This window comes from Diplotaxodon limnothrissa, linkage group LG1, assembly GCF_057381915.1.
Source record: "Diplotaxodon limnothrissa isolate DT_005_m linkage group LG1, D_limnothrissa_male_GT1.1, whole genome shotgun sequence".
In the NCBI taxonomy this organism is placed as follows: domain Eukaryota; kingdom Metazoa; phylum Chordata; class Actinopteri; order Cichliformes; family Cichlidae; genus Diplotaxodon; species Diplotaxodon limnothrissa.
Genome location: NC_140596.1, coordinates 19,640,718 through 19,747,876, shown reverse-complemented (window position 1 = coordinate 19,747,876; position 107,159 = coordinate 19,640,718). Strand labels below are relative to the sequence as shown.

At 40.1% G+C, this 107,159-nt stretch overlaps 4 protein-coding genes across 6 annotated transcripts; 2 read left to right on the top strand and 2 right to left on the bottom strand.

Annotated features, from left to right (window-relative positions):
• The first annotated feature begins 11,934 nt into the window (after window positions 1-11,934).
• sltm (SAFB-like, transcription modulator) lies at window positions 11,935-23,102 on the top strand. 2 transcript variants are annotated; one of them, XM_085375436.1, is made up of 20 exons: window positions 11,935-12,076; window positions 13,452-13,539; window positions 13,957-14,012; window positions 14,126-14,153; window positions 15,469-16,063; window positions 16,675-16,718; window positions 16,810-16,922; window positions 17,029-17,178; window positions 17,285-17,382; window positions 17,466-17,596; window positions 17,715-17,815; window positions 17,908-17,964; window positions 18,058-18,212; window positions 18,309-18,489; window positions 18,934-19,058; window positions 20,834-21,001; window positions 21,133-21,444; window positions 21,542-21,689; window positions 21,824-21,978; window positions 22,069-23,102. In XM_085375436.1, the coding sequence occupies exons 1-20, from the start codon at window positions 11,942-11,944 to the stop codon at window positions 22,178-22,180; spliced, it is 2,952 nt and encodes a 983-aa protein (XP_085231562.1). In that variant the 5' UTR covers window positions 11,935-11,941; the 3' UTR covers window positions 22,181-23,102. The 2 variants fall into 2 exon arrangements, with proteins under 2 accessions (XP_085231562.1, XP_085231477.1); XM_085375351.1 differs by having other exon boundaries at window positions 17,466-17,626.
• A 1,710-nt stretch (window positions 23,103-24,812) lies between these two features.
• On the bottom strand, window positions 24,813-52,506 carry mindy2 (MINDY lysine 48 deubiquitinase 2). The gene is made up of 9 exons (XM_085375248.1): window positions 51,496-52,506; window positions 51,074-51,131; window positions 47,771-47,835; window positions 39,727-39,885; window positions 37,664-37,766; window positions 36,569-36,711; window positions 33,071-33,244; window positions 31,986-32,177; window positions 24,813-30,187 (listed from the first exon to the last, which is right to left on the bottom strand). The coding sequence occupies exons 1-9, from the start codon at window positions 52,420-52,422 to the stop codon at window positions 29,999-30,001; spliced, it is 2,010 nt and encodes a 669-aa protein (XP_085231374.1). The 5' UTR covers window positions 52,423-52,506; the 3' UTR covers window positions 24,813-29,998.
• A 3,098-nt stretch (window positions 52,507-55,604) lies between these two features.
• adam10a (ADAM metallopeptidase domain 10a) lies at window positions 55,605-93,588 on the top strand. The gene is made up of 16 exons (XM_085375136.1): window positions 55,605-55,792; window positions 61,728-61,878; window positions 69,011-69,129; window positions 70,465-70,623; window positions 74,637-74,734; window positions 75,017-75,178; window positions 78,865-78,957; window positions 79,251-79,434; window positions 87,569-87,732; window positions 87,858-88,041; window positions 88,167-88,317; window positions 88,432-88,615; window positions 88,701-88,812; window positions 88,997-89,217; window positions 89,349-89,475; window positions 91,080-93,588. Exons 1-16 carry the CDS (start codon window positions 55,741-55,743, stop codon window positions 91,223-91,225), a joined length of 2,307 nt encoding a protein of 768 aa, XP_085231262.1. The 5' UTR covers window positions 55,605-55,740; the 3' UTR covers window positions 91,226-93,588.
• Window positions 93,589-94,206: 618 nt separating this feature from the next.
• lipca (lipase, hepatic a) lies at window positions 94,207-106,381 on the bottom strand. 2 transcript variants are annotated; one of them, XM_085374954.1, is made up of 9 exons: window positions 106,069-106,381; window positions 103,827-104,011; window positions 101,769-101,948; window positions 101,532-101,649; window positions 101,197-101,430; window positions 99,628-99,870; window positions 96,946-97,060; window positions 96,335-96,553; window positions 94,207-94,502 (listed from the first exon to the last, which is right to left on the bottom strand). In XM_085374954.1, exons 1-9 carry the CDS (start codon window positions 106,148-106,150, stop codon window positions 94,388-94,390), a joined length of 1,491 nt encoding a protein of 496 aa, XP_085231080.1. In that variant the 5' UTR covers window positions 106,151-106,381; the 3' UTR covers window positions 94,207-94,387. The 2 variants fall into 2 exon arrangements, with proteins under 2 accessions (XP_085231080.1, XP_085231155.1); XM_085375029.1 differs by having other exon boundaries at window positions 103,827-104,005; window positions 106,069-106,378.
• Window positions 106,382-107,159: the final 778 nt, after the last annotated feature.

Here is a 107,159-nt window from a genome sequence, read left to right as displayed (position 1 = left end):
TGTGCTGCAAATTTAAGACAGCTGACCTTAAGAACAAGTGTCAGCAAACCTCAGAAAAGTGAAGAAATGTCAAAAAGAAGAGTGGGCCCCAATCCCTCCACAATGATATAAGAGACTGATGAAGTCAAAAAGAAAATTGCTGATTGTGTTTCTACCAGTTATCAAATCATTGAGGGGTGTACTTGGTTTAACATGTCATATATTTTGATTAGTGTGCTTTCTTTTCACCATTGGCTGTCTATTTTTACAAATAGACAGTCATGGGAGGAAGCTGGAGTACCCGGAAGGAACCCACGGAAACAGGGAGAACATCATGCGAACTCCATACAGGCCTGATGGTGGAATTGAACTCAGGACGTTCTTGCTGTGCAGCAACAGTGCTAACCATCGCGCTGCCCTAAAAGTTAAAAATGAGGGAAAAAAATACAAGCACGCGTGTCCAAAAGAAGAGGAATCTAATGGTGGTTGAATGGTTTTTCTAAGTTGAACATGAACAGTATTGAACTTACGGAAGATTAAAAGTAGAAGAACAATGCTTAATCGCATCCACACTAGATATCAACAAATCAAATGTAAAACAAAGATTTAAGAGTAATCAAATTAAATTACAGAAAACACCAAGTGTGGTACAATTCCTTAATCTCAAAACCCCTCCAGGAAGCAGCGGTGGGAGTATTTACACGTATTACTTTGGACGACAGCATTCTCACCAATCTCCACATTACTGTTAGTTGCCACAGACGACTGTGAAATCTGTTCCATCTTACAACTCGTAGCGTTTCAAACATGTTTTACCCTTTGGCTTAACATGAACTTATAGACACTCTTTAACATCAAAGGACATAGCAGTGTGGCTGAGAGCTCCTCGACGCTGGATTGTTGCGTGAGACTTCCTGCAGTTCTCTAGCTAGTCAGTTTGTGAGTGGGAGCTTGCCACAGTGAAGTTATTTGTACTAACGGCTGCCTCTGTTATTTCCCGGTAGGAGTACGGAAATGAGAAGGCAGCAGGCACGGACAAACAGAGCACGGACACGGCACGGTGGGAACACCGGGCGCACACGGGGATTCATTGTGTAATATTTACATCACTGTAAATAAATGCACTGCACTGATCGCACAGAGTCCTGCGTTTTGGGTTCTATTTTCCCCACATTCCCACGGTCTGCCAGTGTAGCCGTGACAGATAACTTCAAGTCCTGCAGATGTAAAACTTTAAAAAGAAAAAAGATCACAGGCAGCTGAGGACATGTCGCTGTTGTATCGGGATTTTAATGTTTGTTTGTTTGTTCTTTGTTTGTTTATTTTTTTACCACGTTTATTGCTAAAACGTTTAGCATTAGTAAAACATGTAAATACATAGTAAAAAGGCTCGGAGGAGGAGGAAGTTTTGGGCGAGTGGTGCAATGCGTAAAATTGGACACATTTGAAACGGTAGCAGTCAAGCAGGGGCGATTCTAGGATCAGAGCTTTGGGGGTGCTGAGCACTCAGAGAGCTGCCCAGCCAGGCAAGATAAACTTTACTCATCATGATGAGTCTTCTTCCCTCTCTCTGTCAGTCCCTGCATCCCTAAATGTCTCCAGTTGTTCCAAGTTCCCTCTGACTGTCTCCTTGGTGTATTTAAACCCCTGTTCCTCCCTGTCCTCATCATCTGTTGTCTTCATCTCCGTTATCAGTCATCATAATTTTACCATCTCTGTGCAAGTCTGCAAACTTTCCATAATAATTCATAAGATTCTTAAATTCATCAAGAAAGAAGAAGAAGAAGAATGAAGAATAATGAATGATGCTCATAGTGAGTAAAAAGTAAACTAAGTGCATTTTTTGGACAGAGATTAACTTTTAATGTGTATTATAATACAATACAGATATATGAAAATACACTCCAAAAATAGAGTCCTTGAATGCACAAATGTACAAAATATTGATTAAAAAATTATAAAAATTGAGGCAACTTTGCCTATGGTACAATGTATGAAAAGATCTTTATTGACAATACTACTATGGCTCTGCAGATTTTTTTCTTTTATTTTAACCTATGTCGCCTCACCTTGAAGTTGGCAAATCACTTTTGCTGGTCAACTCTCTCAAGCGGTTAAACAGTTTCTGTTTTGCCTGTCACTATTCCCTGTCTGTTTCCTTACCTGGTTCTTCCTGAACTTGTACTTTCTCTTCACGTTCCCCTCTTTCCTCTCTCCCTCTTTGGACTGACAATCATACACAAATAGATTGTATTCAATTAGATGAAAAATTACATTAATATGAAAAAAAAAATATTATTAAGATCACTAATAAAAAAGTCCTCTCTCAGTGTGTTTTCACCACAAGGTAAATAACCAAACCACATGTAAATCTAATAAAAGATATAAATATTGAAACACTGATCCAACATTATCCTTTATTGACAGATCATTTGTTATTACACTTTTACCTGAATGTGGCTCCTGGGTTTAATATCGGCACAAATGACAAAATAACCAGATTCTCTCATTCCATTTCAAACAGGACAGTGGTAACAACAGTAGGCTACGACAATTTTAAGTTTTAGATTTTAAATAGGCTGTATACATTTCAATGGGAGCAACAGGACGGTCAAATGTCGCTGAATTTACTACAGAGTAGGACGGATTGTAGGGTAGCAAACATCATTGGAAAACACGTTTTCAACACTGCAGGTTACCTGGGTGTAATGTTTTTCAGCCAAAAAGAAAATGGTGTGACTCCTACCTAACTATATAAAGAGTAACTTAGGGTTAAATGCAGCTAACATGTCCTGTTTTAAGCCAGGCACTTACACCTCCGCTCCGCTGCGTCTCAGCCACCATCGCTCTGGCAGCAACGGCGCTAGAGCCAGAGCAGGGGAGAGCTGGAACAAACCATTTTGAGAGGGGGGGGGGGTATCTATACTGTTATTGTTAAAATGTTACGTCTCAACCTATGTACTGTATGCTTTTTATATTTTAGTAGTGTGTCACACAAACAGCAAATATTGTCAAAAACTGCAAGAAATCTTTGGGGGTGCTTTGATTCATTTTGCTGAAGCACCCCCAAAAATGGGCTAAAATCGCCCCTGCAGTCAAGGTTGCTAAAAGGGAATGCAAAAGGATGGCTTGGAAAGAGGCCGCGGTTGTAAAAAAAAAAAAAAAGATGAGTGCTCTGGACAAGGATCGGTGCAATTTGGTAAAGTACTATGAAATCTTCGAGTACAAATAGTGCGCCTTTATTTCAATGGAAATGCTAGAGATTAGTTTGATTTTTTTTTTTTAGTCACAGGTACCGCCATCCACTCGCTCTCTATGAGATTCGGGTCATTTTAAAGCAGATGTTTGTAGCTCTTACCGCTCTGAAGAGCATAGGTATAATGTATGCGGACATCAAACCTGATAACATCATGCTTGTAAATCAGTCTCGACAGCCGTTTAAAGTTAAACTTATTCATTTTGGTTTGCCACTAGTCCTACAAACATTCCATGTGGCGCCATAATCCAGGCCCTTGGTTACAGGGCCCCTGAGGTCATGTTGGGTATACCTGTGACTGAATCTGCAGACATGTGGGCTCCTGGTTCTGTCGCAGCTTTTCTGTAATTGGGCTACCACCGGTATGTGTGAATATGAAATGATTGGAAGTTTTGTTCACATGCGGCACATTAGTCGGCCTAATGTACGGAGCCCCGCAGGGGACATGGGAGAAAAAAAATTAAGAGGGACTTTTGCGAGATCTCGCAAAACTAACTCGGGATCTCGCAAAAGTTTTGTGAGATCTCGCAAAACAAACTCAGGATCTCGCAAAACTTTTGCACAGCAAGAACTATTTCTGGAAAAGAAAAGGGATAATGAAACACACATGGGTAATGAAGACATCAGTTCAGTATTCAGTATCTACAAGCACTGTGATCAAACAAAGTAAATCAAGTTCACATGCATGGGAGATTTAGCCAAACACCACCCACAGCCAAACAAAGAATCCGAGAAGCCTGTTCAAATGGATGCTATGTGTGGATCCTGTAAAAAGAATGACACCTGTTGAGGGTCTGGGAGATCGTTTTATTACAATGAAACATCTTCCTGAGGACCCTGCAGTAGATTGCTACGCGGAGTCATCCCATCTCATGAAAGTGTGCCCACCCCTCAGTCTAGAAAATGAAAACGAAAACTTTGTTACCTCAAGTGAAATCATAAAAAACAGAGAACAGAGCAGTGGAGGATCTAGACTGTTTTCCACTTTTGACAACTGTGCCACTGCAGCTGAAATCCAGAGAAACCGACAGAAAAGAGCAGCTGCACGCAAAAAGGATCAGCCTGTATTTAGTAGGTTTGCATGGCATGCAAAAGATGAAATGTCTTGGAAGCTGGGTGTCAAACAAAAACAGCTGGTAGAATCTTCCTCTAAATCCAGGGATTCAGCTGTACAAGTGCAGACAGCAAAGAAGGAACAGTCAACGCAGCGCCTCCTATAGGTCGGATTTCATTAGGGAAAAGGATAAAAAACTTTTTCTTAAGGCTGTTTCGCTTTTCTTCAAATACTGAAGAAACTTAACATCAACCCGCAAACCGGCCATGGCAGATGACCGCCCCTTCCTGAGCCTGGTTCTGTCACAGGTTTTTTCCTGTTAAAAGGGAGTTTTTCCTGCCCACCGTTGCCAAAGTGCTTGCTCATACGGGATCATCAGATTGTTGGGGTTTCTTTCTTATATCGTAGGTTCTTTACTCTACAGTATAAAATGTCTTGAGGCAACTGTTTGTTTGTTTTTGTTAGAAATTGTGTTTGTTTTTTAAAAATGTAAAAAATAAAATGTGATCAACTTTAATCAACTCTAACTGTCAAGTTTTTTTTGTTTTGTCGCTGCTGTCATTGTCTCTCGGTCCTCCACTTTTTGATATGCGTTAAGCTGATCTGCTTCAAACTTGAATTGATCGGGACCCTGTGAGCTCCACAGTTGAATTTTAGGTGACTGGATAAGGGCTGGTCTCAGTACTGCGGTTATTTGTTGTGTTCTGTGTAAATAAATAGCCAGCTCTTGTTCCCACAGATGCAAAATACGATTTCATGCAGTGAAGTCATAACAACAACCAGTTTAAACTGGTTTGTTGTCTGGATTTTGATATTTAATTCTACCTCTTTATATTTATTTAGGTTGACAGTTTAATCATATTCTGATTCTTGACAATAATCTGCTTTTCTTGTCACATATGAAGGCATGCAATTCTGTATTCACAAAGTCAGACAGTTCAAATGTAAATAAAGATGCAATACACTGATTACAAATCATTTAGCTGTACCTCATTATATAATCTCCTCCTAGACAAGTGGGTATGGTATATATGTTTATATGCAGTTTATATGGTTTGGGTTTTATATATGTATTTTTAAAAACTAATCATTTCACTTACAGGCAGCCACGGCTTACGCTGCAATGTATTCTGGGTAGCTAGTTCAAATTGGTTGCACTCAGAATCCTGAATTGAAGAATTCAGAAGAAACTTCTACCATCAGTTTTGCTCAACTTCAAAGCCACAGCACTGATGACAGATCCACAATGCGTGAATTCATGTCCAGTGCTCTTACTGTGGTTTCTACAAGTCCTGCTGAAAAACCAGTGTCCTTTTCTAGCTCCAGCTTCCAATGGTAGTGTTCATTGATTCCACACTTTCACTCTGATGGCAGTCTCTGCCAAAATGAGAAGCTTTCCAAGCAGACGCAAGAGGGGATTTGCTGACAACTGCTGACATACTGCCAGAATGACGTTTGTACATAATGGCCTGCAACAGACGATATCTGGAATTTGGTCTTTCAGGAAATCCGTCTGTCAGACCCTACAGAGGCTGTACAGTTAGTCCAACTCCTCCAGTATTGCAGAGCAATAAGTGCTATTGCCAGAAGCTTTGCTGTGTCTCCCAGCAGAGTGTCAAGAGCATGGAGGATATTTCAGGAGACAGAAAGTTTCTCTAGGAGAGCTGAACAGGGCTGTAGAAGGTCCTTAACACATCAGCAGAACCGGTATCTTCTCCTTTGTGAATGTAGGAAGAGAATGAGTGCTGCCAGAACTACAAAATCCACTTGAAGGGCCCACTGGTATGAATGTGTCTGATCAAACAAACAGAAACAGACTTCATGAGAGTTGCTGGAGGCCCCGATGTCCTCTAGTGGGCCCTGTGCTCACTGCCTGGCACTGTAGAGTCAGATTGGCATTTACCATAGAATACGAGTATTGGCAGGTGTAACCGGTGTGGTTCTGCGTTGTGTCTGACGATAAAAGGTAAAAGAAAGAAAGACCTCCAAATAAATAGCTTGCCCATTCCAGCTCCTCTCCCACAGGGGATTGTAGAAAAGGGCTGGCATTTATTTTTTACATTAAACATAAAGTATGAATTTACACGTAACATATTTGACATAAGATTAAAAAAACAACAACACGAAATCGGACATACCTGACGATAAAAGGTAAAAGAAAGAAAGACCTCCAAATAGCTTGCCCACTCCAGCTCCTATGACCAAATACAAACAGTGGGGAAGAGGGTTAGCTCAACCCACCACAACTTCCAAGCTAGCAAGAATTATCTATTCATGCTAGTGTTCACGTTCCCTAGAACACACATATGGCACACACATACTACACATTTATAGCATCTAACAAAAAACAGGCATAATGATGACAATAATTGAACTAAAATTGCAATCAGAAACATCAGGGTGGCTAAATATGAATTATATGTGTGTTTTACAGTGTTGGAAAGAAATGACACCCACCTCTCCCACAGGGGAATTGTAGAAGAGAGGCAAAAGGGGTACACTGTATTTATAGGGTAGCACCAAAGAAGAAGAACAATGAGGAGGGGCTCTAACTGATAATAAACATAACTACAGGCTTGGAGGTCCTAAAAGTCAGGTATAAAAGGAACAGTTTTGGGGGTTTAGAACACATTTTGTGTAATTATAACAAGATGTGATTTATGACCCTGTTACACAGGTCCACTTCTGATGCTCTGTTCATTTCACAGATGAAAGCAAGTTCATCCTGAGCACATGTGACCGATCTGAAAGGTACTGGAGAAGTCGTGGAGAACGCTATGTTGCCTGTAACATCGTTCATCACGACCGGTTTGGTGGTTGGTCAGTGACGGTCTGAGGGAGGCATATCCGTGAAGGAACATCAACAAGCTAGGTAAGTACACCCTGACTAGGTATCAGGATGACATCACATTATCAGACACTATGATGGTGCAGTGGCTCCTGGATTCAGCCTAGTGCCCGGCCTCATGTGGTGAGAGTATGTAGAGAGTTCCTGGAGGATGAAGGAATAATAATCATCATCATCATCATCATAATATCACTGGCTGGCCCCAACGCTCGCATGACCTAAATCCAGTAGAACACAACTACTGTTTTGACTGCACCCCCAGCACCTGGCTGCATCTGAGAGGAGATCCTGTACTGTCCATCAGGCCATTACAAGCCCCGACATTGTCAGACCAGAAGTGACCGTATTTGGAGGGTGTAGAACTGTTTTATGCTCAGAGATGTCACATTTATTTATGGTTCTTTTCATGCAACAACCCGCAGTCTGGTCAGCGCCGGTCTCAGCTTTTCCAAAAACCAACTTCTCTCGTCACTAAAAAGGGGGAAACAGACCGTCCTCAGTCCAAACGCCACCAGCTGTGTTCTCACCTTGCCTCCCCGGCACCGCCCCGGATCGTTATGTGAGATTTATCCCAGCTGTGTCTCCCTCCTGTTGTGCATCCCCCTCGTTACCTGGTGTGTTGTCCTTTATCTGCTTGTCATCCCATGTGTAATCTCTGCTCTCCGTCTCCTTGCGTTTCCAGGTGGTTCTAGTTTCAGGTACATGTTTTTGGGGGTTTTTTTTGTTTTGGCTCATTTTCCATGTTCCACCTGTTGGTTATTTTGTTCCGCCGTCAATAAAGGCTCACTTTCTGTTAGTGATGGCCAGATAAAGCTTTCTGAAGCATTGAAGCTTGTGTTGAAAAAACGGTTCATTACTCAAAGCTTTTCAACACAGTCCTCTCTGGTGACATCTGGTGGCCAAACATATGAGGAGCAGCTAGAATCCACAAAATAAAATCAACTGCTTCATTATTATTGCCCACTCTACAGAGTCGAGTTCACAATTCTGTCTCATATTGGGCTGCCGTTGTGTTGCTTTGAACATGTATTTTTGGGGGGCTGAAAAAATTGCCATGTCTATTTGTTTAATAAATAATTTTGATCAATTAACACTCCTTGTTTAAACATGTGCCATGGTGTGGACTTTCTTTGTTTGTGACTCCTTGATGTTTGTAAATACAATAGATGAAAAATGCATATAATAATGTACAACACATTATGCCGTATGCTTCTGCTCTGAGGTCCTGACTCCATGTACCTATGCAATTAATCATCGGACAGGTATGTTTATAAATAATATTAAATTAGGCCAATTTTCTTATACATATTCTTGACCTGGGGTAAGACTGATTGTGAACTGGAAAGGGAAAATGACTTCACATGTCATGAAGATGCTAGAGAGATTCATCCTGAGACACCTGCGTCTGCTTGGCTGGATCCCCTGCAGTTTGCTTGTCAAGCCCGTATCGGCGTGGAGGATGCCATCATCTACCTGCTAGACCAGGCTTATTCTGGGGTGGACATTTTTGGAAGCACTGTGAGGGTCATGTTCTTTGACTTCTCTAGTGCTTTTAACAGGATCAGACCATCACTGCTGGGGAATAAGCTCACGGAAATGCAGGTGGACGCCCCACTGGTAGCTTGGATCACTGACTATTTAACAAGTCGACCACAGCATGTTCGGCTGAAGAGCTGCCGCTCTGATAACATCCTGAGCAGCACGGGGGTGCCGCAGGGGACTATCTTATCACCCTTCCTCTTCACCCTCTACACATCTGACTTCAGGTACAAGTCTTAGTGATGTCATCTGCAGAAATTCTCTGATGACTCTGCCATTGTGGGCTGTATCAGGGATGGACAGGAGGAGTGCAGGAGTGTGGTGGACAGCTTTGTTGAGTGGTATGAGTTAAACCATCTAGAGCTTAACATCACAAAGACAAAGGAACTGATCATGGACTTCAAGAAGCATGCTCCTCCTCCTACCCTTGTCACCATCAGAGGGGCTGATGTGGAGATCGTTGAGGACTACCAGTACCTGGGAGTATACATGGACTGTAAACTGGACTGGAGCAATAACACCAATGCTGTCACGGCTGGCGAGGCAGGCTGTGTGTAGATAAAGTGAGGACCCAAGTGCAGGCAGAAGTTGGTATGAGGAGTGAGTTTATTTAAGGTGGAGATGGCGAGGAACTAAGAAATAACTAAACTGGGAAAACCTAAATACATGAAATTGAAACCAAAACTCACAGAGTGACATGCAAAGGAACATAGGAAGGACCACGGCAGAGACTCAGGGAAGACATCACAGACAAATCAGCAACAGGCAGGAGAACACACAGGGCTTAAATACACACAGGAGAAATCATAGGATGGGAGACAGGAAGGGAACACACCTGGGAGAAATCAGGGCTGACGAGACACAGGCGTAAAGCTTAGAACACTCACATGAGACGGAGACCTTCAGAATAAAACAGGAAATACAACAGGTATGCACAGACATGAGCTTAACACAAGACATGGCGACAAGGAGGGAACACAAAGATGTGGGACCAGGGCAGGCACAGAGACACAACAAAAGGAGCTTGAAATACAAAACAGAAACAAAACCTGAGAACAAGAAATTCCCAACAAGAATGAACCTAAAACACAAGATAATAATCAAAACCTAAAAGTCCACCACTGGGTCCACAGACTCAGGACCACGACAACTGCTGTCTTCAAAAAAGGGCAGAGTTGGCTTTTCCTACTGAGGTGGTTCAGGTTCTTCAATGTTGGTAGGAAAATGCTGACCATGTTCTATCACTCTGTGGTAGAAAGCGCTGTGTTCTTTGCAGCTGTGTGCTGGGGCAGTGGGGTGAAGACAGCTGATGCCAACAGGCTGAACAAGCTGATTTAAAAGGCTGGTTCTGTCCTGGGTGTCAGACTGGAGAACCTGGAGGAGGTGTCTGAGAGGAGAATGCTAAAGAAGCTTCTTTGTATTATGGACAACCCCTGCCACCCCACGCATGCCTCCACGGTGAACCATTGGAGCACATGCAGCAAAAGACTAATCTAATCACCCCGAAATGCAGAACTGACCGCCACAGGAAATCCTTCATACCAGTGGCAATAAGACTGTACAACTCTTCCTCGCTCTGTAGGTGATTTTCCTGAGGATTAATACCAATGTTATTCTGTTCCCATTCAGACCGTGCAGTATCACCCAACAGTATTTTATTGAATGTTTGTTTCATCTCCCCATCATATGCTGCTACTCTCTTTTATTTAATTGCATAATACTATGTCACTTTTTAGAGTCACCTGCACTGATAGTTAAGTTATTTATTTTTCAGGATATACTTACATTGTTACTTCGTTGGAGTTATTTGATATATTTTGCACTATCCTACCTACTACATATTACTACTATTATTCTTATTGTATATATTATATATCTTATTCCTCTGTCTCTCTTGCTGCATTGAGCATGTGTATGACAAAATACTTTCCCTCGGGATAAATAAAGTTCTTATCTTATGACAGAGTCAGTGACCGAGTATAGAAAGACCAGCTCTTTATCCTCTCAAGGATACTTGATAGTGATGTGCGATACCACTGATTTCCTTTCCGATCCGATACCAAGTAAAATTCAGGGTGGTATCGGCGATACTAATCCGATACCGATACTCTGTACAAAAACTTAATGTTTCATTGCATTTCATAATACAATATATAATTTTATTATATAATTGTAATAATAACATAACCATATTGCTTCATAATGATTAGAGGACATCAGACAACTTGTTTTTATTGCTTAATAATGCAGAATAATCATATAGAAATAAAAAAAATGCCTTCTCCAAGTCCACAAAACACATGTAGACTGGTTGGGCAAACTCCCATGCGCCCTCAAGTATTAGTGGTGTGCGGATCGAGACTGAAATATCGATTCTTCCGATACCAGCAATTTATGTTCTAGAATCGATTCTCATATTATAATATCGATATTTTAGTACTCTGGGGTAAATTTGTAGTTTTTCCATTAAAATGAACGCAGTGAAAAGAAACTATACCATTCGGATCGTCTAATTTGGAACGAACTACTTCCTCTTACGCCTTTCATAGTCATATGCGAAATACGCTGTATAAATGTGTCGCAGCCCCTGGCCTGCACACTCACAACAATGGCTGAGCGCAAACAGAGTCATATGTGGACGCGTTTTACCTCCACAAACAGCCCAGACGCGGTTTGTGATATATGTGGCAAGACAGTGAGGTGTTGTGGCAACACCACTGACCTCGTCAAACACCTCGGAGTAAATCACATCACAGAATATGATGAGCTTATGTTGAGGCGAACTGAAGAGGAGGACAGGGACACAGACGTCTCTCGCAGAGTCCTTTAGTGCTGCAGGCAGGCAACATGCTCAAATAGCGCACAACTTCAGTTTTTTTTTTTTATTTCTATATGATTATTCTGCATTATTAAGCAATAAAAACAAGTTGTCTGGTGTCCTCTAATCATTATGAAGCAATATGGTTATGTTATTATTACAATTACATAATAAAATTATATATTGTATTATGAAATGCAATGAAACATTAAGTTTTTGTACAGAGTATCGGTATCGGATTAGTATCGCAGATACCACCCTGAATTTTACTTGGTATCGGATCGGAAAGGAAATCAGTGGTATCGCACATCACTATCCAAAATATTAAGTATTTGCCTTAACAATAGATGACGGTGAAGCATTTAATCAATAACTACTGAAAACCAACGAAGAAGACGCAGGGGGAAAGTGTCTGCGCGCGCAACCATTCTGTAATCTTGAGGTAAAATGGCGTCGGGTGCCATTTCAACCGAGTGCAAGAAGATATCGGAATTAAGAGTTGTTGATCTTAAATCTGAGCTCAAGCGAAGAAATTTGGACACCTTTGGTGTGAAGAGTGTTCTTGTCGCGCGACTTAGACAGGTGAGTCAGACGGAGCTGATGTGTGCAGAAACGATGACCGAGCCTGGCTGCACGGTGCACAGATGCTAACGCTAATGCTAGCCCGTGTAGTCACAGATTTCCCATTGATTCTAGCGAACAACACTCGTAGTTTAATTGCTAGAGTGACCGAGTTTTGGAGGCATTAAAGCTAGATATCTGTCGGGAAATATTTCGTGTTTGTAGCTCGGACCAGGAGCCAAGGGAGGTTGTGTTGAAGTATGTAAAAATGTTAGCGCTCGCCTTAAATTAGCGGGGGTGCCCAAACAAAAGGCCTGTTTATTCCCCCTTCGCCTCGAAACATCAGACGGACGAGGGCTCTCTGGTTCGATGCCGCATTTGAGGACCACTTAATCTCAGCGCAAACAGATGCAGCAGATTGCGCGTGATTGATCCCAGGTGCTGGAAGTGTGGATTTTATTGTTAAAATACGCATGCGCTCATTGTAAGTCCGGATCTAAATAAGAGCGCAGTGGCTGCTCTGTGTTTTTGGTTTTGCTTGTTTTCGATTGAGTTTTCACGATGAGTACTACTGACACATCCAGGGTACGGATAAAAGTGTTTTTTGTTTGTTTTTGTTTTGTTTTAGTTAATATAGTCGAACATGTGGTTGCTTTAAACAGACGGAGGAGCCTGTTTAATAGATTTTTAGCTAAACGTCAATACTGTCTGATGTTCACATTTAAAAGTCGGTCTCAGAATCAGAATCAGAATACTTTATTAATCCCGAAGGAAATTAGGGTTACAGCAGGCAGCACGCTAATGGCGCATGCGCACTTACAAAGGAACCTTCTGACCAACTTGACACAAACATCATATTGGGGAGACATGCCAGAAGGTAGGCTGATAGGAAAAAAACAACGAAAATACATAACATGAGGTAAGAGGAGGACTGAGGTCAGACTGAGCTCCTAGTGGGAGAACAGTTAGATAACAGAAAAAACACCTCAGCACAAAAAGCACATGACTATCAATACACCATAGAAACACAAGACAACAGGGGCGGGTAAAGGGTAAGAGAAAGCCGGTGTAGACAGCGCATCCGGTCCTGCAGCATGTCTGCGCTGGTCCAGTCGACTGCCATCTCCCCCGGTAGGGCACAAGCATCGAAGGCGTTTGGAAAGGGAGGGGGGATGAGTGTGTGTATATCAGTGTATGTGTGTGTGTGTGTGTCCAGAGTTCAGTTGAGACAGTGTCCTTCGCCCCACCAGGCTAAGTAAACAGTCTTCCAGCCAACCCAGGTGGCCTTGCATGGAATGGGAAGGAACAGTCTAAACACAGTCGTTATCAGGGAGCTGTTTAATTATTTAATTTGCATACTGATTAATTAGTAATCCTAACTTGATTGTTCTTTAAGGCTATTGAGGATGAAGGTGGCGACCCAGAAAACATTCAGCTCCAGCTCTCAGCTGAAACACCAACTCGCAAAGGCGGAAAAGCTAAAGGTAATCTTTCTTTCTTATAAGAGTCAGGTTGCCCCAGGTGTGGTCAGCGAGACCCTGGCATCCTCTGTCAGAGGAAAGTGCATTTGTTGAGTGGGTGCTGGCTGTTACCCAGTCACATTCACAAAGACGGTGCTGCACCAAATACCTCCCTGCGATTGTTTTGGTCTCTAGCAGATTGACTGACCAGCCTCTTGGCCTACTTCAGTGGGGCTTTACCAGTCAATTCACAGTGACTGCCAGTAGCCACATTCAAACAACATTTGGATCCCTCCCCAGCCCCTTTTTTTCATTTTCAACAGCTAACATTTGTACTTATGCCTGGAGGTTGCCAGATGGTCACCGACCGGTGTGACTGGGGCCTCAACAAGTTCATGTTTTCTAAATGTTTTCATGTTGAGTTTTAATTTAATCTTTTAGGAAAGAAAGTGGATTCGGATTTGGACAACACCGTGGAAGATGACAGTTTTTCCAAGGTGACTGTGATAAACACATCTGTTGATGTTTGAGACATTGACACAAACCCTTTTTGTTGTTGTACTTGACACTGACAGCCTTCTCAACTCACCTGAGTGTTTTTGTTTTCTAGGAGGCTGAAGAGTATGAGTCAGAAAAGGGTATGTATGATAGCACACCAATCCCCAATGCTAACATTTGGATCCCTCCCCACCCCCTTTTTTTCTTTTTTTCAACAGCTAACTCCAGGTACAATGCATATATCATGTGGTATTTCATGCTTCCGGTAGCTACTGCATCTATCTAGGTTGCAACACATAAAAGGAGGAACAAATACATGATTAATTGAGACATTTCTCAAGATCGAGTCAAGGTTTTTTTGTTGTTGTTTTGCATCGCATGTCAATCGTTGGATACAGGATGCCTGGGTACCCGGTTTTCTTGGATTGCTCAAAATATTTAAAAGAAATCAGTTGTTTGCTTCAGTGAATTTCTGTTTTTAGTGGCATTCGTCTCCCTACATCGCCTAAGGAAATGAAGATTGAATATATTCACTGAATGAATGAAAATTGGAGGCAGCACTAGCTTGTAAGATTTGAGGATCACTGCACTTTCTTGTTGTCACTGTGATTGACAGCATGATTGGACAGGACCTGTAAAATGTGTGTTGGGTAGATCTGAATGGTTCACTCCATTCGCCACAGGAAATGGGCACCTCGTGTTAGGTCTTGGCAGGTGAAACGCTCTGCGAATGAAGTCGGTACATGGGTTGACTCAAGGACTGCGACATTCATGTGAGCATGTTGTACACGTACAGAAGCCATTTGTCAAGAAACAGCAAGAAACCTCATACATTTGTACCCAGGTGGCTGCAGCCCACCCATGATGTGTGCAGTGAAGATGCCACAACATGTTCAGCAAGGATAGACTGTCGTACACAAAGGGATGGACTCTTTCTAACTGCATGGGTGTGACTGAATGGACACGTTACAGCGGGTTGGATTTGATGATAACTTTTTAACTTTTACATCCCCCCCCATATAAAACCTGCCAAGATAAGACATTTATTATACAAGAAATGCTGGATGATAAAGAAGATATCCTAAAACTCAGACGACTTTTCAAGAACTGACCCACCGGGAATGTATTTTGCCTAAATGGAGAAAACCCAAAAGATGAACTGATGCCATTCCTCCACATGTGAACTTTCTGAAGAGCGACCATGACTTGTCGTAGGACGTATCGGGAATTGAATTCATACTGAAGTACTTCATGTGTCAAGAAATGAGAAGCACGGAAATATTCCCACATGTCCAAGGAGATTGTGTGTTTTGTGTCTTCCTGTGGTGTCTACGCCCTCGATGACCATTAACACTAAATGTGCTTTCTATTCTACTTTATAGGTCAAGTAACATGCGACATGTCAAATGTTAAAAGTTGTGTTTTTGCCATGTTTATCCTTGTTAAATCCCTCAGATGTAACTGATACAGATGATGGTATTCGTGAAAATTCTAAGCCTCCACCCTGTGAGGACAGCCTCGCTCACTCTGAGGCTGAACCCGAGACAGACGCTGTGGCGGCTGAGGCTGATTCAGAGCCTGAGCCAGAGGTGGACGCTGAGCCCGAGGCCGATCCCGATGCTGAACCAGACGCGGATGAGGATCCAGAGGTCGAGCCTGAAGTGGCTGAGATGGATGCTGAAGCCATGAATTCCTCTAAAGAAGCCGAGGAGGATCACCTATCCGTCTCAATCCCAAACGAAGATGCCATCACTCTGGATGTTGATGGTGACGACCTCCTGGAAACAGGTAAACATGTGAAACTTCCAGATCCAGAGGCAGAGAAGGGCAATGATGAGCCAGAGGCCTCTGCTGAGATGAGCCCAGACGATGACATGAAAGCGAAAGAGTCGGAGGGCCACAAAGATGGTAAGAAGGACGATGGATCCCGTGGCGAGCCCATGAAGAAAGACGGCCGAGACGCCACGAAGAAAGCTGAAACGGGTGATAAAGAGAAGGATTCTGGGAAGAAAGGCCCCTGCACTACTGGGGCATCAGGTCAAGCAAAGAGGTTTGTCTTTCTATGTCAGTTCTTTGATACTACTACCAAGTCCAGCTCACTAAGAACGCAACATTGTGGGTAGCCTCAAGAAATATTTTTTTATTTTTTAAAAAATTTTTTGCCATGAGGGAGATGTTCACTGATGTACCTAATCCTGCCATTTACGGCATTGATTTATTTCTCTGAAGTCGGTTAAAATGTGAAGTTACCCACAAGCTGAGAGAACGACTCTTATTTTGTTACTTTGGCCTTTCCAGCAATTTTTAAGCCTTTTCCAGTTTCTACACAAGGCAGTGTAAAAGAGCATTAGTCTCTGTGATGACGGTTTTTTCCCCTTTGTGGCCAAATGATTCGCTGAAGTTGAACAAACCTCCGAAGATTTCATTTGTCCAGAGAATAAATTGGCTGACAACTTGACCCCATCTCACCACTGGAAAAATCAATGAAGCCTTTGAGACATTGGTTCAGATCCACGTCTTGCCTAAAGGATTTTTTTTTTCTCCCCCTCAACAGAACCACGAGTTATTTTATTCCACTAGCCGTGTGCCTGTCAGCTTACGTCATGGTGTTATTTACCGTCATTCATTTCCTGTTTGTTGTTTCAACCTTTTGCTTTTTAGCTCTTCAAGAGACAGAGATGGAAAAGCTGCAAAAGATGAAAAGGGTAAGGATGTTTTTAGAGAGGGAAAAAAAAAAAATTCAGTGGTGTTTTGGTTTTTCTGATACTACTGCTGTTTGGAAAACATGTTTATTAGGAGCTGTGAGCGGCAACAACACTGCCAGCTCGTCTCGTAACATTTGGGTGAGCGGCCTTTCTTCAAACACCAAAGCAGCTGATCTGAAAAACCTTTTTGGCAAATATGGCAAGGTAGATAACGTCTTTTTTGTGTGTGTGGTTACTTAGTTGTCGTTACTTATTTTGAGCATAAAAAATATTCTTGGAATTTTATAGAGAAAACAAAAATTTCCAACAGGTTTTAAGTGCCAAGGTGGTTACGAACGCTCGCAGTCCTGGTTCGAAATGTTACGGCTTGGTGACGATGTCGTCCAGCACAGAGGTGGCACGCTGCATCTCCCACCTGGACTGCACAGAGCTTCATGGACAGCAGATATATGTTGAAAGGGTTGGTTGAATGCATTATGTCTCATTTCTTCATAGAATAAAACGTTGGTCCTGTATCACTCTTTTTGTTTTTTATTAATCTTGTTTTTTTTGTTTTTTTTCTTTAGGCCAAAAATGATCCATTCAAAAAGGAGCCCTCAAAGAAAGAAGCAGAGGAGAAGGCAAATGAAAAGCGCAATTCCACCGGGATGAAGGCGACTAACAAGTAAGTGACAGGAGGAAGCGGAAAAAAGTGCTAATGGTAATTGTATGAAAGCCTATTTAACTTTCTGTCCTTTTCTCATTTAGGCCACAGGCGTCCTACAAAAAAGAAGACAAGAAAGTTGATAAACTCTCTGAAAAGGACAAAGACGTATCCAAGAAGCAAGATGCCAGAAGCGGAAAATCCAGCTCCGTTTCATCTGGTTCAGGACACGAAGGTGCAAAGAAGGATGACAGAAAGCATGGCCGTAGGTTTTAGCCCTCTTCTCATCTTTGATTTGGAGAGTGTAACGTAGCTGCTTTGTGGTCATAATTTGCTTTTTGTTTTTTTAACAGGGGCAAAGAGCCCAAGCAAGATGATGGTGGTAGATCACAACAAGGGAGAGTCTAGTTTTGGCAAAATGAGACCTTTCAGAAGGGGAAAGTATTTTGACAAAGTAAGAATTATTTCTGCTTAATTGTAACCACATTTTAAATGTGTATTTGTCTTCAGATGAATACAAATGTGCTCTGTTTGATACTTTTTCAGCCTTTTGTTAACATGAACTTTCAAAGACGGCCAAGAAGTTTGATTCCTCCCGAGGAGGTATGAAGTTCTCTCTATACTTTTTGTTTGTTTGTGATTAATGTGCTTTAGTTCTTATTTTTTTTCAAGCTTGAATTTCTGTTTCCCTACTAGCTGGAGATGATGAAAGATAAAATGCGACCTTTTATGAAAAAGGGGGAGGAGCGGGACATCTTACCTTTTGAGAAAATCAAGGAGCAGAAGGAGCAGAGGATGCGTGAAAGGATGGCTCGTATGGAGCGTGTCCGCAGAGCCGTGGAGTTGCGCAAGTACGCACACAAGTTATTACACTTGGTAGATTTATAAAATGCTGAGGCTGCTGTATGTTTGAGTTTCAAGGCGAGGGATGTCTTGTTTACCTTCAGGCGCCGTGAAATTGCAGAACATGAACGTCGGGAGCGTGAGCGTATCCGCCTGTTGCGGGAGCGTGAAGAGCGGGAGAACCTTCTCCGGGAGCGCCAGAGACTGGAGATGGAGAGGCAAAAACTGGAACGGGAGCGCTTGGAAAGGGAGAGGCTTGAGAGGGAGAGAATTCGTATAGAGCAGGTACAGCGTGAAACGTGTATCAGACTAACTTTTTATGTTATAGCTGTCATTTAGCGTGGCTAGAAATGGTGGTCACAGATGTAGCCGTCTACTAACCCTTGCATGCACTGACTGATATTAGCAGCTGGCACTCGAAAGCTGCTGTCAACATTTTGGTAATATGAAGCTTGTAATAGATGAGATGTGGTGGCAAATGCATGGGAAACTCCAATAGCTGTGAGAAAGTTTGCTGCTGCTTCAACAAAAAAACTGCCCAGCAACAGCATAATTAGCTTCTTTTTCATTAGCACTTAAGGGATAGAGGGGGCTAACCTGTTGAGGCAAGAGTGAGCTGAGGAAGATGGGAGCGGCTTTATCACGTCTTTAAATCTAAATCAAATCTAACGTAATGTTGTAACCGCAGCCATATTTTTAATTGTTTAAATTTGTATTTATTTTTTTCAGGAAAGGAGGAAGGAAGCGGAGCGCATGGCTCGTGAGCGCGAGGAACTGCGGAGGCAGCAGGAGCAGCTTCGCTTTGAGCAAGAAAAGAGAAACAACCTGAAGAGAGGCCGTGAAGTGGAACACGGGTACATGTAGAGCTGGGCGATATGAGATTTTTTCATATCACGATATGTTTTTTTCATTTCAGGCGATAACGATATCTATCACGATATAAGCCAAATAACTATATTTGTAAGATTTAAATGTGCCGTTGCTCACAAGTAAAATGTGAAATAATCAGCAGCTTGTTTTTAAATATTTATTTCTCATAATAAGTTCAACAGGGTAGATGTACTTAAGGAACATGAGACTTTTTCAGATAAATAAAGGCAAATATTGCAAACTACACAAAAGGCAGCCGCTAAAGCGTTTAAGTTTCAAAATAGAACAAATGAAACAGACTAAATTGTCAATTCCACTTAGAAACAAAGTATTAATTCTAAAAATAAATCTTAGTTTGTTTTACAGAAGAACAGACAAAACTGACTAACTTTTGTCAATATCAAATAAACTGAGAACTAAAAGGAAATTCTCAATCTCTCCTTGTTGTATAGCTTAGCTTTTCAAACAGTTTTAACAGTTACTTTAGTCTGACAAAAGCCGAATGACGAATTAGCGCTTCCAGTCAGAGACTGAGGCTACGTCCACACGTACACGGGTATTTTTGAAAACGGAGATTTTCCGTTTTCGTTTTAAAAAATAATCCCGTCCACACATAAAGGCAGAAATGAAGGAAAACGCTGCTATGAACATGCCAAAGCAGCAGGTGGCGCTAGATTCCTAACCGTGCAGAAATGTTGGCCAATCAGAAGTCTAGAAGCCTCGGTGGGAAAAAGTAAACAAAGCTGGGGCATAGAAGCAGAACCGAGTCGTGTGTGTGGAGGGACAGTAACTGTGTGTATATGTAAGCATTTAAACACTGCAGAGAGTAGAATTAACAGTAACAGTATTGTAGAAATTCATTTCACCGAAACAATAACGTGGCGCACAGTGTGACGCATGCACCAGTTTATTGTATTTCCAGACTTGCTTTCGGCACAATTTACAGTGCACGCTACTCTGTTTTTTGTCAGACTTGAAATAGCCGAAATACCTTCACACTACGGAACTTCTATGGCTCTTCCGTTCGACAATCTCTCCGGCATTGGAACCATCATCTGTTTTCTCTTCGGTCACGCTCGGTTGATTTTTCTAGTCGGTACACTCATTTCCTCCATTACCCGCTGGCTGCTTCCCAAACAAACACACGTGCGGCTTGGCACTTGTGCTGTACGTAACAAGTCACGCGACGTGAAGCTGCGGCTGTGATTGGTTCGGCTCTGCGCTACTTAATTTGGATCGGCCAACCTTTTTTTTTTTTTTTTTTTAAAGAGGACAAGAGCGGCGAGGTCTATCGCGATAGCTTAATTTCTCTATCGAGTAAAAGTTATATCGCGATAGATATCGTTATCGTTCTATCGCCCAGCTCTAGGTACATGTAGTTTTGTCTCAGCTGTTTTAATGTGAAGACGAGTGTGGATAATCATTACCCATGAGTTACATTTATTTTAAAATGGAAACTGAGCAGCTGACGAAGAGCTTAACAGCTTTTTCTTCTGTTTTCTCAAAAGTAACATTTAGTTCAGTTTGACTTCGGTACAGAAAAGATCATCATTGGGTCTGTGTGTGCGCAGCACAACCATAATCTGAGAGTTTTTGGTTTTCATTAGGAGAGGGAGCGCTGTTATCGAGTGTCATTTACATAATATGTAAAGTCTGTGACGTAATGTTGTGTTTATAGTGGTAGCTAGTGTTATCTATATTGCAGAGTGACAAGTGGCGTCCCGCACTCGTGACTCAGTGTCTGTATTCGATGTTTCAGTCGACGAGACGACTCCTATTGGAACGGCAACAAGAAGATACAGCCTGACGCCCGTTTGAATCAAGGCTCAAACTACAACAGGCAGCAGAACCGCTTTACAAACTTCACTCCCCGAGAGAGAGGCCGCTTCCCCGAGACCGCCAGCCAACCACCCAACACGTATGACAGGTACACGTTTAAACTACATTAGTTTACTAATCACAATGTTGATGCCATTCGTTGGAATCATTTATGGACTCCAAAGAAAGCTTTTATTGCACTTTCGGTGAATTACATTTTGGTCCTCTTTGTGTTCCAAGACGAAACCGGTTTGACGGCGAGCCTGAGGTGAAGAAGAGTCGGCCTGCTCCTCACAGAGAAGGCTCCGGCTTTGATCGCTACCACAAAAACTTTGAAACGGTCCGCAGAGCTGAGCCGCCACCACCTCCACGCGCTGAACTTCGGGACACCGACCGCCGGGACAGAGACGACAGACGCCCCGCTCCCATGCACGATCGCCCTATGGGAGCAAGAGGCGCAATGCCGGGCATGTCGCACAATCGCGCACCGAGGGATGGAGGGCATGGATGGAAGAATGACGGCGGGATAAACTCCAATAAGGGAGATATGCGGTAAAGGAAAACTCCTGTTTGAAGATTAAGCATTATTAGTTGCTTGATGGTTTTGGAAAGCTAATCTCTCTTTGAAATCTCTTGCTGGGCTGAGCAGCGGGCCTATGCGCATGCGTGCAGAGCGATCGGGCAGGGATGGCCCAGGTGTCGGTCCAGGTCCTGCTCTCAGAGGAGGCCACTCCATCAACCGTGAAAGGAGCTTTAATGATCGAGATGAAAGAAGACCCATGGTGATGAGTGATCAGGTGAGTTTATCTTCTGAAAAAGGAGTGATGTCTTTCCCTGATCCTCCTGTACGATGGAAAACCTTTACATTTTGAGTTGGCTTTCTTCTGTGTGAGAGACCCAAACACATTCAGCATTTCCTTTGCCTCTGCAGCCTTTCAGCTCGGGTCGCCAGGTCGTAGTGGAACGTCACGGCAGGGAGCAGGGAATGAGGAAGGAGTGGCACGGTGGCTCAAGCTCCCAGGGTGGAGGCTTTTCCGATAATCGCAGGATGGGGGACTCTCGGAGCGCCATGATGCCGCCTTCCAGGTATGCTGCATAATGGAGACGTGTTGAGAAAGCAGAGTAGCGTGCCGCCCTTCCATCCTTCTCAGACATGACCTTTTTGTCTTTCTGCAGTCACTCTTCGTCTGGAATGAGCCGAATTGTACAGATCACCAACAACTCCATCCCCAGTGGCGGCACTGTGGGCGGATTCAAAACCTTCAAAGGAACGCCGCGGCAGTTCTAACCACAGCCACAAATCTGCAACATGAAAGCTCCTGAAGATCTGAAGACTTTTCTGAACTTTATTTTTAGAATATCAACTTTTTGTTTTTTCTTTTTCTTTTTTCTTTTGGCGGCACGTTTGTGCACAAAAGGTTGATGACACTATTTTATTTTGTATAGACAAGTGTACCTCCAGTGTAGGGTTTTTTTCCTGACAGTTTTGCTGTTACCATTACACAACCCTGTGCACATGTTTTAATAATATTTAGAAACCTTATTGTACAGCACAGTCTTTGTAACAAGTTTTCAAGTGATGTTAAGACTTCTCTTATTGAGTGTTCTCTGTACATTTTCAGTAGCCTAGCGTCACACTCAATTTTCCTGTGTAATATGTCTTTAGCGTATTATAGAACCCGACATGAAGGGATAATTGACTCATTTGGAAGTTTCACAGATGACGAAAAGAAATATCTTTTTTGAAAAGTCATTTTTGCTGTGGATGTCCTGTTTTTGTAAAAGAAATGATTATAAAACTGTAAAAGAGCCCGCATTGTAGCTAAATACCTCTCATAGGCCACAAATTGAATCACAGACAGGTCTGTGTGTCTAAACTCAAATTTGACTTTCAGGTCAAACTGCAGGGCATTCAGTGGAGGTAAGCGAGGCTTTTAAGGGCACACATGGTTGTTGTTTGCTCATTGTTATTTCAGTGAAATTTGAACATTTGCTTTTCAGCTTTTTTTTTTTTTTCCCTTTTTGTGAAACTTGTATTGTAGAGACATCCTGTGTCCATCATTGAACTCTCTCATGCTAGCAGGAAGTATTAGTGTAGAAAGTTTGAATTTGAAAAAGTGCACAAGATGGGTAAAACCTGCCCTTTGAAGGGGACATCATACTGTATGTAGACTGTAAGCTTCGTGTCAACTGTGACTAAACCAACATCTTGCCTCTGTCTCGTCTTGTTCGGTCATTTCAGTGCTTTTTTTTTTTTTTTTTTTTTTTAAAAATTTTGTTTAAAAGCTCGTTAAGCTTCGTAATTCTTTCAGAGCTGGACCAATACTGCACACCTCGGACTGCCATGCATGTAGTTGGATTTAAATTTAAATTACACATCTGTTGTAACTGGTTGAAGCTGATTCAACTACCAGGAGGGGGGGTGGGGGGAGTGAGAAGCCAAATGTCTTTGTGCTGAGTCTTCGGTCATGCCAGGATCAGTTTGCTTGTGGGCCTCAGCGTGAAACTGTTGATGCGGTGGGAGTGAAGATCTCTCAGCTAGTGCGTGTACGTGCTTTGCCAGTTGGAAGTTTAAAATGAAATACAAGTTTCTGTGTGTGTGTGTAAATGTTTCCCCCCCCCCCCATACTTTTTTTAAGAACAGTGATTATGAAGTGGTGGATATCTTGAGAGTTGACTGGTTTATAAAGCAACACATAAAACACTTTACTAAAATCCATATATTGCTTACAAAAATATGTTTTAGAGAACTTTCATAAGAACCTTAGACTTACTCAGTAAACTAAACTTAGTTTAGTCATTTATTCAATTTCAGTTCAATTTTATTTCACAACAACAGTTGCCTCAAGGTGCTTTATATTGTAAGGTAGACCCTACAGTAATACATACAGAGAAGAAACCCAACAATCATATGACCCCCTATGAGCAAGCACTTTGGCAACAGCGGGAAGGAAAAACTCCCATTTAACAGGAAGAAACCTCTGACAGAACCAGGCTCAGGGAGGGGCGGGGCCATCTGCTGCGACCGGTTGGGATGAGAGAAGGAAGACCGGATAGAAGGTTTGAGGGGTCATCTGTTCAGAGGTGCCCTTCTGCAACTTGGTTTTAATTAGTGGTTATTTCCTTTGCCTTCCTGTCAGCTCAGAGCAGTCTGGCCTTTTCTTGTCTTACCTCTGACACAAAAGGGCATTTTCGATGGTTGTGTGTAGAACTGCAGCAGGTCATTTTGACCATGTCTCAATGATTAATTCTAATGAGTTGCTGCCATACGATTGGCTAATTAGGTGTTTTCAAAAAGAAAACAGTTGAACAGGTGTACCTAATGATGTGGTTGGTGAGTGTATATTCCACTGCAGTGTCTAACCAACTGGTACAGTGTCCTTGGACTTTTATGCTTCATACATCTTGTTCATATGTAAGGCAAACAGATATAACCAGTTCCTCCCACCTGGAAAAAAAAGTAACCAAGTCAATCTTACAAAATATTTTTTATAGTGTGAAGGTGAAGTTTTGCACGGCTTCAATACATACGATAATGAAACTGTATTAACTGATTCTCAGGTGGTCAGGTTGGAACTTTTTTCCAGAATGGATTAATTTTACGTGGAATGATCCAACTCACAGTTCCAGTTTTCACACATACAGGCTATGAAATGGTGCAACTTCCACTTTTCTCAAAAGACATTAAGACTTCAAAGCAATGACAACAAACCAACAACTTATCTTAGTTTTTTATTTTCCTGGTAACTTCTAATCAGGTTGAATGTCCCTCGTCTATAAGGCATTTTGTTATATATATATATATTTATATATATATCACCATATACAATATGTGACTGTAATGTGAAAGGCTACATACATTATTTGGTCATTTATGTAAATACATGAACATTGAAATCAACACAAATGAGTAACCTCCCATATTCACAAACGCTTTCCTTTTTGTTTGCTTCTTTTATGCGAAATATAAACAAAACAGGCCGGACAGTGGAAAAAAAATTTCTTGGGGTAATCGATGATGAACTTTTACTCCTCTTTATTTTTCAGCCCACACTGTACATGCATCACAGGGTAAAATCTGGGAGTTTTGATATTGCAATAAAGAAAAGATCTCCCTTAGATTGCTCAGCACTCTGGATCTATCTGTCACACAACAACAATGAACATTTCCCTCTGCTACATTAATGAAAACACTCAAGCCTGATGAAGCATTTTCACATTTGTATGTACTTTTGACCTGTTGCCTTTCTTTGAGAACATTGTGTAATGAAATGATGGATTTGATGGGAAAAAAAATAGTTAGGGGTTAACCTACACCATTTTTTTGCTGATGGAATTGGATACCAGTGGAATTGAATATCAGCGCCGAGCTGATAACTCCAGCCTTTGTATTGGTATACTTGAGTCTGGTGTAGATGTACCGCTAACTACGAATATATCAAATTGCAGCAAGTTCTATTGAAGGTGCTATGGCCCGATTTCCAAAAACATCTGGTTGCTGTGAAAAATATAAATTAAACCACAAGAAGACTTTAAATTAATTTAAACCATACATTTAATTATAAATACTACAAAAGCGCCATATGTTATAACTAAGCAACTTTTTAATGCTCATTTTGAATTTGAAGCCAGCAACACAATAAAAAAAACCCCAAAACAAACAAACAAATAAGAAAAAATAAATAAAATGGACATAGGCATCTAAATGCTCTTATTGATAACTGCACAGAATTTAGTGATTTCATCATTTTCATCATCAATACAAGAGTCAGAGAATCTGGACAAAATCTCTCAATACAAATGACAAGGCTGGAAAAACCTGAACTGAATGACTGTGAGGATCATTAGGCTCTGGGGCTGCACTGCCTTAAAAACAGGGATAATCATGGTGGGAATCACTGCGTGGAGTCTGAAACAGTTCTGCAAGCAGTGATGCTGCATCCACAAAGTTAAAAACCTCATGTACAGCAAGATCCATAAACACCACGGTCTATTTTATAGTGGACTGAGCCGAAGCAGACAACTGTGCGTGGGTTTGAATGGTCTTTCTGGAAACCACTGGCACCACGTCCTCCAGAGTAAAAAGGACAGGGGCTGTTCAGATTGTTTAAAAAGCAGCACCTGTGATTATACGGAGGCCCATGAGCAACACGAGCAATTTGTTAATCTGCAAAGGTCCCATTAATGCTGAACAATATCTACAGATTTTGGACCAACGTGTTTCACACGGAAGAAAGGGATGTGACAACAGCATGGCTCTGTTTTTAGAGAGTCTGGCTACTAAATTTGAATGCTTACACAATCAAAATCTCTCAAAAAGGGGGAAAACATGGCATTGTGAAAAGAAAATGCGACTTTAGATTTATTTGAAATGTGTTCCTGGCATCATATTCAAAATGTGCATATGTAAGAAAAAGTAAAAAAAAACAAAACAAAAAAACGCCAGTTTTAATATTTGATATGTTGCCTGTTTTTCTATTTAAGTTCAAAACAGGGTTTCTCTATGGAAGCTTGTTGCTGCCACTGAAAAAATCCCAAACAATTTTAGCTAAGCCAAGTCAAAATTTCAAGTTATTTTCTCAATTTGGGGTTACAAACTCAAACTTCTGAAAAAGTAAGTCAACATTGTGAGATTATTATGAACTACGAATGGCTCCTTTTTCAGTGGCTGAAACAAGCTTCCATATCTCTCTGCAAAGTTGTATGTTTTGTCTATTTTTACATTTTGCACAACATCCCGCCATTTCTGGAAACAGAGTGGCTCCTTGTAACAGATGTATCCTTTCACTTTAAGCCAAAACATTTAATCAGCCCTTTCATACTTTTACAAATTCGTATTATTTAGCTGGCTTAAGAGCAACTGCTACTAAGAATTATTATTTTGGCCATTATTTACTTTTTTTAAGGTACCCAAAAGAACAATAGCACTCTTGCACAATTTGTGTTCCGTAGAAAATGAGGTATGTTTTTTTTTCTGTTAGTGCATATCAATGTAACAGTGCAAAACCAATTACAACAACTATATGTTCAACGATCACCTTGTCAAAATACTAATTTTACAGCATTTACCCCACCATCACTTTTACAAGGCATACAAGAGACCACTTTGAGACATTAAACACACAATATCCTTCTGATCAATTCATCATAGGAAGTAGGGGGAACCAAACACATTACAACAAAAATACTTAATTCAGGTGATAATGACTAAGAGTAGCAAGCGGATGCACAGTAGTAAATCTGAAACAATAGTAAAAATCTGTGGCATTTAGGTAACTTCACGCTGTATTCAAACAAAGACCCACATAAAAATCTTCAAAATCAAATCCAACTTTAAAATAAAGTTTAATTTTAAAAAAATCTCCTCTGGAATGTTTAATCAGCATGTTGTTGATGGGCCAAGACAGGGTGAAAAAAAAAATCAGAAAGCCTCCCCTCTATCTTCTTAAAGAGAAATTTTGATTACTTTATTACTTTAAGGTGCATGAAAAAAAAATCTGCAAAGAAGTAACAATGTTCCTTAACCCTGTTCAGCGAGGTCTTTATTTTTCACCAGGACCAGCCAGTCCATTGCTTTTTACTGTTATTTGAATGAATTCAGCTGTCAATAACAGTGTTAGTGTCAAGTCCTTCAAAGTGTCCTAATAGTTGTGTGGTGTGTACATATAACGGATGCTTAAAAGTTGCGACTGAGATAGTGACTTCAGGCCGAGGAACCGTGTCATTAGAAACATTAACATCTGAAAAGACACCCGAGGATATGTCCCATCAAAAAAGGCCTGAGAGAAGTTCTGACGTTTACGTGAAAAATGTATGGATTGTCTCATTCTAGTAATACGCCTGTTTCCTTTTGTCCTATAAAATATGCTGAAATGCTGTAAGGCGTTATATATTCAACTGTAGTTATGTATATATATACAAAACATAGCCTTGCTAGGGCCAAAGAAACAAATGGGGAGCACAAACTCCAGCCATCACACAAAGCTCGTAAGAAAGGTTTCCCACACAGTAGGTAGCCTGCTGTCCTGACAGAGAATTTTCTTCTCACTCAACAAAATAATGGAGAACACTTTACAAGCGCTGCAAAGACCTCCTACGCCAACTGTCTCCCTCAGTCTCTAGCAGAAGGCTCGAGTCAAGGCATCCGACTGGAATGTGTAGATAGAAAAAGTTTGTCAGGAGGCAGTCCCATGGTATAATAATGGCACAAACCACTAGCTAAATTATAAGAATGGGTTAGATAAATATGTACATCATGTGTCTGCATGCGCAGCGCCGCAGTGAAAATGCACAAAAGTTTAAAGGTGATACCACAGAATTTCCTACAACCTCCAAAGACAGCTCTGTCTGCGAACTTTGGGCCTGAATGTTCATAAATATCTGATAAAATTAGTCTTCTCTGAAGCTGACTAAGAAGGGGCTAGGAAAGGGAGAACTGTGGAGAACAATGGGAGAAAAATTCAAAGCAGAAAATGATCTTGTAGAGCCTGATATATACAGATACCGATATTTGATTTAAAAATCTGATTTTATAATAAATTAGCCACAAAACAAACAGATTTTCGTAACATTTGTTATTTTTTAGTTTTATTTTCATTTTCTCGTTTATGGTCGACTCTGCTCGGATTAGCCGGCAGTCGTTTGGGTTCCAAACACTTGTGTTGCCAACAAGGAAGTTGCAAAGTGCCCTCTGGTGGACAAAGTATGCAACATCAACACTCATAAAATAGCTGAAGGGTGTTTCTCCCATCTCTTCTTTACTTTATTAGTTTACATTTATTGGCCACTATGATTGCCGATATTGACAAACTGTCAAATGGCTAATATCATAGGATACTATCGGCCTGCTGTTAAATCTGACTCTATTATATTGTATATCCTGATGTCACATATTTGGAGTCCAATTTATATGTTAATAAAAGGACCTCCGTTGTTCAGAGAAATGTATGTGGATTACTGAATTCAAAGCCCTGATTCTAACAGTGTCTCCACACACACAGACACATACGCTCTACAGGAAGCTGTCAGAACAGACTTTCAAACTACCGCTCACTCTAAACTAGGTGCCATCGAACGCAAACCTAATCTGCCGAAAGATAGGCGCGTCTCAGAAACATCAGATTCAGACATAACGTGCCAACGTAATCTTCAGTTTTCCTGTCCCAAATCTTGTTTTTGTGAAACAGAATCACAACAAAAAAGACACAAAATGTCCCAAATGTGTAGCTTAACTGATGCAGCATACAAAAAAAAAAAAAAAAGCAATCTTGTTACATCAGTGATGCTCAGTAAATGACACGTTTATACCAAAGTAGCACACGTTTACTGCACATACACATTCAGACAGAGCAGAATACAACACTACCATACTCTGGTAAGGCAAATCTGAACAGGGCAAGCTGTGATGAGTGTTGTAACATAGCTACAGTATCTGGCAGCTAATTAACCCTTAGTATGTAGTGTTTCAGAGGGGACACGAGTGGCGTTACATCGACTTCCCTTTAGACTGCGAGAAAAGGAACAAAAAAGAAAAAAACATAGAACCTCTCCCAAAGCTACAGGTTACTCAGATAAATAAAATGTGAATGTTGGCATCAATGGCTATATATGTTTTGTAAATATTGACGCATACAAAAAAGCTTATAAGCTGCACTACTGAAAAAAATGACCAAAGTGAGTTAAGTTTTGTAAAAGAAGAGAATGTGAGAGGGTGAGATTTTGTTTCTTCGGATTATGTCGTTGGCTATAAAATACACCATCCCCAGGTAAACTTGACCCCCCTCCCTCCCTTCACAAATATAGTGTGCAACTTGTAACAAAGTTTGGCGGACTCTAAGAAAGAGAAGGGGTAGTAGTTGTTGTTTTGCCCCTTCCTCTGATGTCCAGGTTCCACTGAGGATAGAGGATAGCAGGCACCAGTGGTTTGGGAACAGCAAATCCTCTGTTAGTCACATCTCTCCTCAATCGTCTCCTTCCCTTGTTTGCCATCAAGTGGGGGCTGTGCGTTGTGTGTGTCCAGTCCATGGAGAAAAAACTCTGTCCCCTTTCTCACAGATAAGCAAATGCACAAAACACTCACATGCACACTCACGCAGACAGCTATATGTTACAAAATAACACATTTGTCTTTATCTTTTGATTCTTTCTTGTTTTTACGCTCCCCACTAGATGACTGTTTCCCCGGGCTGGGTGTGGCTCCAGCCGGTGCTGCTACGCCACCGCTGGCTGCTGCTCCCCCTGCTCCTGGACCACCTCTGTCCGTCTCGGCCCCCTCGGCAGCATCCTGCTGGCCCTCCTTCCCGAACAGGACAGCAAAAGAGTAGAAATTTACAGCTTTGTTTGTATTTGTTGAAAAACTGTGGCAAGAAATGATCAACCAAAAATTAATCTCTCTCTGGAATTAATTACACAGACTTTGAGAGGTAAACTAAAGCTATTTCACACATGCACTGCAGTCCTGAACTTTAACAGGACTCTACCAGGCAGGTGATCATGAGAATGCAAACACATGACGCATTCAGGTTGAACGTGGTCGCTCTGTGAGCTCTTTCAAGTCTGTAATTCGCACTGATGTGAGAATAATCATACAGTACGGTGCATTTACCACCAGGTACAGGACACAAAGACAAACACCATCCACACCTAACCCATGCAGACAGATCCCTAAAGTAAAACATATTTAGAATTTAAGATGACCTATTCTGTTTGATTTTCATTTTATGACATATTGACTTCATGTTGAACACATAGTATGAATGTGTTTAATGCTGTGTGGTAAACATGGGAAAATTATCATAATCTGATTGTCCTGACACCCTGCAGGACGTTAAGACGTGTCCTCATGAAACTTTGGCCATGTGTGTCAGTGTTACTTACGGCAAGAGTGATTCACAGTAATTACCTCAGCCAAGGAGGTACTTGGTAGCGTGTATGAACATAATAGCTTAAAAAGATTTGAATGAATCCTGATCAATCTTTTTAGTGGTGTACGGGGGTGGGGGGGTCGCAATCCATTAATAGTTGGCTTACATCCACCAAGGTTTTCAAGGTCAACTTCATAATTTGATTGGTTGAAAACTGAGAAAAAGCCTTAGAAACTGTGATTCTTACAAGTGTGTGTCTTGTCAACATATAGCAATCTATTATATATCACACTTGACCTCTGACCTCTCCTTCAAAGTGAATAGATTGATCTGATGGTCAAAGTAGTAATGATATATAGAGTTATTTAAAACTGCATCTCTCACTGCAATTGTTTGTATTAATGACATATAGGCACACTGGGAATGTTAGATGGGTATATCATGTACTTTGGACCTCTGACCTCTTCTTCAACATTTCTGAAATGATACTGATATATGGAGATTTTAAATATCACATCATTTACATCCAAATATTATGCCACATTTGGCTAATTTCACTTTTACATTTTACTTTACCCTCTCTTTCCTTCCAGAACGTTATATCTGCTTTTTTTGTAAAACAGTCAATTGAAAATTCGTGAATAACAACAACAAAAATGTGAATTTTTAGACAAAGACGGGCGAGGCTGAGATGGTTTGGACATGTGCAGAGCAGGGATAGGGGATATTTTCGACAAAGGATGTAGAAGATGGAGCTGCCAGGCTGGAGGACAAGAGAAAAGAGCACAGGGAAGATAAATGGATGCAATGAAGGAGCACATGCAGAGGGTTGGTGATAGAAGAGGACGCTAGGGATAGGGTGTGATGGAGAGAGATGCTCCACTTGGGCGACCCCTAAAAGGAGCAGCCGGAAGAAAAATGTAAAAAAGGAGAAAAGCTGTATAAAGAAACTGATGTGAATAAAACTGAAGAGTTTTACTTTTATCTCCTGTTCTCTGTTTTATTTCTTTTTGTCCACTTTCTGAATTTTATACTCTGCTCACACAAATTAAGGAGAAAAAGGATGATTATTTGCTATCACCTTCCCCTTTTCATCATCAGTTCCTCCTTTGTAATTCCGCTCTCTGATGCAGACATCTTTCCGTTTCCAAAAGGCAAACTTTACCCTCCGTGGTTCATAAAATTACCTCCTTTCTTACCTGCTATCTCCCTATCTCCCACCCTCCCTACCTGTGCGTGTGCTGCTGCTGCCACCGCCGCCTGCTCCTGCTCTTGCTCCTGGTAGTACTGGGAGGCTCGTCGGTCCTCTTCCTCCTGAAGCTTTTTCGCCAACTCTAGATCACTGATGCCTTCTGGGAGTTGTTCCCACTGTAAGTCCTGGCTTTGCTGCTCCTGCTGCAGTGACAGCGCCATCAGATAATCCTGATAACAGACATGAACACACATATAAAGGTGGAGAAAGAATCACCTATGAGCAAATCTATCACTGCAACGCTTAAATCCATCAAATACTGTGTTATGGTTATTGAACAGTTGGTCACAAGCCTCAAGTTTTTCCTTATTCGGAGAAACAACTGTGTCTGTCGTCTACTTTGTCAGAGTGCATTATCTAAAGTGTTTCCTTGTCTATGCTATGCACAGTGTCGCTGTAAAGATGGTGAATTTTTTTCTTCATCTAACTGAAGTCATGAGTCGTCCATAAAATACAGTTTTCTTACAAAACCAGTTTTGCTGATAAGGAGTGCTAGACCTGAGTAAGCAAGAAGAATAAAAAGTAATAGCCCCTCTGTTCATGTCTCATTGGTGCATGTGTGGGAGCGAGGCAGAAAATCTGTGTTCAATCTATTTTGGTCCACCGAGAAGAAGACAGCTGTGAAACAGGTAAAAGAGCATCACAGACAAACACAATGCATTGATAGGGACCACAGTGAAGCATGCATTAGAGGGGGGCAAGGTGCCATGCAGCCTTGCCCGGTGCTATTCAGGCTGCCCTGTATGTGATTTGCACTGGGAGCTACAACACATTTATTATTTAAGAAGTTTCCATTATATTTTTTTTTAGCCTGGGTTGACGCAGAGTTTATTTCTTTGGCTTCATTTCCCGTGTCTATTCACTTCGATAATTCTGTGTCTCATGGGAACTGGTGTTGTGTTTCATTGAGGCCAATGCTTTAAAGCAGCTAAAAAAAAAAAAAACCAAAACGTTACTTTGTGTCACACTGATGGTGTGAAAAGCACAACACATTTAAACACATCACGGTCTGGACGGGAATTGTTACTGGTTCTGCTAGTCTTGCCTGCATCAGTGCTCAGACCTGGTCTATCTGATCCTGCTGGCCACGGTATACAGTCTCTGGATCAGAAGGAGGCCGCAACCTGAACTCCGAATCGCAGAAATTGCCGTCGCCGTCAACGTTGTGCAGACTTTCCCAGACAACCTTCTCCTCCGTCAGGAAACCTTGGTCTGTAACCAGAAGGTACAGCTGGCCCTGGGAAACAACACACACAGATTACACACATCTTATCAGTGTATACAAACATGCTGTTAGTACAATGTGTATTTGTTATTACCACAAAGGAGGTGAAGGACTTTCAAAGGTTATTTGTCAGATTTGGTCAATGTGATAGCGCTGAAGGTCAAAGTAAGCAGTCTCAGTTCCAGAATTTATCAGCTTTGTGGAGCCAGAGATTATTGTCTACCATTTTCTATTTTCATCATTTAAATGATCATTATTAATAATACATGCCAATGCCACAATATTAGTTGGTCTGTTGGTGGTGTTGGCAAACTGATTTACAGGACTCAGGACAAGGATGGGTACCGATATCCGGTGCCATTATGGCACCGGTTCTGACATAAACGGTAGTAACCAGACCGAAAAGCAGCGCACATTTCGGTGCTTTTTTTTTTCTCCCCGAGATGTCATACACTTTGGATTCTAGCCGATCATTTTACCTTTCCAAGTACAGTAGGCGGGCCCAGTTACGTACGTTCTTTTAGAGCAGAGCTACAGATTAAAAATGCCCAAGGCGAAGCGGTCACAAGTCTGGCTGTACTTCACAGCAAAAGATGCAAACTCAGCAGCCTGCAACAAGTGCTTTAAGCTGATACTGTGCAAAGGAGGTAACACCTCGAATCTGATGAAACACCTGGCGACGCATAGCATTTTTTTAAAAGCTATCAAATGTACCGTATTTGATAGCTTGCTGCGAGACCTCACACAGAGCACATCTACTGTGGGTGCGGCAAATCTCCATTAGCGAGTTAGCTCGGATCGCTCCGTGTGTAGGGCTGGACCGTGCTTATCATTTTGCAGAAAAAAAAGAGACTGCTAAAAATAAAAACATAGGAGGTTTTTGGACAAAGTTTGTGTTCTCCATTCTTTAAGCACCGGTTCGAGCGCCGGCATCATTTCAAAAGTATCGATTTGGCACTGGTATCGGATAAAACCTAAACGATACCCATCCCTACTCAGGACCCCAGCTTTTACAGGCCATCAGGCCATCAGACTGCTGAACACGTCATAGACACCTCACCTTCACTACTGGAACTTCAACATTATGCACTACACACTGTACATTAATGCCACTGTTTTGCACATGTCTCAACTCTGTATATTTTTATATATTTTATTTATTGTTGACTCTATTTAATTTGTAAAATATGTGTATACACACACACACACACACACACACACACACACGCGCACACACACACACACACGTAGAAAAACATTTAGTATACGCATCCAGAAATATTTTTTTTTGCATATACTATTATATATTGTACATATATTTATTAGTTTCAGATTTAGCCATTCGTATATTTTGCCTGTTTATGTTATTGTATTTTGCACAACTCTGTTGCTTGTGAAGCTCACACACAAGAATTTCACTCGCTTGTGCTGTACCAATGTACCTGCACATGTGATGTGACAATAAAAGTGATTTGATTTGATTTACCATATAAATGTCACCTTAGGCCACTGTTAAGTGGTTGCCAGGCAACATGATGGTGTAAAAAAAAATTACATAATTTTAACGTTTTGAGGCTATTAGATGTTACTAATAGTTACTGTTGTAACATTAAAATATGATTCTTTTATAAGGTTTTACAGTTGCATTAGTTAAAGTTAAAAATGGGTCACTTTAGTCTGTTGCTAGGTGGTTGCTAGGTAACATGGAGAGATAATATGTAATCTAGATAAGAACCTTCAGAGGCCTAAGATGTGCCTGTGTGCCAGTGTGGTTGTTGAATTTTGGATCATGGAACGAGTATGTAGACAGACAAAGTTATATTATTACTCTTATTGTTATTTTCCTTATAATTATGATTATTATTATAATGAGTTTGGTTACAAAATATTAAGTTGAGGAAATGTTGATTGTTCTATAATAATAAACTCTTTCACAGGATTAACTCTTTTGATGTCGGACATAAAGTGCTTCGGTATTTATCTGATCCCCTTCCTCGGATCCCCATATTAATTATTTGAAGGAGAATTATTTATGAAGAATAAAAACAACGTGCCAGCGTTCAGATTAAATCACATGCTAGACCCTACACATACAGTCTTCACAGATAAATAAGGCTGTTTAGCATGTATGTGTACAAGTTCATGCAAAGGTCTGCTTTGGAGTGATTACAAGAGACCATGGGCTGTTATTATGCTTTGTCTGATGGTTGTTGGGCACACACATGCACTGCTTTGCTTATATTGGCAACAAGTGTACTATTCAAAATGAAAGAACAGACACTCACTTCCCCTTCCGTGGATAACAGGAAAGGTTATTCCCTGCTGCAGATATATGGTAAGCAATGACCCTCTTAGGGTCACTGTGAATGTGGTGTCTAATGTTATGTACACATAAATAAACAGCTTTCTTCAGACTGATGAATATATTAAAGCATATCATTAACTACACAGATGCCACTTAAAGGCAAAAGAACTACTCATCAGAAACAAGAAAGTGGTTGAGCTGTTTTCTGTGAGCTCAACTGTAACTTATTAACACTTCAGTAGGTTTGTTATGCATGTTGTGTAGCCCCTCCCACTAGGTCATTTGGACACTGCTCTCCCAGGTGAACATCCTCTGTGCAACCAATTGCACCTCGATTGAAAAAAAAAAAACACGTTATATTATTTTTACGTTATTTTAATCGTTTTACGATTATACTTTGTGTTCATATATCACATACAATCTACAACAACTGACATTTAAAGGGCTGCAAGACTTGTTGCTGCTAGAGGGACAGATGGTATCATGACGTCCTGACCCATTTAAGCTGTTGCAATGTAGCAGTGGCTTCTTACATAAATCTCAACTCTTTACCCCTTTAAAGCATACTAAGAGTAACTCTTGAAGCTCTTTTCTGAGCTGAGCAGTTTCTGTCATATTCCAGACCTGCTTATGGAACAGAACGACTGGGTGTCGACAGGGTGGTCTCTGTCTATGCAACTACCCTTGGAAAAATCGTCAAACCTTGTCTTTATTGATATATACTAAGGTATCAAAACTTGCCATTAAGAGTTATCAGGTAGTAGTGAGGCTACCTGATAACTTACGTAGTATTACTCTTCTGAATAGTCGTTTTTCACTATTTCATTGATGGCGCAGAGGTTTTCATTTACTGTAGATGAAAGAGGAAACAGCATGGAGGAATGATGACCTTTCATTCTTGGAGTGAACCAAATAAAGCCCAGTGAAGGTTGCCAAATGCAGTCTTGATCAGGAAAATATATTAAATGCAAGTTACATCAATAAGGTTCACAGTCAGAGCAAATATGCTGTTACTTTTTTGGTAGTTTTACCTTGTACTTGATCATGGTGCTGAAGTGATTATTCCTGAAAAAGACGCAGAGCTCTCCCTCCTGTACCGTAGATGTGAGCTCACACAGTCCATGGTAAGTCAGCTGGGTGGCTGTGCTGTTTAAAAACTGCTCTGCTACGATGCCTAATGAGAGAGAAGAGAAAAAAAAACACAAAACAGAAAATTAAATGAAGTTAGATTAGAAAATGAAGAAACACTGATGACTTTTAATTGGTTTAAATTCCTTGGGGAATATAAAGCAGATTTAGGTGACTATAAATTTTAGTTCCTTTGTTTTGATTAGCTTTACGTGCTAGATCCCATAAAAGCTATTTTTGTCATTGAGCTACCACTTGGATGAGTCGCCTGGACTCCAATCAAGCAATCCCAGTTCATTCATGAACACAGGTCGCTACTTGGAAAGCTTTGTGGAAATTCTGCTGTAATGTCTATCCTCACTCTGAGCAACTCTGACTCTCTGCTCGAACTGGCAACCTTTACAGTCACATTTGACATCTGTACAACAGAGCAGCATTCAAAACTCAAAATCAGTGGAATGCTACCACTGAGAAACACTCTACCCTAGATTGTGAATGAATCTTTTAAAGATTTAATCAACTTTACACAAAACTCAGTTTTCTCAGAATTTAATCTCTGTCCAAGATAATTAAATGAACCATATCGGGACATCGACTAATGCGGTGATGTGTCGATGTGGTAGCAGCCCAGCTGACAACTACTTAGGAAGCTCAGTGTTGATTGAGCAAATATTTAGTTGAGAAGTTACAGACAGCTGGTAGGAACGCTGTGAGCCGAGGAAATAGGTCATTTGATGAGTAGTCACAAGTATGTCCTGGTTTTTGTTTAAACTCAGTCTGTTTTGTTTTGTTGGCATGTCTAATGTAATGCCAACAAAAAAATGTTTCACATTTTTTTGTTTTTTAAAAGAAAAAAAAAAGAAAAATCTTTTTATTATTTTACTAAAATGTACAACTTTTCTCTTTTCTCACCAGCTTCAAGTACACAGGATCAAAAGAGAAGAAATGGGAGACTAGAAAGCAGTCGGGCAGATCAGGAGAGTAGAGAAAGCACTTACCTTCTCCTGCCAGCTCACTGTTGTCTGACTGTTTGCAGGATATTATCTTTTCGACCAGCTGGTTATAGCTGCAGTTGCCCACTGCCTTTACAATATCATGCATCTGTAAACAAAGATAAAAAGTGTGGGAAAGAACATTCAACAAGCTTTGATGTTGTTTTACGAAAAGCTGCAGAAAAACCAAAAGAAAATTTATGACAGCAGCTCCCCAAAAAGTTAACTTATTTAAATCTGTTACACTCACCTATTAAGTCTTTATACAGATTACACACTTATAAAGAACATGACCTTTCATTAACGTTTCTCAAAAAGACGATCAAATGGGAGAGTGCACTTTAAAAGGTCACCTTTTACGTTCAGATCTGTTTTTGCTGTAAACATCTGCAAGTGGGAATTTATCATGACTCATAAGGACTTGGAGAACGATTAGATAAAGAAAAGCTGATAAAATAGAACAAAAATAAAACTTTCAAAGAAAAGGTGAGCTGAAACTGGTACAAGAGTAAATTCTAATTACGTGCTAATGGAGAGGTACGGTGTGAGCTGCATTTGGAGACTAATTCCAGTAGCTTGTATTGAAATGAGGAGATTGCCACCTACACTCATCATTTCTGTTCATGTCCAGAATAAAGAGCTTTCTGTTAAGGTGCATGCGTTATAGTGGATGGCTCATTTTTTTTAAAGGTTGGAGACCTCCTCCTCTCTCTGACAGGCTCCTAAGCCATGAACCAACTCAACCTCTCAGGTCCTCTGAAGCAGAACAAATGATTGTTCTCCGACTCGCCCCTGATACTGGAGACGCTGCTGGAACAAGCAACCACATCGTGCTCTGATAATGTTGGCACACATATTGGACGAGTTTAAAACCAAATGAAAAACATTCTTGTTCATCTTTTTAATTGTCATTTCTTTTATCCAATCATTTTTAACATTATTTTTTTTCTTTTCACAAATCTAATAATAACACCCTAAGACTAAAGTCTTTGTGCTCCAGGTGCCCCCACTGAATGTATTATAAATTGGTTTCTAAAGCTTAATCCACCACCACAAAACATATGGAAGTAAAAGCATGCAAACATATAAAATTAGCTAAAAGTCATTGAAGCTACAAAATCTCTGTTTTATAAAGCTTTTTAACTCTGCAATGGCCTTATAATTACAACAAGGTGCTTCAATCCACATCTCTTTCTATTCTTTTTGGCACATGTTTTTGTTTAATCATTTATTAATTTCCTCCCTGTTTGTGGGGTTAATCAGAACAATTTGTTTTTATGCTCTTGTTTTGACATTAATTTTTAAAGCGTCATATCGAGGATGTAAAGTCATGTGGCATGCAAATAAAGAAAAACATGACCTGTCGAAATGTAAAACTGCTTGAAAATGATGCTGCACTGTATGAGATGTTAGAATAAAGCACAGATTAAAAAACAAAAAAGGGGGCAAGTCAATACATGGAGACATGTGAACATGAAAGAGGATGTGCTGAAGTTCAAACTGAGCATCAGAATGGGAATAAAAGGTGATTTAAGTGACTGTGGTTGTGGCAGATGGGCTGATGTGAGTATTTCAGGAAGTGTTAAATTACTGAGATGTTCCCACACAACTATCTCGAGGTTTACAAGCCTGAAAAAGAGAAAATATCCTCGGACCTGCAGTTCTCTAGCTGAAAATGTCTTCAATATGATAGGAAGGCAAAACTACCTCAACTAACCATTCATTACACCCAATGTATGCAGAAGAGCATCGTTTAATGCACAGCATGTAAAACCTTGAAGCAGATGGGCTACAGCAGCAGAAGACCCAGGTGCTGCTCCTGTTAGCTAAGAACTGAAAATTGAGGCTACAATTTGCAGTAATAAGTTAGAACAAGACTACTTAATTGGACTACAACTAAAATGAATTCAACGTCCAACGTATATGTGTGGAGAAAAAAAACAAAACAAAAAAAAAAACACAAAAAACAGAAAACTGAGAGTATTCATATTATGTTGAAGATAAAAAAAGAAGAAAAAGAAAACGGGCCGATTTCTACGGCAGTAAAGGCAAAATAAGATCCATCTCACCTGGGGGTCAACCAGCCAGCCGTGGTAAAGAGGGATGTCCAGCAGATCAAACACAATGCATTCTGGGGTGTACTCAAAGACTCGCACCCCGGTGAACTTCACATTCACGTCTAGACCTGTCTGCAGCTTATGCAACACTGCCATGGCATCACTCATGTTCTAGAAAACAGAAAGGACACAGCGCAGCAGCGTGAGACACAGATGTTATACAAATCAAATTGAACTGATCAGAAAAAATGCAAGTAATCACAACAGTTGCTGGGGTCCTCGTGGATCAATTTCTAGAACTTTAAAATAAACCATTAGCTGTCACTTACACCAATACAAAAACCTGCTTTCATGTAGTTTTGTCAGATCACATTATTTTATTGTAGCGGAGTTATTTTCATATATACTGCTCTTTTTACTTTTTGCTCAATCAGTCAACTTCATGCAATTAAATATTCCTGTGATTATTTCACGCCGTAACAAACTACACACAGTTCAGCTTTTCATCTAAACTCAACGACATCAGTATATGTTTTAAGCGGCTAATAATAATATTTTATTTTTTCCTTTCAAAAATTCAAGTAAAGCAGATTTTTACTTTTTGTTTGCTTGCAGCAGTTGGTAAGATCAACTTCAAATGTCGTTTCTTCCCTCAATGTGTCATGTCTTTATGACCAGATGATGGGAGATGACTCACTGTAGCCGAAAGATGCACTGACGTCACTTTTTCGCATGATACCACCCCCCTGCCGCTATCACACTGTGACAAAACAAACCCACTGTGGCTGCTATGAACGGACTGAGCTGTGATACCAGGAGGCGAAAAAAATACAAACAAACAAAAGTCCTGAAAAAGTAAAAAAACTGAATCCACATCCATCTATCTTTCAGATTAGATCATGTTTTATGCCGTGTACCCGACAGTAGTGGCTGGGCACAGGAACCAGGAGAGAATCAGAGGCTCCTGATTTGTACGTGGTGTGGTAAATGGGCTGTATTTATATTGTATAGCATCTTATTGAAGATCTTTAATATGGACACTGGAGGAGCTGGGAATCAAACCTATGGAACTACAAACCTTTAACCCCCAAACAGAGAGCACAAACTGGCATTCTGGGTATAACAGTTAAATCCTGGAAAACCTGGATGACTGAGCCTATTTGTCAGATATGACCGGTCCCCGTTGCAGTAAGTTTGTGAATACAGTTCCATGTCATTGTGTTTCACCTGTGCGCTTAATTTTCCATTATAAAACAGAGTGTTGATTTGCTTTATTTTGCTTCAGTTTTCCCTCACCCACTTCTCAGTGTATTCTTGTTAAAATGTTCTTAAAGTCAAGTTTCAATTCTTAATAGCTTACCCATGTTTTAAAAGTGCTTTACACAAGTCAGTGCACAGTGGCAGATACTTTAGAGGCACAGAAAAAAGGGTGAATGCAGCAGTGGACAAAGCTTTCAACATTTAAATTCCTGTAAAAATAAGATTTCTTATTTAGTTCCTCTTGTAATGAGTGGGCTGAGTTTTTCAAGGTCTGCTTGAGAGAAAAATGGGAAATTCTGGCATATTTCTCAGTTGAAAAAAAGTGCGACTGCACAACCTTTGTAAGTTTTAAACAAAACAAAACGAAACAAAACACCTGTTTATGTTCAACTCCTTGAACATAAACCCACAGGAAGGTCTTGGATTTTGTGTAAACACAACCTAAAAACATAGTTCACAGGTGAGAAAACAGGGAGGCCTGAAGCTAAACCGTAACCTAGTTGTTGTGTTTTCATAGAGACCTGCATTCAAACCCTGCACACTCTTCTTGCCCAGTGACTACACAATCACTGCACAGAGGCTGCAGCCCAGATACCACCTAATAAGCAACATAAGAAGAAAATAAGGCCTAACAGGCAGAGAGCAGGATCCCTGCATAAAAAGCCCAAACAAACTAACAGTCGTATGAATGAGACGGCATCATTTTGCATGAGATTCAAATTGTTTCAGTTACATCCTGCATATTAGAACCTGACTGAGAGCTTGTATGCCACTGCTATTTTTCAATTAAAGCCAAATCCAACAGTACTGAGAAAAACATTGTCTTTTACACTGATAAGAAAACCTCTCACTATAGAGGAATTAGTCTCTATGTGTGCGCCTGTACTCCGCTTTTGTTGACAACTGCTCATCCTCTTTTCTTCACACTTAGCAGGTGTACGGTTGGGGACCCAAGGAAATGCCATGCTTGGTGTAAAGTTGTCTGAATGAGCTGCCCTAATATTGATAGTTAAATGTTGTGTTTTTTGTTATGCTTTAACAACACCATGTTTTTAATAATGACTTCCTCGGGATGCTGCTCGTTCTAAACTCAAAGCATTCGCACACATTTTACCACCTAATGTGAAGTTGTTTGGGAGGCCATCTTTAGTAACTATCAGCTGTTCCACAATCTTCACACACTCCCACACACACAAACACACCCCGTCCTCTTTACAGTAATGTTTTAGGTGTGTGCTAGCTCTTTTCCTCCTTTGTTATTGCAGCACACATACACACGATGATCCACAGCACATGGCTGACCCTGATCCGTGTGCTATAGATACATAAAAAAGGCTTTTCTGATATAGTAATACAAAAACATGTTTTAAGTATATTTCAAACAAATATCAGCAAATCTTTATTTTTTTTTTCTCACATTTAGAAAGAAAAATTTTAATAGAAAAGTCTCTGGTTGTACTTCTCATTAGCCATGTTTTGACTGGTGGATTTTCATTATCTCTGTAGAGTAAAAAGGTTTTAAAGCAGACACAAATACATCGTGCGTAAGTGGAAAATCCTTTTCTGTGGATCCGACTGGCATTCTTTCTTTATCGGTAAGAGAGAATTTAATTAGAAAACCAGCCTTTTTACTTCACCGTATGAATATTAGAGCAAATACTCTATATACATAACTGCACCACACACCTGAGGACCCAATGAGAGAGACTAATTCCTGCACTCAGCCTCAGAGCAATGTTTCCCAGCTGGCACTAAACCTCTCCTGCCATTTAACTCTGAAATCAAGATAAGCCTCGCAGCTGAGCCCGACAACTCTATTATGAGTGTATAGTGTGTTCTATGGGAAGATTAAAAAAAAGTTCCACAAACCAAAAACCAATTACCACCGTCACACATACCAGAAAGATAAATACGAGCCTACAAAGTGGAGATTTATTTGCATTTTTCAGTTTTTAAATTCTAATATTAAACAATTAAACCCCATTTATTTTCTCTCAGCTGTATTGCATTATAAAAATGCCTTCATATGTTTAATCAGTTAAAACCTTCTCTTGTCCAAACTAATAATAATAGTAATTCCAAGCAGCTGTAGGGAAAATGCTTCCAAATGAATTATAGAAATGTTTTCTAAGGGTTTTGTCTGACACAAATCAATTTTATTATTTTGGACATGACTTTGCACACATTTTCCATAAAACTATGAATAAAATATGGTCTTACTATTATGATCTAGTTTGAATCACTATGCAAATGAAAAACTTTATTTCTGTGATACACTACATCTAATATGCAAGCATCGAAATGTCTTCATGTTTTCAGGGCAGTTTGTGTGGACTCAGGGGTGACCGGCGGTGTCAAACATAAAGCCCAGGGGTTAGAACCAGCCCTGGTAAAGACTCCAATCAGGCCCACTGGATAGTTTTGAAAAATGTGAAGGAGGGGATACATTTTGGACTTTTAACTATAAAAGACCTCCCCGCAAAGCCATTTATACCACACCAGACTAAATAAGTAATAGACAAACAATAAAAAGGCAGAAAAATTCCCACCATCTAATACAGAAATGTCTTTCCTTTTTTCCCCTGTTTTTCCCACAATGGCTTCAGAGTATTTTCTGTGAAGTGTTTTGACATCCCCCTGCTAGCAATAGGATCGTGTCCAATAAGCGCTGGGCTGCTCCAGCTTTGACCCTTTGGTGCACAGAGCTGAGGTGGAAAGCCCACAGCTGGCTCATCTGAGTGTGTGGATTAGGATGCTTATAAGCGGCAGTGATGGGAGGATTAGCAGGGATGTGTAATGGACCACATCTCCTCATTTTAGGGCAGAGAGCTCCAACAGCAGATGAGCGCTCGTGGATCAGATGATTATCACTGCATCACGCACACGTTCATCTAGCCCCGCCGTGTTACACTTCCACAGCGTAACATTAGCATGGTACTCTGCTGGGGCCTTGCAGTTTGTTTGTTTTTTACACAGTCTAAGCGAAGGTGTCTAAGGGCAGGCCTCTCTGCTTCTCTCTCTGAGCACATGAGGGACTTTGTTCCCAAAAGGATTTCTTTTCTTAAGATGAAGGTTCCAATTAAGAACAGAACACATGTAGCCGTTCCCACTTTACAACATAATGAAGCCAAGAAATCACCGTGACACCAGTCATGCAGAAACAATAAGAAGATGCTCGCTTTATTTCTAGATTTGAAAGAACATAAAATCTGATTGTTACTGTGAAGAAACACAACTGAGCACCAGGTTCTGGTAGAAATATAAAGGGTGTATGAAAAGTCCAATTTTAAAGTGCTATAATTATGCAGCCTTTCCAAGACCAGTAACGATCAAAACACACTGTCAGAAAGATGGGATTTGTGACTTTCATGTGGTTGTTGGTAGGTAACATAACAACAACAGCAACTCCAGAGATGATTTCAAAAGTATGGGACGAGTCTGAGCACTGTATGCCGTGTGTTTGGAGGGAAACAGCACTAATGACTTTATACTTTGTAATCAGCTGTGTTTTAAAAATTACCACAAAGCTTCTGTCCATTACTGTCCAGCGCTATGAAATCAGAGGATTCAGAGGATGCACTTTACATTTTATGTCACTGTGAAGCAAACAGAGAATAGTGAATACAACTGTCAGATATTTGTTGTCTGTGCAAGCTGATGCATATTTTATGGGTCTGCCTGCAGTCATCTGTGTACATCTACACGCCAGATAAATCTTTATACATATACACAATAGATCTTTGAGCCTAAAAAACATCAGTCAATGAATGGAGGCCAGCAGCCTCAGAAGTCTTTCATAATGTCATGACCCATTAGTTTGAGGTGTTAATTATTAACAGTTTACAAGACGGCAATGTCCCACAAAGTGGGACACACTTTTTGTGCTGGCTCACATCTGCAGCGTTTGATACTCAATATTTTGGTCATCAGATTCAAGACAAATCTAGATCTGTCTAAATCATGGGGGGAATATTTCTTTTTCCCAATAGAGCAGAAAAGCAAACCAGGTCCTAAAAGAAATCAGTTTCTTTCTGACAGTGTCAAAGCATCAAGCTTCATAGAGATACATTTTTTGCAAAGGAGCCCTCGCAATGGATTACACTAAATTGTACAAACGCATTTAAGAAAGAATTTACTGAAATTTAATGGAAAAAAATAAACAAAACAAATAAAGATGACACATCAAACATTGAGAACTTTGACACTAATTAGTAGATGACAGGTCCAGACAGCAGGGAGGCCAGCTTAGCACAACAGTGCAATTGCAATATGTGTGGTTTTCCACTGTTTTCACTAAAACCAAGCACGGATTCACTGAGTCTGGATGAAACTTGTTTAGCTTTAATGGTGCCTTCACAAATGTGTGAGTTAACCAAGCTGTGTGCACTGATGCATCCACAGAGGGTCACTCTCCTTGTTAGCTCACAGGATACAGCCTTTAGGATTTCTTTCATGGATACCCTTCCTGTGGCCTAAAGGTCACTGCCATTCAACCTCATTTTTAAACTGTCCCCTGCGTACAAGACTCATTAAATATTAAATACCCAAACTCTGACCACCAAACTGACCATTACCGCAAAAATACTCAGCCTCTATTCGTATTGATTCAATTCAATTCAATTTTATTTATACAGCCCCAAATCACAACAACAGTCGCCTCAAGGCGCTTTATATTGTAAGGTAGACCCTACAATAATACATACAGAGAGTTAGTTTAGTTTTAAGACCTGGCCCCTGGTTTATTTTTAGTATTACACAACTTTTCTACATTTTTGTTCTCCTTCTGTTGACATTTTTGAAACATGCTGTTTGCATCCAATTCAAAATAACCACATACATAAAATGTTTTTTTTCAGTTGGTACTTTTACTGTAGTTGTTATAAAATACAAGGTTGAAAAGACCTGCAAATTACCTTTTACACAACAAACCTGATAAACTGGCAACTCTGCGTAGACATTCATTTCTCATCTTTTAATTAGATAGAGCCAACTCGGATTAAATCAGGCTCTGATACCACAACCCACACAACTGAGAGCATACTATAACTCCTTCAGTAATCTGCACTACACAAGGACCTCCATAAACCTTATAAACTGGGCTGTATGATTTGTTTTTTTAATTGTAACTTATTCTATTATCTAAAGTTTATTAACTACAGTCAATGCTGGCTTATTTCGACAGAGATTTCAAACATACCACACACAAATATTTTGCCTTCGTTAATGAAAAATCCACACTTAAGGGCATATAGAAATTCAGAGTCATGCTACAGCTGCTGGGACTGTACCTGCTTCACTCAGCGCAAAATACTTGTGAATAATGATCGATACTATGAATGACACTAAATAGGAACAAGAGAGGATGCTTAAACCCAGCCCGCTTCCTTCAGTGATTGTGGATGAATCACAGTGTTCAGCTGGGTCCACTGAGACGAAAGCCTAGCAAAACTACACTCACTTCCTCAGCTTCACCGAGTAAATATTTAACAATAGCTAAAGAGCAGCCGTGCATCTGCTATTTTAATCCGCATGCACTCCTGCGACAGATGATGACTTTTAAGCGGAATTTATAAATAGAATTACTTCGGTTATGAACTCCTAGCATCCTTTTCAAAGTCGGGGTAACTTCATTTGCATTTTGCATCAATCCAATGAGCAACGGAAATATGTCTCTGCAACATATCAAGAAGAGGGCACCATCTGATTCTCATCCACGACACATCTCAGACTTGTTCCTTTTTAAATCATAATTTCCAGCTTCCAAGAAGCCTTGGCCGCTGTAGTCTCCACATAACTGTGTCAACCAGCCCAACTGCAAACGCAGGCGGCAAACGGACACAAGGACACCCACATGCAAAACAACTCCCGGGCCAGTATCTAGGATTAGACCACCATAATAACTATGCAACGCATACCCTGACCACTCCCTTACTCTGAATGCTGAGGACACTGCTGATTTATTCAAGAGGTTGTATTTCAGCTCAACTTAAATTTAGAAAGGTCGCTCCAGAGAGCTTCTATGAAGAACCTATGCGCATTATTTTTGCCCTTTCTGAACGAGGGACAAGTGTGGCTTGAAATCATTCACAGATGTGCTGGTGCTCTGCCACGCAAATGGAGAAGAGGCAGGGCCCCTCCCACACTCTGAGGCAGGCAGTGGAGATGGGAGGAAGCAAGGGAACCACAGCTCCATCTCCAAGAGCCTCTCACTGTGAGCCACACACATACAGCCTCAGTAATAGCCGGGAGCTGAACTTACCCAAGCGTCTCTAAGCATTTACTGCCATGTGAAACAACATAATCTGACACTGTTGACCCTTTTTGTTCCCTGGGCCTTGCAAGACACATCTTATGTAACATACAGAGCAATGGAAGAAAAAAGAAAAGCTGGGCTGCAGTCGTATGTATGCAGTTTGCAATCAACTCGACCCTTATTACCATATTATGGAACATCCGCTGCCCTTCTCTGCTATGTCAATGCAAATGTGCAAACCCGTTGTAGTTTAAACAAGCAGCTACACGGGGTGTTGGCAGGACATGAGACACAGCAGCGCGGCAGTGTCGTCACTGTAGTAAAAAGAAATCTCAATAGAGACAGCGAGCAGAGCAGATAGCTCGTGTTAAACGTGCACATTTGTCGTTTCAACAGAGAGGGTGAGAAGAGAGCAAGAGAGTGAGAGCCAACTCATCCAAAACAGCCCTCGCTCCTCCTCAAGCACCGTGAACAGTCAGCAGCTTACTAATACACACACATAAGCAAAAACACACGCCTGCTTAGGTATGAGTCAGGCCTTACCTGCTCATAGTTTAACCGCTGAGCTTCTGATATCTCTTTAGGTTTGGTTTCCAGGATGTAGTCACCTGGAGAGAGGGAGAGAGAGAGAGAGAGAGAGAGCGATATTGGCAGATATGTCGAGTCATATTCCAGAGCAACGCAATTACTATCTGGATTGGAACTCATTACATGGAGTAAAGATTGTAACAGATGTTGTGAACTGTTTCTAGTGCTCACTGGTAGATTTTGCACTGGTCGGCTGTATCCCAAAAAAAGGTCTGTGACAAATATGGAGGATGAGCTGAATCTCGGTCATCTGTGGCATCACCTGAAAGCTCCGCTGACTCACCTCTATAGCAATACAGGCTGTGCCAGAGGGCAGAGCCTGGCAGATGTCTGGCTCCTCTTTTACTTATTTATTTTTTTGCCCTGATCAGTACTACCAACATGCAAGTCTTCACTCAACAAACTGAGACTTTACAGTACATCAGCTGTAGACAGATAAGTTTCAAGATGCGCCAAAAACACAGCTGACCGTTACATCTCAAGACAAAGGTTTCCGCTCGTTGCTAATTGTCTTGTTTTTCATTAGGATCTCACTGATGAACATTTCCAGCATTGCAAAGGGCAAATACATTCTTCCCCTCGCTGTGAATGCTTTACTGCCGTCTACTCCTTACTTTTAAAACTCTTGAGCAAGTGGTTTTCAAAAATGTTTCACAAAGAATCATAAATTTATTAGGAACTGGCAGGAGTATCGTGCTGCACTGTCAACACATATTTTCCCTGAGAACTGCTCAGAGGAATGCCATGGACGCCTAGTCGACAACATCTATATTAAGTGAAAACAGCTACACGTTTAGGATAAAAACTGCTTTCATATGCATCTTCCTCAAACAGAACAAGTGGAATACATCCAATAAAAAGAGCCTCTTAAGCTTTCTTTTGTGTGATTAGTGCTTTATAATTGTAATGACGCAGTGGTTTCTTTGTGCGTATGCTGTGGGAAATAACTGCCCAGTTCTGAACTTGGCTTTCAAGTAAAATGAAATAAAAATACAAAGCTCAGCAAAGGCTTGTTACGTTCTTCAACCTTTATTGGGACTTATGATATCGTGTGCCAAATGCATGCTTCACAAACAAACCGGAAAAGCAAGCGGATGCATTCACTCGGGCTTGGTATAGCCCTGCTGCCGTCTTCTACAACTGTAAAACACAAGCTTGCTTTTCACAAAATGTTTGATCAGACAGTAGCCTAAAAACCACCTCTGTCTTACTTGCTGAACTGGACAGCCTTGACAAAGACTTTAGTGCAAGTCAAGATTTTTTCCAGCAGGGGGCCTGCCAGCTGACTGCTTTTACTACAGCAAGTCCACAACTGGGAAAACCCCTCACTGCTGACCTGTTGACTCACTGATCCCTGACAGTCACTTAATATCTGTATCTATCTGCCGGATCTCTGGCATGCTACGCTGCTTACTCGTGAGCTGTGATACTCAACCATTGGCCTTTTAAAAACACCACTTCTGAGCTTGGTGTTTACGTGTTACGACAAAGAGGCTATCCAGAAGCCCCTTAACGCTACGCAAGACTGTGTGTGCCGCAATTATGTGCAAGCACGAGGTACCACACGCACACAGCAATTTTAAATGCACATAGTGATCAGGCCGCACAAATCTGCCACTGTCTGTCAGTGTGATCAACAGAGACGAGGTATGTCTCACACACAAGTAATCCTAGTAAATCTGTTGTAAAACCTTACGTGGATCATTGTGCACTGGAGAGTGACACAAGTGTGGATCGGTGACTCTACCTCTGAAGAGCCCCTTGCTAATGTGACACTTTATTTTGATATTTGAAGTTTAATTTTAGTTATGAATGACAGGACACAGCTCCTGTTTCCTCTGCAGCAGCATGAGACTGGCTGATGGGGGATTCCCCTGTGCTGCTATATATATAATATATATATATATATATATGACCAGTATTGGGGAGTAACGGAGTACATGTACCGCCGTTACGCATTTCAAATACAAAATATGAGTAACTGTATTCCGTTAGAGTTAACGTTTAAAAGGTGGTATTCAGAATACAGTTACTTTGTTGAAATAAATGGATTACACGGCGGTCTTTTCCTGTTTCATATGTTAGGCTATGCTCTCTCTATTTTTGGTAATTCCACACTGGTGGAAACCCAAACAAAACGCGCATTAAGAGGCTCTAATGCCTGTGTCTCAATCTTGTGGCTCATGTCACCTCTACTTGCACAATGACGTGAAGAAATATTTTTAAAAATGATTTAATATGAAGGCAATAGGCAGAGTGTTACAGGCATCGCCCTAAAGAATGTAGCCTCATGGGCAGTGTAGTCCGTGCTGCAGGGAGAATGGACTGCCATACCCGTTATGTGCGAGCGAGGGAGGGAGGAAAAAGGAGAAAAGTACGAGTTGTCACCGAGCAGAAACGGGAGATGGAAGCATGTAAATATAATAATAACCACTACAGCCAAAAAGAGTGCCTGACAAGCCCAGTTGTAAGTAAGCTATTAGGACTCAGACTGTAGGACTGTACACTGTGTTCCTGTTTTTCTCCGACACAATAAGTTCCTTTGGAGCAGCCTTTCAACGCATCTCTCTGTCTCTCGCTAGCAAAGTTGACCCACACAACAAAGTAAAGCCAGTTTTCGGCTACGAGCCCGACACGAAACCCGGCGTATTAGCCAGAGGACCCTTTACCTCGGTTTGACCTGTTTTATATACGCTCAGAATAGTTTTCTATATGAGATCGCTGCAAAAAAGCGCAGCCTTACCTAATGTCCACCCTACTGTTACTCATTTTATGTTAAGATTTAAACATCCAGTTGGTATTGGTATGGCGAGTAACCCTCAATAAATCACACAGCAATAGTACATTCATGTAGTTGTAAAAAACATGACAATATATTAAGTAATCCAAAGTATTCAGAATACTCTCATTGAGTAACGTAACGGAATACGTTACAAAATACATTTTGGGGCCTGTATTCTGTAATCTGTAGTGGAATACATTTTAAAAGTAACCTTCCCAACACTGTATATGACCTGCATGTAACTGCTCATTAGAGAGGACATGAAACACAAGAACGCTTATGAGGGCACTGAAACTCAGTGGCTTTGCAGGCTTCTATGTTTACAAGTGCATGGACTCATGGGCGCCACTCCAAATGCAGGTTAGTGTGATGCTGTAGGAGCAGCCCAAGACACTGCTACTGGATTATGCTGCTTTTTGGACTTGTCACTGAACACACATGGGAGACTAAGTGCTGTCAGGATTACAAAGACTTACCGAGATACTCCATCAGTTGCTCAGCAGTTATAATTTCCATCATAGGTGGCATCTTAACCTGCAACAGACGTATGCAGAGCCATAGTTCATTAGTAATTTTTAAAAACAACACAGCGGGACAAATATGTAAAAGATACGTACATCATATATCCTGTAAGCACTTAAGGCGTTTGGGCATGATGGTTTAACTAGTGAAATCACGTAAAGACGTGTCTTGGCTGAAATTAATTAAAAAAAAAAAAAAAAGATAATGCAGAGCGATGAGACTGACAGTTGTGTTATTAAGTTAAGTCTTAATACACACTTTTTCTTTATAAAGGCATGAAACCTGTCAGAGCTCAGAGATGCATTAAGAAATCTGCCTAATTATATCAGTGCAAAATCAAGTTTGCATTGATCCACAGTCATTTCCAAGCCTTTACCTTCCATGCAAGCAGAAGGACATTCATGATGGCCAGTAATGGACAGGGGCCATTCTCGTTCTGGGTGATGATCGGCGTATTCTCCTCCCTCCATTTGATCCACTTAATGTGGTATATGGACTGGCCGGCGGCCCTGTCCTTCGCATATGAACTCTTCGTGCCATCAGCCCCGTACTCGTTCTGCAGGGCCAAGGCCAGTCCTCTTTCCTCCAGCCCCTCACTGTTCAGGTCAGAGCTGGGGCAGGAGTTGAGGTTGGAGAAGGACTCGAGTGAATCTATGCTTCGAGACTCTCCACCGAGACTGGGATCGGGGTCACTCCCACTCGGCAATCCCTCTGATAAGGCGTTATCAGCGGGCAGCCCCGACTTGACGTTTTCTGTGTTTGCATTGTCCGGACACAGATTAGTCGGTTTGGCAAGTTTTGTCGGCTCACTTTCTCCGCTGGCGGAAACCTCAGCCTGCACATCTGCGCTCTCTTTATCGGGAGGTGAGGACGAGGCGTCGGTTTTGTTGTTTACCAACTTTGAGGCACCACCCTGGCTGTCTTTTGCGGCCACCACAGAGTCATGCCCCATCCCGTTACTGATCTGATCGGACCCCGACCACAATTCGCTCGCCTCGGCGTTCTTCTTCTTCTTCTCGTATCCCTCCTCTTGCTGCTGCTCGGGGAGGACTTCGACCACTTCTTGCACGTCAGACTTCCCGGTACTGGTACTGGAAGTGACATTACTGGGAGCACCATCGGTTGTGGTGCTGATATTATAACTAACGTTAACCAAACTACAGAGAGGAGCCTCACTATTCTTGCATTTGTCGGCTGTTCCTTTCACTCCAGCGACAGTAGCAGCTTCGCCCATTTCTCCCGCAATCGTAGCACACAAAGAGCTCCCGTCAGCGTCTCGATGCAAGTTTGCATTTTTCTCCATTTCGGTTTACGAGTTGTCGACAGATTTTAGCTAAATTGCAGCGGTAGCTTCGGTCCCAAAGACGCCATGACAACTCTGCGAGTGACGTCACCAGAGTGAATTGCTTTCAGGCCGAACGAGGGGGGCGGCAGACAACCAGTGGTGCGTTTTGGGTCACCTCGTATTCTGTAAACTCTAAAGCTTATCACTCACATTAAACCGCGTGACCCACTCGACGTGTTACTTAATCTACGTGTCTACACACCATTTTACCACTATGGTGACAAGCTTACATTTCACGCCTTAACATTTATCTGTCATTTACTTAAACATAAATAAATATATAAAATGTAGAATATTTCTCAGTTTGAAACTAACGTTGCGTCCCAGACGAGCTGAAAGTGAGAGCTTTGCGTTTATCTAATAAATAAATAAAAATTAAAAACATTTAAAAGTATTTGCATCAGCTGAATCATATGTAGAATAACTTAATAGTCGGGCTGCCTTTCAAAGCGCTAAAATGTTCAGGTGGTTACTTTTACGAGTACTCGTAAATTGATAAGAGCCTGGCGTAGCCGTGACCGCTTTGCGTCCCAGTGCACGCGCATTTGTATTGCGTGATCTCGCGTAGCTGGACCTCCCAGGTCCAACTTTGGATATCGCGAGGTTGTCACTGTCTGTGAGTTTTAAAAATTCACAACAAAGTATACTTTTTGTTGGATGTGTTTTATTAATTTGTTGTTTGACAGTTTAGTGTATACTTTTGTGTCTACTTTTTTAATCCTTGTCTATTTTTTAATACAAAAAGATAAATAAAAATACATACATACATACATACATACATACATAAATTTTAAAAAGCACAAAAACGGAGTAATCTTTGAGTAGATTAAATTTTCCCACACTGGAAATTCTTGAGATAGAGCTCTGGCTGTGCAACAAAAACCACATCTGACAGTTATAGATCCCACGTGTAGTAACGTTTTATAGACACTGGGTGGGAGAAAATACTCAATCTAGCACAAGAAGCGCAATTTAGGGTTTCAGCACAGATTTCACAGGCATAAATTTCTGCCACAGATAGTATTTAGTAACGTCCTATAATGACAAAACCCAGAAAAAGCTGCAAAAGTGAAATATACAAAAAATTCTTAATAAAGTGTTATATTTGATAAGAGGTTTGGCTCTCAATATCACAGTGGAGCTACATGAAAAGGAATGTAGAAGTGGGCAGCTAAGGAAAAAGGTCGTTTTACGTGGCCATTATTATAAGTTTGACAGGTTCACACAAAAGATTATCCCTGTTTTGATCTGTTTTGAAGTCTGCATCAAAACTGAGAATTATTTATAGGCCAGTCACAGGATGTCAGTCACAGTCACTTCTGGGATGTGAAGCACCTAGATTTTGTGGTTGCAGACTGACAGACCACAAAAATGACCACATGTTATCGCCTAAAAATACAAGTGACATACCCCTTACTTTCATACGTAAACATAACCCTTGCGAATTGTACGTTAACATTAACAGCAAAGTACATGTCAGATTATTATTATTATTTGGGGGGGGGGTTGTTTTGCCATTTTGAGTGATGTGGCTGCCCATAATTTTCTAGTCTGCAAAAAGAACAAACAAACTTGGAAGTCCATCTCTCTCCTGTCTCAGTAATTTACACATTTTCTTTTTCAGTTCTAATTCTTTATTTGCATTGATTTCTTTGTTGTTGTTGTTGTTACATGCCCACAAACAATGTTGTGTATTGTTTTCACTTGTTTTTAGATCCTGCTATATGCATAATCTCTCTTTTAGTATTACAAGCCTCAGCATTCTCTAATGCAAGACACTTGTGTCCTTTCAGCATTGGAAATACATCTGTCTCTTCAGCTGATCACTGATGCTGTTCACTGAAGCCTCATCAGAAATTATCTCAGCGGAAGGGCGGCTTTCAAGAAGCAATTCTTACGAAAGGGAAACAAGGAGAAAAGGCTGAGGTATGCTAGATTACACAAGAATTGAGCTGAAAATCAGCTGCAACGGGCCCGATGGAGTGAGGAATCCAAATGAGACATTTTGGGTTCAAGTCATAATTAGAGCAGCTCAGGAGAGAGGTGCAATAGTGAGATGCCTGCAGTGGTTTGAGTCTGTATTTCAGCCACTGCTGTTGAGAATTTGGGCAAAACTGATGAAATCATAAACACAGAAAAGTACCAAAGCATTTTTATTGGCAATGGCTTAATTTTTCAGCATGACAACGACCCCAAACACACTGTCGATGCAATAAAAATACACCTGGATAGAAAAGACACATTGTCAGTCATAGAGTGGCCTCCCCAGAGCCTGGATTTCAACATTAGTGAATCAGAACATAACAAATAGGTTTCATCACCCAAAGAACACTGCAGACTTTTGCGGGGTACAATAAATTGTATACACTGCAGCTAGAATAATCCTTCTGGCTGAGGTGGTACAGGTATAGAAAGCCAGTGTTTCTCTGTAATTTATATACCCTTATACTTACCTGCTGGTCCAATTACAGATGCAATTTACAGATGTCTCTTTTACACGGTTACCATGCGGTTGCACAAAGCAATAAACAGATAAATATGTATACTGTCAAAATATTATTTCATTTTTTTCTTCAAATTGTATTTTTGTAACTTTTTTCTTTTAGTTTGTATCTACTTAATCTCGAAATAGTACTTCGAGATTCATTAGTACATTTCAACTTCATTCTTTAAAAAAATCATTAAAAACGAATGACTAATCCTTTCTTTCCCGAGTTCTCTTTATGCTAATGTTACAGACCGGTTTGTTGCGAATCCTCGCTCTCAGAGCAGTCTGTACCTTGCATTTACAGCGCAGTCTACATAGACAGAGAAACAGGAAATGTATAACTTCACTATCACAAAGTTAAATCTTTAGTTTTTAAACCCGGAAATAATGTGTGCAAGCAGTAAACAGCAGATCAGTGCGTGTTTTCAGCACAGGAGCAGACACATTTTGGTGGCGTTGTGTAAAGCTCAGTAGTGTTTTTTTCCAGTTGTTTTCACGTATCTTTCAACCTACGATCGCAATACTATAGAAACGCAGAACAGCGGGTGTGTCCATATCTTTTGGCCCCATACACCGGAAGGGAGTAGTGCCTGCCTGTCTGTCTCTCTCTGTTTATGACAGTGTGTAGCGCTGTTGGAGAGGTAGAGCTGCCGGTGTTTGCGATGGGAGTCACAGCTAACTAGGAAGGGCGACTCTGTCTTTAAGTGTGGCAGAAATCGAAACAAGCAACTGTCAGGGGTATCGCTGTGTAGCTTCGCTGGTTAAGCGGGACTACAGGGCATTTCACTATGGAATTTGTCAAACTAATTCTTCTGTTTTGCTGCCTACACGATATTGCAGGTAAGTTTGCCGTTGACTAACAGAGAAAGTCTTTAGAGCTCGTCAGTAGAGCTAGCGCTAATCGGATCGTGTAGTTGTACTGTCGACAGTTTAACTTGCTAGCTAGCTGGCTGGCTAATGTTGTGGAGACTGCGGTTAACTTGTGTGTGTTTTTTGTTTGTGTTTTTTGTTGTTGTTGTTTACAGTGTGTAGTCAATCTGTATTAGCTGTTATCTGGTTAATTAATTATGTTTGGCTGATACAGGTTAAGTACTCCTGTAGTAGAGGAGGGGGGGCTTGTCTTTCAGTCACTTGCTTAGTGGGAAATCTTTACACTGTTAACGTCTATAAACAAGAGTTTTACTGCCGAATATGTTTGTTACCATGAATATTCAGTGTCGCTAGAATAATTTGAGACTAGTTTAACAAAAAACTTTCGTTTTGTCGGACAGTCTGTGAAAAGCAGGTTAGGTATGAAGCTGCGTGACAAGCAGTTGCATCCGTCAGAAAGGCACCTGAAGCAAAATACGGTACTTTTTTCTACTGCTGACTCAAGCATTTGGTCGAAAGAGATGATATATATCCCGTTCTTACCGTGGATGAGTAACTACCTGGGTGTCGATATATTATAAGTTTTAATATAACTTAACCACCTTACAAAACTTTGTCCAGGCCCTTCTTAATAACATATTTTCTACAGTATGTCAGATTGGTACTTTAATTGTACTTTAGGCATCAACATTTGTAAGACAAACAGAGCAAAACTGTGATTTTGTGTAACTGGTGATATTAAAATAGATATAATTTGTGTGTAAATGAAAATAAAATCATCGCTAAGGGGTTATTTCCAGATTTAGTACAGTTACACCACCTGCTTCACAAAACATCAAGACAGACGAGCTTAAGCTCACAGTGTAAAATGTGTGCATGTGATTAACTGCAGATACTACACCTGTGAAGTTTTATTATCTGTGAGGGCAGTGACAGATTTATTGAGAGCTGGGGGCTGTCATGAAGAATCAGGACAGGAAAACCAAATAGAAATTGATTTCTGCCTTGTGTTGGTAATGAGCTGCTGTGCTACTTTCATATAATTGTATAATCTGGCAAGATAGCTGGTACATTATTATTCAATTTTCACTTTTTAACATCTGTCAAACCTTCATTAAAAAGTTCTAATATCCTGTGGCAAAATATTGCTGCTGTGTTTGAAAAATTGCTTAATCTGTCATTATAAATAATTCAGTTTCTTGGCTTATTTCAGATTTGTTTCATTGTGATTACACATTAATCTTCTTTATGTCTTTAAAACCTTCATTTGACATGTCAAGATTAAGTACAAAGTGCATCAACGTATTTGCATAAAACATCTGTACTGGCGTTTTTTTGTTTGTTTTGTTTTTTGCAGTAGCACAAGTGAAATTGTGACTCGAGTGACTACGTTTTTTCCCCCCTGCTTCCATCTCACAACTTTACCTTTTTTTTCTTTTTCTTTTTTTTTTGTGTCTGATCAGAAATGTATTTTGAGCTTTCAAATCAAATCAAATCAAATCAAATCAATTTTATTGTCACATCACATGTGCAGGCACACTGGCACAGCACATGCGAGTGAAATTCTTGTGTGCGAGCCCCACAAGCAACAGAGATGTGCAAACACAGCAACACAAACGAGCAAAATACAAGAATGGCCAACCTGAAACTAATAAATATATGTACAATATATAATAGTGTATGCATTTCTGGATGTGTATACTAAATATTTTCCTACGTGTGTGTGTGTGTGTGTGTGTATACACATTTTTACAAATTAAATAGTAAAAAAAAATAAAATAAAATAAATAAATAAATAAATAAATAAATAAATAATAATAATAATAATAAAATATACAGAGTTGAATATGTGCAAAACGAGTGGTATTTATATACAGTGTGGAGTGCATAATGTTGAAGTTCCAGTGGTGAAGCTGAGGTGTCTATGACGTGTTCAGCAGTCTGATGGCCTGATGGAAAAAGCTGTCTCTCAGTCTGCTGGTACGGGACCGGATGCTGCAGAACCTCCTTCCTGATGGAAGCAGTCTGAACAGTTTATGGCTGGGGTGACTGGAGTCCTTGATGATCCTCCCCGCTTTCCTCAGGCAGCGCTTCCTGTAGATGTCTTGGAGGGAGGGAAGCTCACCTCCAATTATCCGTTCAGAGCACCGCACTACTCGCTGGAGAGCTTTGCAGTTGTAGGCGGTGTGTCCACTGATGTGAACACCAACATGAGGAAACACTATTTATATTCTTGAAAGGGATCGGGAAGGTGGGGCCAGAAATGTCCTGATCAAAACTTCACGCTTTGTGTTTTTTAAATTTTATTAATTAATTTATTTTATCAGTTTAACATAAGCTAAAAGATTGCATTCCAGAGTTTTCAGATGTACAACATGACTGATTTATTATACAAGCTCAGTTGTTTTTTAAAAAATGTTTTTCCACAAAGCTTCAAACAAATGGCTTTATGTCATTCCACATGTACCTCTGAAAGATATGTTTGATGTAAGAGGGGCCATTGCAATTGAGTTTGCAATTTGATAGCTTGTTAGTAATGATGGCGTGACATGCAACAACCAATCTTACTCTGTTTACATGCCCAGACATTTTCGAGGAAGTCTGTGTTTCATGTAATGTAGGTTATTTCACTTTCGCACAGCTGCTGTTACTTGGCCTTCTCACAGTCACAGCTTCCTGCAGACATTTTTTGAGTAATGTAGAGTGAATTTTTGTTGTGGACTTGATGCCTACAGGTTTTTGCCAACCCACTTAATTTTTTTTCAGTACTGTATGATATAAAATGTTAAGGAGAGACATTTTAGTCGGGTGCCTGAGATATTGTCTTAGCCGGGCTGCCAGGACCCAGCGTGCATGGCAATGCGAGGCTCAGCTCAGTTCTGATCCATGCTGTGACCATGTCTTTGCTTCCTGTCAGCAGGTTTTTTATCTCTCTCTCTCTGTCTTGCACTTTCCTGCAGGACTTGAGAGTGAAAACAGATTGCTCTGTAGTGATGATGCCTTTTCAGTAAAACTCACTGGCAGTTTAAATGAATTTTTTGTTGCTATCAGTCTGAAGTGAACTATGTAGTTCCTAATAGTGTTGGATAGTATTGTCACATAATGATTTATTGTATTTTTTTATTGTTACAATAAAAATGGAAAATGTTTTAAAAAACAGAAGAAGAATAAAAGTAAAAGAAAGCAATCCAAAGGAACCAACTGATGTGATTAATGTAGGGTATTAATAGAGATGTTAATGCAAGCAACTAAGAGCTTCATTTTGAAAGTAATGTATTTTGCAACCACTGGAAATCAAAATGCATTAAAAATCTCAATTGAATTCCAATTTTTGTGCATGCTATTTTATAAATTATAGATACACATAAAGGTTGTGTACATTATGTTATAAATCACATACACAACATCATGTCATTTTTCCTGTCTTCCTCCGCTTACCCCTAACCAGTTGGGGCGATGGCTGCCCCTCCATGAGCCTTTGAGCCATGAGTTTTTCATTCCCAGCATCGCCAAGGACTTGCTCATAGGGCATTGTCTGACTGTTGGGTTTTTGTCTCTTATTGTAGGGTCTTTACGTTAACATGTTAACCACCTTGAGGCAACTGTTGTTCTGATTTGGTGCTATATAAATAAAACTGGATAGAAATTAAATACATGCATATTCACATGGTAGTGATGACTTTATGTTAAGAATGCAGTGTATTTTATGGCTACAATTTAGGTAGTCCAGTCAATGTTGTATTTCAGTTTGGCTGGAATGTTGACATGCGAGTAGAGCAATCCTCGCTTTTTACCTTTTTTGGATTTTGTGTGTGTGTGTGTGTGTAGTATGAGTTGTGAGGTATGCAATGACGTGGAACAAATTAACTCAGATAGTACTGGTTTGATGTTTAAACCTATTTGATCTGGTCTAACTTCCCGAAACATCCTGATCAACACATTTTTAGTAATAAAGAGTAGTTCATTAAATATAGTTGATTTGAATTCTTTGTTGTCACTGAGAGAAGGAAGTGTCTTTTTAACCTTTTCAACATTGTGTAGCTGCCTGCATTTTAGATTCTTTTCAGGCTTGTAACATTCAGGATGTGATGTTTACACACAACATGAAAAAAACCTGCTTAGTAAGATGTCTGTGTATGGGAATCAAGAGTTATATAGAGATTTTAGTAAGTAAAACAACATTACATTTTGTTATATTGTTTATGTTTACAATTCCACCTTTTATCGCTGCCCAGGAGGTTTTGGTAATGTTTGCTTGCATGTCATTCTGCCTGTAAACACGATTAGCTTGAAAAGTTTTGGGTGAATTTTGATCGACTTTTGTGGGAGGTGGAGTGGGGTACTGCTATCAATCATTTAAAATTTGGCTTACATCCACCAAGGTCTTCAAGGTCTTAATTAAAATAAAGTGTGCCATATCCATATTTTCACTGCACTACAAACATAAAGTATATTAAAAACAAAACAAACAAAGAAAACACAATGAATATATAGAAAATACAAAACTACTCCCTTAAAAGTAAGTACTGCCCAGAGAGTGAGCTGCCTTGGCGGACGTTTGCGCTCTTGGCGTGGTTCTTGTATTTGTTTTGCAACAATAACCTGTGTGTGTGTGTGGGTTGCAGTAAGATGGTACATTTTTTGTTAGTGATAGTTTTCTCAGGTATTTGAAAGCTGCATAAAATGTTAACCTGCTCTTACAACTGGCTTAACTCTGTAACCCTTAACATAAGCTAAAAGATTTCATTCCAGAGTCTTTAGATGGAGAGCATGACTGATTTATCATACAAGCTCAGAGTTGTTTTAGAAACATGTTTTTCTACCGTGAAGGCATCCGGAGATACCTGTCAGCATTCTTTTTGAAACCGTGTACATAAAGAGGTCAAATGTGACATGATATCTTACACACACACTGCATACTTCATTATATACATAATATACGAATGAAGTTGGTGAGACCTCCTGCAAAGGTTGATCTGTGTTGTCTGTGTAGTTTGCAAACATTATTTTCCTTGTTTAATGAGACTAAAGAAGATGGTTGTTGAAATATTTTCTAAGTGCATTCATAGACAAGTTCATGCTAGCCTGGAGCAGCCTCTCCCTGTATGGGGAGTTATGCCTCCCACTGACATGGAAATTATGTAGTTGTCAACAGAACAGTGCAATGTAAAAATGCAGATAATGTGGAGCATCTACATCATCTATTTTTGCATTTTTGAGTCTAGGTATCTCTTAGTCATGTGCAGAAAATCCTACAGTACAAAAAGATTAGAACTTGATCTTACTAATAAATCCTTAAATTGAGTCATAGCTGAGGATTTTTTTTTTAAGGCCACCAGAGTTGCACAGACACCGACAGACAGACAGATAGATGGACACACACACACACACCCCTTTGAATGTAGATTAGCATTTAAGCAGCCTGCAACAAGCTCACACAATGCTATACAGTACTACTGAAACAGACCCTCGTCACCTGATCGTATCATGTGCTCCTCACTTGTATTTTAAACTGAACACTAGCTTTGTTTTTGTGAAAAGAACAAAGAAAAGGGTCGGTATGGATGCCGGTAGGGTTTTACCTCAGGGGATGTTATAGCAATTGGCTGAATAAGCCTGTTAAGCATGTTTAGCGAGTGCGGGCTTGTACTAAAGCTAGCCAGTATTGTAGAGATCGATTGCTCCATAGGCCATTTCCATTGAAAGATTGGCACGTCAGGAAAATCATGGATAGAAATGATAAAAACGAATTATCTCAGAATTACATGCTAATCTACAGTGGAAAAATGTCAGCGATACGTGAATGAAATTTTAATTATCATTTGATTAATAAAACAATATAAAAACCTATTCGTTTTGATACTGTTGTTGACCAGTACTAAAAAGCTGTTGAACTCTCTTTCAGGTCAGTTTGGGAACCCTTTGAACAAGTATATTCGCCACTATGAGGGTTTATCATATGACACAGAAGCCTTGCACAGCCGTCACCAGAGAGCTAAAAGGGCGCTCTCTCCTCAAGACAGCACCGTGCAGCTGGACTTCCATGCACACGGAAGGTCAGTTTAAGTAGAAACACACACAGCCTTCCTCATGTAGTCACTCTTTCTTTCTGTGCTGACTCAGTTCATGTCCAAGTCTATTATTCTTGTGATCAGTAATTTATATTCCAGCCCTAGGATCAAACAAGAAGTATTTATTTTTATTACTCAGTGGGTTTTTTGTTTTTTTGTTTTTTTTGGGTTTTTTTTTTTTTAGTAATGTGAAACACCTTTTCATAAATTCTTACTGCTTTGTGTGTTGTGGTGATATTTATCAGGTTTCGTCAAGATAAGACATGGCTTGTTTTCTTATTAAGTATGTACAGCTAATAAATTACTGTGGAAATTAATTTGCTCACCATGGTTTCAGTTTGTGTTGGTTGTGGCTGTATATACAGAGCTGAGCTGAGAGAGGGAGTTGTAGAAAGGTCAATGGAAAATATCTCTTTATTATTTGGCTAAGATACTAGTTATAGTCCTTAAGATAAGACTCATTGCTCAAAGTTCAAACTCAGGTTTTTTCATGTTTCATTTTAACCTGAGAGATTCAGTTTTCATTTATATACATTATCCAAGGATGACCCTTCATCAAACCCATGTCATCTGAGTGCAGTGGTGCCACCCTTGTTTTGGAAACGGGCAACAACACAAATGTTCCCAGATTTGTATCAGCTGAATTTTTGCCATCTCCTGTAAAGGAACAACACTCTGCAACAAAAATGTGTAAGAATTACACATTTTCACATGAACTTGTGAAACGCAGTTAAAGCAGTCAATGCTGTTAATTCATTTTGCAGAAGGTACTTTTAGGTGTGTTTTCAAAAGGTTATTAAGAATTTAAACATTTGTTTTTAAAATGGCAATCGGACTCATACTACTTTAGTGTTTTTCTAATCAGAGTACTTTCTGTGACAGCCTCATTTACACATTCACGCAGGGCTTTAACATTTGCATTTTTAAGCGCTTTGTCTAAAATTCACATACTCACACTCCAGTGGATACATTGGGGCAACTTGGGTTTCAATATCTTGCCCAAGGACACTTTGACTTGTATGGTGAGTTCCCAGTTGGAATGTTTTTTGACAAATGCCCCCTCAACTTGGATTTTCCACCCAGAAAGCCCGTTGTTAGCAATCCAAATGGGGACACTGAACATAAAATGATAGGGAGACCGTTTATTTTTAATCTGTACTGCCACTGTTGTGTATTTGCGACTCACTAAATAAGGCATACACAGAGGAGTGAGCAGGCTCTAGCCACGAATGTGTTTTAAGTGCAAAGAAAATTTAAACAAAATGCTGTATTGCTAGTGATACCTGACTGGCTGAGCCTTGCTAAGAACTGAAACAAAACTTGTTTTTTCTTGCTTTTTCTGAAGCATACTAACTTGAAATCTGGGATGCAGTAGTAGACTGGAAGAACCAGGGATCTGGTCTACCTTGTTAGCCACAGGTTCCCTTCTTTTGGTCAAAATGTTCACAATGATAATAATTTGGAGCTTGTATTATTCCTAATCTACACGAATGAATTTCTAATTTAGCATGACATCCAATCATTTTAAATGTGTCCATGCAGTCCATGTCTTTGTGAGACAGGTATATTTACTGAATAAAGAGGCACTGTAAGACAAAACTGTGTAAATGCTCAACAAAACCAAAGACGAGCAACATTGATTGGTTTGTTTATTTATTCTAGCCCCGTCTATGTGAATACATTTATGAAACTAGACCCTGAATGATTTTTAAGATCAATACCAATATTTGGTGATTTTAAATTCCAATATATTGGCCAATATTTTTTTCAGGCACATGAAACAAGCATCTGTTTATTATGTGTAGTTATTTCTGAGTACTTGCTAAAATATTATGACAATACAGTTTATAATCTTGTTTTATTGTCACAGGTTATGGATTACTCATTTATGTTCTGTCTAAGTCTGTGCAGATCAGCTGGTTGTTGTGTTTGTGGGTTTGAAACACATGTTGCCAGTAGGGAAGATGCAAACTATGCAACTCAAACATTCATGAATCAGCTGAAGCGTGTTCCCCCTGTCTCTTCTTTCCTTTTTAAAAAATATTTAAATTAGTTGCGGTTATAAACTCTGATTCCAGTATATTCGCTAATGTTTTTACTGACGTTTTGTGCAGTGATACTGTTTCATTCCTTATTATTATTATTATTATTATTATTATTATTATTATTTTTAATTCTTTTTTTTTTCTTTTGTCCTTTCTTTCAGTTTTTTGGTATATTGATACCAGTGGCTTTTTACCCAGCTTTTGCGCTTTTTCCAGTTGTTGCTGAATCTTGCAGAACTTGTTAGCATTGCCTTATTGGGTTGGCCAGAAAATATGATCTCCTCTCAAAAAATTCAGCTTATAGGAAAGATTCTGCTCAATCATCTGCATCATTTGTGAATCATAAAAGCTCACTTGTAAGTAAAAGCCTTAGAATCTGCAGCAGTAGGAGCAGTAAATGGTCCACTGCTTACTCCACAAATACATAAGGCTGGGTGGTTCATGCTTGGGATCGACTGTATTCAGCATCCTAAATCCAGGATTTTTGACTGCGTAAGTGGATATCACTTCTTTAACCGTATGAGCTTTCCTTCAATTACTTCCCTGTCTTGTTATATAGGTTGCCACTGTAAAGTGAGGCAGCTTTTTATCTATGGCCCTGGAACTGAGATTGGTCTGAAGCTCCGAATTTAAGGAGACACACTGTTCGTATTCCACTGTGCGAAGGAGGCTTGTCATGCTTCCACTTTTAGTTTGAACTGAGTTTTTTACTTTACATGGCACAGTTGTCTGTTTGAGGTTATATTGAAGCATATGAGTAAAATTTGAGTGTTTTAAATGAAGAAGCTCACACTTGCAGGCTTATTTCATTTTTGTAGACTAGACATTTTGCACATTGTGCAAAAGCGAAACTTAGTTTGAAAAGTCATGTAGCTCTACTGCCTGTTTTGGTGAGATAACCACTTTAACTCTCTGAGCATACTGCAGTTTCCAAAAACGGCTGCAGTATACCTGCTGTACATCAGTATGATTTATATTATGGAAGCATTAAGGAGCAAGAACTGCACAGATAATGCTGCCTACCTGTTACATTTGAGTTCTAAAAAGTTTCTTAGATTTTTCTTTGAAATAAGTGGACACTTAGTTATAAAGTGTCCAGTTTTCTGCAGTATCACATGGAGTGTAGAAACCTTTGCACATATTAAAACTGTGTGTCAGGTATTACTTGTACAAGATAATTTACAAGACATGTCTGACAGTTGCTAGTTATCATGCCAGTTAGAAATATCTAGATTTAACTAAGAGGTCTTGAGGCTTGATGTTCACATCGCATTGCATACTAGAACTTCTTTTCTTTTCTTCTCCTCATCCCTAATCAGTTAGAGCAGATGGCTGCTCCTCCCTGAGCTTGGTTCTGCTGAGGTTTCTTACTGTTAAAGGAGTTTTTCCTTCCCACTGTCGCCAAGTGCTTGCTCCTAGGGGTCATCTGATTGTTGGGGTTTTCTCTGTATTATTGTAGGGTCTTTATCTTCTAATATGCAGTGTATGGAGGCAACTGTTGTTGTGAGTTGGTGCTATATAAATAAAACTGAATTGAATTAACCTGTAGCAGAGATGAGGAGCTACAGAGATGTGGTAAAAAAAACAAAACAAAAAGTGAACTAATAATTGACCACTTTCTTTCAGTTTTTCAAAGCTGAGCAATAATATTAATAAAAGTAGCTGTACCACAGACTATAATACTATGCCACTTGACATTAAGCTTGTGTCTTATGTCCTGACTGAATTCATTTAGTGTGTGCAAATTAAGGCTAACACTCTCCCTTCTGTGAAAACTCAAGGCCAGGCTGTTTGGCACTGTAGAGGTTTGTTGTAATGAGAGAAAAGCGTTCTTCTGTATGCCCACTCGCATGAGTATTTGTGGCCAGATCAGGTGACAGAAGAAGGCAAGTCACAGGGTCTCTGTGTAGGGCTTCTTTACAAAGTGAAGTGCCATAGCAAGCATGTGCTAATGCAATGCTTGTGATTGTGATATAATTCACATTTCTTTGTAGTTTATAGCTTAATAATGAATTAATAAGACGCATAAGTGTTTTTTTTCCTTAATTATAAAAATATTTGACAAAAAACATTATTATTATTATTATTGAAGCAGTCAAACAATGCGGCTTATCCATTAATGAATGTTAAAGTTAAGGTTCATACCACATTTTACCACTTTAACCAGAATCTCTTAGGACTGCTTCCCAGTTATGTCTTGATTTCATCTCTTACTCTCCTCTCGTTGTCCTTGTTTCCCACTTTCTGCACTGATATTTAACAACTTCTGACCTGATTTGATTTCTTCCAATTAAGTAATTTGGGAATACTATGATTTTACGATGATTCATTGTGACCAAGCGACTTAATATTGTAAATAGAGCTCTATGTAGTGATAAGTAGGTATTGCCCCCTTTTTAGTTGGAATTTTCTCTGTAGAAATGTCTTGAGGGCACCCCATCTCTGTGTGCTTGGCCTGCTTACTAAGCAGTGGATGACTGTCAGATGCTTGATTCAGTATGTTCAGCAATTGGGATTTGTCTGAATAATTTAGCAGTGAGCTGCTGCTGTGAGACGAGTACCACTGGGTTTATCCTTGGATTCCTCTCTTGTCTTGCGGCCCATGTTGATTTGTTGGTATTTTTTCTGGTCTCTTCTTTCTTTCTCTTTTTTGTCTAGGGCACTTTATAGTTTAGTGATTAGAAACACACTAAATGTGTTTGTTTTTCCACACATTGCAGGAGAGACATGCTTCCCACTAAACCTGCTAAGATAGCTAAATCACATATACAGGTGCAGTTAAGCTGCATTGTTCTGCAAAGCCCAAGCCAACTGTTCAAGTCTTACTTCTTCATTTACTGCTTTGTTTTCTCCCCTTTCTTCGGATTTCCTGCTTCTCTGTTCTCTGAACACACTAAGCTCCTTTACTGAGTTGCTGCGCTCTGAACCTTGACTCACATGGGTGTCAACGACTTGTGGCAGACATGATTGAGCCCCTGCAGTCTGTTGCTTCATGAACTTTGGGATGGAAATTCTGAATAGGAAAGCCTTTTAGATGCTTTTTAGTGTATTTCTATACACCTTTTTTGCTATTATTGCAATACAAAAGATGTAACCCACGATTCCTCTTTGCCAAGCTTCTCGATACACAGGAAACACTGCCAAAACTGTATTGTTCAACTGCTTCAGAAACAAGAGCAGCCACATCCTAAGTGTAGAACAGTTTTTTATAACAGAATAACCAGTGGTTTGTGACTTCAGTGGTACACCTGGCTGCTGTGGGGAAGTTGTCGCAGAGGTGTTAACTTCTAAGATGAGGAGGCAAATGTTGCAAAGAAGGCAGTTAGGTTTTAGACTTTGTAAGGCTTCTTACCAACTAGTCATTCTCTTTTTGAACCCAACCACAGACAGTGTCTCAATCCCTGACGACTAACTCTAAATACATGACAGTGCAGGTTATATTTCTAAGTGAATAATTTGCTTTGGCTGTGACCGGAATTATATTTATGAAGGCAGATTTATCGTTTTAGTGCCAGTATGAGTAATAAGCAAAGGAAACTATACTGTATCTGTTGCTATCTCTGTGTAACACTGCCAACTTCAAACAGCAGGTCATGTTGCAGCCATTGTCGTACAGGTTTAGCAGTTCTCTTATTTCATCGTCTCCTCTTCTGTGTCAAATATTTGATCCTTTTTCTTTCTCTTGGCTTCAGCTGAAATGCTCTTTGGGCAGAAAATCTGTAGACGAGGCCAGCTTGTGTTTGACTGCAAATCTACTTGATCCGTCTAGGTTATTATACATGTTTGTATCTATAAAAAGCATTCCTAATGACATAACAAAGTTTTTACCAAACTGAATACTAACCAAAAGCAAGGCTGTTTCATTCAGCATATCATTTGGTACAATGAACCAATACATGGAAAATAAACAGTAATAAAAAAGGGGTGTGAAATGAAAACTGGACTGGGAAAAACTGAATGCAGGTCAAAAAGTCATCCTGGGGAGGGAAATCCTGAACTGTCTGAGCCATGAATAATGCCTTGCTTTCTAACTCTGCCAGACACTCCCTGACACGTTGTACTGCTCAGAGCATTTATTTGCATTTTGTGTTTTCATTTTGTTTTGCTCTATGAATGTTTCCATGATTGTTGTGTAGAAATGTTACTGTAAGATCCTTAGTCTGAAACAAACCTGTATACTGGAACATCAAGAAAACTTCACAGCATACACTTTGTTCTCAGTAGTATTATGTCCTCTATGACCTGAGATTATCTTAGCTTTGGTTTGGAGACTAATGTGCAGCTGAGGGATTGAAGAACATGCACACATCCTGCCCGACTATGATTAATCTCATTACCATGCCTGCCTATAAGGGCAACTGTGGTATTTAAAATGAGTTAAAAAAAAAGAAAAAGGTGTGGAGTACTTTCAAAATCTGTTAAACAGCCTACTTTAGCTTAAAGATTTCCTGCTGTGAACAGCTTTTTGGCCTTACTGATGATTGTGTAAACACACCAAAGCCAAAAAGGTCTTGAGCCATTTAAGGTTAATACTGAGTCATGTGGAGGAATTTATAATTTGTCAGGAGATTTCTGATAAGGAGTTTGCATCTGAACTGCTCAAGCCTTAGAACCACTAACTTCTCAGAAGTGCCTCATGTGAGCGCCATGTGACGTTTGCCTTTTTGCCTTTTACATCATTCTCATCATTTCCACTGAAAGTGTTACATAAAACAGTGTCTGTGCACTTGCAAGGTTCATGTGGTTTTCCTTGTGACATAATTCGTCTGACTCACTGAGCTGCCTACTTGGTAACAACACTAGAACGGTGAACCTCTGTAAACATTAGTGAAGTAAATAAGGCTGCTTTCTCAGCTTCCTGTCGTAGATTTCCAGTGTTTGTGGTCCTTTATTCTAAAAATTTTCAGTAAGAGGATGACAAAAACACTGTCAACACTGTGAATTATGAGTGTCTGTCTGCAGGACTGTTGTCCACATGTAAATGTGGACAACAGTCAGAGGAATGTACAAAGTTTGAATGTGGTGTTAGACATTTAATGTAATTGGACATTGTTTCCTATTCTTCTTTTCAGACATTTTAACTTGCGGATGAAGAGGGATTCAAAGCTGTTTTCTCCAGATCTTGTCATTGAGGTGTCAGGGGAGGAGAACCCGATTGATACATCACATATTTATAGTGGAGAACTGTATGGTAAGTCTTGAGTCGCGCGTGTGTGTGTGTGTGTGTGTGTGTGTGTCTTTTAAAGGTAGTGTATCTGATTTGTAGCATTGTTATTTTTCAATTCAAAGCCTATTTGTATTACCTTTTGGGTGACTTCTCAATTGATGAAACGTTGTTAAATGTGCAGAGTAAACAACAAATCACAAGCCAAATCTCACAAGACTTATTTTTAGCTTCTTTTTTTTTCCAGTTCTTCCTGCTGCTCTTATTTCCCTCCCTTCCTGGACATCTTCCTGCTGCCTGTTTCCAGTAGAGTTCAAATGAACAGGAGGAAAAACAAGGGTGTTTGTTTTTTAGTGATTGGTCTGCATCAAACAAACAGATGGGGAGGAGAGGTGTATACTCCTTGAATATTTTCTGAGCTGATAAGAAGTCAGCTTCTTTAAACCACTGAGTAACATTTTAAAGTTATTCATGATGCATAACTAATCCACACATGTAACAAAGCAGGAAAAGCACAGCGTGAATAAAGTTGTTTTCACACCGGTGCTCTGTAGTTACCTTAAATCAAACCTTTTTTTTTTTTTTTTTTTTTTTTGGCACTGTTGTGCAGTTCATTTGTGCATGGCAGCTGCACTGGGGAGCAGTCCAAAGCTCACTGTAGCCAGATCCTTTGGAGGAGGTGATCTTGATCTGAACAGAAGGAGAAATAAAGGAATAAGATGCAAAATCCTCATTTCAAAGCAAAACAGGAAATGACTAAATGAGAAAATATTGATGTGAACTGTGACGCTTAAGAAGACGTCAGACTAGGGAACAGTGGAACTAATAAACTAATACAGAAATGAGTCAGAGGGAGGAACAGGCAGTGAAGTAAAACTAACATTCATAAAAATCAAAACTTTAATCAAACGGATCACAAAACTGAAATTCATAACATGAAAAACCCATAAAACAAAAACGGCGATCAAAGACTTAAAGTCGGAATCCAAAAGTGAAAAAAAAAAAACAAGCAAAGAAAAAATCCCTGACAAAAAAGCAAACCTCATACTCTAGAAGCAGTACAACAGACAAAACCGTAAAACAGAAACCTATATAAGCCAAGCCTTCTTCATCTATCATCATCATCATTTTTATTCCTCATATTGATCGCCATCTCTCTCTCTCTCCTCTTCTCGCTTGTGTTTTCAGGTTTTCATGTGTTTTTTGTTTGTTTGTTTGTTTGTTTTTAACAGTTTTGGTTCGAGTGGTTGTTTGTTTGTCCACTTTGGCATGTTAGTCTTTTTTTCAATTTACTTGCGACTTTAGGCTACACAAAAAAATGACTTGTCTTCATCTGCTGACCCTCCTCCTCTTATGTTTCAGGAGAAAAGGGCACACTGACACATGGCTCTTTGGTTGATGGGCGATTTGAGGGCTTCATTAAAACCCAACAAGGAACATACTATGTTGAACCTTCAGAAAGATACCTACAGGACAGGAGTGTGCCCTTCCACTCTGTCATTTATCACGAAGATGACATCAGTAAGTAGGCACTATATTTACATTTGTGTTCTGATGTTTAGTATAGTGACCAATACATGAAGCTTGTTGGACAAGTGGTATTTTTTTACAAAGTCTGAAACATTTCTTTATAGAAAAGCTTTCTTTTTATACCCCTGGCAAATGTCATTAACTTGGTGAAGAATTGTTAAATACACAAAGGAAAATTCTGTTATATTTTTTAAATAACAAAGTGAAATTTGAATTTTTTTTATTTTATTTTTTATTCAGTTGCAACAGAAGTTGTTGAATCAGCGTGCCAGACAAACGCTTGGGGCCTAGACCATTGGGGGCTCTCTAAAGAGTAACAAGCTTATCTTCCTCCTCCATAATCTTAACTGGGAAATTGCATAAATGAGCCCATTTTTGTAGCACACCAGCTGTTTTGAAATGTGAGACTGTCTTGCCTGCTGATAATACATTTAAATAATTGACATTTGATCAGAATATGTACAGCTGTGATTGATATCTATGCTGTCCAAATAACATTGTTATTATACATTGAGACTAAATTGGTACTTGAACGTCATATTTAATAGTTTAGTTTATGATCTTAAAACTGAGTGAAGGACAGAGTAGTAGTGGTAGTAATAGGATATTGTTCAGCATCCTGAGTCATGGACAGGGTGTTCGGTATCTATTGAAAACTGGATCGGAGAATGTAAATGGCTTACATTCACTGCTTTTGTCAGGCTACAGAGCTATAGAACCAGGACACTGCAAGTTTCTCAGTGTTTTCGATGAAGATGAGCAAATCTGAAATTATTTAGAGGTTGACTTCAACCAAGCTGAAAAAACATGTGCACAGTGCGTGAGTCAAAATGCAATTCAGTAACTTGAGACTTACAAATTTAGTATGAAGGCTCTTTCATATGGGAACAGGCATGCAGTGCGCTAACTGTAAGGTTAAGTTCCGGTCCAAAAGCTCTGTGTTGAGTTGGCTGCTACACTCACGGTCTTCGTGTGTACTAAATGACATTCTGCATTTCTACTGGTCGCACAAATGTATGCAAGTGCTCCCTGACCGGGGGTGCATTTAGCAGCATGGCAGGGAATCTGATATGAACCCTGTGGTGGCTTTAGACTAGCACACAAACACACGTCTAAACACATACACTGGTATATAATCTGAATCTGCTGAAGGAAATTTAGGAAATATGGATTTAGAGTCTCAGACTGTGCCTAATGATTTGTTGAATTCATGTTCTAACAGCAGGAGCATGAAATTCTGTCACTAATGAGATAGAAGATGCATATTGGAAAAATTAAACCAACAAATGGTACAATATAAAAGTTCAGCAAGTGCACTTATTTAAAAAACAAAAAAATAATAGCTGTTATCCCCGTCAGGGCCGTCTCCTTAGCGAGAAACCACTCAAAACATTGCAAGAGCCTTCCCTGGAAATCTCTGACCGCCTCAGGTTTGCATTTGAGACATGTGATACATCTCTGCCATTTTTAGCACAGCAAAGGTAGATAAGCAGGCAGACAATAGCATGTACCAAAGGTTAGGTTTACAGTCAGTTTCCCAGGGCATTACAGTAGAGCTCAGTATTTATCGTGTGACCCTGGGGCTCTAATTCAAAGCTCACAGCTTCTGTGAATGTCATAGTAAGAGAGGAAGTTGCTCCTTGTTGCACTTCTCCCCTGATGTGCCACTTTTCTCCCGCTGAAAACTGTTTGTGGTCTTTGGACCAAAGCTGGAGACCTAGCTTTCCTCATTGTTCATCCTGAACATGAAGTTTAGGTCAGTTTGACAAAGAAGTTGATGTTTGCTTTCAGCACGAGTTTGTGGTCAATGGTGAAATTCAGTGGTAAGAGAAGTGCTGGGAACTATGTAAGAAAACTACCCTCGGTGGGATAACTGCCACACTTTAATGAAGTGCTAACTTTACTCTTTATGAGGGTAATCAAAGAAAAGGTTTTGTCACAGTTTCCACAGTGGAGTTTATGACTTCTTAAATTTCCTAAGAAACATCAACTGGAACTGAAATTGTTTATGTAGTGCTTTCATTAATTCATCCTTCTTCCCTTAGTGTTGCAACTATAATCAACTCTTATTTGCCCTTTTAAATTTTCTACTTCCCTACTCATCATTGTTAATCAAGACTGAAGTAGCACATCAACTTGTGTGGAAGTGTGTTTTTCATTAAAACACTTCTGCTGCATGTAGTCTCTGCTAACATCTGCACTGGGTTGTAAAGATAAAACAAGATGTTGTTTCTGGCTGTGTACCGTGATTTTTAAAACTCAAATATGTATTTATCAGACATATTTTTAAAACTTCTCTGAACAATTTTTAGGTAGTCGGAATGTATCCCCCTTGTTTTGAGATAATTAGGTGACATTTTTACGAACCTTGAAGGTCTAATGTCACGAGGAGGCATCTGTCTGCCCAGTTGCCCTTGTCTGTCTGCCCACAATTCATAGGAATTGCTGCTCTTCCTATAGATTTGTACAGAATTTAAGCAAACTTATAAACAGTGATCAGCTAATCGATCTTCACCAAGGCTTTGCTTTAGATGAGGGTCATATTTGTCACCTTACAAGGAATTTTTCATTTTCCCAAGAATTCCTGCTGCTTGCACAGTGTCAGTCATGTTTTAGTGAAAGCTGCACACAGTGATCACCCAGTGAGACTTTATCAGGACTGTGCTCAAGCTCAAGGTCACACATGTTGTTTTATGGGCAATAACCTGTGAATTGTGATGGCTCTTGTGCTGTCTCATTGATGTTGTGGTTTTCAGAGGACTGTGAACCGTACGTGGATAGTACCCAGCAGTAAAACTGCTCACAACTAACTGGGGGATTTTTTGTGTGAAGTTTCTGTACAGTTTTTTATTCAGGTATCAGTGAAATGGGTGGAGAAGGCTGATTCTTTTTATTTATTTATTTTTTTAAGACTCAGAGGAGCCTTTGCTTCTGATTTGGCCTTTCTCTTAAGCTTTTTACTTCTGTCCAAACTGCAAAAGCCTTTTGATTAGCAGTTGAATGAGACACCATTCACTGTGAGGACAAAGACGACTTTCTTTGAAAAAAATTCAAAAGCACATTGCACACAGTGTATTTGGTCGTTTCAGTGAGTTAAAAGAGGAGACGACGGACCTGTTTTCATTTAGGAAACATGTTTCTGAAGTCAGTGTTATTGTTTATGACACCATTATCTGTTATGGTGTCAATAGTAATATGCAGAAACATTGAAATCCAACATTCACAAGGCTTCACTCAGTGTTGAACTCTGGATCTGCTTGTAGTCTTAGCGAAGCGTAGTGTATTTTGTTCATATGAAAACAGAGACTTTCAATTTTTAGATATGATCAGTGGAGCCCGTGATTGTAAATATGCAAGAATTTCTTTTCCATTGCTGTAACATGATTAGTTTGTTTGAATTTTGTATTGAACTTGAGCAGGCCCTAATTTCCTTACAGTGGTGGTCTATTGGTTTTGCTTAACACCTGGGCAGTACGTGGAACAGTGGTCAGGCCTGTTGCCTCACAGCAAGACAATCCTGGGTTTGCTTCCCACTTGGCCTTTCTCTGTGAAGTTTGCATGTTCTCCCCGTGTTTGGGTGGCTTGTAGTGACACAAATTGGTTCTCTTCAAGTTTTCTCCATGTGAAAACAAACCAAACCAGGGGGAAAGGCGGCAAGTTTACAAACTCATCAACTGATTCAAAACAGAGTAAACAAACTATTGGTGTGAAAGAGCCCACAGATTACAAAGCAATTTAAAATGAAACCAAATGTTCCTGCAAACTCTGTCAGTCTCTGCTTTATTTTGTGGCTTTTGAGCCAGGTCATAACAATTTTTTTTTGCCTTGATTTTGTTAATAAATGAGAAAAGAGGCCTAGTTGCACAGATTTTTAACTAGTGGAGTCAGGGCCTTTCTCTTCTTGTACTGAATGTTAAAATAAAGATATAAATGACTGATGAAGATAACTGAATGGATATGGTGAAAGGCACTCAAGAACATTTTTCTCTCCTTCTGTCTGACAGATTACCCTCATAAGTATGGTTCAGAGGGTGGCTGCGCAGACCACTCTGTGTTTGAGAGGATGAAGAAGTACCAGGCATCAGCAGAAGAGCCAGCCAGAGTAAGTGTTATTAAGAACAAGAGAACAAGAACAGATAAACACAGGCAGACAAGACTCGTGATATTACATGAGCTTATTTCCACCTTACCTTACACTGTTAGTTAACAGCAAGGTGGAAGTGTTTGACCTTACTTAAAATGGCAATATAAACTTTTTAGCCCAGGGAAATTTTTAGGGGATAAAAATGTTGGATTGTTTTCAAAACCGGAAATGTGCTTATTTCCCCAAACGCCATTGAACTATGCTATCGATAACAAGCATAACGTAACGTTTTCTGTCCAGGATGTGACACGAATGTTGGAAGATGAGGAATCTAAAGATACTCCTGTCATTTTGAGAAAGAAGAGGGCGACGGGTAAAGAAAAAAACACTTGTCAGCTCTACATCCAGACTGACCATTTCTTCTTCAAACGCTACGGCTCAAAAGAGGCTGTCCTTGCTCAGGTATGAGGAAATGCAGTATGTGAAATCTTTGTTTTCTTTTCTTTCTTTTTTTATTTGAAAAAGCCTGTTTTGCTTATTTGCTGATTAGCATTAGCTCACACCCCTTCCCTTGTTTTAGCTGCTGCCTCCCAGTGACTTCATGCTGGATTACCAAATCAAAACATTTCTGTGGAGTCGGATTTTTGGGCTAACTTGCTGCTGCTACATCCTGACATCAGATTTTAATTTCCTAATTCGTAACTTATACTTTTAATAAGTTTAGCTGGACAGAAGTTCGTAAGGCAAGGCAAGGCAAGGCAAATTTATTTGTATAGCACAATTCAACAACAAGGTGATTCAAAGTGCTTTACAGAGACATTAGAAACAAAAACAAATAAAAAGCATGATTTAAAATTGATTAAAACAAGCAAACAAACAAACTAACTAAACACACACATTTCACACCTGTTCGCGCGATCTGAACCCTTATCGTAAGGGGAGCTACCAGTCCTTCTGTGGACGAGCTACTTTCTATTTTAAATTCCCTGAATTTAAAATACTCTCTAGACCCAGTCTAGACCCAGCTGGGGAGCTACCCAGAGCTCTAAACCCACTTAACAAACAAACAAACAAACAAAACAGTATATAAAATCAAAACAGATAAAATCAGAACAGTAGATAAAATCAGTAGTTAATGTAAGTTTTGAAATTTAAGCTTAACAAACAAACAAAACAGTATATAAAATCAAAACAGATAAAATCAGAAATAGATAAGATCAGTAGTTAGTGTAAGTTTTGAAATTTAAGCTTAAAAGTGTGGATTTGGTGCTTTATTCAAATGCAGCTGAGAATAGGTGAGTCTTCAACCTGGATTTAAATAAAGTGAGTGTTTCAGCTGATCTGAGGCTTTCTGGGAGTTTGTTCCAGATATAAGGAGCATAAAAGCTGAATGCAGCTTCTCCGTGTCTGGTTCTGACTCTGGGAACTGATAAAAGACCAGATCCAGATGACCTGAGGGATCTGGAAGGTTCATACTGGGTCAGGAGGTCACTGATGTATTTTGGTCCTAAACCATTCAGAGCTTTATAGACCAGCATCAGAACTTTAAAGTCTATGCTCTGACGGACAGGCAGCCAGTGTAAAGACCTCAGAGCTGGACTGATGTGGTCCACTTTTTTGGTCTTAGTGAGGACTCGAGCAGCAGAGTTCTGAATGAGCTGTAGTTGTCTGACTGATTTTTTTGGTAGACCTGTAAAGATGCTGTTACAGTAATCAAGCCTACTAAAAATGAATGCATGGACTAGTTTTTCCAGGTCCTGTTGAGACATCAGATCTTTTATCCTTGAAATATTCTTGAGGTGATAGTAAGCTGATTTTGTTATTGTCTTAATGTGTTTTTCTAAGTTTAGGTCTGCATCCATCACTACACCCAAATTTCTCGCCTGGTTTGTGGTTTTTAGATGTATAGATTGAAGTTCTCTGGTGACCTGTAATCGTTTTTCTTTGGCGCCAAAGACTATTACTTCAGTTTTGTTTTTGTTTAGTTGGAGAAAATTGTGGCACAACCAGTCATTAATTTCCTCAATGCATTTACCAAGAGCCTGTACAGGGCCTCGGTCTCCTGGTGACATTGTGATATATATTTGTGTGTCATCTGCATAGCTGTGATAGTTTATTTTGTTGTTCTTTATAATCTGTGCCAGTGGGAGCATGTAAATGTTAAACAGAGGGGGTCCCAAGATGGAACCTTGGGGAACTCCACATGTGATACTTGTCTGCTCGGATGTGAAGTTACCTATTGATACAAAGTATTTCCTGTTTTCTAAGTATGTTTTGAACCAGTTTAGTACAGTTCCTGAAAGACCTGCCCAGTTCTCCAGTCGTTTGAGTAATATGTTGTGGTCAACTGTATCGAATGCTGCACTGAGATCCAGTAAAACTAGGACTGACATTTTTCCACTGTCTGTGTTCAGACATATGTCATTAAAGACTTTGGTCAGAGCGGTTTCAGTGCTGTGGTTCTGTCTAAAACCTGACTGGAAGGCATCGTAGCAATTATTCTGTTTTAAGAAGTAATTGAGCTGTTGAGAAACTGCTTTTTCAATGATCTTACTTAAAAATGGGAGATTTGAGATCGGCCTGTAGTTTTTCATTTGTGTCTTGTCAAGATTGTCCTTTTTCAGTATAGGTTTGATTACAGCAGTTTTTAGTGGTTCTGGAAACACACCTGACATTAAGGAAAAGTTGACGATCTGTAACAGGTCTGACTCTAAAGTAGGGCTGGGTATCGTCACTGATTTCTAGAAGCGATTCAATTCCGATTCACAAGGTCCCGAATCGATTCGATCCACGATTCGATTTAATTCGATTCGATTCGATTTAAATCTGGGAAATTTTGACAGTCAGAAATATTATAATTCAAATCAGTACATTTACATATTTTTGTATCAATAAAAAGGAAGCTGACACACGCAAGACTTTATCAAAGGTGTGAGCATCACAGCAGATGCCTTTGTGTCAAAGTAGCTGAAGATAAAACACAGAAAAACATGAAGGTGATTTTCCTGGCCTGGGATTTTATAAAAATATTCTGCAGTACATCAAAAACGAAAGAAAACCATTAATCAACATATGAACATTACCTCTGAAGTTACAGCGGTTTTATTAGAGACACGGTTAAGCGTTTTGCATTTTGAATAATTTTAAAAAGTTTAAATTTGTTCAGTATTGAACAGCAGAAATGAGGTTTTCTTTTCGGAAGAATGTAAAAGGGAAAAAAACAGCGGCTGACAGCGCTGTAAACTACGGTAGACTTGTGCGTAACAAGCAAGCGAATAATGAAGAAAGGGAAACTGTTCTTGAAGTAGAGAGAGAGAGAGAGAGAGAGAGAGAGAGAGAGCTGTGCATCGCGGTGGAAGCAAAACAGTAAAAGTCAGAGTGAATTCATGACGATTTTATGTGAATCGTTTGGATCTTCTTTTGCTGCTGGTTCGGTCAATATTGTTTGGAGAGAGATCAAACTAACAGCTTTAGAATCGGCGCAAAAAGGGCGTAAACACAAAGCGCGGACCCGCCGAAACATCAGGATCAGCGAGCTGTCGGCTTTCAGCCCCGACCGTGAGAAAGGCGACATCTAACTGATTCTGATCCGCGGGTCGCACCGTGTGTTTAAGTCTATGTGCAGAATCCGTGTACCTGCTCTCATTTACTGTCTTAACTGTTTGGTGGTTCTTGAAATTTTGTGAGATGTCACCAAAGATTCTGGCATTTCAAGCAAAATAAATTTATATTAAAAAAATCGATTCAGGATTTAAATGAATCGATTTTACGTTATCCAAGCCAGAATCGATTTTAATCGATGAATCGATTATAAAAACCCACCCCTACTCTAAAGTCTTTGAGACCTTTTTTTCGTAATCCTTAATCCATTCATTCATAATGTTTTTAGCTTTTTTCATAGCTGACCACAAAGTCAAACTTGGCATCTAACATTCATAGGCTGAAAACAAATGCCTACTTATGTGGTGTAGGCATTATTCTAGTAGCTGGGAATTTAGCCAGTAACCTGTAGCAGAGATGAGGAGCTGCAGAGATTTGGTAATCTTATTTTTATTTTTATTTTTTTTAATTTTAAACCTAATAATTCACTGCTTTTTTCATTGTTGTACCTGTGTTACTCCTAATCTAAAATCTTGCACTCCCTGCAGATCTCCAGCCACGTAAAGGCTATTGACACCATTTACCAGGGCACGGACTTCCAGGGCATACGTAACATCAGCTTCATGGTGAAAAGAGTCAGGGTGAGTTTCATCTTGACATTTAGGGTCTCAAACTTCAGGCCAGCCACCATTTATAGTCCTAAATTACATAAAGTGTTACATTATTATGTTTGTTTACCATTATTTAATATGCTAGAATTTTTCATCTATACCAGACCTCATTTATCATTATTAATAACAACTAAATCAACCTGCTGATATTAAAAGTGGAAGTAATCTGTCTACTTGCCCGGGATCATTCTAAACTAATCTGCTTCATTGGGGTAGTTTTGTTTTCCTACTTTTCCTTTTGATTGTTTAACTCTTTCTCACAGATCAATACCACAGTTGAAGAAAAGGACCCCAGCAATCCTTTTCGCTTTGCCAACATCGGAGTGGAGAAGTTTTTGGAGCTCAACTCTGAACAGAACCACGATCAGTACTGCCTGGCCTACGTCTTTACTGACAGGGACTTTGATGATGGCGTGCTTGGCTTGGCGTGGGTTGGGGCTCCCTCAGGTTGGTACCAGACACACACACCGAGCTCTGGTAGTGACTCCCTGCGTTGCTCAGAAGCATTTAAAGTGTTTGGGTGTTTTGTAACACACCTTTACATTACTTCTATAATCATATTTGCTATCAAGCCAGTTATCCATACTACACATTATAATTTTTTTTATTAGTCTGATCATTTTATTTTTTAAGATCACTTTGGTTCAAGAAACCAGATCTCAGTTTTAGTAGTTTGAATAGTGCTACCGCATCAGCCATAAAAAGGCTGACGGGGTATTGCTGTCACCCTGCTTGGCGGGCGGGCAACCAGGCGGGGAGACAAGGACACCCAAGTTTGTGAATGCGGTAACTTGAGAATGAAGAGATGTAGGAGTTTCAAACTGATACCATATGTGCATCGACTAAAAATCTTGGAAAAGTTATAATCTCACAGATTTCAGCTGTTAGGTCAGAGGTCAAGTTTTCAGAAAATTTTGTGAAATCAGGAATGAAGGGACATAGGATTTTGAAATTTATACTGTAGGTGCATCTGCTATGAGGCTGATAGGTACCACTGGACACTGCCAGTATTTCTTTTTTTCCTGTGGTGATCAGAGGACCCAGAGTTTGTTTATATTCTGGCAATGCTTTGAGACCACAAGAATCTGCACAGGTGGCCATTTGTATTAAGAAATATTCTAATTTCTTTATATTTATGTATGTGAGAAAAACTGTTGTCCTTGAAGTGCAAAGTATGCCAGCAGCCTCTCTTTCCAGTTGGATTTCATGCTGTGGTCTTCCCACAGATTGCTCATATAGACTGGCTTTTCCCTCACATTTGTAATTGATTGTTGTGTTTGGTGCTTCTTTCCTCTCCTTTTGAATTATCTTGGATACCATTTCAACATGAAGTATACCGCTACAAACCCAGACGATCAATCCTGGCGTATTAGCAAAACTGTAAGCTGAAAGAATTGATTGAATAAAAGACATGGAGAATAGATTGGTTGCAGTGAGCTTTGTGGTGATTGATTGAACAAAGGAAGTCTAAAAAAGGCTTTCAGGCCCACTGGTGAAGCACAGCTAATGTGTGCGTTCATGTGACTAGTTGTCATGGGTGGCTTCAGTGCAGGGTTTACACAATTGCACAGGTAAAGAGTGCGATGTGTAGTAAAATGTGCACTCAGTCTCATGGTCACTTTACACAGAATGGACACGTTATTGCTTGACGTGGTCTCATGTTTCTATGTAGCTGGAAGTGGTCTCCTAAACTCTGAATTTCTGGATATTGGGAATTGCAGCACGACTGGGAGAGTGCTTCTTGTTAAGCGTGATACCCAATATATCCAAAACCAATTTTTATTTTAGATAATTTAACAGACAAATAAAGCAAAGAAACTTCAGGGGTTTAGATGTATTCAGGGTCTTAGACTTACAGACGATTCATCCTGTTTCAGATTATTGTTCTCCCCTTTTAAAACATTTAAAACAAGTTCCTTAATTTATTGGACAACCCTTATAAGACTTTATTGTTTATTGGTTAAACCGGTATACAAATAAAACATTCTCCATCTGTTAATTACTGTAGTTTATGGTTCACTGATTTTCATGACTTCTTTTCGATTAACTGTGGAGCCAGTTACGCTTGCTGAAACTACCAGCATCTCCATGCCCTGCTACTGTGTGTCTGTATGTATGTGTGTATTTTGTTGTCCATATTGAACCAGAGGGGTGTACAATGGGTTAGTGAGCTAAAAGTAAGGTTTTGTCACCCGCACAGGTGGCTAAGTCACTGTTATGTGGTAACTGTTGCTGAACACACAACCTGCTTTTGAGCAGGTTAGATTCACTGTTTTTTTTTTGTTTTTTTTTCATCATTTTTATTGCAGATTTTCCTTTAACACGACAGTGTCTCGACAGTAGACACAGAACAACAAAACAGTACAAACACAAAACGTACACAACAGCTCTTAAATAAGGCATAATACAAGATACAAAATATAACATACAAGAGGTGGTGAGTCAGTCTTACAGCGCCCGGGTGGTGATCACGTGTGTAGTAGTCCTTTGAATAAGATAGCGGAAAGGTCCGGTCCAATATAGTCCAAAAAGGGGTGCCACATCCCATAGAACTGACCCACACTGTGGTGTATAACGTGTGTGAGGTATTCCAGAGGAATCAGTTCAAAAACTATTTTGCGCCAGCCACAGACAGTGGGAGTCCTATCGTTGATCCATTGTAAGAGGATATTTTTCCTGGCTGCAAATGTTAGTGTTATACAATCTTTTGTTGGCCGCCGCTTTTAGGCAGTCACTTGGAAGACCTAGAATCAGGGACAAAGGGTCCATCTCTATATCAACGTGGAAGATTTTCCCCAGTTCACCTGTAATGTCAGCCCAGTATTCTTGAAGCTTATAACAGGACCAAAAACAGTGAGTTAAAGTCCCTACATCAGTTTTGCACTTAAGACACACAGGGGAAAGAGAGCGGCTGAAGAGGTGTCTGCGGTGAGGGGATACGTGTAATCTGTGTAAAATCTTAAATTGGATTGCTCTTGTCCGAGTACAAATTGAAATCCTTTTTGCGAGAGACCAAACGGTATCCCACTTATCTTCATCTATGGTTACCGACAGTTCCCTCTCCCACACACCTCTAATCCCCTGCGCATCAGTGGTAGTCAAAGCATTAAGCACATGGTAAAATGAACTCCGAGACACCGTCAGCTGTTGCCCAAACAAAACCCTCTCAACATCAGATACTTCAGGGTGCTCAGCAAGGGTTGTATTGTGAGTGATATAGTGTCGTATTTGCAAAAAACGAAAGAAATCCTGTCTAGGCAAGCCGTAACTGTTGGTAAGCTGTTCAAACGACATGAGTTCACCACCCGAGAAAAGGTCACCAAGAGACTTAATATTCTTATCAGACCATCGTTGAAAGCCGGGGTCCAAAGAACCCGGAGGAAAAGCAGGGTTATTCATTATAGGGGTAAAGGTTGATGTTATTCTCGATCTTCCCTCAAGACGGCGGACAATTCGCCACGCTTTTAGGGTGTTGATTGTTACAGGATTTGTACAAAGGGCCTTAATTCTGTTAAAATCATTACAAAATAATAGATCGCTCAGTTTGCATTGTGACAGAGCTGTCTCAATATCCGACCAGATTGAGGTTTTACCCCTAACCCAGTCGCTCACAAATCTTAAATGGGCAGAAAGCTGATACAATCTAATATTAGGTAGATCCAAGCCGCCCCTGGAGCTTGGCAGATGCAACACTGCCATCTTGAGTCTGGGTCTGCGCTTGTTCCAGATGAAAGAGGTGAGCCAACCATTTATGTCCTTCAGTACTCTCTTAGAGAACAAGACGGGGATCATTTGGATAGGATACAATAGCCTGGGCAGCACATTCATTTTGATCAGGGCAATGCGTCCTAGCCAGGAGACAGGAAGTGACGCCCACCGCTCTAGGTCCTGTTTGAGTTTGCCAAATAAGGGTGTGAAGTTGGCTTTGTACAATTGGTCGAGAGACGGGGTAATAAAGATCCCCAAATACACAAATCCATTAGGAGACCATTTAAAAGGAAAGGAAGGAACAGTAGCCGGCATTGTGAAAAGAGTACCGAGAGGCATGGCCTCTGACTTAGCCAAATTGATTCTATAGCCAGAGAAATGGCTAAACCTGTCAATCACCTCAATGAGACTGGGTACGGATGTTACAGGGTTAGTCAAAAGAATCAAGATGTCGTCCGCGTATAAGGTTATTTTATGACACAGCTGTCCAATCTCTAAACTACGTATTGTGGGCGTCGCCCTTATGGCCTCAGCAAGAGGCTCTATGGCCAGAGCGAATAGAAGGGGCGATAAGGGGCAGCCCTGCATAACTCCCCTATGAGTGTTGAAGTAATCAGACCTAAGTCCATTAGTCAGGACTGCTGCCTGTGGATTATTGTAGATAACTTTGACCCATTTTATAAAATTCTCCCCTAAGCCGAATTTGCCCAGAGTATACAACAAATAAGACCACTCAATTCTGTCAAATGCTTTCTCCGCATCAAGAGAAAGCACCAGGCCGTCAATAGATTTTTGCTTGAAAGCTACAATAGCGTTCAGTAAGCGTCTAACATTGGTGGCTGAGTTTCGACCCTTTATAAAGCCTGTCTGGTCCTCCCTTATCAGCACAGGTAAAAAATTTTCTAAGCGGGTGGCCAGAATTTTAGAAAGCAGTTTCCTATCTACATTCAAGAGGGCTATAGGTCTATAGGATCCGCACAAATCAGGACACTTCCCTTTCTTTAGAATTAGGGAAATGTTGGCTTCCTTCAGTGTCTGCGGGAATTCACCCGTAATGAAGGAGTGGTTGAACATATCAAGAAGCGGTTCCACAATAATATCCCGAAACTGTTTATAAAATTCACAACAGAAGCCATCAGGCCCTGGCGACTTTCCACTTCGCAGTGATTTAATAGCCTTAAACACTTCGGTCTTAGTTATAGGGCTGTTAAGGGCAGTCTTCTGTTCCTCTGACAAATTTGGTAAGTCGAATTGGGTGAAGAAATTATGCATCAGCTGCACCCCCTCCGGGACTTGTTGAGAAGAGTACAAGGCTTCGTAGAACTTCTTAACACAGTCATTTATCAGTTTGTTTTCATATATCTTGTGGCCACCTTCATCAGATATCGCTGCAATGGTATTCGATTCTGCGCGCTTCTTAACATAGTACGCCAGACATTTACCGGCCTTATCTCCATGCTCGTAGAACCTCTGTCTGGTGTATTTAAGTTTCTTCTCTGCATCTCTGGTAAGAAGGCAATTCAGCGCTGACCTGAGTGCGGTTATTTCTTGCCATAATGGTGGTGATGGGGAGGCAATATATGTTTTCTCCTTATCCATCAATTCGCTCTCTAAAGATTTTTGTTCCTCCATCCGTTGTCGCTTCTTTGTCGCAGAATACGAAATAATTAGGCCCCTCGCATAAGCTTTGCATGTTTCCCACAAAACAGAGGCAGTAGTAGCTGAGGGGGTGTTGATATCCAAAAACGCTTTAAATTCTGCAGAGAAGTGAGAGGTAAATTCCTCATCCTTAAGAATAATGGTATTAAGCCTCCAGTGGCGGGACCTGTGAAGCGCAGCTTTAAGATCGAGATCCATGATTACCCTAGCGTGATCTGAGATGATTATACTTGTTATGTCGCACGATACTACTGAACCTAAGTCAGTTTTCGGGAGAAAAAAGTAATCAATTCTAGTTTGGGACCTATGCGGAGCCGAAAAAAATGTGTATTGCTTATCGGAGGGGTGAGTATATCTCCAAGCATCCACAAGTCCAAACTCGTCGCATAGAGCATGAAGCGCTTTGGCCTGAGGAGAAGGAGTTGCAATGCTGTGTGGAAATCTGTCCATAAGCGGATTTAACATTAAGTTGAAATCACCACCAATAATAACGGTAGAGTTAGGAAGAAATGGGGCTAATTCCAGAAACATTTTGGTAAGAAAGGTAGTTGGGTGGGCAGGTGGAAAATAAACATTCAGTAATAAGATATTTTGGCCTTGCAAAATCCCTTTGACTATCACGTAGCGGCCCTTCAGATCCTTAACGCAATCAGTTACTACAAAAGGTACATTTTTCCTAATCAACACTGCCACTCCTCTACTTCTTGTAGTGAAGGATGAAAAAAAACACTTGTCCATATAATCCTTGTTGCAACTTCAAGTGTTCATTATTATCAAGATGTGTCTCTTGTAACATAGCAACATCTACACCGTCCTTTCTTAGACAAGTAAATATCTTCCTCCTCTTAATAGGGCTGTGAACCCCTCGTACATTCCAGGTGCATATTCGCAGCCTACTCATTATTAGACTTATTCATGTATCACACAAAGCATATTGAGCCAAAGGGTTCACCACACCCTGGTTGAAAAAATAAATAAATAAAATAAAAATAAAAAAGGCATGAAAGAGCTGTGTGACGGAACATTCAAAGAACAGTGATTTGGCAACAGCCCTACTAAACATGTAGGGAAAAACCAATCTCCTCCTGCCCGTCGGGAAAGCCGAAGTGCATTGCACGCGCGTAACTCACGCCTACCCATAGACGAAAACACAGTCCGTCCGGTGCCCGATGGGGTGGAAGATTTCACCTGGTCGCTTATAAGCAGCGAGGACGAAAAAAAAAGAGTCATATACGCCTAGATTCGGCAAGTACTCACACCGGTTAATTAAGGCATAGTGTGAAGAAAAGGAGTACTCCGGTGGTTACGGGGATTCAGGGCAGCGAGTCCGCGTAGGACGCAGCTGCCTCCGGTGTGTTAAATCTCTTCTCCTTGCCGTTGGCAAACAGCCTCAGTGTGGCGGGGTAGAGAAGCGCATAATCCACATTCTTCTTCCTCAGGCAGCTTTTCACCTCGTCGAAAGCCTTGCGTTTCTTGGCTACCGCCGCTGAATAATCATTAAAGAAGGAGACTTTGATCCGACTTGTTGGTTGGTTCGGCTGCGTAGCCAGGCGCCGAGCTGCGGCCATCACACGTTGTTTATCAGCAAAGTTGTGAAGCTTCATAATGATGGGTCTGGCGCGCTGGCTGGGGCCCGGCCTCGGTGCTAGAGAGCGGTGAGCGCGGTCTAGTTTGATCTTCCCATTTTTAGTTGTGAGCTCGAGATAGGAGGGGAGCCATGACTCCATGAAGGCGACAACATCATTTCCCTCCGTGCCCTCGGGAAGCCCGACCAGGCGAAGGTTACATCTGCGGCTGCGGTTCTCTAAATCGTCCATGTGGTCTGCCATGTCAGTTACTTGTTTTTCGAGTCGAGCCACTTTCGCCTGCAATACACCTGCCGTGTCTTCCACGCCTGAAATCCGTATCTCGGCGTCTCCCACCCGTGTCGCCAGAGCCTGGATCCGAGACGTCTGTTCACGGATTGCGGCCAGCACAGTATCAACTTTAACATCCAATAAAGTTGTAATGCTGTCAGTTATCTTACTCAGAGCCGCAAGGATATTCGGGTCGATATCACTCCCAGTTTCCTCAGCGTCAGCGGAGATTTCTGTGTCGCTGGCGTTAGCTTCTTCAGGCTCAGCCGCCATAGGACCCACAATGTCGCTAGCCTGCACAACCGGAGCTGTCTTTTTCTTAGACCTGACGTTAGGCATTTTAGAAAAATAGTCGTCCAGACTCATTATAGAGTTACTCCCACGCACATTTGTAACGTTTCACCAGGTGAACACGTATTTTAGACGGATAATCGGGGGACCTCACCGGAGCACAGCGAGACGGGTGTTCGCGCTACGACGCCATCTTGCCAACCCTCGATTCACTGTTTTAGTTGCCACGTTTTCACGTAATGTTTTATTTATAGCATTTTTTAACTCGTATTCTTTGCTGAGCGAATACCTTTCATATGTGCAAGCTGTCAAACCATACCAACATCAGGAATGAAGCCCAGATGTAAAGTAACAGCAGCACAGACTGTTGCATTCATGTGTGTATTCGGTTGGTGATGCAGAAAATATAAAAATGTTGTTTTTGCTTGATTCTAATCTGCTGCTAAGTCGCCTTTGACACTGCTGGAATTGCAGCTGCTAAAACACAGAACGCAAGAATGCCTGTTTAAAAGTAAAATAATTTTCACTTTGATCTGTGATTTCCACGTTTCCTTTATTAGGCTATGGGATAAAGAAATGTAATATTTAAATATATACACTTTAAAATTTCAGAGCTGTCACATTAAAAATAAACTGCAGCAGTGAGAGCGCATTTGGCTTTAAAATAATTAACTTAAAATGAAATGTTTATTTTATTGCTCTGTGGACTGAATTCCCAGTTTAATTATTTTCTGCAGCATTAATTTTGTGTCTTATTTACAACAGGATTGCATTTTAATGTTGTTTTCTATTCTCTTTACATATTTAGCAGTGTTTTATCATCATCATCATTAAAGTGTTTCTGACTGGAGTAGGCAGAACTCATATGGGTCATTTTGTACAGATTAAGAATTATGATGGGCTTCTAAACATGCTCAGAAGGCCTGGTTCAACAGAACGTTGATAACCACTGTTGAGATGCACATTATCTCCAACTGGACTTTTAGGTTTTGTCTAGCAAGCAAATTCAAACAAATCCTGGCTGTGTTTGACCTGTTAATGCATCGCACCCTTTGTTTTTACCGCAGGAAGCTCCGGGGGAATTTGTGAGAAGAACAGAAAATACTCAGATGGAAGGACAAAGTCTCTGAACACTGGTATCATCACAGTGCAGAACTATGGCTCACATGTCCCCCCCAAGGTGTCACACATCACCTTCGCTCATGAGGTCGGACACAACTTTGGCTCACCTGTAAGTACTATTATTTAAATCCCGGCCTTTGCCAGTAGCCTACTTTCTCTTGCCAAGCTGTATTTATTCTGTGGAACTTTCTCAGAGCTCTGCTGTTTCTCTTTTGCTTGCCTACTATTTCACAGCATGACTCTGGTAGCGTATGCACCCCTGGAGAGTCTAAGGAGCAAGGACAAAAGGAGAGAGGGAACTACATTATGTATGCCAGAGCCACATCAGGGGACAGGCTCAACAATAACAAGTTCTCAAGCTGCAGCATCGGGAATATAACCGCTGTTCTACAAAAGAAAAGAGATAGCTGTTTTGTTGGTAAATTCTCTTATGTGATCAAATAAATAAAAGGATTTTGTTATCTGTGTGTGAGTGAGTGAGAGAGAGAGAGAGAGAGAGAGAGAGAGAGATGCTCTTTCAGTCTGTTGTTTCTGTGTGTACAGAGTCTGGCCATCCTATCTGTGGTAATGGTCTGGTGGAAGAGGGAGAGCAGTGTGACTGTGGCTACCAAGACCAGTGTAAAGACAACTGTTGCTTTAGTGCAGATTCAGGGGATGGCGAAAAGTGCAAACTTAGACCCGGCAAAATCTGCAGGTAAGATTTTGTGATGAACTGTTGATTGTGGTATTAGTGAGCACAGAACACAGCTGTGAACAGGGCAGCATTTGTTTGACTTTTGGTTGCATGGTTTTCATTGTTTTTACGCAGTCCCAGCCAAGGCCCATGTTGCACAGGAGAATGTACTTTCAAGACCAATAATGAGGTGTGCAGACCAGATTCTGAGTGTGCCAATGAGGGCAGGTGTGGTGGAAATACTGCTCTATGTCCTGCCTCACAGCCAAAGGAGAATTTCACCTTTTGTCATAAAGATACACAAGTTTGCATCAATGGGGTATGCTCATATAATCGGCTTCGTGTCTTGTTTTCCCGCTTTGTGAGTTTGTATCATAAGTTAAAGTTTTTGTTTTTTGAAATAGGCCTGCACTGGTTCTGTCTGTGCAAAGCACAATCTGGAGGTATGTAGCTGTGCTAAGGAGGATGGCAAGGATGAGGCTACTGACCTGTGCCATGTGTGCTGCCAGGAGAAAAGTGAGTGTCTGATTGTTCACATGTCAAAATGTACACTAAGTATAGTCATTTAAAACTAGAATTATCTGACGTATAGCATAAGTGACTGTTGGTTTTAATGTTTGCTTTTAGTCATGAGAACATCTTTACGATTAAAACATTTTCTTGGTAATACAGATGTCACTTACTTTCTTTCTACCCTCAGCGAATCCCAGCACCTGCAGCAGCACAGGGTCACAGAGATGGGCCCAGTATTTCAGTGGGAAAGTGGTGACGCTGCAGCCTGGCTCACCCTGCAATGACTTCAAGGGATACTGCGATGTGTTCAATAAGTGTCGCCTGGTGGATGCAGACGGGCCTCTTGCAAGGCTAAAGAAAGCCATCTTTAATCCTGATTTCTATAACAGTATTGCAGACTGGATAGTGGTGAGTGTCTCAGTGTGGGAGTGTATATAGTGACAAAGATTTGTCAACATGGTGACAAACACACATAGCTAATATTTTTAGTGATTCTTGTCTGTGCTTAAATATTTTTTATTACATTCTGTGTCATTCAGGCCTACTGGTGGGCAGTGCTGTTGATGGGTGTTGCTCTCATCATGCTAATGGTTGGCTTCATCAAGGTCTGCAGTGTCCACACACCCAGTAGCAACCCCAAGCTTCCTCCACGCAAGCATGTATCTGGTACGTATCTAAACCAGGGCTCTGCAAAAAAAGGAAACTGTGATGTAATCTGTGGCCTGTTGTGGGTTAAAGAAAAACTAATTTTGGAGTGAGGGAGAGAAGGGAAATTAGATATTAAAAAAGTTTGTTTACTTTCATTTTGGATATCAAACTCCATACTGGTTCTATTTGTAAGATTTAGTCAATTTCATCACATCAAGGATTCCAGCACATGTCCATGTTAATGAGCAGATGGGCCGTGACTTCTAGTTCATTCAAATCAGGGTTTTCTTTTCTTCTAACTTTAGCCTATTTGTGACAAATTAATCTTCGGACTTCTAAAATCTCAAGTATTTCCTTTTTTAAGAATCCCATTGCAAAGTACAGTTTAACTTGATTAGGTCATCCACCGCAGAGGTTTTTCCCTCTTGTTGTAAAACCTTATAGCATGAAAAAAATTTACGCTAGTTTCTTTTCTTTGTAAGGATTTCTCTTTATTCTCAGAGGATGTATATTTTTTTTCTCATACATTTTGTATTTTAACCATTTAATTTTTTATTTAATAATTTTAAACAAAAAGTATTTTTTTAAACAAAAAAAATGTATATACATCATTGAGAAAAAAAATGTTTTTTTCAATAATGCATATAATACATTTTGCAAGTATACTAACAGTTCATCTGTATGTAACTCAGTTTATATTTACATGTTTTAGTAGGCCATGGCCATGAATGTCATGGTAATTTGAGACTTTTAAGGAGTTTAGAAAAAATCCAAAATTGATTCAGTGTCTGTAGGATCAAAAATATACACCCTCCACAACATTTAATTAAATGTCCCTTAGTCAAACCAAACTTTGCCAAGACTGGTCACATATCCAGTCAGAATTATGCCAAAAGCATCGGGTTGAGGTGCAACTTGCTAAGGGATATTCCCATGTATGGATCCCTGTATGGATTAGAGAAAATCCCAAACAAATTTAAACTTTTGCATCTAATTCTTGTGTTTTAAATAATTAAAGATGTATGATGCACAGTTATTCCACCCTGGAAAATGAACAGTTCAGAGAAATCAAATCCCTAAATTACCAGGACTTTCATGTTCATGATATGTGTGTGTGTATGGGTATTAACATCTTTGTGGGGACCAATAATTGGAATTTACTATACTTGTGGGGACCGACAGCCCTTGTGGGGACCACCACAAGGCACGAAAGCATTTTTGAGACTCAAAATATGGTTTTAGAGTCAGGGTTACAATTGGGTTATGGTTAGGTTTAGGGTAAGGGTCAGGGTTAGGCATTCATTTTTGATGGTTAGGGTAAGTGGCTAGGGAAAGCATTATGTCAATGAGATGTCCCCCACAAGGATATAAATATGCACAAGTGTGTGTATGTATGTGTATAAACTTCCACAACTGTGGATTACTGAATGCATATTTAGGTTAAAGAGAAGAGATGGCTGAATAGCAAGGTGCTAAGAAATACTTTGTAGTCCAACATGATTACCTTATCATGTAATAGTCACTTCTACTGTGGGCATTTCTAACAATATAAATGGTAGTAGCATTAATTTGCAGCATTCACTGTATTTCTTTAAGTTAATTGAGATGTCCATTTCCTGTAGACACCCTGAATACTCTGAGACGGCGGCCCCCAGCATCACAGGGCCAGCGCCAAGCTCAGGGCCAGCGCCAAGCTCAGGGCCAGCGCCAGCAGCGTCAGCAGCGTCAACAAAGAGAGCAGTATCAAATGGGACTGTTGAGACAATGAGGCAAAAGTCCGCTTGTTGCCTTGGTTCTTCTTCGTGCCTACAATCGGAGCACCTTACTCCAAAGAGTTACCTTTACCACTTATTGCAGAATTCTGAGAACTTGCAACTGAAACATTTTTACTGGACAAAACCTGATGTATTTTTGGGTCTAACAAACTCACTCACCTCTGCTCTAAGAGCAAGACTAGCAGTGGTTCACTTAGCTTTTATAGGAAATACATTTTTCCAAGGATGAACGGGGGAGAAATTTACTGATCTCCGTTATTTAATCTTAATCTTGTTTCTTTTTTTTTCTTTTTTTTAAACCTTTGAATTTTTTTCTTTTTTGTGGAGGAGAGAAAAGCAAATTTATTAGTTTTTCACAAATTTCTGCTGCCAATCAAAAACAGATCTGAGACTTTGTGTTTGAAAAGAACCTGTTTTTCTTTTGCCAATGTGACTTTTTCCCCCCAATACATATAATATTTTTTTTGTAAGGCATACTTCTGTTCCTTCTGTGTGCAAATATATAAATGTTGAGGTCGTTTTGTCTTTTGTTTCACATGAATTTATTTTTCTTTGAATGGAGATCGTTCACTGTTTTAATTCATCTTCTCAGGATCAATAAAATGACAGAATACAAGTGTAAAGACGACTGCTTACAGATGTCTGGGTAGAGTCTCTTCTGGCTCAGGCCTACAGGTCACGTAAGCTGCCATCCAAGGCAGAGGACAGGACTGGAAGAATGTATATAAATGAGCTCGATAAGACCAGTCAGTCATCTGGTGGTCTGAATTTGTGTATTTGTAGTTGTGATATGGTTTGCAGATGTGTTTACAACAAAATACTTGAGGTGGAATTGAATGACGAGAAAATAGCTTTTGTTAAACTGATTGTATCACACTTGTATTCTGTAATAACTCTTTTTACCTAACTGGTTGCTTTGACTCTGAGCGGTGAAACAACCACTTTGTGCTACATTCAGAAAAGTGAAAGCTAAACCAGAATGCATTAAACCAAACAATACAAGTGTACAGAACTGATTAGAGGAGAGAGAAGTCCTGGTTTGACTGTCGTGTCTTTTAACTCTTGTCATCTGTCCATCTTTTCACACATTAGCAGTTGTTAAAGACAAAGTAAAACCACTCAAATGCAGTCAGACCTTTATACCCAGATAAGGAACCTGTCCGGGTTTATATGTGGTTTGTTTTTTGTTTTTTCTTTGTTTTTTTGCTTTTAATGCTTTTTAATGCAGTTGAGATTGTTTCTATTGTGCATGGAGTTGGGAAGTCTAGCGATTCTAATTGTATTATTGCTTTGTTGCTGCTGTTAACAGATCTTTATCAGAGTGAACAATCACATCGCATCAGCCATCCACTACTGTTCTGTCCTTCTTTTTGCTACTGATTGGGGATTTTGTTAACCTTTGTTACTCCCTTTGGTTTTGTGTGATTACATTAAATATGTGCCTACTCGGAGCAGTGTGACTGAAGTTGATGTACAAGTGTCAGCAATCGTTACTGAAGACTGAAACGATGTCTGTGTGATGCAACTTAGAGCATAGCCTTGCCTGATTGTAGACACTTTATCAGCCAGCACGTGAAGAATCCAATTTTGCACACAGATAAAAACCTTTTTTGGCTTAACTTGAGCAGTATTCAGTAAGTGTAATTTTAGGTTCTCTTCAGATAAATAGATACAAATGCAGAACACACACAAACATGATTTGTAGACTACATAACATATGTTTAGTAGAATAAAAGAGATGCTCCCTCAAATGAGCTCTGTTGAGCGCAGCTGCAATTTAGCATTGTTTTATGTGCAAGGTGCCAGGATGTCTTACAGACCAGATTCTATGCAGAGCTTCACAGAGTTTTAACATTTGACCTTCTCAGTGAGAAATGCCTCCAGCGTGTCCTCCTGAGAGGGTACACGGAAAACCGTGTGCTGCAGCAAAGCTTGTGAACAGGCACAAATGCAATTCTTTTGCTCCCTTTTCTTATGTTCTTTGTCTTTGTGGTGCTACTAGTTATGCTTTTTGTTGGTTATGAGATTTTCTGTGGCTTTTTAAAAAAAAGCTTTTGTCTGTGTGAGAGAGAGAGAGAGAGACGCTTTGCTGAAACATTCGTATCTTTTTAAAAAAAAAATATATGTATGATGTGGATACTTGGTGTCGAGGGTTAGTACTCTGGGATTTTGTTTGTTGATGTTGCACTGAAATGTAAGCGATGTAAACAGAATCCATAATGTTATAGATTCATTACTACTGTCTGATTTAATGCGTTCTTTTATACTGTGCCTTCAAATTGTGTGGTTTTGTGTTCCCCCTTCTTTTGTTCTGATTCTCATCCTGCTTAATTTGAATATTTTACTACATTTGCAAAGGTGGAAATGTATAATTTCTTTTGAATTACTTGAACTGCATTAATAAAGTTGAATTTACCATATTGTTTCCCTCTTTGTCCAGTGTTAAAAGGTAGCGCCATGGATTTCTGATATTTTAAAAAAGAAACATTTTACAATTTAATTTAATGTTATTATGTTATTCAACCCACAAATGGTTCAAAGTGATGATTGGTAAGAAGATTCAAGTGTCGCACCTGATTTAGAAGAACAAGATTCAACTGCATTCGAGTTTTCAGCTGTAACAGCCTGCCCTCTGCAGTCATCACCTGGTAATTACTTGCCTTTCTTAATCTCTTAATGAGATTTTAAGACTGATTTTGTTTTCAAGCAATTATGATACAAATTCAAATAATAGATGCAAAATAGGCATCAATAGAGGGTTTTATAAACATCAATTTTCAGTTAGAATTTAGATTAGTTCCCGTTTCAGGCTTTAAAGGGTTTAGCGCTTTAACTTACAGTTCAACCTGTCAGTTGTGTTTTCATTCAACCAAAATATCTGCACATTTGTGACATGGAAAAATGTGTTAGTCCGTAGCTGGATACGAATGGACCTTTGTGCATGTGTAGAAAAATAAACCCACCTAATGACATGATAGAAAAGAACAGTATATTTATTCAGCACTTCTTTCCAGCAATTATGGTTTTCTGAGTTACTCCCTGAATGTACACAACTTCCCTTCAAGGAGGGAGAATTTTATCGCATTCGTTGTTGTTTTCAAGGGCCATTCAACTGATATCTTCAGTTAGATCTTCAGCGAGTGACCCACACAAGTCTATAAGTTGTCCTTTCTTCTGGGCCTTTTTGGTCTCTCTTCCTTACAGCGTACAAACACCATGTCTTCTGACGCTTCCATTTGTCTCTCGTTTGTCATGGAACAGAAAGATGTCCTGGAAAACAGAGACGGTGTCGTTAACACGCTGCGATTAAACAGAAAGAGTGAGTGCAGGAGTAAAGATTAACCAGTCTGTGTATGGGAAACAACCCACTAGATGGCATCAGCAGTCTGTAATGGTCTCAAGTGTGTTCTTTATACGATTGTAGCATCTTTACCTTACAATATGAAGCACCTTGAGCCAACTGTTGTTACAATTTGGTGCTATTTCATTAAAACTGAACTGAATTAATATAATTCAGTATCAGTAATATTACTCGTCTTAGCACTATTGTACAATTTGAGACAACTGTACTTGACTTTCTTTCCTGTTTATCCCATTTTCAGCTCTATTAAATATCACAGTGTGATTTTTATTTTATATTTGGAAATATCATATATGCTCATATATATGTGCTTTGAATGTGATACGAAAAACTGCAGGGTCAACAGAGGTCATCTGTGATGCCACCAATGCAAGTTAAAACTTTACAATGCAAAGAGAAAAAACCCCAAACACCATCCAAAACACAGCAGCTTTCTCTGGGTCAAAGCTCATTTGAATGTGTACAGAGTGGGAATGTGAAGATATTTTGGAAATCATGGACACTGTGTCCTCCGATAGATGCAACAGTAAAAGGACTGGTACTTACATTGCACTCTCTTACTCTATTTGAGCACTCAAAGTACTTTCTAGCCACAAGCCTTAATCACCATTTTCTATGCCTAATTGCTTTTAAAGTGATTTAACCTAACACATAGATGCAGCAGGGGCAGCTCAGGGCTCAGCATCTTGCCCAGGGAAACACTGACACGCAGACTAAAACCACTGACCTTCCAATTAGTAGACAACCTGCTCTTCCTCCTGAGCCACAGCTGTAACGTGCTAATCCGTGAAGGCCCCATTAATGCTGAATGACACATATATTCAGATAGAGCCATTCAGACGTCTCTTTCAGAGAAGAGCTTTTTGCATGCAGCAAAGATAATGCTAAACCACTTTTTGACACATATTGTTGGCTGTTGTAGACTAAACTAGCCTGTCATGTCTGTCTGCAGTTAGACCTGCAACCTACAGGAAATATGTGATCTATCATGAAACAAAAAAATAATACAAAGAAAACAAACAAGCTGAAAAGTATCAATCACTAAAAAACATTTCACCTTTAAAAGTTCAGTTAATGTTCTTAGTTTTTGTCACGGCTTTTGTTGAAATGGGTTTGGACTGGATCATTGAAGCATTTGTATATGTATATGTATATATGCATGTATATATGTATGTATGTATGTATGTATGTATGTATATATATATATATATATATATATATATATATATATATATATATATATATATATATATATATATATATATATATATATGTGTGTGTGTATGTAAATAAAATCAATTTAAAAATATGTAGTTTAAAAAAATAGAAAAGGCTTCAGCAGTGTTGGAATCATGTGTGGAATAAAGCCCGGTATGATGATGAAAAGCTGTATAATTATTTGTGCTCTCCATCATTTAAGCCCTTAATTTAGGGGTGTCAAACATGAGGCTGGGGGGCAGAATTGGCACAGCTAAGACTCCAATCCGGCCTGCTGGATTTCTTTAGAAAATATGGAAGGCATAAAGGTTTTGATTTAATTATATATTTATACGTTTTACAGTTTGTTGATAATAACCTCCCCCATTCATTCTACACCAAAGTAATAGATAAACAATTAAAGACAGAACAATTCCTGTTTTTTTGGTGTCTGCTAAAGAAACTTTGGTTAAAACAAGAAAATTTACAGCAATCAAGAAAAACTTTTGGTTTTATGCTGCTAGCTCGTAAGAAACACATGTACCTCCTCTGTGTTTCGCCCGCTTTGACGCTGACTTTGCCCACATTCAGGAGTCTTTTTCTTTCCCAAGTTCTCCAAGGAATGATGGTCTGCACCTTGTCCCACACATTTTCCCACAGAGGAGATGCCTCCCAGCGTATATTGAGCAACATCAGTTCCCCCAAGTCTCTGTCCAGGGTGATCAGGAAGGTGAAGGTTTTGTTACCTGAAATCTTTTCATTGCTGGTGGAGATTTTTAAAACAGTAATCGAGAGAGACAAAGTTAGACGAGAGTTAATCACCCTGCAAAAGGCTGTTGTGGCGGCTCAGACTAGAGCGGGACAGCAGATGAGATTTCCTCTGCTAGCACTGTTTAGCCTGAGACGCTTTGATACACAGAATATGAAGGATAACACAGTTGTCAGGGAATATTGTCTTGTTTAAATTATTCATCCCATCATTGCCATTTATAGTTCTCTTTCATGCAAGGGCTTCAGTTGTTTCCATGTGTGTCAGCTGCTCTCCTTAACTTGCTTTGTAGAGCTGAGAGCCCAGCTGCATATTGCATGTGTCAAAGAGTGCTCATGTGTTCTGATTTAAACCCGATGGGGGGTTGGTGTTGGTACAGTACTCACAAGGTGATGTCCACAGCTCCACTCTCTTCTTTGGTTCCTGTGAGGGAGATCGTAAGAGAGGGCTCAACCTTCTCCGTCTGATTGATGAACTGGACCCTGAACTGGTAATGATAGACTGAAGGGTGGAAGCCAGAAACAGAAGAAGAAGAGGACACGGTTACAGAGAAACCCCCGACACAGTTTTCAGTTTTTCTTGTTAGCTTTACATTTTATCAGTCTAACATATAGGATAATAAAACATTGAAACAGGAACAGATTTTGTGTAGATAATGGCTGATTTTTGTATTCCTACCAGTCAAACAGAGGACTGGATTCATTTACTGGTGGATGTGGACTGTCTAAACAGATTTAGATGTAAGTTTTTATTCGATAGTGTGAAAAATTGGCAAAAACTGCTCTGTAATTTTTTTGATTTAGACAAAGAAAAAATGTTTTATGAGGCCAAAGTGGCCCTGATCTTTCACTTTTAACTACTAAAATCTAATTTGCTTATCCTAGGCTTATGGAGCTACAGTGGGGCAAAAAAGTATTTAGTCAGCCACCGATTGTGCAAGTTCCCCCGCTTAAAATGATGACAGAGGTCAGTAATTTGCACCAGAGGTACACTTCAACTGTGAGAGACAGAATGTGAAAAAAAAATCCATGAATTCACATGGTAGGATTTGTAAAGAATTTATTCGTAAATTAGGGTGGAAAATAAGTATTTGGTCACCTCAAACAAGGAAAATCTCTGGCTCTCACAGACCTGTAACGTCTTCTGTAAGAAGCTTTTCTGTCCCCCACTCGTTACCTGTATGAATGGCACCTGTTTGAACTCATCATCTGTATAAAAGACACCTGTCCACAGCCTCAAACAGTCAGACTCCAAACTCCACCATGGCCAAGACCAAAGAGCTTTCGAAGGACACCAGGAAAAGTATTGTAGACCTGCACCAGACTGGGAAGAGTGAATCTACAATAGGCAAGCAGCTTGGTGTGAACAAATCAACTGTGGGAGCAATCATCAGAAAATGAAAGACATACAAGACCACTGATAATCTCCCTCGATCTGGGGCTCCACGCAAGATCCCATCCCGTGGGGTCAAAATGATCATGAGAACGGTGAGCAAAGATCCCAGAACCACACGGGGGGACCTGGTGAATGACCTGCAGAGAGCTGGGACCAAAGTAACAAAGGTCACCATCAGTAACACACTACAACGGCAGGGAATCAAATCCCGCAGTGCCAGACGTGTTCCGCTGCTGAAGCCAGTGCATGTCCAGGCCCGTCTGAAGTTTGCCAGAGAGCACATGGATGATACAGCAGAGGATTGGGAGAATGTCATGTGGTCAGATGAAACCAAAGTAGAACTTTTTGGTATAAACTCAACTCGTCGTGTTTGGAGGAAGAAGAATACTGAGTTGCATCCCAAGAACACCATACCTACTGTGAAGCATGGGGGTGGAAACATCATGCTATGGGGCTGTTTTTCTGCCAAGGGGACAGGACGACTGATCCGTGTTAAGGACAGAATGAATGGGGCCATGTATTGTGAGATTTTGAGCCAAAACCTCCTTCCATCAGTGAGAACTTTGAAGATGAAACGAGGCTGGGTCTTCCAACATGACAATGATCCAAAACACACCGCCCGGGCAACAAAGGAGTGGCTCCGTAAGAAGCATTTGAAAGTCCTGGAGTGGCCTAGCCAGTCTCCAGACCTCAACCCCATAGAAAATCTGTGGCGGGAGTTGAAAGTCCGTGTTGCTCGGCGACAGCCCCAAAACATCACTGCTCTCGAGAAGATCTGCATGGAGGAATGGGCCAAAATACCAGCTACTGTGTGTGCAAACCTGGTAAAGACCTATAGTAAACGTTTGACCTCTGTTATTGCCAACAAAGGTTATGTTACAAAGTATTGAGTTGTATTTTTGTTATTGACCAAATACTTATTTTCCACCCTGATTTACGAATAAATTCTTTACAAATCCTACCATGTGGATTCATGGATTTTTTTTTTTTCACATTCTGTCTCTCACAGTTGAAGTGTACCTCTGGTGCAAATTACTGACCTCTGTCATCATTTTAGGTGGGGGAACTTGCACAATCGGTGGCTGACTAAATACTTTTTTGCCCCACTGTAATGGAGTTCAATCAAGGCAGAAAACCGGGAAAATGAGGCCATCAAAGTGCAAAGTTTCTGATATTGATATTTATCTGATATTTATGTTTTCATGTCTGCAAGTTCCATTAAAACACCAAAGCTTTGTGGTTTCCAGCCCAGTTGATGGCACCAATCTAAAAGCCACCCTTTCCTACTAAAGATCTAAATTACAAATGAAATTAGTGGTTTGTAATTTCTCATTTTTTCATTCTCAAAAGAAATGAAGCTGTAAAAAGTCTAGGTCTTGTCGTAGGTTTACTTGAATAACAAATAACGACTAGAAATCTTCTTGGGATGAGATTTTATGCCATGATGACAGATGCACCGAATCCTTTCAAATCTACTGCCACTCCGCTTTAACTTAAATAAAATTTGGCCTCCTTATTTTTGTGTAATCTTGTCATCAAACTGATTTATTTTGCCTTAATAACACACGCAAAAGCTATTTATATATATTAAGTCTTTAATGGGACATATAAGTGTATCCTGTTGGTCAGTTATGACTTTTACACGGCTGTTAGGTCAAAATGACAAACCATACGTTTGTAAGGCATCCGAGACCGTGTTTTCAGGTAGAGCCTCTTGCTGGTGCCCGTGCGGACTTTCTTGATATCATAGCCGAGTGTGTTGCAGCGATTCTTCCGGCAGTCCAGACAGACGCCCTTGTCAAAGGCGCTGTTGTCGCTGCACCTGTAGGCCATGCTCTGCTTGTCTTTGTTGAGCAGAGAGTCGATGAAGAGATGGACAGAGCGCTCATGGGCACATTTCACTGTTTGCTCAAAGCCTAAGAGAAAAATAAAAATGTGGTGAAAATTTTAAACCTGCTTCTCCAAAACGACTTTGATCTGACTTTCAACGGATTGTGGAAGAGCTAAACCACGAAGCCTGACCATTATTTGTGGATCGAGTTCATTATCGCCAAATGGTGGCATCTATCAGCTCTTGCTTCTGTCACATCTCCTATAAGTGACTCATTATGTCTGACACGGCTCTGCTCTGAAGGCCGTTTCTCTGAGCAGCAGCTTGTAGCCTGAAGGCAGCTCAGCTCAGACGGATGGACAGAGAAAAAGCACGGCACATGTTGCTAATTAACTCCTGAGGATGACAGATGCTTTAATGTGGTTCTCGCTGTCATATTGTGAGGATGTGTTTAGGATTGAGAGGCAGCATAAATCCCACAGCCACTTCTGTTAGACTGCATGAAATTAAATACATCTGCCTAAACACAGAAGAAGAAACTGTCAACAAGCAGAAGAGGAATCGGCATCCTAGACGTGGCTTCTAAACCAGTGTTCTGAGGTGGCAAGGCCAATTAAGAAGAAAAAATGTTATGATAGAGCGTGCAAAGAAGGAAACCAGAAAGCCTTTAAGCAGAGAACATACTGCTCTGATTGGAGCTTTGATTTAAACCAGAGGAACCAGAAACTTGAATGCCTTTTCCAACAGGGAATGAATGCCTACTTTATGTGGACTCATCAATGCAGACATTAAATAAATAAACAAATATAATAGCTTTGGTATTCCTGATAAATATGGTCTAAATTTGTAAAAGACTGTTTGTTCAGAAAAATGTTTGTAATATTTAAGTTTCAATACAATGTTTAAAGTGGCCACTTCATTAGATACATCTGGCTAGGGTTGGATGCTGGATTCAACAAGGTGCTGGAAACATTCGGTTCATGCTGACATGATATCATCGCACAGTTGCTGGGTGCACTGTGATCATAAAGGGATGGACAATACTCAGGTAGGCTGACCCTTAGTTGGTACTAAGAGAGGCAAGAAAATATCCTCCACATGATTACATCACTAAAAGCAGCAGTTTGAACCGTGAATTCAAGGCAGGATCGATCCATGCTGTTTATATCTGAATGTCAGAGCAGAGATTGAGACTCATCAGACCAGGCAGCTTGTTGCCAGTCTTCAGCGGCAAACAGACAGCAGGATGTTCTGTTGTTCTATCCCACACTTACAGACCATAAAACACTGCAGCCTCTAAGAGGCATCACAGAGCTGCTTATTTCATGCTGCAGAAATACTATACTATAAAACAATCATGGTTATTTCTGGTGGTCGCAATTTTTAATGTGCTGTTACAGATTTATCTTACCGAGGATCCCGTACTGGGATATGTGCTCGTAAATGTTTTGCAGGTCACACCCTGGTTGGAAATCTCCTCCATTCGGGTAAAAGTCATAATGGGCCACAGCTTGCTTAATTCCCACACTGAGGCCCATACGCTCGTGGGTGAAAGTGTGGATGGCATCCACAAATTCAGCATCATCAGGAGACAGTCTGTCCGTGGGAGACATGCCTTCAAACAGCGGACCGGCTGGATCGAGCCCTGAACACACATGATATACACAAGCATTGGGTGGTTTTAGAATATTAAATGAATAAATTGCTATTTATTAAATTTAGCTATGAAAGGACTAAAAATCTCACCAGTAATTCTTCCAATCTTCTCCGGACCTGTCAGAAAGCTCCCAGCAAATCCAGAGATGTGAGCGCCGAGGCTGTAGCCAATCAAATGAGCATTTCTAAGTGGGTACTTGTAGTGCTCCTGTAGGCGATTAAAGACATGCATGATTGCTGAAACGTATGGATTTGATTATGGAATGAAAATGTATCACCTTTCAGTCCACTGACATCATAAAGATCAGTGGAGGAGTTTATTCTCACCTGAAGTGCCTGCAGTAGGTGAGCTATGTCTTTTCCAACAGTGCGGGTTTTCTGTACTGCGATTGGATAGTGCTGCTGAGCCAGCGACAGCCAGTCTGTAAGCACCACATTTGCATCTATCAGGTTTGTCCTCACAGCCGTGGCTAACCTCATCACCCAGCTCTCCATTATGCCATCCACCTTCACAACAGCAAAACTAAGCATTAAAAAAACAGCTTCTTACTTTTAAAGTGTTAATATGTGCTGTCCACAGTACAGTCCTGTGCATAGTTCAGTTCGGCAAAAATGAGAGAAACTGCAGTGACTCTGTTACTTAACTAAAGGATTTTTCCTCATGAACCGTTACAAACTGTTGATTTTTCACTTTTCCCCACCCATCATATATTGGCATCATCTTTGTGTTTATGGAGGGTTTTTTCTTTCTTATTTCCCTTTTTGAATTCTTAGTATGTGGGATTGGGGTTTCTGTTTGGTTCTCATTTGCTGAGCTAGTGTTTGTTGGCTTTTATGGAGTCTTAATTCTCATGGTATTTTTGAATTCTGGTTCTTATTTTTGAGCACTTGTCACAAGTTTCTTTTTTAGTGATTTGTAGTTCTTGTGAAATTAGTGAGTTCTGTTTTGTGTTTTGCTTCTGTTTGTTATTCTTCACCAGTATTCCAGTCTGTGTCCCCTCTGTCTCGTTCATGTCCTCGTGTCTTCACGTGTCATCCTTCACTGTCTCTTATGCTTCTCCAGTTCCAGCTGCCTTTAGTCTGAAGCTAAATTTTTCTTTGTTTTTCCCGTGTCTTCAAAATGTTGTCCCATTGAATGAGTTCATTCATGTTCCGTATTTATCTTTCATGTTTCACTGTAAAGGTGATTGTTGTTCCTTTTCTGTTTTCATTTCTATATCACTTATGATTCAGTGTTTTATTGTCACCACCTGTGTTGATTACGCTCACCTGTGTCTTGTTCCCCATGCGTCTCTAATCTCCAGCTAATCCTCAGTGTCTCCTGTCCTCCCTTTGTCAAACTGACTGTCTGACATCTGGGACCCTATTCTCAGACTATGGAAGTTTGTTTCTGCCACAGAAAAAACATTTTTTGCCATCCATAAGTCAGAATTTTAGGTTATTTTCTAAAAAAAAAAAAATCTTTAAATTGAAAATCAAACTTGAAATTTTGCTTTTATACCATGACTGTGAAACATATACTATATGGTTTCACTCTAAATAAAATCAGGCTACCTCATACGGGGAGGCATAACAAACTACAGGGCGACTAAGAGGGTTCAACCTCAGCCAAGGCCTGCTTCCTGTTTTGCAGTTTAGGAATAGGTGACCTGCATGTGCACAAGAATGTAACAGCTTCCTTTTATCTGCCATCCTCCACCTCTCCTGCAGCATTCACCAACTTCAGCTTGGTGTTGAAATCTCGCTGACAGATAAATATGATACAGATTGTTTTGTGAATGGGAATTACAGCAAGGAGTTTTTATGTATTTTGGCAGGTGTTCTTAAGTCTGTTTGTGGACAAATATTTTCACTGTTATAGAGACAGCTTTATAGTTGTGTAACCGAGCTCAAAATGTTCCATACTCCAAAGAGAAAAGGGCAGTCAAAGTTCAGTGGGGTCAAGAGAGTCATGGCACTAGCACCCCACCCCTTTTTAATGTACGTTTCTCTGTGTTAGCCCTGCAAGAGGCTGGCGACCTATTCAAGATGTGCCCCTCCTCTCGCCTTTTGACCACTGGGATAGCCCCCCCCAACAACCCTGAACTGGATAAGCAAAAAAAAGGTTGAATGATGGATAATGTACGTATAAATCTCTACCAAAACTTTAGTAATCTTGAGTTGTGACGGGTGTGGTCTGGGAACTAACTGCTATTGTGGCTGACATGATCCGATCCAAAATTTAATTACATTTCAGTGCAGATCCATGTGTCTACCTCATGGTGTGTTTTTTCAACATGTTTCAGCCTTTTGAAGACGTTTCCCTCCCTGTAGTCAAGTTCCATGTTTAGTATCCAGTGGCTTAAGTCAGCGAAGCGTAAAGAGAGAAAAGGGAGTTGACCTTACCGACCACCCATGAGTGATGATGATGAGGGGATTACTGCTGTTGAAGCCACAGGAGGTGAGAGTGTGCAGCTGCAGAGGGTCCAGCGTGCAGGTGTCCTCACCTCCTAAAAACAGCCTAAAGACTGAACTGCTGACATATAGCTCTTTCTCCCTCAGGACATCCCTCTGCTCTGTCCCCACTGCACCTCAGAAATCAAATAACGGATGGATTGTCTGTTAGAAACGAGTACTTTACAGAACACGATGGTTATGCTTACAGAATAATTACAAATGATGAATGGAAATGTGTCAATTTGATAACACTGAGTGTGTTTTGATGCATTAATGTAAGTATTTGAGTGAGTAAACGTGGAGAAATTAGGACAGTCAGTTCCTGCTGAGGCTCCATTGGACTGGAGACTAACTAACGCCCAATCAGAAGCCCTTTGCTGTGAGTCCAGGTCATACAGACCTCGCTGGCATCTGCTCACAGACATCACTTCACAACAAGTCCCATCGGATGAATCTCTGCCAGACTCTTCTATCATTTGTTACGTAAACTCCTCCTCCCTCAACATGTTTAAAACCACAGCCAATAATGCCAAAAACCAAGGCGCCTGTAAACACCCAGCAATGCAGCTGCCTTCATACAAGTTCTGGTTCCTGATGTGAAGCCCAAATCGTCTTAGCAAGAAAAGTAAAAGAACATCCAGCCATCATTTATCATCATTTGCTTTGGTGTGTCTCTTCAGTGACTGTTTATCGACACGATCAGTGAAAACAGTCTGACTCATTAGTAACAGAACACAAACAAACCCTAACCCAGAAATTTGTACAAGAACTGTGTTTACTTTGCAAATCAGTCATGGTATCTATCACAGCGCATAATTAAAAAAAACATATTTGTAAATGGGGCATGAAGTCTGTCATAAGCCCACATTTAAAGACCCAGTAAAAACACCGGCACTAAAGACTGAGATGGAGAAAATAATGGCAAACCTAAAGGAATATGATTTATTTATTTATATTTATTTATGTAGCGCCAAATCACAACAACAGTTACCTCAAGTAGCTTTGTATTGTGAGGTAAACACCCTACAATAATACAAGGAAATCTGATCTGAGTTAAAATCTCCAGTAACTTTTCCTTTTTGCGCACGTTTTAATGATTTCGTTGTAGGACTTTTTAAAATAATGACAATCATCAATAAGGTGTGAACGCATCCTTTACGAGCTTTCAAATAGTTGAGATTTTGTAGAAAAAAGGCTGGGTTTTAAGATGCTAAATATTTTATTTTATTTAAAAAAGTATTTAAAAGTTCAAAACAACAAGTTCAACTTAACAAGATCTGACAGCTGTTTCAGTTTTTAAGTCTCTCTCTGGATGAACGCCATTCACCCAGATATCCACGTGGTGGAGAAAAGGCTAACAGCTTTGTAAAATCTCCCATAGATGTTAAAAAAACGTGATTCATATTTTTATATTCATCAAATCATTTGGTGGCCTGTTTTTCCCCCAGACACTGGGGGCACTGGCAATCTTGAAAGGACCGATTGCATGAAAAATGTTTTATCACAGGATAAACGTGAAAGCTCAGAACAGCTTTATACCGATTTGAAGTGACTCTTCACTGTAAGGGAACAAGGGAAACGCACACACACGCACACTGTTTGTGTTTCTCCGCTTACTTGTTGCTCATCTGTGGAATCTTAATGTAACTTTTAAATGTAATTGTTCATATGAATTAGTAAAAATAAACATACAGCCTGAAGCAGCTGGACTGAAACTTGGTTAAAATTTCACTTTACAAGACATGAATTTGCTTTCAGCTGCTTCCTGATGTACACGGGGTAGCCATGACAGGTAGCTCCACATGTCTAATTTATCTGTGTTTCTATGTCGGCCCCCTCTGTGATCCATTTGTGTCTCCTCCTGGGACCAAATCGGGGAGCTTTTGCTTTTTAGGCAAAATACTACTCTGTGGAACCACATCTTTATAACTATCTACTGTGAGGCTAAATAAACAGTAAAGATTGTTTTAAAGATTGTCTTTAGAAAGAGATACTTTGGGAAATTATGTGTATACTTCTGCGGTGTACAGATTGGCTAGTTTCGGTGTGAGTCTCATTGCAAACACTTTCCTCAGCATGAATTCACAGCATGAACTATAGTTAAATTTAGTGCTTGTTAAAGATTTTGATAGCATCAATCAATCTGTGCATAAATCACAGAAGCGAAGGCAAAGCATGATATTTCACTTACCTGCTCTGATTCCTTTGATTTTCTTTCCCTCACTGAGGTGATAGATTAAAAGCAAACACCACAAGACTTTGACCACAAACATGCCGTCAGCTTGGTAGGTCCTTTTGGCCACGCTTAGAAAATCTTCAGCGTGTGCTGTGGATTTTAAAGGTGAGAACCTTTTGTCTGCAGATGTAGGAGCTGTTTTTAAGGAAGCCTCATTTCTGTCCTGAGGATTGAAATCAGATTATTTTACCGAACTCTAAAGAGAAAGAGAGGGGACACCAGGAGCAATGGTTCGTGGATAAGGGGGATTTATTCTTATCCTGATTGGCTGGGGGCTGGATCGTGTACATTGTGAAAGAGCAGAGGTATGATAGGCAGGGGATGTGGTACGATGTGCTGTGACCTTGGATCCTCAATCGAGACCCTTTCCAGGTACCAGGGTAGAGGTACAGAATATGTACTTTTTATGTAGCTTTTATAGAACTATGTGTTATTGGCTAAAGACATGACATGGATTAGATGTGGACTATTACCGCATTGCTTAAACCCATGTTTAAACAGTTGACGAAGAGCACTCTGTGTACCCAGGGCACACAGTGGATCAATACTGCACACAACATTTTCTTAACGTCCCACAGAGTGGGTAAAAAATACAACCGCAGGCATTTGTTTTCATTTAGTAATATTGGGTATTAACAAAATAGTATAGCGTCTGAATCATATTTTCTTCAGTTTTAAGCTACTGTTTTTGTTTTCTTCCTTTTAATGCGTACACAGTCTTCACTTCTGATTTCTGTTTATAATCTCTGCGTTATAAAGAAGTCTATTTGTATTTTGTTTGTCTTTTTTATTAAAAACTCTACGTAATATCTCTTTCAAAATAAATTTTAACATTTGCTTGATTCAGTACTTTTATATTAACAATGAATCATATTATTGTGTGTGCAGTGGTATCAGGCTTATATTTTGGTGTCTTTGTATCTGTTGTCTTTCTGTCCGATATTAGTAAAAAAAAAAAAAAAGTTTTGGGTTTGCTCATTGCTTTGAGGAAAAGTAAGCAAATAAATAAATGTAGTTTTATTTATATGGCACAAATCAGAACAACA

Excerpts from the sequence above, each read along its gene's own strand:
- lipca (XM_085374954.1), bottom strand. The coding sequence starts at position 106,150 with ATGTTTGTGGTCAAAGTCTTGTGGTGTTTGCTTTTAATCTATCACCTC. Across the intron at positions 104,012-106,068 it reads AATCAAAGGAATCAGAGCAG|GTGCAGTGGGGACAGAGCAG; the intron begins GTAAGTGAAATA and ends TTGATTTCTGAG. Across the intron at positions 101,949-103,826 it reads TCATCACTCATGGGTGGTCG|GTGGATGGCATAATGGAGAG; the intron begins GTAAGGTCAACT and ends GCTGTTGTGAAG.
- mindy2 (XM_085375248.1), bottom strand. The coding sequence starts at position 52,422 with ATGGAGAAAAATGCAAACTTGCATCGAGACGCTGACGGGAGCTCTTTG. Across the intron at positions 32,178-33,070 it reads AGCAGGATCAGATAGACCAG|GATTATCTGATGGCGCTGTC; the intron begins GTCTGAGCACTG and ends GTCTGTTATCAG. Across the intron at positions 30,188-31,985 it reads CAGCAGCAGCACACGCACAG|GAGGGCCAGCAGGATGCTGC; the intron begins GTAGGGAGGGTG and ends CTGTTCGGGAAG.
- adam10a (XM_085375136.1), top strand. The coding sequence starts at position 55,741 with ATGGAATTTGTCAAACTAATTCTTCTGTTTTGCTGCCTACACGATATT. Across the intron at positions 75,179-78,864 it reads AAGAGGCTGTCCTTGCTCAG|ATCTCCAGCCACGTAAAGGC; the intron begins GTATGAGGAAAT and ends CACTCCCTGCAG. Across the intron at positions 78,958-79,250 it reads TCATGGTGAAAAGAGTCAGG|ATCAATACCACAGTTGAAGA; the intron begins GTGAGTTTCATC and ends TCTTTCTCACAG.
- sltm (XM_085375351.1), top strand. The coding sequence starts at position 11,942 with ATGGCGTCGGGTGCCATTTCAACCGAGTGCAAGAAGATATCGGAATTA. Across the intron at positions 16,064-16,674 it reads GCATCAGGTCAAGCAAAGAG|CTCTTCAAGAGACAGAGATG; the intron begins GTTTGTCTTTCT and ends TTTGCTTTTTAG. Across the intron at positions 17,816-17,907 it reads GGGGAAAGTATTTTGACAAA|CCTTTTGTTAACATGAACTT; the intron begins GTAAGAATTATT and ends ATACTTTTTCAG.